This window comes from Phyllobates terribilis, unplaced genomic scaffold (assembly GCF_046119375.1).
Source record: "Phyllobates terribilis strain yellow unplaced genomic scaffold, ASM4611937v1 Scaffold_1__5_contigs__length_1240528914, whole genome shotgun sequence".
Taxonomy (NCBI): Eukaryota; Metazoa; Chordata; class Amphibia; order Anura; family Dendrobatidae; genus Phyllobates; species Phyllobates terribilis.
In genome coordinates, this window is record NW_027362761.1 from 1,112,250,362 (window position 1) to 1,112,394,540 (window position 144,179).

The window sequence follows — 144,179 nt, forward strand, 5'->3', positions numbered from 1 at the left end:
TGTGCGTCAATCCTCTTTATGTCAAAGTTCCTCCACTGCTTCTGCCTCCTCAACCTCCTCTCGGTCTTCCACCTGCACCCAAAGCCTGTCTGGTCATGCCACAAGCTTTCTAACTGCGCAGAAGGGATCCTGCACACCTCCTTACTATGCTGGCAGTAGGGCTCAACGTCATCAGGCGGTTTTTACATTGAAATGTCTGGGAAATGTGAGTCACACAGCTGAGGAGTTGTGGTCAGCTCTGGAGAACCAATTTCATGAATGGTTGTCTCCACTGGACCTGAAACCAGGGAAGGCCGTGTGCGACAATGCTGCAAACCTGGGTGCGGCCCTTCGCCGGGGCAATGTCACACACGTGCCTTGTATGGCTCACGTGTTGAACCTGGTTGTCCAGCAATTTTTAGCCCACTATCCCAGACTAGATGGCCTTCTGCAGAGGGCACGGTCGCTGTGTGCTCACTTCCGCCGTTCGCATCCCGCAGCTCAGCGACTTACATCTCTACAGAAGTCGTTGGGCCTGCCACTTCACCGGCTAAAATGCGATGTGCCTACCCGGTGGAATTCAACTCTGCACATGTTGCAGCGACTGTGGCAGCACCGACAAGCCCTGGTGCAATACGTTCTGACGTATAGCCTGGGCCAACGAGATTCAGAGGTGGGGCAAATCACGCTGGAGGAGTGGTCTCAGATCAGGGACCTATGCACCCTTCTGCACAGTTTTGAAATGGCGACGAAGATGTTTAGTGCTGACGATGCCATTATCAGCATGACTATTCCGGTGATTTACATGCTGGAGCACATGTTAAACAGAATTCGGAGTCAGGTGGTGGCACAAGAGGAGGTGGAGGAAGTAGAGGAGGAGGAGTTGTATGCGGAAGGGCTAACATCTGCAAGGTCCAGACGGTCGGCAGCACCAAGGCGGCAGGCATGTGAGGGTGGGGGAGATGATTTTACCAGGGCGCATGGTAGCAGCCAAACTAGTGAGGAAGGTGCAGGAGCCCAGGAAGAAGTGGAGGACGAACTGATGGAAGACTCATCAGATGAGGGAGACCTTGATCACATTTCTGTTGTGCGAGGTTGGGGGGAGAGGACAGAGGAAGGAAGCATGATTGCTACCTCGCCACCAACACAACAGGGACTTGGTGCTCCTGGATGCGCAACACACATGAGTGCCTTCTTGCTGCACTACCTGCAACATGACCCTCGAATTGTGAGAATTAGAAATAATCCTGACTACTGGGTTGCCACACTGTTAGATCCCCGGTACAAAAGTAAATTTGCAGAAATTATTCCTGCCATAGAAAGGGATGCACGCATGCAGGAGTATCAGCAGAGACTGTTGCAGAATCTTACATGTGCTTTTCCACAAAATACCAGTGGTGCACGTAGTGAATCTCACAGTTCCAACTTGCCAACCGTGGGACCGTCAAGTGTTCAGCACTCAAACCGTAACAGAACCACAGTATCTGCTGGTAACATCAATTTTGCGGAATCATTTCACCACTTTTTTAGCCCATCCTTTGCAAGGCCACAGGAGACAAGAAGTCTGACACATAGTCAACGCCTAGAGACGATGGTACAGGAGTATCTCCAAGTAAACATTGAAGCCACGACTGTGTCACTGGACCCTTGCTCTTTTTGGGCTTCCAATCTGGATAAATGGCCGGAGCTAGCCACTTACGCCTTGGAGATCTTGTCATGCCCCGCAGCCAGCGTTCTGTCTGAACGTGTGTTCAGCGCTGCTGGTGGTGTGCTGACAGATAAGCGCACGCGGCTCTCCACTGATAATGTAGACAGACTCACGTTCATAAAGATGAACAAATCATGGATCCGAAACGACTTTTCTACCCCTGTGTCATCCTGGGGAGAGTAAAAGCTTGATGATTGGTTAAAATCACCCTACCAACCGTTTTAAGCTTTCAAATTACTAATCATGTTTATCTGTATCTTGACTGGAAAATAATTTGGGCTTTGTAGCAGTGTGCAGCACTGATCCTATTAGGCCATCTATAATAAGCTTCACCAGATTTAAAATTAAAAATAATTTTTAGCTGCATCTAGCCCGGAAAATAATTTTGGGGCTCCGAGATGCGCAAGACACATAAGTGCCTTCTTGCTGCACTACCTGCAGCATGACCCTCATATTGTCAGAATTCGAAGTAATCATGACTACTGGGTTGCCACACTCTTAGATCCCCCAAACTTTTCGATCAACCTTTTCATTTTAATAAAGACCAAAAAAATGGTCATTTTTGAAATTATAAGCATTAGCAGGTTGTTAGAAACTGAAATCAAACAGTTTTCAACTCAAAACTTTATTCTAGGTGATGTTACATTTTCACATAGGACCCCTTGTTCGAAAGGAGCTTCTGAACTCTCTCGTCCATTGAATTTGTCAGGTTTTGGATGGTTTCTGCTTCAATTGTTTTGCATGAGGACAGATTACCCTCCCAGAGCTGTTGCTTAGATGTGAACTGCCTCCTGCCATCATAGACACTCCTTTTAATGATGCTCCAAAGGTTCTGAATGGGGTAGAGGTCAGGGGAGCATGGGGGTCACACCATAAGTTTGTCCCCTTTTATGCCCATATCAGCCAGAGATGCAGATGTTTTATGTGCAGCATGAGATGGTGCATTATCATGCAGAAAAATGATCTTGCTGTGAAATACACGGTTCTTCTTCTTGAACCATGGCAGGAAGTGCTGTTTGAGAAAATCCAGATACATTATGGAGTTCATCTTTAGCGCCGTCAGGGATCCTAAAGGGGCCGACAATCTCTCTCCCCATGATTCCAGCCCAAAACATTACTCCACCTCCTCCTTGTTGGCGCTGTAGCCGTGTTTGCGTGGGGTGTCCATCAACCAGCCATCCTCCACTCCATTCATCTGGACCATCGAGCGCTGCACGGCACTCATCCGTGAACAAAACAGTTTTGAAATCAGTCTTCATGTAATGTTTGGCCCACTGGAGCCGTTTCTGCTTGTGTGAAGTGGATAGAGGAGGTCGACAGGATGGCATATGCACAGCTGCAAACCTCTGAAGGACCCTGCATCTTGTTGTTCGGGGGACGTTGGAGGCACAAACAGCTTCAAAAACTTGTCTGCTGCTATGACAAGGCTTTTTTGCCGCTGCTGTTTCAACCTGACGTAATTGCCTGTAGGAAAGAGTCCTCAATTTGCCCTTATCAGCACGCACACGTGTGTACTGTGAATCAGCTACATACTTCTTGATTGCCAAGACACTTCATCCTGATCATCGCACAATGTTGATTGTAGTCATGCCTTGACCTAAACACTCCACAATTTGTTGCTTCTCAGCAGCCGACACATCCTTTTTCTTTCCCATTTTGGCAGAAAATGTAGGCTGCTTAATAATGTGAGAGAGCCTTCTTAAGTAGTCTTGCCTTTCATTGGACACACCTGCCAAACTAATTAGCACAGGTGTCTGCAATTGCTTACAGTGATATAAAGAGCCCTGACACACATCACCATCAATGAGTTTAACTGACAAACAAACAAATTCTTCCCTTATCACTCCTAAACACTTTTTGCATAATAATTTGGAACGCGGTGTACATGTGCTTTTCCACAAAACACCAGTGGTTCACGTAGTGAATCTTACAGTTCTAACTTGCCACCCGTGGTCTGTATGGAATTGTTCAATAAAGGGCCCAAAATTAAGATAACATAGATGGGAGAGGTCTCTATGAATAGGAATTCCTAAGTATTTGATACCCTGTGAGGGCCAGGCAAAGGGAAAGTTGGACTGGATGGAATCCTATATGGATTTAGGGAGGGAGACATCGAGGGCCTCAGACTTCGCTGCATTGATTTTAAAATTTTACCATGTAACAAAGTGATCTATTTCAGCCATAACAGCAGGGATGGATATATGTGATTGAGTGATATATACTAGGACATCATCAGCAAATAGAGAGCACTTGTACTCGGTGCCTCCCACCTCAATCCACCTAATATTGGGGTTATGGCGAATTGATGAGAGCAGGTGCTCCGTCACTAGGATGTATAAGAGAGGGGACAGAGGACATCCCTGCCTTGTCCCATTGGTGATTGTGAAAGGTGATGAAAATGTTCTGACGCACCCCCTGGGCCTTGGGACACCCGGAGCCGGACCCTTTTTGGTGGATGCTGGTGGTTGTAGTCTTCGTGGCGGCGATCCGGTTCCGTGGCTCAGGGCGGTCAAACCAGTGGCGGAACTATTTATGTGGTTTTGATGTTTAAATGTCTGACTACGCCACCCGTGGATTGCGGTCAGAGTGAACCGCCGCTACAGGGCAGACCGCTAAGGCTGGTGTTGTGGGTGCAGCAGAGCGTAGCATAACTCCCCCCGGGAGGAGTATAGCCTCAGGGAAGTGTATGCGGAGGATGGGGGTGATGGTGCAGGGCAGCAGCAGTAACGACACGGAGTCAGTGATGCAGTTCAGGGCCTTTACTCACAGTTCTTATTATCCAGACCACGTCTGCAGGTAACGGCTGCCCGCGTCGTACTGTGCTCACCAGGTGAGGGGCTCAGACAACTCCCAGATAACTTTGGAGCGCTTCACAGGACCCCCTTTGTGTGTCCTTTGTCTGGCCTTTCTTACCAACACTTCTGTCCGGCTGCCTCGGGCCTCCTCTTGGTAAACTTGGCGTCAGTTTCCCTGACCCTATGTGGTGCCTTCCTAGCGGGTGGAGCAAGGGGCTGCGCCACATAAAATGTCAGAGCCTCCGGTTTCTAGCTGAGGGTCGTTTCCTGCCTCCACTAGTTTGGGGACCGGTCTCCCCCTTTGGCCTGACCCCTCCACGCAGGTGGATTCGGGCGTGCGGTGGCGACTCGCCCGTCCGCACCCCTGGGATCCCTTCATTCCTCGTTCCTGGAGCCTTCTCCGCTCCTCTTCCTTCCTTCTCCCTCTTGCAGGCCTGGGCCTCTGTTACTAGGCCCGCCTCCGGAGCAGAGCTCATGCAGAGCCCCTGCTCCCTGCCACTTCTGCTCAGACTTCTCTGCACTGAACTAAGATGGTGCCCACCTTTTATACTCCCTTCTCAATGCACCCATCAACTGCTTCCTCCCTGCTCCTGCACTGCAGGGTTCCCCTTCCTCAGTGTTCCCTCCCCCCACTCCAGCCAGGGACAGGAACTGTCGTGCCCATCTCAGGGGCATATTGGTCGCCCTGCCCCACGGCAATGTGGTGTAATGCATGCAGGTGTCGGGTCCTGATCCACACTCCATCCTTATCTGAGAGTGAGATATCACACCTCTGGGTGAGGTGCAATACGTCTGTAGCAACCGAGCCCTCGGTGCTACAGTTCCATTTATCTTCAGCCTAGGTGACGTATTGTGATACAGGGCCGTGATTTTGGCTATAAAAGGGTCCCCTAGACCCCTACCCCAAGCTTTTTAAGAGAATCATATATGGCGTGCCAGGAGACTCTATGGAATGCTTTCTCAGCATCCAACGAGAGTATCTACTTACAAATTTTTAACTGCATCTAGCCCAGGAAATACTTTGTGCCTAGTAGCAGTGTCTGCTAGTCAGCGGATTATCCCGGCTGTTAAGCAAGCTACACCACCTGTAGTTTGGACACTTAATTTTTTCAAAGGAAATGCTTCGGGACCACGGGATACTTAGTGAAGAGCATCAGGAGGCACCCCAAGGCATAGGGGCTGGGACTGGCACTAGGATGCCTTGCGGTGGACAGCCGAGCTCGATCCTTATAAAAGCTTTTTAACTGCAGCAGCTTTAGTGGACGCTACTGGAGCTGGAATTACGCGGCTGCTGGCATGAGACTTGCCCTCCAATAGATCCTTGTAAATGGATTTAAAGTGTATTCATTTAAATTAGAGGGACAATTTAAATTAAAAAGCTTAGAGCTGCCTCCACCACAGGGGGGCTCTCTCGACCCACCAGCGGACAGGCACCAGTATTGGGAGAGGGGGGCTGGCCGTCAGGGTTCACCGCGGCTCTGGCACAAACCCGGCGACACGGAGGTGGCACGGGCAGGAGCGGACTGGCCGTCTCGGCTTCTCACTTTTTGGATTTTAGAAGGGCATGACATGCCTATATCTGTGTCTCCCCCTCCTTTTACTCCTCCACCTCTTTTCTTTTCGCATGACTATATGTACTTGTCACTTTTCCATGTGTTAGTTGTGTCTTCTGAGCAGTTTGTCAGCTTTTGGACACCTTTGAAGGTGTTTTCTATGTGTTTCTATGTGTTTTTGTTTGCCTGCCATTGGTTTTAACGGTGTTCGAAGGTGTTCGACGAACAGTTCGACGAACAGTTCGGCGAACACACGGGTGTTCGACGAACCGAACCGAACTCGAACACTACGGGGGTGGCTCAACACTATATTTTACACATTCCCTACAAATTTCTGGATTTGGATATATGATCACTTGTGAGGATGGAAAAGATCTGGCTGCATTCTACAGTGCTAACATGCAAATGGAAGAGTAAAATGTTTGACTGTTTCGCTTTTTAAGAAAATAATCAGGATTAAGAGCAAAAAAAAAAAGCCCTGATATCTAGTCCAATGGATATCTGCACAGGCAGCAGCAGCAGACAGAACGTGCAATGGACTCTATTTTGTTGTATAGTGTCCACAATCTCTGCCTGCCTAACTCCTGCTATCACTACTGAATATATGCAGCTGGATTAGTCCTCAGAAGGACTGTTAGTTCAGATGGATATGTATCTTACTGTGGAATACCTATATCTAACTATTACACCATCAATTCTGTTCCTCACACAGCAACACCTCTCCATATTCTGCCTGTTTTCGGGATAGACTGTGACAAGCTTAGGGTCATCAGGTCTTATATAGACCCCATGACGCTATACGGCCAGCCAATCACTGCAATGCCACAACCAACATGGCTACGGCATTACAGTGAGTGTCAGACAATCCCTGCATGTTCATTGGCTATCTAAAGAGTGCCAAACATGCAGGGTGGGGACCCGAGTTCCCACCCGAGCATACAGGAACTACTTGCTGAGCACCGAGTATCTCGAGCAGTGAGATGCTCTGGCGAGTTCCAAGCAGTAGCAAGCACGCTCGCTCATCACTATTAGAAAACCATGTATCATTTCCTTTACACTTAACAAACACTTGTTACTTTGTGTGGGTACAGTATATCACATAAAATCCCAATAAAATATGTTTAAGTTTGTGGGTATAGAGTGAAAAAATGTGGAAACGTTCATAAGGTATGAATACTTTTTCATTACACTTTATATTTGCTCAATAATAAAACAGTATGCAATAAGAAACTAAGCTCTCCCTAGTGGTGGCTGCAGGAACTTTCAATTTAACAATTTAGCTCTATGTCTATGTAGGAGATGTGGAACTCTGTATAATAAAAAATTAGTTGACATATTTTTTTAGTATTATAAAACTCACACAAAAAATCATGCACATTAATGTCCATAGACAGGGGGTCCATTAGTACCAGACTGATGGCTTCTTTAATGATTGTCGAGAAGATTAGGGTCCTGACTCAATAGAGAGATGTCTGGGTGTACTGGTGTGAGCATGAATTATACTGCCAGTTCTACCCCACTGTATGCCACTTCCTTTGAATGGGAGCTGTCAGAATACAGTAGGAGGAGTTGCTGCAATGATCATATATGCAGTCCCAACTGAGATACCATGCAAATTGCATTTCGGCAGGCTTGCAAAAGTTGTTGACTTCAGAGTAAACTACTATCTTGAAAACATTAAGGTCATGCAGCGATGCTGCTGTCATCCCTAGATCAGTTTATTAACATGATAACCAGGAAATCAATCAAGAACCGTAACAATTTTTCTTTGCGCTAGTGACACAATCAGCAGCACCATTAGAATGCATTGGAAAATGATGCAACATGCTTTTTAACGATGCTGTTCAAACTAGGCACCAGAAGTGAATACAAATGCCACATCCACTTGTCTACATTGTACAGTGTACCATATCAAACTCACTCACCAGCATCAAAAAGAAGCCATTATTTATTATTATTGCTATCGCCAAGCAGATTTCCAAAGGGTCAACATCCAGTAACAGCAAAAGACTTTGCAATGGCAAAGGATCAGGAACAATGAGCGAAGGAATACATATCTATGGTTGCTACACTTAATATGATCCACTGGTTATGCCAGGGTTATCAGGGACTTTTATTATCTTTGGGCATGTCACTAAGAACTAAAAAGAAGGTACCTACCTTTTCTACCTGCTACCAATATCTGCTGGCTCAGCGTGGTCATGGACCACTTGTGATGGCGATACTACAACTTCTATTGATGTCATGTTGACAGTGCAGCATCTTCTCTTCTTCTCTGTTTTGTTAAGGAGGCGCCTAAGATGATGTCTTGCTGATTGACAGTCAGCTCCCTTCAGTTAGACAGCTGGGAGCTGGCTGTCAATCAGCATGACATTGGCATTGACATTCCATTGACAGAGAAGATCAGAAGAGGAAGAGCTCTGCTGATGTGAGGTGAAGTGAAGCACAGTAATCGCAGCTGAGCCAGCAGATACCGTCCATTCAGAGCTTGCAGTTATTTAGCAACTACCTGCCTATTAGTTCTTAGATTCATGCACAAAAATAATAAAAGTCTTGGATAACCCCTTTAAGTGATGCAAATGACAGAACATTGAAGTTTCTTATATCTATCTGCAATTTGGTGTTTTCCTGACAGTAGTGGCCTGTTTTTTTTCTCATATACTATTAAATAATATTAGTGTATACATTGTATGCATGTGCAAGAAAAGCTAAACAAATTTTTCCAGAGTCTGACTGCTGGCACATACTACTAAAATGAGAGTAATTGAATTGATCTCTATGTTAGCCTTTGATCTTCTGTTCCGGAGATCAGTTATACAGCAGCTTCCTTTAAGAATCAGACACAAATTTTCCTTTAAGCAGTTATACAGGGTGGGCCATTTATATGGATACACATAAATAAAATGGGAATGGTTGGTGATATTAACTTCCTGTTTGTGGCACATTAGTATATGGGAGGGGGAAAACTTTTCCAGATGGGTGGTGACCATGGCGGCCATTTTGAAGTTGGCCATTTTGGATCCAACTTTATTTTTTTCAATGGGAAGAGGGTCATGTGACACATCAAACTTATTGAAAATTTCATAAGAAAAACAATGGTGTGCTTGGTTTTAACATAACTTTATTCTTTCATGAGTTATTTACAAGTTTATGACTACTTATAAAATGTGTTCAAAGTGCTCCCCATTGTGTTGGATTCTCAATGCAACCCTCTTCTCCCACTCTTGACACACTGATAGCAACACCGCAGAAGAAATGCTAGCACAGGCTTCCAGTATCCGTTGTTTCAGATGCTGCACATCTCGTATCTTCACAGCATAGATAATCGCCTTCAGATGACCCCAAAGATAAAAGTCTAAGGGGGTCAGATCAGGAGACCTTGGTGGCCATTCAACTGGCCTACGATGACCAATCCACTTTCCAGGAAACTGTTCATGTAGGAATGCTCGGACCTGACACCCATAATGTGGTGGTGCTCAATCTTGTTGGAAAAACTCAGGGAACTGCATAAAGAGGGCAACACATCATCATGTAGCAATTTCAGATATCCAGAGGCATTGAGGTTTCCATTGATGAAGAATGGCCCCACTATCTTTGTACCCTATATACCACACCATACCATCAATTTTTGTGTTCCAACAGTCTTGGAGGGATCTATCCACTGTGGGTTAGTGTCAGACCAATATCGGTGGTTTTGGTTGTGAACTTCACCATTCACAAAAAAGCTTGCCTCATCACTGAACATAACGTTATGTGTAAACTGAGGGTCCTGTTCAATTTTTTGTTTTGCCCATTCTGCAAATTCAGTGCACCGATCTGGGTCATCCTCGCTGAGATGCTGCAGCAGCTGGATTTTGTAAGGGTGCCATTTGTGAGTAGCTAATATCCACCAAAGGGATGTTCGACTGATGCCACTCTCCAGTGGCATGTAGTGAGTGCTACGCTGTGGGCTCTTGCTGAATGAAGCTAGGACAGCCACTGATGTTTCTTCATTAGTGACAGCTTTCTTGCGTCCACATTTTGGCAACTCCAACACTGAACCTGTTTCATGAAATTTGGCAAGCAGTTTGCATTGGGTGGTCTCGTAGGGTGTCTTGCATTGAAATCTGCTGCAATGACCCAGGTTCTGCATTCACCAGGCATAAACACAATTTCTATCTTCTCCTCATGTGTTAACCTCTGCGACATGTCAATGGCTGTAAACAAAGAGAAACTTGTAAATAACTCATGAAAGAATAAAGTTACGTTAAAACCAAGCACACCATTGTTTTTCTTATGAAATTCTCAATAAGTTTGATGTGTCACATGACCCTCTTCCCATTGAAAAAAATAATGTTGGATCCAAAATGGCCGACTACAAAATGGCAAAGTTTTCCTCCTCCCATATACTAATGTGCCACAAACAGGAAGTTGATATCACCAACTATTCCCATTTTATTTAGGTGTATCCATATAAATGGCCCACCCTGTAGAATCGGTAGAATATAATGGCATATGGTTTATCTTACCATCATTGGGATCCTAGGTCCCTAAACAACGTAAAATAGTAAGCACCACCTACTAAAGAAGAGGGACATTACTTTGCACCTCCTTCGACTACAGTCAAAGATTGAATTAGTAGAAACAATTTTTCCCATTTTCTGTTGTCTAAATCTGGGTGTTTTTTATTGGCCAAAAAATAATGTAATCAACATAATAGATGTAAAAATTACTTGGCTTTAAAAGCAGACACCGCTACCTGCAAAAGAAAGGAAAAATAAATATGCAATAATAAAATTGTCTTATAAGAAAGAACAAACCTAAAAGTAGTACAACATAGCACAAGTGATAAGCCACATGTTAGGGAGAAGAGTTTCTGAGAAGAACTATAAAGGATTTTGACATAAAAAAACTGGAGCAAGGTCAGAGAAGAGCTACCAGTATGGTTAGCAGACTAAAAACTATGTCCTATGAGGAACGGTTAAAAGATCTGGGAATGTTTAGCTCGCAAAAAAGAAGGCTAAGAGAATATTTAACAGCTGTCTCCAAATATCTAAACAAATAGCTGTCACATTGTAGAAGGATCATCCTTATTCTCATTTGCACACGGAAACATGAGAAGCAATGGAATGAAGCTGAAAGGGAGAAGATACAGATTAGATATTAGAAAAAACTTTTTGACAGTAAGGGTGATCAATAAAACAGGCTTCCACCAGAGGTGGTGAGTTGTCCTTCAATGGAAGTCTTCAAACAGAGCCTGGACAGACATCTGTCTGAGATGGTTTGAGTCCTGCATTGAGCAGGGGGTTGGACCTCATGACCCTGGAGGTCCCTTCCAAATCTGACAATCTATAGTTCTATGATTCTATGATTTTATGTCACCTACAAAATTTAGACCAATCTACTGACATCATGTTAAAGGGAGTTATGTAAAAAGATTCGGCATAACTTGTTTTTTACTGATTATATTAACTGCTCATTCTGGAGTTAGGAGTCCAGTGGGTGGTCTCCCTCAATGATTGACAGCCTTTTCAGAATGAGCATACATGCTGAGAAAGGTTTCAGTCACTAATAGGATTGTGCACTGGACTCTGAAGACCAGAATGAGCAGAGATTTCAATAAATTAATAAAATTCAATATATGCTGAATTGAGCAACGTCCCATGAAAGAAACGAACTTAATCTGATCTGTCTGCTGTGCTTGGCATTCTACTTGATCACATGGTCATGTCATTTTAGTCAATGGCTAAAATTACCGCTGCAGGGGAAAATGAAAGTGGAGTTGACAGGAGATTGCCAGTCAATGACACATAATCTATTAGTCCCAGAAATATATTAATGCATAAACCTGTAATGATTTCATAGAAACTCATATTTAACATTGCAGCAATTTCATGATTTATATATTTAATGAGGAACATTTTCCAAGCCTTGGAATTAATACATATTATCACTTTTCTATGATTATTTTTGTCATTTGTTTGATCTAAGAATTAATCTTCCCAGAAGTTTTAAGCTTTTCCCTCTCAAAATGAAATTCATGATACTGCTTATTGACATGTTAATTTAGCCGGACAGCAAATTACAGAAATTAATTGTCTTACACACAGGCTATAACCCTCGCTTGATAAAAAACAAGCCTGAAATGAAGCTCGACAATCAAACCTTCAGCAGACTATTCATTTGTATGTGCTAACGGTACTTGTTTGTCATTAATAATTCATAATTTAGGGGTTTGTTCATAATTTATGACGGCCATTAAACTTCACTTAAAGACAACAGCAAATTATTAATTTCATACAGGAGTTCAGGTCATCATCTTAGAAAAATAATGATATTAATAATGTACGTGAATTTAAATTATCAGTATACTTCATGACGAAAGCAGGATTTACAAAACTAATATGAGTGGTAAGCAACCGGAGAAAATCAAACTCATTTATTTTATGCCACAGTGAAAAGCTGGTGAATCCGAATACATTCATTTTATTTTTGTTATTCTTTCACCTATTGTCAATAAATTACAAATTATTTTAATCAGATTTTTATGTTAAACACATATCTACAAATTTTCTTGTTTTTTTGCGCGATTATCCACTTAAAAAAATCTTAAATTATTACGGTGATCATAGTCACTGTAGTCAATGTCATTAGTCACAATAAACCATAACTTTATTTTTGTATACTTGTGTAGGAGAAAGAATATCCAGCAAGCACAAGAAAAAATATCTATTATAAAACATATTTTATTGATATGCTCTTAAAAGTATATAAGGAAATGTAGAAAATAGAAACACTTGTCCTGTGCATTTTGAGCATTAAAAGCTCTTTATGTTAGGAATCATGGCTTTGTGCTCCCACCTGGGAATGGAGCAGGTCCTGTGCTATGCTACTCCAGTCCGAGGTGCCGCCATTGTCCTGATCGTGGAGGCGGAGCTACTTCACGTAGACACACAGAGACTGTCCCAATCTTATGGAGCATCTAGTTCTGGTGATGTAGGATGTGTGAGGATGCGGGATTTCATTTCAATCACTGATTTATCTGGTTGCCAGGCAATGGAGGATGCTGCAGTGTCTGACACTATGCAGTGGTGGGATGTTGTCCATTCTGCTGTTCAAACTAGCAGGGAGTGGCTGTCTTGGGATGATTGAGAGGTATTCAACACCTGATCATTAGGCAGGCTATTTAAATCTGTTCCCTGCTCAGTCCTTTGCTTTTCATTGCAGTTCCTATGTGCTGTTGTGGTGAGTGGTGCTAGAATTAGTGTTGCTATCTTTTCAGGGGTTTTCTCATTTTCTTTTCTGGTTTCACTACCTTCTTGCAGAGGTACTCACCTGGTTCTTGACTAGGCACTGACCGCGTCACCAGACGCCAGCTGTTTGGTGACAGTGGGCCTGCGAAATGCTCTGCCAAAGTCCCCCTTCAATTTACTGTGAGGTGGGTGAATAGTATTCCCAAACATCATGGGCTCGCCTAGCTGGGCAGCTTATGCCAAGTGCATCTGTGGCTGTGCCGTTGCTGGCTTGATGCCAGTCTTGCTGGGTCTCTCTGCAAAGCGCATAACACTAAACCATAGCAGTGCATAGCAAGTGCTATGATTAAAAGTTTTTAATCCTCAAAATGCGTAGGCCGAGTATTTCTATTTATTAAATTTCTTTATTGACTTTTAAGACCATATCAATAAAAGATTGTTTTATAATAGGTATTTTTTCTTGCATTTGCTTGATATCCTTTCTCCTAGTGTTCATGTCTTGGAACCGGCACATGGTCTCTTCAGTGCACCGTTCCCTACAAGGATTATACGATTACCGGAAGTGATGAGCTGATGTGATTTATTTCTTTTGAATGACTGGTTTTCTGTACAGCATGTAAAAATACAATTTTGTCCAGTTAACGGGGTGTTCTCTTCTATGTTATTTTTAATATTGGACGGATATGCCATAAATGTCTAACTAACGCATGTCCTTTGGTCGGACACATGTTTTTTCAGTGGAGAGGTATGCGTGGCTCTCTTTATTAGTTTCTTCAGGAGCTCCCATTAAAATGTGTTCCTACCCGACAGTAGGCAAGGAACCATTCTTGGGATTTATGCAGCGCTAGATGCAGGAACTGCATCTATCTGTCATTTATGGCATATCCTATCAATATGCCATAAATGTCACAGATGGAGCAAACCATTAATTGCACTGTTGGATAACTACTGTAGATAAAACAGTATTCTATAGGTAATTTTAAACATGCCAATAGTAGGAAAACCAGGAATTTTGGTTGCTTTGTCTAAACAGGCCAGTAAATAACCATTATCGACTTATATGTAACTGATTTGTGATCATTTAACATCTTCCCGTCAAAGTGGGTTTTCACCATCCTGACCCGGCCAAATTTTTCATGTGTCACTTTAAATGGTAATAACTCTGAAATTCTATACATATCCCAGTGATTTTGAGACTATAATTTTTTTGTGATATACTACATTTTATGTTAGTTTTAAATTTAGATCGTTATAATTTGCATTTGTTTATGAAAATATCTTAAATTTGACAAAAAAATAAATTTACAATTATCAAACTTTGAACTTGTAAGCCCATAAAGACAGTTGTTCCACAAAAAAATAGTCAATAAATAACATTTACCAGATGTCTACTTTACATCAGCAATTGTTCTGAAACAACACAAAAACAGAAAGTTGAAAAAAAATTGAAAATACGCAAGGGCATGGAACTGTTGTGACCAAAAGTGGGTAATCCAGAAAAATATTTACATTTCAGCTGCTTAAAATTAAAACTTTATTTACAATTAGATGAAAAAAGCTCAAAGAATGTCGGGCTGTATTAAAAGCACGTTGCAGATTTTTCCTACTACAAAATGGAATCTATTTTTAATCGAATTCTAAATAAATTGTTACATTTTATAAGGATCTAGAACCAGATTAATTATTTTTTATATTTTTCTGGATTAGCTTTCAAATGTTTTTTTTTTGTTGAGGTTTTAGAAGAGTTTAAAGTTTAGCTGTAAATTTTCCTTGTTTCATTGAAATTTAAATACCTGTTTTCTTACCATATAATTTTATATCTGACGTTGAGGGACCTATGTGTAATCCACAAACAAGGCTTAATTTGAAAACTGAACCCTTTAAGGTATTCAAAAATGCAATCAGTAAGCTTGTTAACCTTTTAGGTGCTTCACAGGAATTAGCATAAAGTGAAAACAAAAAATAAAAAATTACATTGTGGTGTCTATTTTTTTCGCTTACACTTGTGAAAATGAATAAGAGTAAAATAATATTTTAGCGGAAAACTATTTATTGTGCAATATATCCTGACAAGGTCATTATACAATTACTTATTATGTGATCATAAACTGCTGTTTGGGCACACATCAGGGCTCAGAAGGGAAGGAGTGTTACGTGACTTTTAGAGGGCAAGTTGGCTAGCATCTAGAGTGTAAAACCAGGAAAAAAAAAACACATGTGAGCCCATTTTGGGATCTACATCCATCAGTGAATTCATTTGGGGTGTATTGAACATCTTGAAACCATAGGTGCTTCACAGAACTTTATAGTATTGGGTCTTGAAAATGAAAAAATGAATAATTTCCTCTAAAATGTTGCTGTTATCCCAAATGTTTCATTTTGACAAGGGTAAAAGTCAAAATGTAATCCCTGTAATTTATCATGAAAATTCTTCTAAACACAATAAAACCTCATATGTGGTTATAAACTACTGCTTTGACACAAGACAAGGCTCAGAATGGAAGGAGCACTATTTAAATTTTGGAGCTTTATTTTTGTTTTAAATTGATTAGGGATGTCCATATCTAAAGTCTAAAATGACTCCATCTGTCTCATAGTAAACTGTTTTGTCTGAATCTTGTTTTTTGAAGATTTACATTGCAACCCCAATGTAATATGTTTTTGCTTTATTCCATTCTGTGTGCAGTATAAGTGATAAGACAATGTTATTCCTTGAGTCAGTATGATTGCAGCAATGCTAGAATTATATAGTTTTTAAAGTTTCCGACTTTTATACACTAAAATGCTTTATTTACAAAAATACAAGAAATTTTTGTATTTTCATATTTCAAGAGCTATGATTTTTCTATTTTTCTGCTGACAGAGTTGCATGAGGAATAAAAGACGTAAAATAACTGTTCAATTTTTGAGAAGAATCAAATGTGAAGTGACCAGGAACCCTTTATCCTCCATGACTGTCATATAGACTGAGATTTGTAGATTCGAGAGGAAGGGAAGTGAAAATCTAACATCTTTAGAGGTAACTATTGTTTTCTTCAGAGGAAACTGGACATTGACATCTACAACTAGATACTTGGGCACAGGAGGAAAGTTATAAATATGGGGGTTTGTATAGATCCAATATTGATAGGACATACATTTTCAACTTCAGGACTAATAGGGGAAAAATATGAATATTTCTTCATAACTGTGAGACATGTCAATCAGCTCCAAAATAATAGTGACAGACAGCTGACAACAGCCATGCCATGTTTCCTATCCATGAGAAGGAAAAAAAACAATAGAAAATATGATGGCGATAACGAATGCCTGAGATTGTCAGGAGTGAAGATATCGTGAATGTTGGGAATCTCATAATTTTCTGAAACTGAAGCCACATTCCATGACCAACCCTGTTATGAGTCATCAAGGGGAGATGTGTGGGTGTAACTTAACTGCTGATAAAAAGACAAGGCAAATTATGATCTGTGTTCAATGCTGAAAGATACATTTCCGTGTAGGCATGATCCACGTTTAGCGACGTTTTCAATTGGATTGCTTCCATCCGCTAAGTTCTGAAGCCATTGCAGTGAAATCAAGTTTAGTTATTTTCTTTTGTTTATCCTTTTATTTTATTAATTATATATGCTGTATTATTTTTTACCCTTTGTAACATCTTTTATATATATTTTATAAACACTGTCTATCGTTCTGGATTAAATATAAAATGTATTAGTTCTGTTCCTTTTGTTCTGTAAACCGCACCCTTTAAAGCCATAAACTACCTGAAACCAGATGTCCAATAAACCTATAAAAGATTGATGGTGGCAGCAAGTAATTAGGTTTGTTATTACGGAGCTGGGAGTGACCATACCGGGGGTATATACATATATAAAATGCATTGGAATCGGAGGTGTATATACCATACACTCGCAGTTAGTTCTCCAATATCCAGCCTAGTAGTGGAAATAGCCTGCGGTCTCTGCCATTAATCATCGATCACTTTAAGTAATTGTCTGGATGATAGAAGGCAGCAGAGGGCTGTTCATGATAAAAAGGTAACATCATGGTGGATTCAGTGATTCAGTGATTGTTGACAATGTCAGAAATTTATTTTTGTACATTTTGAGTTGTTTGCTATTGTTCTTACTTTAATAGATGAAAATAAACAATTGAGATTGCAAGATTTACGTTTTTCATTTAGTTACATAAAAATTCTGCACAATAATGGTTGCCCAATAATGTTGATCGAGCAGTGAAATGCTCGAGTGCTCTGTACTTGAATTGAGCACATCAGACACTCGGATGTGCTCGACTCGTATAGAGAGCATAATGGAAGTAAATGGCTAACTCGAGCATTTTTCCCGAGGATGGAAAAATTCTCTCTCTCACTCTCTATTTCTTTGTGCTCAGCTCAGATAATTCACTTACAGGATCCGAGCACTCGAGCAAAACATGATACCCTGCACTGCTCGCTACTCGATCAAGCACCCACGAATGCTCGATCAATTATCGAGCACTGCCAAGCACGCTCGCCCATCACTGTTGCTCAATAATTCTGCACACATACATATTCTCCTAATAAAAAGAAAATCTGACTTTTACTTTCTTAAATACCCAGGTTAAAGGTTTATTAGCCGACAGCACTAAAATTGTTCAATAGTAAAATGTATCAGCAATAGTACAAATTGCATAATAAATGTAATAAATGTGCACATGATGTATTGATAAAATATTAGTTAGTGAAGGTAGACTGTTAGCTTTCAAACATGACATGTTGTGCTGTATGCAGATCAAATATTTTGAAATTCAAATTTGCCAATTCAAAAATGTTTCCCAAGAAAATGTATTTGCCGCAAATCACAGGAACTTTCCAACCTTTTTCAAGCTCTTTGATGCAAACACATTAATATATAGTGACCTCCACATATATATATATATATATATATATATATATATATATATATATATATGCATATATATGGGCAAATGCATGATAACTATTAATTTCTACCATACTGTCACACACTCTCTGTACAGTTTGTTCAGATTATTTTTTGTTTTTTTTTCTCCCTGTTTCCATTTTTTAAGTTGTGAGTTACATTAAATTAAACAGATTCAGCTCAAACTGGTTGCTGCTCTACATTTCCTGCCTTGACTTTTGTACAGGCTATAATAGACTGTACTATACTATGCGATGCACTATACTTTGTGATGACTGTGCTATACATTGGTCATGAGTCCTCTCTGGCCGATGTAGTCTTTTGTGTAAAATAGCTGCAGGTAGTTATGTCTATTAGTGATGAGCAAACGTGCTCACCACTGCTCGGTACTTGCCCGAGCATCACTGTTCTCGTCAAACTCGGCGCTCGGCGAGTATTTCCGGTTTGCTCGATGGGGAACTCAGGTCCCCTCCCTGCATGTTTGGTGGTCTTTAGTGAGCCAATGAACATGCAGGGATCGCCTACCATGCACTGTAATGCCATAGCCATGTTGGTTGTGGGTATTACAGTGATTGGCTTGCCGCACAGCATCATCAGGTCTATATAAGACCTTCCGCCGCAATGCTCATCACAGTCTACGCCGGAATCAGGCAGAGTAGGGAGAGGTGCTGTTTAGACAAGGAGAGATTTTCTTCTTTATAGTTAGTATAGGAATTCCACAACATATATATATATATATATATATACATACATATATATATATCCACCTAAACTAACAGTCCTTCTGAGGACTAATCCAGCTGCATATATTCAGTAGTGATAGCAGGAGTTAGGCAGACAGGGTATGTGGCGGAATGCAGTGTATGATAGAGCACAAGAAGTTCCATTGAACATTCCGTCTGCTGCTGCTGTAATAATTATAGATATTTGTAGACATAGTCCCAGATATCAGGGACCAGGGCAATTTTTTTTTAATCTTAATTCTGGTTATTTGCTTAAAAAGCAATCCAGAGTACGCCATTTTTCTTCTCCATTTGCTTGTTAGCACTGCAGAATACAGCCAGATCTAATCCATATTTCAGTGATAAAAATCCAGATATTTGAACTCAATGTTTAAAATACTGGCCTCCTTTTCCATTCTTGCAGTGTGTCGGTCAAGCTATTCACACTAGGTGTCTGTGAAGGATAGTATTAGCAAATTACAGGCCTGCTATTTAAAACTGTGGTTCTCTGTCAGACATATCACCTATAAGACTGTTCCAAATCCAGCCATTTCTTCCATTTCCATTCTGTTGCAGTGTGTCGGTCAAGCTATTCACACTAGTTCTCTGTGTAGAATAATATTAGTAAATTACAAGTCTGCTATTTAAAACCGTGGTTCTCTGTCAGACATATCACCTATAAGACTGTTCCAAAATCAGCCATTTCTTCCATTTTGATTCTGTTGCAGTGTGTCGATCAAGCTATTCACACTAGGTCTCTGTGTAGAATATTAGTAAATTACAGGCCTGCTATTTAAAATCATGGTTCTCTGTCAGACATATCACATATAACTGTGTTCCAAAATCAGCCATTTCTCGTGAATGTGGAAAATATTGTCTTCCATTTAAAATGGGCAAGGTGCGTGGCAAATGACAGGGAAGTGGATGGGATGGTGATGGTGCATGCAGAGGCCGAGGCTCGGGACGTGGCCGTGGGCAAGATGAAATTGTGGCAACATCCACATCTTGTCGCTCGATCTTCCTGTCCCAATTACTAGGGGACCGCAATACACCACTATTAAACCTAGAGCAGTGTCAAAAGGTTGTTGGTTGGATAGTAGATAATGCTTCCAGTCAATTTGCCGACACCACCACCCTGTCTTACACATGGTCAAGTTTCAGTATCCGTGAGTCTGGACCGCATATTCTTCACCCTGATCCTCCATCCTTACACCAGGCCAAGTGCCCGGAGACAACTGATCCCACACTTGGACACTCAGAATAGCTGTTAACTTTTCCATTTGCAGATTCGGGCCTCTCGCCCGGCCAGCTTCAAGCGAGTCAAGAGGAGAATGCGTGTAGAGATGCACAAATATTAGAGCAGCCACGGTCACACAAAGGTGATGGTGGGAATGTGCAATTACTGTCGAAAGAGGTGGATGATGATGATGAGACACAATTGCCAGAAAGTTAGGAGGAGGACCAGGGTGCGGAAGTGGAAGACGATGTGGTGGATGATATAGTAACTGACCCAACCTGGCAGGGGGACATGAAGAGCAAGGACAGCAGCACACAGGGGGAGGGATGCATAGCACCACAGCAGGCAGGAAGTAGCAGTGTGGTGGCCGCAGACACAAGGAAGAAAAGCGTTCCTCGTAACACCAACATGACGGAAGTTGCCAGTACAACTGTTAGGTCTTCCCGAGTCAGGTTATTTTATAAAGACTCTACAGATAACCCCAAAAAGGCCATTTGTATCACCTGTCAGGCCAGCATCAGCAGGGGTAGCAAAACTAACAGCCTGACTACGACCAGCAAGATCAGGCACATGGCAGCAATGCATCCAACTAAGTGGGCCGAATCCCAGGTTCCAACAACAGTGTCTGCGGTTGACACCACTGCTTCTTCCCCTGTTGTGCATGCACGCCAATCCCCTGTCAATGGCGCATGTCAAGATGACTCCCGCCCTGCACCAGTTGTTGCACACTCTCAAGTAGCACCATCAGCAAGCATGTCCACGTCCCTATCCCAGTCCTTGGAATGCACAAATACGCAGCCAATGCCCCATAGGCTACACTACTAAATTCACTCATTTTGAGAATAATTGCGCTCGAAATGTTGCCTTTTAGACTAGTGGAGATGGAAGCTTTCAGCAACCTGATGGTGCTGGCTGTACCTCGGTACTCGGTCCCCAGCCGCCACTATTTCTCCCTGTGTGCTGTCCCCGCATTACACGAGCATGTTTCCCACAACATTAGCCATGCTCTGAACAACACAGTTACTGGGAAAGTTCACCTAACGATGGACACGTGGACAAGTGATTGTGGGCAGGGACGGTACATCTCACTGATGGCACACTGGGTTAATATAGTGGAAGCCGGGTCCCAGTAAGACCTTGGGATGGAACACATCCTCCCGATGCCAAGGATTGTGGGCCCTGTGTCAATCAGGGTTGACCCCACATTCTACAGCTCCTGCACCTCCTCTTCCTCCTCTTCAGCCTCCATCTCTGAAATGACCACATCAGTCTCAAGCTGGAAGCACTGCAGCACTGTTTCAGCCAAGCGGCAACAGGCTGTGCTGAAGCTAATATGCTTAGGTGACAAACAGCACAACGCTGGCTGATACTGCTGACCCTACAGCCAGGCATGGTAGTGTGTGACAATGGCCGGAACCTGGTGGCGGCTCTGAGGCGAGCTCACACATGTACCATGCCTGGCCCATGTGCTTAACCTCATGGTTCAGCGGTTTCTCAAAACCTACCCGGATCTGTCGGATCTGCTTGTTAAAGTACACTGCCTGTGTGCCCATTTTAGAAAGTCACCTACAGCGTCCGCCACCCTTGCCGTGCTTCAGCAGTTTTGCAGTTTCCAACTCACCGACTGATCTGAGATGTCCCCATGCGCTGGAACTCTACATTGCAGATTTTGGGAAGGATTTGTGAGCAGAAGAGGGCAATTGTTGACTACTAGCATCAACAAGGCAGTCGGTATTCAGTTCAATCTCCACACATAAGACCTCAGGAGTGGACATGGATGTCAGACATATGTACCATCCTCCAAAACTTTGAGGACTCCACCAAGATAAAGAGTGGCGATGTCACCATAATTAGCATCACCATCTCACTTCTCTGTCTTCTGAAACGTTCTCTGCTCACAATTAAAGGGGATGCATTGCAGGAAGAGCACGATGAGATGGAGCAGGGAACCATACAGTATGATTCCACACAGCCCAGCCTCATCTTATCCCAACGTGGATTGGGTGACAATGAGGAAGAGGAGGAGGAGGAAGAACAGGAGCTAGTTTCCTGGGCTATAGCCGGTACTACCTGTACTACTGTCATACCGTCTGTTCTTTGTGGATGACCTCACAACAGGGAGGAGGAGGAGAAGGAGGAGGAGTATGAGAAGTAGAGCTTGGTAAGTCGTCCTCTTATGGAGGACACGGAAGTCTTGCCTCTTTCCAGTCTGGCACACATGGCTGAGTTTATGTTACGCTGCCTTTCCAGTGACACTCGCATTGTCCAAATTTTGGGTGACAGTCACTATTGGTTGGTGACACTTCTAGACCCCTACTACAAGGAGAACTTTCTGTCCCTTATTCCTGCTCAGGACAGGCCTAATAAAATGGGGCAGTACAAGAAGGCCCTTGTTGCGGGATTATTAAAAAATTCCCATCTGAAAATGCTGGCGGAAAAAATTCCCATCTGAAAATGCAGACGGCAGAGGTCACAGTTTTTTGGACAAACAAGGAGTACAGACGAGAGAGACACAAATGCAATCCAGCAGAGGCAGGGGAACACTGTCAAAGTCCTGGGATAGTTTTCTCAGACTCTCCCATCGCACAGGCCCTGAGACGCGGCATACTCTCCCAAAGTGGGAAAAGTTTTGGAAGATGGTGAGGGAGCACCTTGTTGACCATACTAATGTCCTCCGTGATTCCTCTGTAACGTATAATTATTGGGTATCCAAGCTGGACATGTGGCATGAACTGGCTCTCTACGCCTTGGAGGTCCTGGCCATCCCTACCGCTAGTGTCTTGTCAGAGCCGGTTTTTAGTGCCGCTGGTGGAATTATAACTGAAATTGACAGACTGACTCTTATAAAAATGAGCAAGGGCTGGATTGGGCCAGACTTCTCAACACCACCGAGTGATAGCAGCGTAACATAAACTCAAATACAGTGTCTTTTTTGGGAGGTCTAACTCTATTCCCATGCACTTCTGTCTTCACACCCAGACATGAGTATATGCTCCCTAATTTTGTCTATTTGCTCTTATCCTGCTCCTACTCTGCATCCTCATCATCCACCACCATATCCCACCATATGTAACATATCAACATATCTACGTCTCCTCCAAATTTTTGGCAGCCGTTGCTTCACTGCATAGGCAAACAGTAGGAGAGACCCACTTCCTAATATTGGGAACATTGTTTTCAGTAATCCTCCAACCTCTAATTCTCTTGCATGGGGCATTGGAGTGCCTCCAAATCTTTGACAGCCATTGCAGTCACTGCATAGGCAAACAGTATTAGAGACCCACTCCTTTCTAATGGGAATATGTCGTTACTGAGACTCACCTCTATATGTCTTTAAATTGTGATTGGGATTTTTCCTAAATTTTGGCAGCCATTGGACTCACTGCATACCCTATAACTGTATAGCAGGCCCTCTCCTTTCTAATGGGAACATGTCGTTACTTTGGCCCAGCTCTATGTGTGTTTAAATTGTTAGTGGGGTTTTTCCTTGATTTTGGCAGCTGTTGGACTAATGTCATACCCTATAACTGAATAGCAGACCCTCTCCTTTTTAATGGGAACTTGTCATTACTGTGGTCCAGCTCTATGTGTCTTTAAATTGTTAGTGGGGTCTTTCCCAAATTTTGGCAGCCCTTGCAGTCACAGCATGGGCATTACCACTATAGGAGTCCAGCTCCTTTATAATGGGAACATTTTTTTTACTGAGACCCTCCTCTTTGTCTCTTCAAAGCGGTATTGAGTTGCTTCCAAATTTTTGGCAGCCCTTGCAGTCACTGCATATGCAATAACAGTATAGGAAACCCACTCGTTAATAATGGGAACATCAAAGCATAGCCGACTGATGGCTCTCTAACAATAGCGAGGGCCGACTGCTGGCCCTTTAAGAATAGTAAGGGGCCGGCTGATGGCCCTATAAAAATAAGCTTTGTGACTTTCAGAGTCCCTCCATTATAAATGAAACAGGATGTGTCTGATTATGTCTCACACACTACATGGCCAGATAAGGTTGTAAAATTTTAAAATTACATTTCCATTTGTCTTGGTTGAAAGCAATGCAAAAGTGCAAAAATGCATCAAAACCGCTACGTGTGAACATAGGCCATAGTGTGGAGGAGCATTTTTGTTTTTGTATACTTATTTTGCCTTATGTACAATTCATTACCCTGGAAAGGATGTTCCTTAACATATTTCTCAGGAAAATCCATTTAGGTTTAGCTTTTGTATGTTTTTTTGTGATTCCGTAAAAGTGGGGTAATACCGCTGACAACATTGTTGACAGCAGTGACCTGGGAGTCAGAAATGCTTCCAGGGGTCTTCCCCATGCTGTTCCCATGCCATTTGAGCACTGTTCCCATTGATTTGGGCAATTTTTAGGCCCTCTGCAGACCGCCGAGTGGAGCCGCCGGAAAAATGCATTCCAATTTAGTCGACTCGAACAACGAGTACCCGAGCATTTTAGTGCTCGCTCATCACTAATGCCTATTTTTGTTTATCAGATTGCAAATTATTCAAATTTTTAGCGTCCGGCAAATTCATTCACATTGAATTGTTTTGCCTATGTTTACACTGAAGTAACCTGGGACTCAACAATTCTTAACTATCTCCATTACCCTCATTTATCACATGTCTTGTTTAGTGTTATGCGACAAATTGACGTTTTTTGACCCCCTCAGACTCCAAGCAATGACTGCAGTCTCTACAACCTCATTTGTTCCTTTGAACACTGATCTAGTTAGAAAATAATCGCAGAATTCTCTGCAAGTGCGTATGCAGTATTTTTGAAGCAAAAATATAAATTCCTACCATTTCTTGTGTGTTCCCAGCAACAAATATTGGTTCTAAAAGTTAATTTTTATAAAAAAAAAGTTTTATATTTAAGTTATGCAAAAATAATGTAGATATTGTACAGTTTCCATTTCATAGCTTCTAGGGAAAAAGCTAAAGATTTGGAGAACATAGCAGTCCCTATATTAAACCAGCATTATGATGATACAATGTCAGGAACAATGCTAGAGGCATTCTATGAGGAATTTCAAATGTCACCAGTAGGGAGCAAAAGCTTAAATTTAACATTACAAATTCTAGGTTAGGCCACAAAATGCAAACTTATTTGTCATTCATGTATAAAAGTTTCAATGTAAGGAGGTAGCAATAGCTTATGGTATAAAAAAAAACATGTTTTCTTATATATTACAGTTCAGTTCAATTTGCTGCGTTTGCATTGATGAATTGCTTGCTTTAATTAGTTTGCTGGTCATGAATACTTACCTTGATTTACAGAATTAGGTGACTGGCTTAGATATATATGGATATGCTCAGATATCTTGGGACCTAATTAGATGATTCCTCTTGTGACTGATGAGCTGACAAGCAATAAGTTACCAGTTAGGTAATTGTTATTCACTATTACTCCTCCAGTGAGAAAGTATAGATTGCCTGTGCGTCTGAAGTCAGGTACTGCTCTGTCACATATAAAAGGTGCTAAAAATGTTCTGTGTATTGATATGACTGGAGTCATTTTATGCTCAAAATACTGTACTCTCATTCACTATATTAGAAATACATTATATATATAAACTGTAAGGCGGCGGTGTTCACACCGTGCAGTAACAGAGGCAGTGACCCAAGCAAGTCCAACATAAACAGCTTTTATTCAGCAACTCACGGGTAAACAGAAAGTCCTCCGGTTCGCAGCCGGGTTAACATGAGTCCATAAACAACGGTTGCCGGGGACAATGGCCGCGCCGGGCAGCTCAGAGCCTGACAGGTGCAGAGCCTTCCCAGGCGAGGGTTCAGCTACCCTCAATCCTGCTGAGCTTCCCTGCTATGCTCCTAGCAGGTTCCAACATAGAACAACACTAATCCTTAGTGCAGGGATTTTAAAGGACCTGTGGCAAGAGCCACTGGAAAACCCGGGTTGGAGGGAGGAGGCCGCCCCACTGCCTCCTGTGACCTCCTCCAAGAAATGAAGGCCCTGCCGGGTTTTACTTAATCTGCCTTAGCCAGGTAGTCTGACCAGGTGACTGCTCACCTTCATTCCTGCATTGCAGCCGCCGCTGTGTCTGTGACTGCAATGCACTCCAATGGATTTAATAGGTCTCTGTACACATTCTGGGGGATATATAATGTCCCTCGTATACGATCCCGGTCACTGCCTCACAATACATATATATATATACATATATAAATTACAATTACAATTTAGATTGTAGCATTAATAAAATAAAATAATAGACATAGTGATTCTATTCAAAATTGATGCTTCCTGTAATACAGTGGGTACGGAAAGTATTCAGACCCCTTTAAATTTTTCACTCTTTGTTTCATTGCAGCCATTTGGTAAATTCTAAAAAGTTCATTTTTTCTTCTCATTAAAGTACACTGTGCACCCCATCTTGACTGAATAAAAACAGAAATGTAGAAATTTTTGCAAATTTATTAAAAAAGAAGAGCTGATATATCACATGGTCATAAGTATTCAGACCCTTTGCTCAGTATTGAGTAGAAACACCCTTTTGAGCTAATACAGTCATGAGTCTTCTTGGGAATGATACAACAAGTTTTTTTTCATACCTGGATTTGTGGATCTTCTGCAATTCTTCCATGCAGATCCTCTCCAGTTCCGTCAGGTTGGATGGTGAACATTGGTGGACAGCCATTTTCAGGTCTCTCCAGAGATGGTCAATTGGGTTTAGGTCAGGGCTCTGGCTGGGCCAGTCAAGAATGGTCACAGAGTTGTTCTGAAGCCACTCCTTTGTTATTTTAGCTGTGTGCTTAGGGTCATTGTCTTGTTGGAAGGTGAACCTTCGACCAAGTCTGAGGTCCAGAGCACTCTGGAAGAGGTTTTCATCCAGGATATCTCTGTACTTGGCAACATTCTTGTTTCCTTCAATTGCAACCAGTCGTCCTGTCCCTGCAGCTGAAAAACACCCTCATAGCATGATGTTGCCACCACCATGTTTCACTGTTGGGATTGTATTGGGCAGGTGATGAGCAGTGCCTGGTTTTCTCCACACATACCGCTAAGAATTATCACCAAAAAGTTCTATATTTGTCTCATCAGACCAGAGAATCTTATTTCTCATAGTCTGGGAGTCCTTCATGTGTTTTTGAGCAAACTTTATGCAGGCTTTCATATGTCTTTCACTGAGGGGAGGCTTCTGTTGGGTAACTCTGCTATAACGGCCCATCTCCCTACTACATCTCTGGAGCTCAGCCACAGTGATTTTGGGGTTCTTCTTTACCTCTTTCACGAAGGCTCTTCTCCCATGATTGCTCAGTTTGGCTGGACGGCCAGGTCTACAAAGACTTCTGGTGGTCCCAAACTTCTTCTATTTAAGGATTATGGAGGCCAATGTGCTTTTAGGAACCCTGAGTAATGCAGAAATTCTATTGTAACCATGGCCAGATCTGTGCCTTGCCACAATTCTGTCTCTGAGCTACTTGGGCAGTTCCTTTGAGCTCATGATTCTCATTTGGTCTGACATGCACTGTGAGCTGTGAGGTTTTATATAGACAGTTGTGTGCCTTTCCAAATCAAGTCCTATCAGTTTAATTAAACACAGCTGAACTCCAAAGAAGGAGTAGAACCATCTCAAGGAGAATCACAAGGAAATGGACAGCATGTGACTTAAATATGAGTGTCTGAGCGAAGGGTCTGAATACTTAAGTCCATGTGATATTTCAGTTTTTCCTTTTTAATAAATTTGCAAAAAATTCTACATTTCTGTTTTTTTTTCAGTCAAGATGGGGTGCAGAGTGTACTTTAATGAAAAAAAAATGCACTTTTTAGAATTTACCAAATGACTGCAATGAAACAAAGAGTGAAAAATTTAAAGGGGTCTGATTACTTTCCGTACCCACTGTATGTAGTTAAGGGATGATAAGCCTCAATAGAGTAATTATGCCCTGCTCTCAGTGAACCTATCATATTTGCCCCTCTGATAAAGTAATGGAGCTTCTAGTTTCATCACTCAATAAATAAGTGTGTCCCCTTAGTGTCCTCACTGAGTAACAGTACATGTCAGCAACATCACCCATTAATGGTGTCCCCTCAGTGTCCCTAGTCAGTAATGATGCCTCTCATTGCTACCACTCTTTAATGGTGCCCCCTCAATATTCTCACTCAGTAATGATGCCTCTCGATGCCACCACCCATTAATGGTGTCCCCTTAGAAAATTCTCTCAATAACAGAGCCTTTCAGTATCATCGTCCAGCAATTATGTCCTTTTTGTGTCTCTACACAGGATTTGATTTCCTTTGCAATTCAATATCTCTCATCCTAAACCCTACAATGAGGCAACAGTATACCAGCAAAACATTAGACTATGTTGCTCAACTTAAACTGCTTTATGAGCTGACCAATGTAGTGATGGTGGTCCCCTATGGAAGTACAAATATGATGAGGTGGGTGCTGAGTGGAGATTTTCTCAGCTGTAAGTGCATGCTTAATTCAATTGGTTAAGCAGCCATATTACTACTACCCCACCAAAACAGCATTGCTGTGATGGCTTGGTTTAGGGATTCAATCTGGTACCTGTTGCTGCGTGGTCACTTCCTCTGTCTGCTGAGCAATTGCCTTTTCTTTCCTGTCCAAATGCTGATGGCTTCTATTGTCTTTGGTTTCCCATTTTGGTTTGCTCCTCTCCAGGTGTTTCACATTTTACCATTTTGGTTTGTGCTATCACATTCTAGGTGGGGTTTTATATGTTCACCCTTCACCGCACTTCCTTGCTGGCTTTACCTCTTGGTGGATGTGTGTTCAGGAGTTCTGTCTCTTCAATTAAGGGGTTTACATTGTTTGGTAAACTCTAGTTGTATTCCTGCAGTGAATCTGTTTACTTTCCTTCCCAGCACCTTTTCCTTTCACCACTGTTAGGTTTCTGAAAGGTTACTTGTTCATTTCATTTTGGTTCTCCTTATTTTTCCCTTACTATCCAATATGAATGTGTTTTAACTTCTTTACCTGGGATTTAATATTTTACTTCACACTTTCCTCTTCCCTTGCTTGCAGTGTGTTGCGGCCTCCCCTCTGGTTCCTCAGGTGGCTCAAGAAATCCCTCAGTGGCATTTTAAGGAGTTAGGTCCGAGGTGATGTTTTTAGTTATGCGGCTAAAGGCTTTTTAGTCTGTACACATTGGGTGTGCGTGTGGCATCTCCCTGTGGTTGGACTTGCCTTTTTTCGCTAACCATTTGTGAGTGTGTACATGGACATAAGAGTAGTATTCACATGGAAATGTAGGGGAGAGAGAGTAGCAGGATGTTGTCTCCCTCCCTTTCTCTCCTTGTTAACTGTATTTCAACACACAAAACTCAGACCCTTCTTCCCCAGAAGCCAACGTGGAATTAGTGGAGAAAAAAAAAAGTAGTTTTTTTGCTGCTAGCTGGTACTGTCCCTTTAACCTGCTACTATAGGCACTTGACCTACTGTACTGGGTGCCAAATGCTTCACTAATAATGGCCATGCACATGGCATAATAATGCTAATACTAATTTCCTTTTAGTTTTTCCACTTTTAGGCCTCTTTCAGTGATTGAACCTGCGCCAGCACCACCCCCGTGACTGAAACCCGAATGGTAGAATGAGGAATAACGTTAATTTCCTCATGCAAGCGGGGGTCTAAGTGTGGGTGCAGAGCAGGTTCAGAATAGTATTAACCTGCATATTATTCCCTTATCGGCAGGCTAATAGCATTTTTTCACATAACAGGTTCGTTCTAATTGTGATAAAAACAATTTTGTCAAATTTTCATTTGTTATTTGTTTTTTTGTGTCCATTTTTACTATCAGTGTGGCATCCATTTTTCTTGCTTGCAATGAAAAACCTTTAGTCTAGAATAATAAAAAAGAAACAATATATGAATAAGCCCATAGACCCTATAATGGGTATGTGTTCATGTATCAGTGAAAATATTGGTTAAATTAACAGGCAAGTAAATGGGGACTTAGAAGGAATGCTTATAGTATTCAGTAAAGCAATTCCAAGGTGGAGCTTCACTTCAACATTACGATACAAACTACTGGGTAGCAACATATAATTACAAGTCCAGTGTAGGTCTTCAGTTCTGATTGAAACGTAATATATCATAGTTGTGAAAGTGCCTGATTGTAAGATGCAGCTGAGGGGTAGAACTTTCCAAGATTACAGATACTGGAGCCGAGCGGAGCAAGATGACAGGTTGTTCAAACATTTCAAACCTTTAAATGTCATATCTTCAAGCGTTCCACTCAGAAAATTAAAATGAAATGCCGTTCTAGCTATTTTTCCTCCCATCCTTTCCTTCTTTTTAAGATACATCTGTGTCACATCAAAAAGCTTTAATGTACAATAATTTCAGTCATTTTCAATTAACGTTTGATTTGAAAATCAACATTAGTTAGCAAGATAATTGGCCACTTATGTTACTAAATACTACTGCATGCTTTATTGATAGTGATATGCCTCTGATAATACATGTCAGGTGCAGTGACATGTTTTTGTACCTCCTGTATTGTGCGTCTTTGAAGGTTATTTATTAAAGCTGCCTTCTCTGAAGAACTCAGGCTGCCAATTGGTGTAAGCAAGTGAAGTCAAAACAGTCAGGTGAAGTCTGCTCATCAATTTTAGTATAAAAGGTGGCATCATTTTCAGTGTTGTAGCTAGGGCATTGGGAAAAAGTGTTGTAATATTTATCTTCCACTCCAAGAGTAATGAAAAAGCGATGGTTAGAGCTGTTCTCTTACCTACAGTATATGAAACTAAACAAAAAGCAAAAAAATTGCGCCAGAGCATACAGTGGGCCAAAAAAGTATTTAGTCAGCCACCAATTGTGCAAGTTCTCCCACTTAAAAAGATGAGAGACCTGTAATTGACATCATAGGTAGACCTCAACTATGAGAGACAAAATGAGAAAACAAATCCTGAAAATCACACTGTCTGATTTGGAAAGATTTTTTCTTTAAATTTTAGTGGAAAATAAGTATAAGAATAGTGAGAGGAAATCAGAGCTCATAGCTCAGGAATAGAGAAAGGAAGAGGAAGCCCTAACATACTCCAGACACAGACAGTAATGTGTTGTACAATTGCAGAAGTGAAAAACATTAATGTTTTAGGCTGTAAAAAATGCACAAATTTTAACTGATTGCAGGAGATAGAGAGATCGAGAGATTGATGAGGAGCAAAAGTAAAATAGTGTTATTGATCAGGGATACAGTGTTGCTGGCATCTGTCCTGCAGAATTTTATTACAATTACACATTTTTTTCTTCATTAATAATTTATATGACAACAGCAAGAAGACAGCACAATAATTTTCCAGAAAAAAAAATCTGAAATCATAGTTAGTCCAAGATGGTGTGCAATGAGCATTTTGAAAAGGACTGATTGAAATCATGATTTGGTAGAACAGTGGTAAGAAGAAGTTTAATGGTGCTCACTGCCCTATTTAAATACAGGTATCATCACAAGCATTAAAGGCAGAATTGGAGGTTCCAGCTGGAGCGTAATTGTGGTACGCAGGAGATAGTTCACAAAGTTTGTAAGCAGAGTGAGGACCGCAGGACCATTGGTAGCTGGGAGGACTGTTGCTGCATCCACAGAGAGAGGTGAGCCTCATACTCTCTATTGAATTATTACAATAGTCAACACTGAGTCAAGTAATTTATAAAATGAATGTTGAAAAAATATTTGGAATAAGGTTAATTGGATGAAATATTATTCAAAAATGTATTATTTACAAGACTTTTTCACCAAACACGTTTATTTTCTCCATGTAAACTCCATGTTCCATCTCATGATAAATGACCACATATCGACAACCTTCGAAAGAACTGTAGCACATGGGACCAGTGAAGGTCTCTAGCAGTCTTATGCTACTGAGCTCTGTGTGAATACCTAAATGTAGTACCCTGAAGAAGTGAATATAATTCCTAGGATGCCTCAAGCTGCCTCCAGGCACTGATTTACTGATTTACAAACCTAGCTGTCTATGCTTATTATTGTTTCAATTATTATTTTATTTTGTTACTATTATTTTTTCTAGATGTATTATTTACAGTCAGAAAATATTGTAAGTTTTAACAATACTGCCCTTGCCACTGTTTTAATTCAACTAATATGAGATTAGCACATGGTCTAGAATTATCTTATAGCGTGCCTACATTTTGTTTGTCTTTTACTTAAAATTATAAAGCATTTATTTTTTAATTATTATTAGAGATGAGGGAATGTATTTGACAGAATTTGAATTCTACTTGAACATTAGAAAAATCATGCATCTTCCAAACTGCAGAATGTTTTGTAATTTGCTTCCAAGCAGATTCAGCAAAATGCCCACCATTTTGCTGAACTGTGAAGGGACATCAAAAGGTTGTTAAATTAACAAAATACTTATACTCACTTTACCACTCAGCTCTTGCCCCTATGCACCTCACCGTCAACCGCCCGGTCATTGGGGCATTTACTTAATCTCCTACGCTGAGCACTGAATCCCCAGGTGTCGTCACGATAGTCCTGGATTTCTAGATCTCTGATAAAGCCCAAGACATTTCTGTGTTTGATAGCCCAAGGTCATAGAGCATGGCATGACCTCATAATGTCATGACCTTATGCATGCTTATGCAGAACCATACTGAGATGGAAGTCCAGGGCTAGCATGATAAGACCTGGGAATTTTAGCTATTGATAGTGATAACAGTATGCACCAATGACAGGATGTGAGATGGTGAGGAGCGTAGGGGTCGGTGAGGTGAGTGGAAGTTGAGTAAAAATAATTTTTCATATTTATATCTTAAGTTTGTTATGCTCTGGATTATGGAGAGACTCTGTAGCATAATAAGCAACATTCAATTCACATGGAATAACTTCACTGCAAATCGAATTTCCAGGGAAAATCCGCGTGAACACGCACATTCAAATTTTATTGATCCACTCATCTGTAAATATTATCTTATCTTTTGGGGTTGGCATTAGAATTATACATAATGGATTTTGTAGGTGTTTTTTCTTTTATATTATTTTTGTTGCATTGATTTGATTATTATTAATGTTTAGTTTATCAATAATAATAATATATTCCTGCTAATTACTACCTGCACTATTTTTACACTATATAAAACTAAAATATCAAGAGATCTTTTGACCATGCTCATATATTACATGATTATGGTTAATGATGATTATTATTCAAGGGCTAAGACCATTTCAGCATTATTATGCTATCATTTTTCACACAGGACATTTCTCAAGGGCCACAAAGTGAACGTGCTCCTACAAATTTCACTTATGCCAGCTTATTCTTTGGTTCATTTCTTTGGTTTTGCTGTAGCTACTTGTACTTTGTACAAACAGGGGTGTGGCCCAACTTTTTGGAATGGGCATTTTGTTTATATAGCTTCCCATGGGCAGGTGTCTGAAACAATCTATATTGAGATCGGCTGACACAAGGTGAGATTTTAATACTAGAGGTAGGATAAGACCATTCAGATTGGGTACACCTTGTCACAGTGGGATAGCTTTTGCGTTTTTCTGATCAAAATAGTGTTAACTAAGTACCCTATGTTATTTAAATGTACTATTACTATTTGCTTATTTACTTACTACAGAGTATATGCTCATTTTGTTTTTTTCTTTGGATTCATTCCTCAATTAGTAGCTTTCGTATCAATACTATTGAACAGTCACAAAAAAGTGTTGGCATTCTTAAAATTGTTCCAGAAAATGAAATTTTTCTCCCAAAACATTATTGCAATTATATATGTTTTATTTTACACATGTTTATTTCCTGTGTCTGTATTTGTGACAACATAAAAAAAAATAAAAAAAGGCAAATTGGACATAATTTCACACACAACCCCAAAATGAGCTGAACAAAAATTCTTGACACCTTTCCAAAATTGCGGGTAAACAACTTTGCTTCAAACATGTGATGTTCATTCAAATTTACCTGTGGCAAGTAACAGGTGTGGGAAATATGAAAATCACACCTGAAATCTGATTAAAAGGGGAGAAGTTGGTTCAATCTTTGCATTGTCTGTCTGTGTGTGGCACACTAAGCATGGAGAGCAGAAAGAGGAGAAGAGAACTGTCTGAGGACTTGAGAACCAAAATTGTTAAACAATATCAACAATCTCAAGGTTACAAGTACTTCTCCAGAGATCTTGATGTTCTTTTGTTCTCAGTGGCAACATAATCAAAACGTTTACAACCCTTGAAACCGTAACTGATCTCCCTGGATGTGGATGGCAGAGAAAAATTGATGAAAGGTTGCAATGCTGGAAAAGTCCAGATGGTGGATAAGCAGCCCCAATTAATGCTTTCCTGCAGGTTCAGGGTGCATCAGCGTCAGTACGAACTATCCGTTGACATTTGAATGAAATGAAATGCTATGGCAGGAGAACCCAGGAGGACTAGTGACACAGAGACATAAAAAAGCTAGACAACAGTTTGCCAAACTGTGAGTCAGCCAAAATCCTTCTGGGAAAGGGTCTTGTGGACAGATGAGACCAAGATAGATATTTTTGAAAAAGTACATCAATCTACTGTTAACCGAAAACGGAATGAGTTCTTCAAAGAAATAAACACAGTACCTACACACAAATATGGTTGAGATTGAAATATATTCTGGGGTTGCTTTGCTGCCACTGGCAGTGGGTGCCTTTACTATGTGCAGAGCATTATGAAATCTGAAGATTACCAAAGGATTTTGGGTCGAGATGTAGTGCCCATTGTCAGAAAGCTGGATTTGTGTCCTAGGTCATGGGTCTTCCAGCAGGACAATGACCCCAAACAAATTTCAGGAAACACCCATAAATGGATGGAAACAAAGCATTGAAGAGTTCTGAAGTGGACCAGCAATGAGTCCGATTTTAAAGCCAATTGAACACCTGTGGAGAGATCTTAAAATTGCTGTTGGAAGAAGGCACCATTCTATTATGAGAGACCTGGAGTAGTTTACAAAGCAAGAGTGGTCCAAAATTCCTGTTGAGAGGTGTAACAACCTTATTGATGATTATAAAAAGTGATAGATTGCAGTTATTTATTCCAAAGAGTGTGCAACCAAATATTAAGTTTAGGGTGACAACAATTTTGTCTGGCCCATTTTTGTGTTTTTTGGTAAAATTATGTCCAATTTGCCTTTCTTTTGTGTTCTTCCAACACACTGAAAGGAAATAAACAAGTATATAACAATACATTTGCTATTGCAATCATTTTCTGCAAGAAAAACTTCGTTTTCTGGAACAATTTCAAGGGTGCCAACACATTCGGCCATGACTGTATGAAGGAAAATGTGATATACAGCAGGTATGTATTCAAGCACAAGTACCTATGGTTGTAGACTTTTTGCTTAAAATAACAACAATCCAAAAAGCAGGAGTTTAAAAAAAATATCAATTAAAACCGGCACCCACGTGTTTAGTAAAATTGTAACAGTTCTATAGCCTTCTGATGGAAAATAAAATTATATAGAGTTAGTTTCCTAAGTTTAATAGCACTGTTGAGTGAGTTTGGCTTCTTTGCCCTGGTCTCATTACAATAAACCAATTACCAAGCAGCACAAGTTACAAAGGAATACGTGCTAAAAGGAATGAATATCCCAGGAGCTGATGCCATGAAAACCATCCTCAAGAAAGAGAAACACTGGGCCTAAGGTTAAAAGCATTGCTAATACATTAGTACTGGGAATTTAGAACAGTAGTTTGAAGTTTAAAGTTGGAATAAGAAGCTGAAATGAACTAGTGAGCTAATATTAGGCATAGAGCTGCTTTAAACAATTGAGGTAATATGTGGAAATCATATTGTAATATTGTAAAGTGGAGCCCAAATTCATACTTTCTATAATGTAGCAATTCCTAAATACATGATTGATAACATGTTAAGCATTCTATAACATCATACAAGCAGCTAAGGGTGCATAGACACTAACTGATTATTGGGAATGTGAAAACCTGAGAGGCAATCACTTTGATTGGTAACCACCTGACATATGAGAAAAATGCTCATTTATTGGGTGAAAGGATTTTAAGCTGGCTTAAAAATCATCATTTTGGGCGGCACATTGTCCATCCTGTTTAAACAGAACATATGCTGCCAAGAAAAATAATATTCTATGTGCACCGAACAATGTGTTGACGATTGGTCCATGTGCATGAAAGTGTGGTCAGCCTGTCCAAATAGGCTTTTGAATTTTCGCTGATTGACTTCTATGTACAGTAGTTGATTGGCAATAGTCTGACAGCTGCCATCAGCTGTGTAAATATACCCTAAAGCCTACAGATGTCCTTTTTTCACAAACCCATTCTATTAGTATTCTAGTATTCTAGCATTCAATTCCAACCTATGCAAGCCAGAATTTAGAATCATCAAAGCTTTTACACTCAAAAAGTGGTGTAAAAGCTTTGAAAGTAGCAAAATTTTGGCGCAACTTAGATTTGCTTCAACTTTTGGCATTTCAACGTCGATCTCTCCCAACTCCGCCAAAATCAGAGCTGGGGTGAGACAGTGGTGGTTACATAACGCCCACAGCTCAACTAATTCATGACGAGCTGCGCATTCCCTAATCTCACTCCAGTCTCTCTATTAGAGATGAGCGGTGTTCGACTCGAACTGTTCGCCAATCTTAAATTCGAGCTGTTTTGGGCGGTGTTCAAGTCATTCGACGAATGCGAACGATTTGCAAAAAATTCGGCTGTTCAAGGTTATGTTCGATAACTGTTCGTGCACCAAAAGCGTAACTGGATTTTTTCACATCATGCAGGGATTGTCTGCCATTCACTGTAATGCCACAGCCATGGTGGTTGTGGCATTACAATGGTTGCCCAAATCGATGGGAACAGTGAAACATGAAAAGCCATCAATTCAGCAGCGACATACACCGGTACCCGACAATTTAGAACAGAAAGAATAGAGCATCACACATTGATTAGATAGATAGAAACATGTCAGTCACATATATAAGACATACAGTGACAGTGTTGGTTACTGTACTTGTCATATAGTGTTAAAGGATTTATTTAAAAAAATACGTGTTTTCATGCACCGTCTCTTTAAAAAAGCCAGCCGGCAATTCAGCATCGGTACCCGAAAATTTGGAATAGAAAGAATAGAGCATCACACATAGATTAGAAAGATAGAAACATGTCAGTCACATATATAATAAGTACAGTGATAGTGTTGATTACTGTACTTGTCATTTAGTGTTAAAATACTGGATTTATTAAAAAAAAAATTGGCGTGGGGTTCCCCATAATTTTAGTCTCTAGCGGATGTTAAGCAGACAGCTGGGGCAGATGTTTGAAGCCTGGGAAAGGGGTAATACCCACGGAGCTTCCCAGTGCATGAAAACACTATTATTTTTTTTAATAAATCCTTTAACACTATATGACAAGTACAGTAACCAACACTGTCGCTGTACTTCTTATATATGTGACTGACATGTTTCTATCTATCTAATCGATGTGTGATGCTCTATTCTTTCTGTTCTAAATTGTCGGGTACCGCTGATGAATTGCCGGCTGGCTTTTTAAAAGAGAGGGTCTTCTGAGCAGTTTGTCAGCTTTTGGACACCTTTGAGGGTGTTTTCTATGTGTTTTTATTTGCCTGCCATTAGTTTTAACGGTGTTCAACGGTGTTTGACAGTTTTCTAAGGTGTTTGACGAACAGTTCCACGAACATCCCGGTGTTCGACAAACCGAACCGAACCCGAACACTACGGGGGTGGCTCAACACTACTCTCTATTGTGGCGCATGGAGACACACACTACTTGTCAGATACTCCAGATTCAAGAAGAGGTGTCCACCACACTCCTTCTTCAAGACTAGTGTTTTACCAAAACATAGGAAGCTTTAATTATGGTATTTTACTAGCATTTTTCCTTGCAGAAAAAAACACAGAAAAATATTTCAAAATAAAAAAACACCAATAAAAAGGCTTGTAGAAAATTCTTACTGTTATCACAAGACTTTAAAATGTGAAAGAACAATTTTGCAGATAAAAATCCTTAAAAGTATAACTGTAAATTGGGTGCTCATTTAGGTACTCATCAGGACCAATCTAATCAAATTCTGAGCTTACATAAGCATTTATAAAATTCTGCAACCAGGATAGCCAGTGCTTTACAGTCCACAGATAAATGGATCAAGCCTTGAAAAGTGAATGCTATACACTATAGACCTAAAATGCCCCAATAGTAAATAGTGCTCAGTTAATCAGGGTCAGAAACAGACAGTGGAGAACCCCTGTGCAAGAACAGTATATGAACGTCTTCTGAAACTATAAGTCATCAGAAAGCACCTCATTATTTCTCTTAACAATCTAACAGAAATTGTGAGCTATGAGGTGTTTGTCTCAAGCCCTTATGTGACATATAATTGCTAGTAGGAAGCTGCTTTTAAGATGACAGTGAGCCCCCTTACCTATTGGGTCCTGTGCAGCCATACAGGTTGTACTAATGCTATATCCGCTCCTACAGTTAATGTCATTCCCTGCTCAGATGCAAGTTTGTATGTGTATAGTGCATTTCTCTTAATTGTGGTCTCTTCTTCAAGAGATTCATTCTTCTTTTTTACCGTATTTCTCTTGAAAGTAAATTTTTCATGGCCTTCTTCAGGTTTAATGCTACACTTTTCTGCAGGGATCTGTGCTGCATACCATGGCTGGTGGCATTGAATAGGCTCCCGTCCACAGAATATAACATACTACACACATAAGCGTGACACGAAGCAATTAAGGCAGGTGCTGAAAATTTAAATGGGTTGTTTAACTTATTTGGAGGTAAGTTTTATATAGCAAATCATTTTGGATTAAGGAGCTGATAAAACAAAGGATGGTGAATAATACACTGCCAGTACCAGCCGTTTAGCTGTTACCCACTGACATCTATTTAGCTTTGCATTGTGCATTGTGGTGCTTTATACTGATGTACTGCAGTGGTGTAATAATGATCATTTTTCTTTTGCAGCTATAGAATCAATGTCATTAGGTTCCAAGAACATTAGAAAGACAGAAAAATATATATTTTTCTTTTCTATTAAAAAAAATGCTCTGTTCAAATGTATGGACTTTTCTAATATACTTTGGCTTCAATTAATCTAGACTGGTGTTGTTCACTCCCGTCTTGATGAGGGGGTGTGGTGGAGTCAGAGGCATCTGATTCATTAGTAAGATCGTCTTAAAGGGGTTGTCCAATCTTGTGATAAAAGTCAGCAGTCACACAATGTGATTGTAGACTTTGGAATCCTTATAGCGTACGCATCACATGCGGTCAGGACTCTCCGGTGTTGCTGGTGAGAGCGGGCGGTTATGTGACCGCAAGTATGCAATTTCCATACATGTAGTCACATACTGACTATACATGCCTGGCCTAGTTTAATACAAGTCAATTGAATGAGGCTGAGCTCGTCTAGACAGAATGTGGCTGGAACAATTCAAAGTACATATTTGCGGTCACATGACTGCTCGCACTTACCAGCAACACTGGAGAATCCTGACAGCATGCAATACATGCACTGTAAGAATTCAGGGATCCACGTTCCCTGAGGAAGTACTGAAACACCTGTCGGGGCCTCCCCTGGCACTGCTGGTTATCTGTTTACTTTCACTAAGTATGTCTTACTTAACCCTTTCCATGTGATGCTTGTACTTTTTATGTGTTGCTGAAAAAACTTCTGATGGTTGTCTATACTGTGACTTGTTACAGGTCACTTGATCTATGTCATTATAACTTTTTCTATAACTTTTTCTGCACACATTGTTTGTGACTTATGGATTGTATGGGTTGGACTATGTGACCTATTATAGGTCCAATGTGAATTTGATACCAGCTGTGTCGGGGTCTCCCCTGGCACTGCTGGTTATCTGTTCACTTTCACTAAGTATGCCTTACTTAACCCTTTCCATGTGATGCTTGTACTTTATGTGTTGCTGAAAAACTTTTGATGGTTGTCTATACTGTGACTTGTTACAGGTCACTTGATCTATGTCATTATAACTTTTTCTATAACTTTTTCAGCACACATTTTTTGTGACTTATGGATTGTATGGGTTGGACTATGTGACCTATTATAGGTCCAATGTGAATTGGATACCAGCTGTGTCTTTATCTACCCACTGCTGCCTCACACACCCATATTATGTCCTTTCACACATGTTATTTATACCTATGTGTTATCTTTTTTTAAAAAATATATAAATAAAGCATTGATCTTTTTTAGTCTAACATATGGTGTTTTGATTATGTTACTTTGGGGCTTTGAAAATACCTATGGTCTCTCTGGTTCATATTGGATTCTAATTATATCACTGTATACGAATGATCAAAATGGACATACAGATTGCATACGGATGTAAAAAATGGATACACGAATGGCAATATGATTGAAAAATTGACAGTTTTATATGCTTGTCTGAACCTGGTCTTATTCTCGTATCCATGTTCTTCATGGATGGAACACGAACATGTATCAATTATAGTGTAGGTACATATTTAAATATTCTTTTTTTGCATGATTTCCAGATCAAAGTCCCCTATTCAAGAAATTGGGCCTGAATAGTCATGGATAGCACTTGGATAATCCATGTTTCATTTAAATGCTGGCCGTCTTTAAGTTAACAGTTAATAGGAGGAGCTTTGAACAAACTTTTTTTTTCACAAGAGAAAAATGGATGTCAAATACACATTGTTAAAACTGACACACGGAACAAAGTAGATCCCAGCACACTGAGAAAAACAAAGTACATTTTTCACAAAATAAATAAAAAAAATAAATCAATGAGGAAAACAAGCCTTGGAGGTCTATCAGTTGAATATGGACAGAACAGGGCAGTGATCTGTATTACTTCTCAACTTCTCAATATACAATGGCTAAGAAGTGTTGACTGTACCTTACCCCCTTCCTGACATCTGCCTTACCTATATCACAGATTTTGGGTGAAGATTTTGGGTGGAGAACATTCAGGAGTTTAACTCCTTCCATACACAACAGATGGTTGCATTAGGCATTCTGCACCTGCCTCAAACAGAAGCGATCCGAGGTTAAATGGCAAATGCCACTGTCAATCAAACAGGAGCATATAAGTAGCATGATTCTGTGTCGGCATATATTCTGGTGTCCATCGCTCCCTGAGTTGCTAGGCAGGTGGGGGCTTTCTGAAGGCCCCTATAACTGCCATCTTTATACTCCTATAAGCCTATGGCTGGGTTTCCATAGGAGATCATTAATTTCAATGTATACTACAATAATGGAATATTTAGTACAAAAAAACAAGAATATGTTGAAAAAAATTTAAACAAGTAGAAACTAAACAAAATAAAGTTTTCAATCACCCTCCTTTTAATAATTCCAAAATAAAGGAAACATTTTTTTCTGAAAATAAGTACTTTAATAACATGATAGAAATTGTCACCAAACATAACCCAAAAAAGTGCAAGGAAAAGTTACGGTATCAAACACTGTATGTACCTGAAAATGTTAACAATTAAAATTATAGGTTGCAACACAATAAAACAAGCCCTTGCATCTCTATTCATGTAAAAATCAAAAAGTTACAAGCGCGGGCTCCAGCGCTGAGCCCGCACCTTTCCAGGCACATGTCAGCTGATCTATACAGCTGTCATGTGCCATTAACAGCTGCGGGTGGAATTGCGATCCACCCATGGCTGTTAACTAGTTAAATGCCACTGTCAATTTCTGACAGCAGCATTTAACTCGCGCTTACCAGAAATGTGTCACTGATCCCACCCATCGGCGACCCCGTCACATGATTGTGGGTTGCCGATGAGTTGGTATAACAACCCGGGGTCTGCAGGAGACCCCTGCAGTTGTCATTGCTAGATTGCTATGAGCGCCACCCAGTGGTCAGCACTCATAGCAAGTGAACAATCTAATGATCGCCTGTGTGTAGCAGAGTCAATCAGACAATTGCAGCTTTAAGTCTCCCATAGAGACTATTAAAGCATGCAAAAAGTAAAAAAATAATGTTTTTAAAAATATTAAAAAAAATAAAAAAAATAAAAGTTTAAATCACCCCCCTTTCGCCCCATTCAAAATAAAACAATAAAAAAATCAAATATAGAAATATTTCATATCGCCACATTCAAAATCGCCAGATCAATCAATATAAAAAAATAATTAATACGATCGGTTAACGGCGTAACCGAAAAAAAAAATCAAAACGCCAGAGTTAAGTTTTATTGATCACCGCTACATTGCTATAAAATGCAATAACGGGCGATCAAAACATTGTATCTAACCCAAAATAGTATGAATTAAAACATCAGCTTGGTGTGCAAAAAATAAGCTCTCACCCGGCCCCAGATCCTGAAAAATGGAGACGCTACGGGTGTTGGAAAATGGCGCTATTTTTTTTAACAATCTTTGGATTTTTTTTGCATCACTTAAATAAAAATGAACCTGCACATGTTTGGCATCTACGAACTTGTAATGACCTGGAGAATTATAATGGCAGGTCAGTGTTAACATTTAGTGAACATGGTGAAAAAAACAACAACTGTGCAATTGCACTTTTTTGCCATTTCACAGCACTTGGATTTTTTTTCTTGTTTTTCAGTACACAATATGGTAAAACCAATGATGTAATTCAAAAGTACAACGTATCCCACAAAAAATAAGCCTTCACATGGCCAAATTGACCGAAAAATAAAAAAGTTATGGCTCTGGGAAGAAGGGGAGCAAAAAACAAAAACGGAAAATGGCCCGGTCATGAACTTTTTCCAATTTTCACCACTATAGAATTGAAGGAATGCTATAGAAGTTTGGCATTGCCATAATTATATTTATTTGAAGAATTATGTTGCCAGGTCATTTTTACAGTACAATGAACATTGTTAGAACAAAAGCCAAAACGCAAAAGTAGAATTGCAAGGATTTTTTTCTTACCATTTTTTGGATAAGGCAAAGTAAGCAGTGTCATTCAAAGTTACAACTTAAAAAGCACTTGCAAAATCAAAATTGTTTGGAAGGGGTTAAAATGTACATGTCATTTAATTTTAAGACAAATTCTTAAGGGGTTCATCAACTTTAGATAATCCTTATTGTATAAAAGACATTCTTGATAATAACCATACTTGACCACACAGCACTCGACATTGAGCAGATCTTAAAGTGTTCTGTGGCCTACACCAATCAGATGTACTAGGTGGCAGAAAGAATTTATTTCCTTTTACTGCCACCAAAGATGAAATTATAGGGTTTATTAATCTACCATATTTTGCGGATTATAAGACGCACTGGTTTATAAGACTCACCTCAAATTGCTTGTTATAATTAGCTTACCTGTGGGGGCAGTGTTGGTAGAGTAGGGTCCCAGGGTTGCTGCTGTCTAAGGCAGGAGATGCTGGTGAGGCAGGAGATACCTTGCTGTGGCCATGTGGTCAAGGCGAAACCAGGAGATGAAGAGGAGAGCACTGGCAATCAGTGGATATTTAAGCAGAGGGACCTCACCACTAGAGATGAGCGTTGTTCTACTCGAACTGTTCGCCAATCTCAAATTCGAGCTGTTTTGGGCGGTGTTCGAGCCGGTCGGCGAACACGAACAATTTGAGAAAAATTCGGCTGTTCGAGGTTATGTTCGATAACTGTTCGTGCACCAAAATCATAACTGGATTTTTTCTCAGTAATGATGAAAATTAATGTTAATACGCAGTTTGAGTGTACAGCGGGGCGGGGGGAGGGGCAGGGGATGGATCTCTGCAGGAACAATGAAGATCTCCATTTTTTTTTCTCTTTCCCGCATTTGCAGTGGGGAGGTGCAATCTGTCAGCCTATCAGCAGCGCACACACGGAGCGAAGTGCTTTTTTTCACACAAGCAAGGGCATGTGTGATTGGCAGTGTATGTCACATGTCCTTGCCCTATAAGACCAAGACATTTTCCCCGTCGCCACCATTTTCTCACTGCTGCAGCTGCGTGTTAGACGGCACCGCTGTTGCTGTGTGCGCTATACCTTGTTAATTTCAAGCTAATTTTCGCACAAATATACAGATAGCTTGGGAGTAGGGAATAGTTGTGATTGCAGTCCTTTTAAGGACTAGGTTACAGCATTTCCTACGACTTTTATCAGGCAGGTCTGTGCTCTTAAATAGATAGATTGTGGGAGTAAAGACTAATTGTAATTGGAGTCCTTTTCAGGACTAGGTTACATCAGTTCCTATCAGTTTTTGCCAGGCAGGTCTGTGCCAGTGCTGTGCAAGTTTTTTTCACAGCATTTGGCTGAATCTAGCAAAGCTAATCCTTTTTGGCCTATTGCAGAGTGTGTTAGTCAGTGGAGTAGCCTATCTGTGTTGCAAGATATACCACCTGTGTATAGAATACCAATTTTTTTACTGCACCTAGTGAAGTAAATTCTTTTGGGCATAGCATCATTCTATTAGTCCATCTATACTGACCTCCATCAGGTTGCAAACTGAATATAATTTTTTTCTGCATCTAGCTCTGAAAAAATATTTGGGCTTCTAGCAGTGTGTGGGACTTGGTCTATTAGTCCATCTATACTGACCTCCATCAGGTTGCAAATTAAAAATAATTTTTTTCTTCATTTAGCTCTGAAAAAATATTTGGGCTTCTAGCAGTGTGTGGGACTTGTTCTATTAGTCCTTCTATACTGACCTCCAGCAGGTTGCAAATTGAATATAATTTTTTTCTGCATCTAGCTCTGAAAAAATATTTGGGCTTCTAGCGGTGTGTGGGACTTGGTCTATTAGTCCATCTATACTGACCTCCATCAGGTTGCAAATTAAAAATAATTTTTTTCTTCATTTATCTCTGAAAAAATATTTGGGCTTCTAGCAGTGTGTGGGACTTGGTCTATTAGTCCATCTATACTGACCTCCATCAGGTTGCAAATTAAAAATAATTTTTTTCTGCATCTAGCTCTGAAAAAATATTTGGGCTTCTAGCAGTGTGTGGGACTTGGTCTATTAGTCCATCTATACTGACCTCCATCAGGTTGCAAATTAAAAATAATTTTTTTCTGCATCTAGCTCTGAAAAAATATTTGGGCTTCTAGCAGTGTGTGGGACTTGGTCTATTAGTCCATCTATACTGACCTCCATCAGTTTGCAAATTGAATAAAAAAAATTTCTGCATCTAGCTCTGAAAAAATATTTGGGCTTCTAGCGGTGTGTGGGACTTGGTCTATTAGTCCATCTATACTGACCTCCATCAGGTTGCAAACTAAAAATAATTTTTTTCTGCATCTAGCTCTGAAAAAATATTTGGGCTTCTAGCGGTGTGTGGGACTTGGTCTATTAGTCCATCTATACTGACCTCCATCAGGTTGCAAATTAAAAATAATTTTTTTCTGCATCTAACCCAGCCAATAGTTTTGGCCTAATACCACAGTTTGGCCACTCAGCTCTGCTCGGTTACCATCCATTGTTTTTTTGTGCAAACAACTCCAGAGTTGTGAATTAGTTAACCACCAAAATGAGTGGAAAAAGGCCTGCTGCTGGTGGAAAGGGGAATAGGCGTGTTGGGAAGGGGAAAAAAGGTTGTGTCCGTGGGGTAGGTGCAGAAGAAAGACCATCTTCCAGCCAAACTAAAATGTCTACTTCTTTTAGCGGACAATGTGATAAGATCCCTTTCTTACGGCCACGCCAATCGCTACAAATTCCAGATGAGGCACAAAAACAGCAGGTGCTTCAACGGATATCAAGTGCTCCTTTAAGTGGGCTCTCCTCCACATCAACTTCAACATCACAAATACTCCAGTCCTCAAAGGTGTCACCCAAATCGCACTTGCTTCCTCACAGCTCCCAAATCTCCAGCTGCCCGTCTGAGTATGAGGTAGAACAGATGGTTGAGTCTGCAGAGCTGTTTACTCATACTATAGCCTGGGAATCAGAGGTCGACTCCAGCGCTTCTGTGAATCCAGACGAGGAAATGATCTGCACTGATGCCCAGAATCTTTATGAGTCGGATCCAGGACCAGACGCAGAAGGTTCTGACCATAATGTAGACCCTCATTCCCAAACTGTAACTCCTGTTGGTGGAGACAATGAGGAAGACGATGATAAGACTCAAATACCTGATTGGAGCGACAACTTTAGTTTTTTGTCAGGGCAGGAACAGGTTGGCTCTGAGGACGACGGGTGTGATAACGCACAGGGTGATGATGATGAGGTCGGAGATCCCACTTACTGTCAACCCACAGTCAGCCAAGAGATGAGGTCAGCAGAGGAGGTGGAGGAAGATGCTAGTGACGACGAGGTCAGGTTGCGCCTTCCTGGACAGAGACGTAGTACTGGAAGCACGTCAACAACTGCATCCTCAAACACAACTCTGCCTCTCACCACAAGTCGTGGTGGCTCTTCAGGTCGCATGGGTGCTAAGCCTTGCATAGCCTGGGCATTTTTTCAGATCGATAAAGATGACCCAACTCGTGTTATCTGTAACATTTGTCAGCAAAAGCTAAGTAGAGGCCAAAAAATACATAGTTTGAGTACTTCATGCATGAACCGGCACATGGACATGAAGCATAAGTTGCAGTGGGAAGCTCAGTGTGCTACAATGCGGTCTAGCCAGCCGGGCCAACCACCGTCTGCCATATCTTGTGCATCCGCGGCCTCTTCATCCTCTGTGACTGGGGGGACAGCAGTCACACCTGTTTTGGGGCGCAGACCTGCCACCTCTTTACCCGCAACAGCCAGCGTGATTGGCAGGTCATCATTTTCTTTGGAGGTGGTAACACCAGCTGGTCTTGAGCGCTGTCCGACATCGATAGCACCACCTTTGGATCAAGGCAACCTAACATGTCCGCCTGCATCTTCCTCACAGACCGGCAGTTTGCCGGGGACACCCTTATCAACCCCGTCTAAGCACAATAGCCAGCCCTCAGTCCCTCAGATGTGGACAAGTAAAAGACCATTTCCTCCTAGCCATGAGAAAGCTAAGAGGTTGAATTTCACCATCTGCAAGCTCTTGGCTACAGAAATGCTGCCTTTCCGCCTGGTGGACACAGAGGATTTTCGAGACCTTATGTCCGTCGCAGTGCCCCAGTACCAGATGCCCAGTCGGCACTACTTCTCAAAGAAAGGTGTGCCTGCGCTCCACCAGCATGTCGCACACAACATCACCTCTTCTTTGAGAAACTCTGTGTGTGACAGGGTGCATTTCACCACAGACACTTGGACGAGTAGGCATGGACAGGGGCGTTACATGTCGCTGACTGGGCACTGGGTAACTATGGTGACAGCAGGACAAGGGGCTGCTGTCCAAGTCTTGCCGTCCCCACGAGTTGTGCGTCAATCCTCTTTATGTCATTTTTCCTCCACTGCTTCTGCCTCCTCAACCTCCTCTCGGTCTTCCACCTGCACCCAAAGCCTGTCTGGTCACGCCACAAGCTTTCTAACTGCGCAGAAGGGATCCTGCACACCTCCTTACTATGCTGGCAGTAGGGCTCAACGTCATCAGGCGGTTTTTACATTGAAATGTCTGGGAAATGTGAGTCACACAGCTGAGGAGTTGTGGTCAGCTCTGGAGAACCAATTTCATGAATGGTTGTCTCCACTGGACCTGAAACCAGGGAAGGCCGTGTGCGACAATGCTGCAAACCTGGGTGCGGCCCTTCGCCGGGGCAATGTCACACACGTGCCTTGTATGGCTCACGTGTTGAACCTGGTTGTCCAGCAATTTTTAGCCCACTATCCCAGACTAGATGGCCTTCTGCAGAGGGCACGGTCTGTGTGCTCACTTCCGCCGTTCGCATCCCGCAGCTCAGCGACTTACATCTCTACAGAAGTCGTTGGGCCTGCCACTTCACCGGCTAAAATGCGATGTGCCTACCCGGTGGAATTCAACTCTGCACATGTTGCAGCGACTGTGGCAGCACCAACAAGCCCTGGTGCAATACGTTCTGACGTATAGCCTGGGCCAACGAGATTCAGAGGTGGGGCAAATCACGCTGGAGGAGTGGTCTCAGATCAGGGACCTATGCACCCTTCTGCACAGTTTTGAAATGGCGACGAAGATGTTTAGTGCTGACGATGCCATTATCAGCATGACTATTCCGGTGATTTACATGCTGGAGCACATGTTAAACAGAATTTGGAGTCAGGTGGTGGCACAAGAGGAGGTGGAGGAAGTAGAGGAGGAGGAGTTGTATGCGGAAGGGCTAACATCTGCAAGGTCCAGACGGTCGGCAGCACCAGGGCGGCAGGCATGTGAGGGTGGGGGAGATGATTTTACCAGGGCGCATGGTAGCAGCCAAACTAGTGAGGAAGGTGCAGGAGCCCAGGAAGAAGTGGAGGACGAACTGATGGAAGACTCATCAGATGAGGGAGACCTTGATCACATTTCTGTTGTGCGAGGTTGGGGGGAGAGGACAGAGGAAGGAAGCATGATTGTTACCTCGCCACCAACACAACAGGGACTTGGTGCTCCTGGATGCGCAACACACATGAGTGCCTTCTTGCTGCACTACCTGCAACATGACCCTCGAATTGTGAGAATTAGAAATAATCCTGACTACTGGGTTGCCACACTGTTAGATCCCCGGTACAAAAGTAAATTTGCAGAAATTATTCCTGCCATAGAAAGGGATGCACGCATGCAGGAGTATCAGCAGAGACTGTTGCAGAATCTTACATGTGCTTTTCCACAAAATACCAGTGGTGCACGTAGTGAATCTCACAGTTCCAACTTGCCAACCGTGGGACCGTCAAGTGTTCAGCACTCAAACCGTAACAGAACCACAGTATCTGCTGGTAACATCAATTTTGCGGAATCATTTCACCACTTTTTTAGCCCATCCTTTGCAAGGCCACAGGAGACAAGAAGTCTGACACATAGTCAACGCCTAGAGACGATGGTACAGGAGTATCTCCAAGTAAACATTGAAGCCACGACTGTGTCACTGGACCCTTGCTCTTTTTGTGCTTCCAATCTGGATAAATGGCCGGAGCTAGCCACTTACGCCTTGGAGATCTTGTCATGCCCCGCAGCCAGCGTTCTGTCTGAACGTGTGTTCAGCGCTGCTGGTGGTGTGCTGACAGATAAGCGCACGCGGCTCTCCACTGATAATGTAGACAGACTCACGTTCATAAAGATGAACAAATCATGGATCCGAAACGACTTTTCTACCCCTGTGTCATCCTGGGGAGAGTAAAAGCTTGATGATTGGTTAAAATCACCCTACCAACCGTTTTAAGCTTTCAAATTACTAATCATGTTTATCTGTATCTTGACTGGAAAATAATTTGGGCTTTGTAGCAGTGTGCAGCACTGATCCTATTAGGCCATCTATAATAAGCTTCACCAGATTTAAAATTAAAAATAATTTTTAGCTGCATCTAGCCCGGAAAATAATTTTGGGGCTCCGAGATGCGCAAGACACATAAGTGCCTTCTTGCTGCACTACCTGCAGCATGACCCTCATATTGTCAGAATTCGAAGTAATCATGACTACTGGGTTGCCACACTCTTAGATCCCCCAAACTTTTCGATCAACCTTTTCATTTTAATAAAGACCAAAAAAATGGTCATTTTTGAAATTATAAGCATTAGCAGGTTGTTAGAAACTGAAATCAAACAGTTTTCAACTCAAAACTTTATTCTAGGTGATGTTACATTTTCACATAGGACCCCTTGTTCGAAAGGAGCTACTGAACTCTCTCGTCCATTGAATTTGTCAGGTTTTGGATGGTTTCTGCTTCAATTGTTTTGCATGAGGACAGAATACCCTCCCAGAGCTGTTGCTTAGATGTGAACTGCCTCCCGCCATCATAGACACTCCTTTTAATGATGCTCCAAAGGTTCTGAATGGGGTAGAGGTCAGGGGAGCATGGGGGTCACACCATAAGTTTGTCCCCTTTTATGCCCATATCAGCCAGAGATGCAGATGTTTTATGTGCAGCATGAGATGGTGCATTATCATGCAGAAAAATGATCTTGCTGTGAAATACACGGTTCTTCTTCTTGAACCATGGCAGGAAGTGCTGTTTGAGAAAATCCACATACATTATGGAGTTCATCTTTAGCGCCTTCAGGGATCCTAAAGGGGCCGACAATCTCTCTCCCCATGATTCCAGCCCAAAACATTACTCCACCTCCTCCTTGTTGGCGCTGTAGCCGTGTTTGCGTGGGGTGTCCATCAACCAGCCATCCTCCACTCCATTCATCTGGACCATCGAGCGCTGCACGGCACTCATCCGTGAACAAAACAGTTTTGAAATCAGTCTTCATGTAATGTTTGGCCCACTGGAGCCGTTTCTGCTTGTGTGAAGTGGATAGAGGAGGTCGACAGGATGGCGTATGCACAGCTGCAAACCTCTGAAGGACCCTGCATCTTGTTGTTCGGGGGACGTTGGAGGCACAAGCAGCTTCAAAAACTTGTCTGCTGCTATGACAAGGCTTTTTTGCCGCTGCTCTTTCAACCTGACGTAATTGCCTGTAGGAAAGAGTCCTCAATTTGCCCTTATCAGCACGCACACGTGTGTACTGTGAATCAGCTACATACTTCTTGATTGCCAAGACACTTCATCCTGATCATCGCACAATGTTGATTGTAGTCATGCCTTGACCTAAACACTCCACAATTTGTTGCTTCTCAGCAGCCGACACATCCTTTTTCTTTCCCATTTTGGCAGAAAATGTAGGCTGCTTAATAATGTGAGAGAGCCTTCTTAAGTAGTCTTGCCTTTCATTGGACACACCTGCCAAACTAATTAGCACAGGTGTCTGCAATTGCTTACAGTGATATAAAGAGCCCTGACACACATCACCATCAATGAGTTTAACTGACAAACAAACAAATTCTTCCCTTATCACTCCTAAACACTTTTTGCATAATAATTTGGAACGCGGTGTACATGTGCTTTTCCACAAAACACCAGTGGTTCACGTAGTGAATCTTACAGTTCTAACTTGCCAACCGTGGTCTGTATGGAATTGTTCAATAAAGGGCCCAAAATTAAGATAACATAGATGGGAGAGGTCTCTATGAATAGGAATTCCTAAGTATTTGATACCCTGTGAGGGCCAGGCAAAGGGAAAGTTGGACTGGATGGAACCCTATATGGATTTAGGGAGGGAGACATCGAGGGCCTCAGACTTCGCTGCATTGATTTTAAAATTTTACCATGTAACAAAGTGATCTATTTCAGCCATAACAGCAGGGATGAATATATGTGATTGAGTGATATATACTAGGACATCATCAGCAAATAGAGAGCACTTGTACTCGGTGCCTCCCACCTCAATCCACCTAATATTGGGGTTATGGCGAATTGATGAGAGCAGGTGCTCCGTCACTAGGATGTATAAGAGAGGGGACAGAGGACATCCCTGCCTTGTCCCATTGGTGATTGTGAAAGGTGATGAAAATGTTCTGACGCACCCCCTGGGCCTTGGGACACCCGGAGCCGGACCCTTTTTGGTGGATGCTGGTGGTTGTAGTCTTCGTGGCGGCGATCCGGTTCCGTGGCTCAGGGCGGTCAAACCAGTGGCGGAACTATTTATGTGGTTTTGATGTTTAAATGTCCGACTACGCCACCCGTGGATTGCGGTCAGAGTGAACCGCCGCTACAGGGCAGACCGCTAAGGCTGGTGTTGTGGGTGCAGCAGAGCGTAGCATAACTCCCCACGGGAGGAGTATAGCCTCAGGGCAGTGTATGCGGAGGATGGGGGTGATGGTGCAGGGCAGCAGCAGTAACAACACGGAGTCAGTGATGCAGTTCAGGGCCTTTACTCACAGTTCTTATTATCCAGATCACGTCTGCAGGTAACGGCTGCCCACGTCGTACTGTGCTCACCAGGTGAGGGGCTCAGACAACTCCCAGATAACTTTGGAGCGCTTCACAGGACCCCCTTTGTGTTTTCTTTTTTCTGGCCTTTCTTACCAACACTTCTGTCCGGCTGCCTCGGGCCTCCTCTTGGTAAACTTGGCGCCAGTTTCCCTGACCCTATGTGGTGCCTTCCTAGCGGGAGGAGCAAGGGGCTGCGCCACATAAAATGTCAGAGCCTCCGGTTTCTAGCTGAGGGTCGTTTCCTGCCTCCACTAGTTCGGGGACCGGTCTCCCCCTTTGGCCTGACCCCTCCACGCAGGTGGATTCGGGCGTGCGGTGGCGACTCGCCCGTCCGCACCCCTGGGATCCCTTCATTCCTCGTTCCTGGAGCCTTCTCCGCTCCTCTTCCTTCCTTCTCCCTCTTGCAGGCCTGGGCCTCTGTTACTAGGCCCGCCTCCGGAGCAGAGCTCATGCAGAGCCCCTGCTCCCTGCCACTTCTGCTCAGACTTCTCTGCACTGAACTAAGATGGTGCCCACCTTTTATACTCCCTTCTCAATGCACCCAGGAACTGCTTCCTCCCTGCTCCTGCACTGCAGGGTTCCCCTTCCTCAGTGTTCCCTCCCCCCACTCCAGCCAGGGACAGGGACTGTCGTGCCCATCTCAGGGGCATATTGGTCGCCCTGCCCCACGGCAATGTGGTGTAATGCATGCAGGTGTCGGGTCCTGATCCACACTCCATCCTTATCTGAGAGTGAGATATCACACCTCTGGGTGAGGTGCAATACCGAGCCCTCGGTGCTACAGTTCCATTTATCTTCAGCCTAGGTGACGTATTGTGATACAGGGCCGTGATTTTGGCTATAAAAGGGTCCCCTAGACCCCTACCCCAAGCTTTTTAAGAGAATCATATATGGCGTGCCAGGAGACTCTATGGAATGCTTTCTCAGCATCCAACGAGAGTATCTACTTACAAATTTTTAACTGCATCTAGCCCAGGAAATACTTTGTGCCTAGTAGCAGTGTCTGCTAGTCAGCGGATTATCCCGGCTGTTAAGCAAGCTACACCACCTGTAGTTTGGACACTTAATTTTTTCAAAGGAAATGCTTTGGGACCACGGGATACTTAGTGAATAGCATCAGGAGGCACCCCAAGGCATAGGGGCTGGGACTGGCACTAGGATGCCTTGCGGTGGACAGCCGAGCTCGATCCTTATAAAAGCTTTTTAACTGCAGCAGCTTTAGTGGACGCTACTGGAGCTGGAATTACGCGGCTGCTGGCATGAGACTTGCCCTCCAATAGATCCTTGTAAATGGATTTAAATTGTATTCATTCAAATTAGAGGGACAATTTAAATTAAAAAGCTTAGAGCTGCCTCCACCACAGGGGGGCTCTCTCGACCCACCAGCGGACAGGCACCAGTATTGGGAGAGGGGGGCTGGCCGTCAGGGTTCACCGCGGCTCTGGCACAAACCCGGCGACACGGAGGTGGCACGGGCAGGAGCGGACTGGCCGTCTCGGCTTCTCACTTTTTGGATTTTAGAAGGGCATGACATGCCTATATCTGTGTCTCCCCCTCCTTTTACTCCTCCACCTCTTTTCTTTTCGCATGACTATATGTACTTGTCACTTTTCCATGTGTTAGTTGTGTCTTCTGAGCAGTTTGTCAGCTTTTGGACACCTTTGAAGGTGTTTTCTATGTGTTTCTATGTGTTTTTGTTTGCCTGCCATTGGTTTTAACGGTGTTCGAAGGTGTTCGACGAACAGTTCGACGAACAGTTCGGCGAACACACGGGTGTTCGACGAACCGAACCGAACTCGAACACTACGGGGGTGGCTCAACACTACTCACCACCTAACAATTAACATTTATTCAGTGGATAAATGAAAATGTCTGCAAACCAGACTACCGCTTTAAGAAGTACACAGTGACCATTAAAATAAAAATTTTGTCTGTATAACAAAAACTAGACAATCTCTTTTAGGCATTTGAGCTTCAATACGTCCATCTTTCTAGTTATAGTCAATTCATTAAATACATTTGTCAAATCTGGACACAAACTCTTTGAATGTGTCATTGCCTTTAAAATCAGAATCTCTTAATAATTTTCATTTAACTCATAAATCCACATCTCTTGCAATATAGATTTTTCTACCAACCCATCAATCTAGACCAAAAAATACATCATATTTAATGGTAGACTGGTGAACAGGTTCAAAGAGAAACTTCTTTATTGCTACATTTTTAGGAAGTAATGAATCAAGTATCAATAAATTGTATTTTTTTTGTGCTAAAGGAAATTGAAAAGTCTATTGTTCCTGAGTCTGCTATCTGCACACATTTTGATGCATTTGGCAGGGAGTTTGTTTGGTAGCTGTGTGCCAAAGAAATTCTTGCAACTGCTTCAAAATTGTCTGCCAACTTTAATCTGGCATATGATCTGACCTGCAGTAATAAGTGCAATACATCAAGAAGAACCTTTATATAAAAAATAGGGATATTTTATTATAAAAAGTGTGAAAAAAAACTTGTCAGTGTAACCACCGTAAAATGTATTGCAATGCTATCTACTATTTATATTTACCAACAGAGGCCGTATATTAGAACATAAACAGAAGACTGCGGAAATATGACTCACTATTCTGTGCATTGTTTGCTACCACAAAATATCACATACAGATTCATTGCAGAAGTACACTTGCATAATCATACTCAAGAAGTTCAAAAAACTGCTTTACTATTTTTTTCAATCAGATGTATTTCTTTTCATACTTTAATTGTTAAGGTTGAAAAATAAATCCTAATGTGTTGATTCAAAAGGAAGAGAAGATTGGCAGTCTTAATAAATTCCCCCAGAATTGAAAGGGCGGCCTGACTAGTGTCTTGTACAGGTGCAAAACGATGTTCTTGTCATGAGGATCTATGCCTCATTTATTGCTTTCCATGAATTTATTTGCCTTGGAATCAGTTGTCTGGCACTGGTCACTAATAATAATAATAATAATAATAATTTTTATTTATAAAGCGCTAACATATTACCCAGCACTTTACAATTAAACGGGGACATGAACAAACAATAAATTCAATACAATTTAAGACAGTTTAAACAGTTAAAATAGGAGTGAGGTCCATGCTCGCAAGCTAACAATCTACAAGGAAATGGGGGGGGACACAATAGGTGGACACACTAAAGTTGAGCGTACTCTCAATGAATACAGTAATGGCCGAAGGTGCAGGCACCCTTGAAATTGTTCCAGAAAATGAAGTATTTCTCCCAGAAAATTATTGCAATTACACATGGTTTGTTATACACATATTTATTTTCTTTTGTGTGCAATGGAACAGCAAGAAAAAACAGAGAAAAAAAAAGGCAAATTGGACATAATTTCACACAAAACCTCAAAAATGGGCAAAGCAAAATTGTTGGCACCTTTCCAAAAACATGTGTCGATAACTTTGTTTCAAATATATGATGCTCATTCAAACTCAAATGTGGCAAGTAACAGTAACAGCAATATGAAAAACAACAATTAAAAAGGGGAAAAGTTGACTCAATCTACTATGCTTTACTATGTCATTTTCAGCATAAACCTCTAACTTCCCCAAATCCCTCTGTATTGTTAAATTATCTTCCACTGTACAAATTAAATTGCAGAGTTTTGTATTTTTTTTAAATATTGAAATTATATTCTGTATGCTATCCATAAGGTTATTCATTATTATACAGCGGCATGTAAAAGTTTGGGAACCCTTGGAAAAAAATTACTGTTATTGTGAACAGTTAAGAAAGTTGAATGATCTCTAAAAGCCTTAAAGTTAACCCCTTCACCACCTTGGCTTTTTCCATTTTTGCATTTTTGTTTTTTGCTCCCTGTCTTACCAGAGTCATAACTTTTTTATTTTTCTGTCAACATTGCCATTTGAGGGCTTGTTTTTTGCGAGACGAGTTGTACTTTTGAACAACACCATTGATTTTACCATATAGTGTACTGGAAAAATGGGAACAAATTCCAAGTGCGGTGAAATTGCAAAAAAAGTGCAACTCCACAATTTTTTTTTTTATCACAATGTTCATTATATGCTAAAACTGACCTGTCATAATAATTCTCCAGGTCATTACGAGTTCGTAGATACCAAACATGTTTAGATACTTTTTTATTTATATGGTAAAAAAAAAATCCAAAATTTGTAAAAAAAAAAATTTATGCCATTTTCCGAGACCCGCAGCATCTCCATTTTTTGGGATCTTCGGCCAGGTACAGGCTTATTTTTTGCGCACCAAGCTGATGTTTTTCTTGATACCATTTTGGGATACCTACAATGTTTTGATGGCCTGTTATTGCATTTTATTGCAATGTTGGGTTGACCAAAAGAACATTTTTGATTTTTTTTCTCGTTACGTCGTTTACCGATCAGATTAATTATTTTTATATTTTGATGGCGTTTCTGAACGCAGCAATACCAAATAGGTGTATTTTTGATTTTTTTTGTATTGTTTTATTTTGAATGGGGTGAAAGGTAAGTGATTTGAACTTTTATATATTTTTTTTATTTTTTTTATATTTTTAAAACCTTTTTTTTACTTTTTACATGCTTCAATAGTTTCCATAGGAGACTTGAAGCTGTGATCTTCTGATTGCTTGTGTTACACATAGCGCTATGTGTAACAAAAATTCTCATTTGCTATAAAAGCCGGCCACTGGGGTCTACTGCAGACATCGGGTTGTCATGCCAACCCATCGGCACCCCATGATCATGTGACGCGGTGCCAATGGGCAGAACTAATGATGCACTTCCAGCCCAATCATGTTAAAGGGAGCTGTCAGAGATTGACAGTGGCATTTAACATGTTAGCAGCTGTGGGTGAATCGTGATTCCATCAGCAGCTGTTGGGGGCACATGTCAGCTGATGAAATCCGCTCATCACCGGAGCCTGCACCAAAAGGGGGGGTGGGACCTATGATGTATATATACTGCATACAGGTGCATCTCACAAAATTAGAATATCATCAAAAAGTTAATTTATTTGAGTTCTTCAATACAAAAAGTGAAACTCATATATTATATAGAGTCATTACAAACAGAGTGATCTATTTCAAGTGTTTATTTCTGTTAATACTGATGACTATGGCTTACAGCCAATGAAAACACAAAAGGAAACACCCCTAGCTATAAACATTTCTTCAAAGAATTTGACTCCACCACAACTAACTCTTTTACAGAAGGGACTCTCTTTTTGTCCTACTTATAAATTGGATATATTCCAACTGGACATGGATTTGCAACGGTTTTACAGATCTCAAAGGTTGAAAATTCATTTTGATAAAGAAGTGATTCCTGGTTCTACCGTAATTACACCTGCCTCTACACCTATTAATTTGATAGATCTAGGTCTTCGGACTAAGAGCAATTTCATGCCCCCTAAGAACAATCCACTTATTGAAACTTTCAATTGTTTAATCAATCAGGAGGTAGGTCTCTTTAAAAAGGACATATTTAGAGGTAAATTTCATTGTCCCACCAATATGTCTAACCCTGAACATCTCACTTTACAATCCTTACTTAAGAATAAAGAACTAATAATAAAACCGGCAGATAAGGGGGGAGCAGTTGTAGTTATCGATCAAAAAGAATATACAGAGGAGATTTTACATCAGTTATCAGACATTGAAGTTTATCAACCATTGACCTCGAATCCAACATCTAAGATAGCTCTTAAAATTAGACAAGTTATAGACAAGTTTGTATTGTATGGCACTATCGATAAGAAAGTTAGCAAATTTCTTGTGAACCATCATCCGAAAATTCTCGTTTTTTATATTTTGCCGAAAGTGCACAAACATCTAAACCCCCCCCCCCCCTGTCGCCCAGTAGTGGCATATACAGACTCGATTCTGTCCCCACTAAGTATAATGCTTGAAAAGATTTTATCACCTTTGGTTAAAAATTCCATATCCTATATATTAAATACGGGCAACTTTATCAGGATCATATGAGAGTTGAATAAAATTCCAGACTCCTCATTATTAGTGACATGGGATGTTAGCAGTCTATACACTTCTATACAACATGAGAAAGGTTTGGAGGCAGTTGAAGGTTTGTTTGCTTCTTCTACATATGATCATAATACTGTTGAATTCTTTATGGAACTTCTGACTCTGGTTCTTAATGAAAATTTATTTTTGTTTGGTGACAACTTTAATCTCCAGGTACAGGGTACTGCGATGGGGTCCAACGTGGCCCCACCTTTTGCTAATTGTTTTATCGCACAATTTGAGGAGATATTTGTTTATACTAATCCTAATTTTCAAGAGCATGCCATGATATGGCAAAGATATATTGATGATGTATTTTGCATTTGGCGGGGTCCCTTCTTACTTTTCATAATGAGTTGAATTCGATTTGGCCTGAATTACAATTTGTCTTACATTATGATTCTTATTCCATCAGTTTTTTGGACACCAGGATCATCAAGGGTGAGGATGGTCTCTTGGAAGTTGATTTGCTTGTGAAAGACTCTGACCGTAACAATTTACTATTGTTTTCTAGCTGTCATCCTAAGGCAACCAAGGAATCTATTCCTAAATCTCAATTCAGTCAGGTAACAAGGATTGTCTCTGATACTCAAACTAAAAAAATATGATTAGATGAAATGGAAGAGAAATTTCTACATAGAGGATATCCTAAAAATCTATTAGTTCATAGCAGGAATTCTCCTAGTAATCAGAAGAAAAGATTAGGTAAAAGAATACCATTTATACATACCTTTCATCCTTTTCTGTATAAGATACACAAGAGTATACGAAAATTTTGGCATCTTCTACAAGATAGTTATCCTAGGATTGATGAATTCAGATCACCCTTCTTGCCTTGCTTTAGAAGACCAGTGAGCCTTCGTGATAAACTGGTACGTGCGGATATAGGCTCTAAGACGAGACTTCCGAGACAAACCTTTCTGAATACCCCCAAGAGAGGAACTTTCCCTTGTCTTCATTGTCCTCAATGTAGCAAAGTCCAAAAAGGTGAAAAATTATTTCACCCTCATACAGATGAAGGCATTGAAATTAGAGGCTTTTTTCATGTGACTTTTCATATGTAGTCTACACTATAAAATGTCCATGCGGTCTCGTATATGTGGGTGAAACCACCCAACATATACGGGATCTCATGTCTCAACACAAATCCAGTATAAGGTGCAGCAAAACGTATTTGCTTATACCATACCATTTCACCTTGATGAAACATAATATTTCTCAGTTGAAATTCCAAATTCTTGAACATATACCTGTACCTAGGAGAGGAGGCAATAGGATCAAGACGCTTAAGCATCGTGAATCATACTGGATTCATAGATTGGATACTCTCAAACCAAAGAGAATCAATAGGGATTATGAAATTCTGAGCTACATATAACTAATATGCTATTTTTATTCCTTTCAGACATGTACAACCTGACTTTCCTCTTCCTGTACGTCACATGGATGGGTATGATGGTGTTAACTTTTTTTTAAAATAGTTTTTATTTCAGTAATTTTTCTCTAATATATTTTTTCATTCTATTCTAAATTTTATTTCTTATTTATTTTTTTTGTTTGTTTTATTTTATATTTTTTATTTTTATTATTTATTTTTTATTTTCTAATTTTTAATTTTAATTTAAATTTTTTATTTTTTATTCATTTTTTATTTAAATTTTTATTTTTCATAATTTTTCCTTTTCCCCATTATTTTACAATATTTATCTTATCTTATTAGTATAGTTAAAGTTTATCTCTTTATGACTTTTGCAGCTCAGGTTATCCCTTTTAAAGAAGATCACATAATATCAGTGCATTTTGAATGTAGTGCTTTTCCATAAATATGTTTATTTCGGATGATTCCCAATATGGTATTGCTGGGCGTACCTGGCGCGTCACTATTGTGACGCGGACCCTACCAATATGGCGCCTGTCAGCTACATTTTATTATTCAGTGAGTCACTTCCGGTGACGCGCTTGAGGAGTCACGTGATGTCCATCATTCCGCATGGGCGTCACAATCAAGAAGTATCACGATAGGGCGCTCTATTTAAGAGCACCTTATCGCACACTCCCTCGTGCCATTTCTACTACACGGCTGTGTTTTTGTCTACTTGCGCTGAATTTGCAGGAGAGCGTGTTTGGCATCACTTCTGTTTTGGTGAGTACCCGTTTGACCCTTATAGCAAAGGTCTTTACATTCTAGATGGCCAGTCTGGGACCTCCTTTTTATATATAATATAAAGAAACACATGTTGTTTTTTTTCACAGTATGGACTATACATTTGTGGACTCCCACTGAAAACCACATCCTGGTAAAAAAAAACTCCTCATCATTGCAATTACAGCATTTTTTGACCATATGTGATATAATATTATTGATTTACATGAAATTTATATGGACTTGTATATTATGTGCGCTTGAGTCATTTTCTTTTGACATGACCACTAGGTCTTATACACTTGCTTTCAATATTCAATTCCATTTTTCATGTGGAATGTTTAGGTTATAATTTTTTATTTTTTTTTGCATAATGAACTGTGTTGTTATATATTTTTTTGTTATACATGTGTATACTTTTCCCTTTTTCTTTTCTACCTTATAGTTCTAAACAGGCCGAAACGTTAAAAGGATTATGCAAAACTATATTATTAAATAAAGATTTCTATTTTTTCTTGCAAACATTTTTGGAGAGCCGAGTTCTTAAATCTATTTTTTTCCAAAATGTGTCAGGCTTGTTTAGATGTTCTTTTGCATACTATTGACGCTGAATTTTATGGTGAGGATGCAGTAGAGGTTTTCTTTTGATGGCTCTTCTATGAAGGCCATATTTATGCAGGTGTCTATGAATAGTACAATAATGCACCAAAACTCCAGAGTCTGCTGAATCTTTCTGAAGGTCTTTTGTAGTCAAGAGGGGGTTCTGATTTGCCTCACTAGCAATCCTATGAGCAGCTCTCACTGAAATTTAGCTGGGGCTTCCAGACTTTATCTTAAGAACAACTGCTTCTGTTAACTGTCATTTCTTAATTACATTTCGAACTGAGGAAAGGGCAACTTGAAAACATTTTATCTTCTTATAGCCTTCTCCTGCTTTGTGGGCCTAAACCATTTTTATTTTCAGAGTGCTAGGCAGCTGCATAGAAGAACCTATGGCTGCTATTTTTTTACACAAGGTTACAGGAGGCTGAGTTTTTATAAAGCTGGGAAATTTGCATCACCTGGCCTTTGCTAATGATGATAGTGAACAAGCCATAACCCTAACATGCTAATTACCATTTGAAAACTTGGTCAGAGTTATCTAAGCACAAAATTCTCCAAGGGTGCTCAAACTTATGCATTGGCTTATTTTCATTTTAGTAACTTTTAAAATGTAAAAATTGACTATACATATATATCCTTGCCTAAAATACAAAGGTAATGTGTCATCTTTAATTTTAGGCCTTATAGACATCATTTCATCTTCAACCAGGGGTTCCTAAACTTTTACATGCTGCTGTATATAGAAAAGAGGGTCCATTCCTGACCCCTGTGGTAAGGCACAATATTGATTTAATTTAGATTTCTCTTTTATTTATTCATTCACCTTGCATTTTATAAGTTTATAAAAGTAAACTATAAACATTTCTATTTTACTTCTATATTTAAAACTATCATTTTTTAAAGCTTATCTTATTTTGCAGAATTTTTTCCATATCTGCCTAAAACTTAATATACTGTATATGGGTGTCAATTTGGACTAGGAAGCAGTTGTGCAAAAACAGATACATTAAATGTCTATATTTTTTTTGTTTAAAACAAAATTTAACCCCCTCACCCAAAACCCCTTTCCCCACTTCCCCGCCCAAGAAGAACTGAACAAGAAATGCAAAGTTGCTAGATAACTAAGGATGAGCGAACCCATGGAAGCTCGACTTTGTCGTGTTCAGCCGAACTTGAGTTCAAAGTTCAGTTTGGATACCCGAACTTGATCTGAACTTTATTCTGTACCCGAACCTCATATAAATCAATAGTGATCCAATCTTTGGTGCTGTAAAATGACTGTAAAATAGTCATAGTAAGGGATGGGAAGCTGCAAAAGGAAGCAAAATAGGGGTAAAAACAGGGCAATTGTCCTGCAAGTAAATGTGTATAGGAAAATGAGTTAAAATAACATACTAGAAAAAAAAAAACTTGAACCAGGAGGCAAAGGTCCAAGTGGAGAAGTGGAGCAGTACCTTGCATGTATATTTTACTGTACTTGTTAATAAATAAATAAATAAATGAAAAAAAATGACATGGGTTCTCCCTAATTTTAATAACCAACCAAAGGAAAGCAGACAGCTGTGAGTTGGTCTTATTATACTGAGAAGGTGTCAATAGCCATGGAACTTTTCAGCTTATTAATATAAACCCCCAGCTGTCAGCTTTGCCTTTGCTGGTTGTTAAAAATGAGGGGACCCTAAAAAAATTACGTGGGGTCCACCCTACTTTTAATAGCCAGCTAAGGCAAAGCATACAGCTTGGGGCTGATATTAATAGGCTGGGAAGGTTCATTGATATAGGACGCATTCCAGCCTAATATGACCAGCTCTCTGTGTAATGTTCACTGACATCAATCCCAGGGGTTAGTAATGGAGAGGTGTCTATCAGACACCATTATTACAAATCCCATAGTCTTTATTTAACATGTAATTATCAGTCTTTGGCGGAAGCTGATAGACTGAGGAATATAGAAAGCACCAGGGCCCTTTTTAGGCTTCTTTTTAACATAGCAACTAGTGATGAGCAAGCATGCTCACCATTGCTCGGTACTCGCCCGAGCATCACCCTGTTCGACATGCTCAGCGCTCAGTGAGTATTTCCGGGGTTGCTTGGGAGGGACCTCTGGTCCCCACGCTGCATGTTTGGAAATCTTTAGAGAGCCTATGAACAAGCAGGGATTGTCTGCCATGCACTGTAATGCTGTAGCCATGTTGGTTGTGGCATTACAGTGATTGGCTGGCCGCATAGCGTCATCGGGTCTACATAAGACCTAGTGATACTAGGCTCGTTACAGTCTATCCTGGAAACAGGCAGTGCAGGGAGAGGTGCTGCTGTGTGAGTGACAGAATTGGCAGTGTAATAGTTACATATAGGTAGTGGTACTCCAGGAGTATATATATATAACCATCTGAACTAACAGTCCTTCTGAGGACTAATCTAGCTGCATATATTAATCAGAATAGCAGGAGTTAGGCAGGCAGACAGGGTTTGTGGCAGGGTATACAGTAAAAGAGGGTCCATTGCACGTTCTGTCTCTTCCTGCTGTTACAGATATCCGTAGACATAGCCCCAGATATCAGGGGCCAGGGCTAATTTTTTTTTATCTTAATCCTGATTATTTGCTTAAAAAGCAATTCAAAGTACACCATTTTACTGCTCCATTTGCTTGTTACTACTTCAGAATACAGCCAGATTTCTTTCCATCATCCGAATTGATCACATATTACAGTGATAAAAATCCAGAAATTTGTAGTGAACATGGAAAATATCATCCTTCATTTACAGTTTATAGGAGTGTGTCAGTGAAGCTATTCATATATGGTCACTGTAAATAATAGAAAACTACAAGCCCGCTATTTAAAACCGTGGGCGTCCATCAGACATATCACATATAACTGAGGTACAAATCCAGCCATTTTGAAAGAGCGTGGAAAACATTGTCTTCCATTTAAAATGGGCAAGGTGCATGGCAAGTGACAGGGAAGTGAGCGTGATGCTGATGGTGCATGCAGAGGCCGAGGCCGTGGGCAAGCTGAAATTGTGCCACAGCAAACACCCACATCTTGTCATCCGACCTTCCTGTCCCAATCCCTAGGAGACTGCAGCACACGACTATTGAACCAAGAGCAGTGCCTAAAGATTGTTGGTTGGATAGCAGATAACGCTTCCAGTCACTTTGCCACTACCAACACCACCCTGTCTTTCACACGGTCAAGTCTAAGTAGCCATGAGTCTGGACCACATATTCCTCACCGTGATCCTCCTTCCTCCCAATATGCAGAGTGCCCGGAGACAACTGATCCCACACCTGGACACTCCAAAGAACTGTTCACTTTTCCATTTCTAGATTCTGGCCTCTTGCCCAGCCAGCTTCATGCTGGGCAAGAGAAAAACGCATGTAATTATGATCAAATATTTGAGCAGCCACGGTCACATGAAGGCAAAGGTGGGAAAGTGAAATTACTTTTGCAAGAAGTGAATGATGATGATGAGACACAATTGCCAGAAAGTCAGGAGGAGGACCAGGGTGCGGTAGTGGAAGACGTGGTGGTGGACGATGAAGTCACTGACCCAACCTGGCAAGGTGACATGTGGAGTGAGGACAGCAGCACACAGGGGGAGGGAGGCATAGCACCACAACAGGCAGGAACAAGCAGTGTGGTGGCCACAGACACAAGGCGGGCAAGCGTTACCCGGAAAACCAACACAATGTAAGTTGCCAGTACAACTGTTAGGTCTTTCCAAGTCTGGTTCTTTTTAAAAGACTCTCCAGAAACAGTGTCTGTGGGTGACACCACTGCTTGTTCCGCTGTCGTGCATGCACATCAATGGTGCATGCCAAGATGCCTCCTTCCCTGCACCTATCATTGCACACTCTCAACTAGCACCATCAGCAACTACGTCCACGTCCTTGTCCCAGCACAGCATTCATTAGTCCCTACCCCAGTCATTGGAACGCAAGCGCAAATATGTAGTCAAAGCCTCACAGGCCACACTACTAAATTTACACTATTTGTGAATGCTTGCACTCGAAATGTTGCCTTTTAGGCTCGTGTAGATGGAAGCTTTCCGCAACGTGATGGCGGACAGCCCCCAGCCGTCATTATTTCTCCCTGTGTGCTGTCCCTACATTGCACAAGCACGTGTCTCAGAGCATTAGACGTGCCCTCAACAACGCAGTCACTGTTAAGGTCTACCTAACCATTGACACGTGGACAAGTGCTTGTGGGAAGGGATGGTTCATCTCGCTGACGGCACACTGGGTTAATATAGTGGAAGTTTGGACGCAGTCGGACCTTGGGACGGAACACGTCCTCTCGACACCAAAGATTGCGGGCCCTGGATCAATCAAGGTTGCCCCCACATTCTACAGCTTCTGCACCTCCTCTTCAGCCTCCATCTCCGAAATGCCCACATCAGACATAATCTGGAAGCTCTGCAGCACTGCCTCGGCCAAGCGACAACAGGCTGTGCTGAAGGAAATATGCTTAGTTGACAAACCACACACCACTGAAGAGTTGTGGACAGCTCTCTAAGAGCAGGCAGATCTGTGGCTGTCATTGCTAAACCTACAGATAGGCATGGTCGTGTGGACAATGGCCCGAACCTGGTGGCGGCTCTGAAGCTTACACATGTACCATGCCTGGCCCATGTGCTTAACCTCGTGGTTCAGCAGTTTCTAAAAACCTACCCGGATCTGCTTGTCAAAGTACACCATGCATGTGCCCATTTTAGAAAGATAGCTCCAGCTTCTGTCACCCTTGCCGTGATTCAGCAGCGTTTGCAGCTTCCAGCTCACCGATCGGTGTGCGATGTCCCCACAGATTGGAACTCAACCTTGCAGATGTTGGGAAGGATTTGTGAGCATCAAAGGGCAGTTGTTCAGTACCAGCTTCAAAATGTCCGTCGGTATTCTGGTCAGCCTCCCCACATAAGATCTGAGGTGTCACAGGTGTGTCAGAGGTGACAGACAGTCGCCCTGCAGTGATCTGCAGGAGATCTCCATGTTTGGCAATGCAGACAGCTGCCTTGATAGGAGGCTATGTTTAGTACCCAGCGACTACCTCCCTTTAGTCTGGGTGTATATATACAGTACAGACCAAAAGTTTGGACACACCTTCTCATTTAAAGATTTTTCTGTATTTTCATGACTATGAAAATTGTACATTCACACTGAAGGCATCAAAACTATGCATTAACACATGTGGAATTATATAGTTAACAAAAAATAATATAATATGTCTTTTATTCTAGGTTCTTCAAAGTAGCCACCTTTTGCTTTGATAACTGCTTTGCACACTCTTGGCATTCTCTTGATGAGCTTCAAGAGGTAGTCACCGGAAATGGTCTTCCAACAATCTTGAAGGAGTTCCCAGAGATGCTTAGCACTTGTTGGCCCTTTTGCCTTCACTCTGCAGTCCAGCTCACCCCAAACCATCTCGATTGGGTTCAGGTCTGGTGACTGTGGAGGCCAGGTCATCTGGCGTAGCATCCCATCACTCACCTTCTTGGTCAAATAGCCCTTACACAGCCTAGAGGTGTGTTTGGGGTAATTGTCCTGTTGAAAAATAAATGATGGTCCAACTAAGCGCAAACCGGATGGAATAGCATGCCGCTGCAAGATGCTGTGGTAGCCATGCTGGTTCAGTATGCCTTCAATTTTTAATAAATCCCCAACAGTGTCACCAGCAAAGCACCCCCCACACCATCACACCTCCTCCTCCATGCTTCACGGTGGGAACCAGGCAAGGAGAGTCCATCCGTTCACCTTTTCTGCGTCACACAAAGACACGATGGTTGGAACCAAAGATCTCAAAATTGGACTCATCAGACCAAAGCACAGATTTCCACTGGTCTAATGTCCATTCCTTGTGTTCTTTAGCCCAAACAAGTCTCTTCTGCTTGTTGCCTGTCATTAGCAGTGGTTTCCTAGCAGCTATTTTACCATGAAGGCCTGCTGCACAAAGTCTCCTCTTAACAGTTGTTGTAGAGATGTGTCTGCTGCTAGAACTCTGTGTGGCATTGACCTGGTCTCTAATCTGTGCTGCTGATAACCTGCGATTTCTGAGGCTAGTGACTCAGATAAACTTATCCTCAGAAGCAGAGGTGACTCTTGGTCTTCCTTTCCTGGGGCAGTCCTCATGTGAGCCAGTTTCTTTGTAGCGCTTGATGGTTTTTGCAACTGCACTTGGGGACACTTTCAAAGTTTGCCCAATTTTTCGCACTCACTGAGCTTCATTTCTTAAAGTAATGATGGCCACTCGTTTTTCTTTACTTAGCTGCTTTTTTCTTGCCATAATACAAATTCTAACAGCCTATTCAGTAGGACTATCAGCTGTGTATCCACCAGACTTCTGCACAACACAACTGATGGTCCCAACCCAATTTATAAGGCAAGAAATCCCACTTATTAAACCTGACAGGGCACACCTGTGAAGTGAAAACCAATTCCGGTGACTACCTCTTGAAGCTCATCAAGAGAATGCCAAGAGTGTACAAAGCAGTCATCAAAGCAAAAGGTTGCTTCTTTGAAGAACCTAGAATATAAGACATATTTTCAGTTGTTTCACACTTTTTTGTTAAGTATATAATTCCACATGTGTTAATTCATAGTTTTGATGCCTTCAGTGTGAATGTACAATTTTCATAGTCATGAAAATACAGCAAAATCTTTAAATGAGAAGGTGTGTCCAAACTTTTGGTCTGTACTGTACGTAGTGTGTCAAGATGGGCATCGCCGGTTATACTCATTTCTACTTGGAACTTTGCTGAAGCAGCATCACATCCTCTCTGGAGTCTTGAGGCCGTGTGCCCTCTTGGTGTTCTTCTAAAGCAAAGTTGCAATTCCCCTGTGTTGTCTTCCCCTTTGTCTTTAGAGTGCTAGCGGAGAATGACTAGTGCTCATCTCCTTCCACCCCCAGCTATAACCTTACGCCAGGGATAGTAGGGCGAGGCACTTGATCGTCGACAGCTGCGGAGGCTGTATAGGGTGAGACAGGGTGACACTAGTCCAGATTAGGAGGTCACCTCTTCCCCCTTTCCCTAGTGTCTGGGTTCCTTTTTCCTTTCCCCTTTGTGTTGCACTCACACTTGGCGTGACTCTCTGTGTTGCACTCACACCTGGCGTGACATTAAAACCGGTCGAGCACGTTTTGGAAAAAAAAAAGCGACACAAGATTGACATTTTGTTGTTTTTTCTTTGTGTGTTTTTATGCATGCACCTTTTTTTTTTTCCTTACTCCCTTTAGTATGGAATCAGTTGCAGAGCTCGCAGAGCGGTTCCGCTGTCTGTCTCTGGAGGTGAATGACCTCCGCTGTGAGGTTCAGCAGCAGTATTAGCGGTTACAGGCCGCCAATTTTAGGGGTCTCTGCTGGTAGGCCTGTACAGCCTGAACCCAAGGTTGCCCTCCCGAACAAGTTTTCAGGAGGAAGGAACAGGATTTTTGTGTTTAAGGAGGCATGCAAATAGTATTTCAAGTTTCATCCCTACTCCTCCGGTAATTAGGAGCAACGGGTTGGCATTGTAATCCCTCTACTGCAGGGAGATCCTCAGTCATAGGCGTTTTCATTATCGCAGGATTCGGTTTGTCTCCAATCTGTGGAGGGTTTTTTTTTTTAGCTCTTGCCCTCATCTATGATGACCCTGACCGAATTGCCTTGGCTGAGTCTAAGCTACGTCGCCTTCAGCAGGGGATTCGGTCAGTGGCAACATACAGTTCGGAATTCCGCAGATAGGCAACAGATTCCAAATGGAATGACTCAGCCCTTAAAAAACAATTTTGTAAGGGGCTAACGGAAAGGTTGAAAGATGCCTTGGCTGTATATGATACCCTTCAGTCCTTGGAGTCTGCCATGTCTTTGGCCAAACATCTGGATAGGCACCTTCGGGATAGACGGGTGCGACCTCCTTCTCCGGGACCTTCTTGTCGGGGTTGTGTACCTTTGCCAAGGGAGCGGTCTGGGGGTGAACCAGAACTGGGGGAGGTGGAGGAACCTATGCAGTTAGGGGGTGTCTCTACATCATACATCTCCCCAGAGAGTCGCAAGAAAAAAGTGTATGTTTTTTTTGTGGGAAAAAAGGAACACTTTGTTGGGACCTGTCCTTCAATTCCTGAACAAAAAGAGACTTGATTAACTCTCGGTAGTCTGGAGTTGGATAAATAAGGGGTGCATTTGTAGAGAAACTGCAGTTCCCACTTTGTCCTGACTACAGAGGTGGTGCTAGAGAGCAAAATCCAAAAAATTTCTGTGTTTGTTGACAGTGGAGCCAGGGTTAGCATGGTTGATGCTGAATTTGTGAAAACTCATGGTCTCGCTTGCTGTGCTTTAGCTGAACCTATTTCCATCTTTGCCATTGACTTGGCGCCACTTGCACAGAAAGTATTTACTCAGATTGTACATATTGTGAAACTGAGGGTGGGGTCAGTTCATTGTGAAATCATTCCTTGCTATGTTTTGGAGAATCTCCCTACTCCGATTGTTTTAGGTATCCTCTGGCTTGTTAAACATAATCCATTGGTGGATTGGCAAACTGGGGAGATTATTGAATGGGGAGATTACTGCCATGAGAACTGTCTGAATGTTTCCATTGCTGCTGTCTCTGTGGAGATACTACCTGCTTTTCTGTCGGGTTTTGAGGATGTTTTTTCTGAGAACATATGTCAGGATTTGCCTCCTCATCTTGTTTATAACTGTCCTATTAACCTGACTGCCGGAGCTAACTAAACTACCCAAGTCCAGACTGTATAATCTTTCTGGCCCTAAGAGACAAGCCATGTAGGATTTCATTGCGGAAAGTCTGGGAAGGGACATACCAGACCCTCATCTTAGCCCATGGTGGCAGGGTTCTTCTTTGTGAAGAAAAAAGATGGCGGTCTACTTCCCTGTTTACATTTCCGGGAATTAAATCAATTTACCATCCGTGATCCATACCCTCTTCCTCTGATTCCTGATTTATTCAGCCAGGTTGTGGGAACTAAGGTATTCTCCAAGTTGTATTTAAGAGGAGCCTACAATCTGGTTAGAATCAGAGAAGGGGACGAATGAAAGACAGCATTCAATACCCCAGAAGGTCATTTCGAGAGTCTGGTTATGCCTTTTGGCTTGACCAATGCACCTGCGGTATTCCAGCATTTCATAAATGATATTTTTAATAATTTGGTGGGGAGGTTTGTGGTGATCTATCTGGATGATATTTTGGTTTATTCACCTGATTTTGAGACCCATCGGGGGCATGTTAAGCAGGTGCTCCAGATATTAAGGGATAACAAACTCTATGCCAAACTAGAGAAATGTGTTTTCGCTGTTCAGGAGGTGCAGTTTTTGGGGTACTTATTGTCATCATCAGGTTTTCTGATGGATACAGAGAAGATCCGTGCAGTCCTTGACTGGGAACATCCTGAGAACCTGAATGCCCTACTATTTTTTCTGGGCTTTACTAATTTTTACAGGAAATTCATCCAAAATTTCTCTGTTGTAGTGAAACCCCCTACTGACATGACTAAGAAGGGGTCTGATTTTTCCAAATGATCGGAGGCTTCCTTCCAGACTTTTTCTTCCTTAAAGAATCACTTTGCCACTGCACCTATACTCAGTCAACCCGATGTTTCTCAACCCTTTATTGTGGAGGTCGATGCTTCGGATGTCGGGGTTGTGGCTGTGTTGTCTCAGGGTTTGTCCCCTGGTAAATGGCATCCATGCGCCTTCTTTTCTAAAAAAATGTCTTCAGCTTAGAGAAATTATGACGTGGGTAATAGGGAACTTTTGGCGATCAAATTAGCATTCGAGGAACACTAGTTGGAGGGGGCAGTCCATCCTATTACTGTTATTAATGACCATAAGAACCTGTCATAACTCCAGTCAGCTAAATGTCTCAACCCTAGGCAAGCAAGATAGTCCCTGTTTTTTACTAGGTTCAATTTTGTTGTCACTTTATGTCCAGGGATCAAAAACGTCAAGGCTGATGCTTTGTCCCGGAACTTCCCTGGTGGTGGTGACGATGAAAACCCTGCCCCAATATTACAGAAAGAGGTAGTTATTTTGGCTCTTTTTCCTGAACTGGAGGGGGAGGTGCTGGAGGCTCAGGGGGACTCCGCTGCCTCCTGCCCTTCAGGAAAGTTATTTGTACCACCTGATCTGCGCTGTAAAGTAATGAAGGAACATCATAACTTTGTTCCTGCTGGGCATCCAGGTGGTAAGGCAACTGCGGACCTCCGCTCACGTTGTTTTTGGTGCCCGGGGTTGCATCGAGATGTAAGTGAACATGTAGCTGCTTGTAGTATTTGCGACCGTTCTAAGGTTTCGCACACCCATCCGTCTGGTACGCTACCTATCATTTGCAGGCCATGGACACACTTGTCCATGGATTTTATTACTGACCTACCAGTTTCTGCAGGCAAAATGGTGGTTTTGGTAGTAGTAGATAGATTCAGTAAAATGGTTCACTTCGTCGCTTTACCTGCACTTCCCAATGCTAAGACACTTGCTCAGGTGTTCATAAATGAGATTGTGAAGCTTCATGGGGTTCCCTCTGATGTGGTGTCAGATTGGGGTACCCAGTTTGTTTCCATGTTCTGGGAGGCATTCTGTTCTCAACTAGGGGTGCAGCTGTACTTTTCCTCTGCCTTTCACCCTCAGTCGAATGGTCTGAATGAGCGGGTCAATCAGAACTTGGAGACATACCTCAGGTGTTTCGTCTCCGAAAATCAGGGGGATTTGGCCTCCCACTTACCGATGGCAGAAATTGCCATCAATAATCATTGTCAAGAATCCACTGGCAGGTCACCGTTTTTCAGAGCATATGGTTATCATCCACAGTTTGGTACTTTCAGTGGGGGAGGAGCTTCAGAAGTTCCTGAAGAGTAACGGTTTGCTTCGTCGCTCTCCTCGGTGTGGCAGGGTGTTCTATGTAATTTGAAGACCATGGGTGACAGGTATAAAAGTATGGCTGACAGAAAACACTTGCCAGGTCCAGACCTGAATGTGAATGACTTTGTGTGGTTGTCTACCAAGAATATAAGATTGAAAGTTCCTTCTTGGAAACTGGGACCTAGGTATAGTGGTCCCTACAAAATTACTGCAGTCATTAACCCAGCAGCTTTTCTTCTTGAACTTCCTCTGGCCCTTAAGGTTCACAATGTATTTCACAGGTCCTTACTCAAAAGGTACAGAGAACCTCTTGAGCCCTCACCTCTACCACCACCACCAGTAATGGTTGATTGTTATTTGCAGTTCGAGATTTCTCCAACGTCATTCTCTGCAATACTTGGTGCACTGGAAAGGCTATGGTCCGGAGGAGAGGACATGGGTTTCAGTGTCAGAAGTGAATGCTACCAGATTGATTCGCTCTTTTCACAACTCTTTTCCTGAGAAACCCGGTCCTGAGTGTCCATAGGCCACTTGTAGAGGGGGGGTACTGTCACAGGTGTGTCAGAGGTGACAGACAGTCGCCCTGCAGAGGTCTGCAGGAGATCTCCACATTTGGCAATGCAGACAGCTGCCTAGATAGGAGGCTGTGTTTAGGACCTAGCGACTACCTCCCTTTAGTCTGGGTGTATATACAGTGGGTACGGAAAGTATTCAGACCCTTTTAAATTTTTCACTCTTTATTTCATTGCAACCATTTGGTGAATTCTAAAAAGTTAATTTTTTTTCTCATTAAAGTGCACTCTGCACCCAACTTGACTGAAAAAAAACAGTAATGTAGAAGTTTTTGCAAATTGATTAATAAAGAAAAACTGAAATATCAAATGGTCATAAGTATTCAGACACTTTGCTCAGTATTGAGTAGAAGCACCCTTTTGAACTATTACAGCCATGAGTCTTATTGGGAGCGATGCAACAAGTTTTTCACACCTGGATTTAGGGATCCTCTGCCATTCTTCCTTGCAGATCCTCTCCAGTTCCGTCAGGTTGGATGGTGAATGTTGGTGGACAGCCATTTTCAGGTCTCTCTAGAGATGCTCAATTCGGTTTAGATCAGGGCTCTGGCTGGGCCAGTAAAGAATGGTCACAGAGTTATTCTGAAGCCACTCCTTTGTTATTTTAGCTGTATGCTTAGGGTCATTGTCTTGTTGGAAGGTGAACCTTCAGCCAAGTCTGAGGTACAGAGCACTCTGGAAGAGGTTTTCATCCAGGATATCTCTGTACTTGGCCACATTCATGTTTCCTTCAATTGCAACCAGTAGTCCTGTCCATGAAACTGAAAAACACCCCCATAGCATGATGCTGCCATCACCATGTTTCACTCTTGGGATTGTATTGGGTAGGTGATGAGCAGTGCCTGGTTTTATCCACACATACCGCTTAGAATTATCACAAAAAAGTTCTATCTTCATCTCATCAGACCAGAGAATTTTATTTCTCATAGTCTTGGAGTCCTTCATGTGTTTTTGAGCAAACTTTATGCGGGCTTTCATGTCTTGCACTGAGGAGAGGCTTTCATCGGGCAACTCTGCCATAGAGGCCCAACTGGTAGAGGGCTGCAGTGATAGTTGACATTGTGGAAATTTATCTCATCTCCCTACTGCATCTCTGGAGCTCAGCCAAAGTAATCTCGGGGTTCTTCTTTTCCTCTCTGATCAAGGCTCATCTCCCACGATTGCTCAGTTTGGCTGGATGGCCAGGTCTAGGAAGACTTCTGGTGGTCCCAAACTTCTTCCATTTAAGGATTATGGAGGCCACTGTTCTCTTAGAAACCTTGAGTAATGCATAAATTCTTTTGTAGCCTTGGCCAGATCTGTGCCTTGCCATAATTTTGTCTCTGAGCTCCTTGGGCAGTTCCTTTGAGCTCATGATTCTCATTTGGTCTGACATGCACTGTGAGCTGTGAATTCTTATATAGACAGGTGTGTGACTTTCCAAATCAAGTCCTATCAGTTTAATTAAACACAACTGTACTCCAATGAAGGTGTAGAACCATCTCAAGGAGGATCTCAAGGAAATGGACAGCATGTGACTTAAATATCAGTGTCTGAGCGAAGGGTCTGAATATTTATGACCATGTGATACTTCAATTTTTCTTTTTTAATAAATTTGCAAAAATTTCTACATTTCTATTTTTTTTTCAGTCAAGATGGGGTGCAGCATGTACTTTTATGAGAAAAAAAATTAACTTTTTAGAATTTACCAAATGGCTGCAATGAAACAAAGAGTGAAAAATTTGAATACTTTCCGTACCCACTGTATACCTGGTGTATCTAGGTGGGCGTCGCCGGTTATACTCATTTCTACTTGGAACTTGGCTGAAGCAGCATCACGTCCTCTCTGGTGTCTTGAGGCCGTGTGCCCTGTTGGTGTTCTACTAAAGCTAAGTTGTAATTCCCCTGTGTTGTCTTCCCCTTTTGTCTTTAGAGTTCTAACAGAGGTTGATTAGTGCTCATCTCCTTCCACCCACAGCTATAGCCTTACGCCAGGGATTGTAGGGTGAGGCACGTGATCGGCGACAGCTGCAGAGGCTGTATAGGGACGTTACAGTGAGACAGGGTGACTCTAGTCCAGATTAGGAGGTCCCTCTTCCCCATTTCCCTAGTGTCTGGACTCCCTTACCCTTTCCCCTCTGTGTTGCACTCACACCTGGCATGACTCTCTGTGTTGCACTCACACCTGGAGTGACATGAGGTGTGGGAAAGGATGTCAGACATCTGTGCTGTCCTTCAAAACTTTGAGGACTCCACCAAGATGGTGAGCGGTGATGATGCCATAATTAGCATCACCATCCCTCTTCTCTGTCTTCTGAAATGATCATTGCTCACAATTAAAGAGGAGGCATTGCAGGCGGAGTACGATGAGATGGAGCTAGGTACTATACAGGGTGATTCCACACAGCCCAGCCTCATCTCATCCCAACGTGGATTGGGTGATAATGAGGAAGAGGAGGAGGATGAAGAGCAGGAGCTAGCTTCCTGCGCTATAGATGGTACTACCCGCACAACTCTCATACCATCTGTTCAGCATGGATGGCCTGAGGAGATAGAGGAAGATGAGGAGGAGAGCATGGTCAATCGTCCTCTTCGTGAGGAAACAGAAGTCTTGCCTGTTAGAAGTCTGGCACACATGGCTGAGTTTATGTTATGCTTCCTATCCTGTGACCCTCGCGTTCTCCAAATTTTGTACCAGAAGGCCCTTGTTACGGAATTATAAAAAAAAATTCCCATCTGAAAATACTGGCAGCAGTGGTCGAACTTCCTTGGACAACCAAGGAGTACAAGCGAGAGAGACATGAATACGATCCAGCAGAGGCAGGAGAACACTGTCAAGGTTCTGGTACAGTTTTCTCAGACCCTCCCTTTGAACGGGTCCTGATGCTTGGGGTAGTCTCACAAGGAGGGATAATTTTATGCAGATGCTGAAGGAGTACCTTGCCAACCGTATCAACATTCTCTGTGATTCATCTGTGCCTCATAATTATAAGCTGGACACGTGGCATGATCTGGCTCTCTACACCTTGGAGGTCCTGGCCTGCCTTGCCACTAGCATTTTGTCAGAGCGGGTTTTTACTGCCGCCGGAGGAATTATAACTGATAGGCACATCCGCCTATCAACTGATAATGCTGATAGGCTGATATTTATCAAAATGAACAAGGGCTGTATTGAGCCAGACTTCTCAAAACCACCGAATGATAGCAGCATAACATAAACTCAAATCCAGTGTATTTTTTTGGGAGGTCTATTCCCATGCACCTCTTCACACCCAGACATGGGTATACGCTTCTTTTTTTTGTCTATTTGCTGTTGTCCTTCTCCTCATCCTCATCCTTCAACACCATATCACCACCATATCTAGCATATCACCATATCTATGTCTCTTGCAAGGGGCATTGGAGTGCCTCCAAACTTTTGGCAGCCCTTGCTTGCACTGCATAGGCAATAACAGTATGGGAGACCCACTTCCTTATAATGGGAACATTTTTTTCATGAGGCCCTCCTCTATGTCTCTTGCAAGGGGCATTGGAGTGTCTCCAAATTTTTTGCAGCCCTTGCATTCATTGCAAAGGGAAGAACAGTATGGGAGACCCACTTCCTAATTATGGGAACATTTTTTTCATAAGGCCCTCTTCTACGTCTCTTCCAAGGGGCATTGGAGTGCATCCAAATTTTTGGCAGCCGTTGCAGTCACTGCATATGCAAGAACAGTATGGGAGACCCACTTCCTAATAATGGGAGTTTTTTTTAATAAGGCCCTCCTCTACGTCTCTTCCAAGAAGCATTGTAGTGCGTCCAAATTTTTGGCAACCATTGCCGTCACTGCATACGCAAAAACAGTATTGGAGACCCACTTTCTAATAATGGGATTTTTTTTTTAATAAGGCTCTCCTATACGTCTCTTCCAAGGGGCATTGGAGTGCATCCAAATTTTTAGCAGCCGTTGCAGTCACTGCATATGCAAGAACAATATGGGAAACCCACTCCTTTCTTATAGGAACATTTTGTTACGGAGGCCCACTTCTATGTGTCTCCAAATTAGTATTGGAGTATTTCCCAAATTTAGGCAGCCGTTGTACTCACTGCATACGCAATAACTGTATAGCAGAACCGCTCCTTTCTAATGTGAACATGATGTTACAGAGGCCCTCCTCTGTTTGTCTTTAAATTGGGTTTTTTCCCAAATTTAGCCAGCCGTTGTAGTCACTGCATACGCAATAACTGTATAGCAGAACTGCTCCTTTCTAATGGGAACATGTTGTTACTGAGGCCCACCTCTATGTGTCTTCACATTGATATTGGGGTATTTCCCAAACTTAGACTGCCATTGTAATCACTGCATAAGCAATAACTGAATAGCAGAACTGCTCCTTTCTAATGGGAACATGTTGTTATGGAGGCACTCCTCTATGTGTGTTTAAATTGGTATTGGGTTATTTCAAAATTTAGGCAGTCATTGTAGTCACTGCATACTCAATAACTGTATAGCAGAACCGCTCCTTTCTAATGGGAACATTTTGTTACTGAGGCCCATCTCTATGTGTCTTCAAATTGGTATTGGGTTATTTCAAAATTTTAGGCAGCCATTTTTCTCACTGCATACTGTCACGCCAGGTGTGAATGCAACACAGAGGGGAAAGGGAAAGGGAGCCCAGACACTAGGGAAAGGCGGAAGAGTGACCTCCTAATCTGGACTAGCATCACCCTGTCTCCCTCTAATGTCACTATACAGCCTCCGCAGCTGTCGCCGATCACGTGCCTCGCACTACTATCCCTGAAGTAAGGCTATAGCTGGGAGTGGAAGGAGATGAGCACTGGTCATCCTCTGCTAGCACTTTAAAGACATAAGGGGAAGACAACACAGGGGAATTACAACTTAGCTTTATAAAAAACTCCAACAGGGCACACGGCCTCAAGACTCCAGGGAGGATGTGATGCTGCTTCAGCCAATTTCCAAGTAGAAATTAGTATAACCAGCGACGCCTACCTAGACACACCAGATATACAGTACAGACCAAAAGTTTGGACACACCTTCTCATTTAAAGATTTTTCTGTATTTTCATGACTTTGAAAATTGTACATTAACACTGAAGGCATCAAAACTATGAATTAACAAATGTGGAATTATATATCTAACAAAAAAGTGTGAAACAAATGAAAATATGTCTTATATTCTAGGTTCTTCAAAGTAGCCACCTTTTGCTTTGATGACTTCTTTGCACACTCTTGGCATTCTCTTCAGGAGCTTCAAGAGGTAGTCACCGGAAATGGTCTTCCAACAATCTTGAAGGAGTTCCCAGAGATGCTTAGCACTTGTTGGCCCTTTTGCCTTCACTCTGCGGTCCGGCTCACCCCTAAACATCTCGATTGGTTCAGGTCTGGTGACTGTGGAGGCCAGGTCATCTGGCATAGCACCCCATCACCCTCCTTCTTGGTCAAATAGCCCTTACACAGCCTGGAGGTGTGTTTGGAGTCATTGTCCTGTTGAAAAATAAATGATGGTCCAACTAAACGCAAACTGGATGGAATAGCATGCCGCTGCAAGATGCTGTGGTAGCCATGCTGGTTCAGTATGCCTTCAATTTTGAGTAAATCCCCAACAGTGTTACCAGCAAAGCACCCCCACACCATCACCCCTCCTCCTCCATGCTTCACAGTGGGAACCAGGCATGTAGAGTCCATCCGTTCACCTTTTCTGCGTCACACAAAGACATGGTGCTTGGAACCAAAGATCTCAAATTTGGACTCATCAGACCAAAGCACAGATTTCCACTGGTCTAATGTCCATTCCTTGAGTTCTTTAGTCCAAACAAGTCTCTTCTGCTTGTTGCCTGTCCTTAGCAGTGGTTTCCTCGCAGCTATTTTACGATGAAGGCCTACTGTACAAAGTCTCACCTTAACAGTTGTTGTAGAGATGTGTCTGCTGCTAGAACTCTGTGTGGCATTGACCTGGTCTCTAATCTGAGCTGCTGTTAACCTACAATTTCTAAGGCTGGTGACTCGGATAAACTTATCCTCAGAAGCAGAGGTGACTCTTGTTCTTCCTTTCCTGGGGCGGTCCTCATGTGAGCCAGTTTCTTTGTAGCGCTTGATGGTTTTTGCAACTGCACTTGGGGACACACTCAAAGCTGCTTTTTTCTTGCCATAATACAAATTCTAACAGTCTATTCAGTAGGACTATCAGCTGAGTATCCACCTGACTTCTGCACAACACAACTGATGGTCCCAACTACATTTATAAGGCAAGAAATCCCATTTATTAAACCTGATAGGGCACACCTGTGAATTGAAAACCATTTCCGGTGACAACCTCTTGAAGCTGATCAAGAGAATGCCAAGAGTGTGCAAAGCAGTCATCAAAGCAAAAGGTGGCTACTTTGAAGAACCTAGAATATAAGACATATTTTCAGTTGTTTCACACTTTTTTGTTAAGTATATAATTCCACATGTGTTAATTCATAGTTTTTATGCCTTCAGTGTGAATGTACAATTTTCTAAGTCATGAAAATACAGAAAAATCTTTAAATGAGAAGGTGTGTCCAAACTTTTGGTCTGTACTGTATATACACCCAGATTAAAGGGAGGTAGTCGCTGGGTCCTAAAAATAGCCTCCTATCTAGGCAGCTGTCTGCATTGCCAAACGTGGAGATCTCCTGCAAACCACTTCAAGACGACTGTCTGTCACCTCTGACACACCCGTGACACATACAAAATAACTGTATAGCAGAACCTCTCCTTTCTAATGGGAACATGTTGTTACAGAGGCCCTCCTTTGTGTGTCTTTAAATTGGTATTGGGGTTTTTACCAAATTTAGACAACCCTTGCAGTCACTGCATGGGCATTATCACTACAGGAGACCTACTCCTTTATAATGGGAACATTTTTTTTTTACTGAGGCCCTCCTCTATGTCTCTTCAAAGGGGTGTTGGGGTGTGTCCAAATTTTTGGCAGCCCTTGCAGTCACTGCATACGCAATAACAGTATAGGAGATCCACTTGTCAATAATGGAACAAGAAAGCATAGCCGACTGATGGCTCTCTAACAATAGCGAGGGCTGACTGCTAATCCTTTAAGAATAGTAAGGGCCGCCTGATGGCCCTTTAAAAATAGGCTTTGTGACTTTCAGGGTCCCTCCATCATAAATGAAAAAGGATGTGTCTGATTAACCTGGAAAGGTTGTTCCTTAACCTTTTTCCCAGAAAAATCCATTTTGGTTTCATTTTTGTATGTTTTATTGTGAGTCTGTAAAAGTGGCATAATACTCTGACAAAATTGTTCACAGCAGTGACCTAGGAGTCAGAGATGCTTCCAGGGGTCTTCCCCATGCTGTTCCCATGTCATTTGAGTACTTTTCCCATCGGTTTTGGCAGTTTTTAGGCTCCCTGCAGACCTACGGGGGAAAGGGGGCGCCGGAAAAATGCTTCCGTTTCCCATAGACTTACATTGGGCTCATTGCTCGGATCGAGCACTCGAGTATTCCAATATGCTCGACTCGATCAATGAGTACCCAAGCATTTTAATGCTCGCTCATCACTAATAGCTTCCCTTTGGCATCCTACAATCACATTTCGATAGTGCCGATGTGCTGATAGAAGAATCGGTTTTCCCTCCTTCCCACTGTTATTCTTTTCCCATGCTGCTGCTACTATTGAAAGCAGCATGTGCAGTGATAAAGTTCTGTGATTGGATTATTATTACAGTGCCTGTGCTATTACTGATGGGTAACATTACCTCTGGTTTGGTGGAAAGGCATTTGCATTTTGGATGTACAGTTACAAATATTTTCTGGAAGGGGTCAATATATTTCCACACTGATTATTAAAACATCAACAAGCTTGGGGTTCCCACCTTGGCTCACCCACCAATTTTAACCCTTATTTGTATTGCTGAAACTATTGGTTTTTAATGTCAATATTAATTTTTTTAATAACGTCTTTTCTTTTTTTTTTGTCTATTTTACTTTGTCATTAACGAAGCAACAGTGAAATGCGTGTCAGGTGTTTGAGGCCCTTTGTCATTGAATATTTATATCTATTTATTATTATTTTTGATTCTTTTTGTGGGTTGATTTTCTGTTTAGTACTCTTTGTACAGACACTTTTTGTAACTGTTTATGAGTATACATCTTTGATTGATTATTTATATATATCACTTTGTATTATATTTAAATATAGGTTTTAATATTCTATACCAACAACCTTGGGGTTCCCATCGTGACTCACCTACAAATTTAAGCTTTGCTTGTATCGCTGGAACTATTGGTTTTTAATGTCTATATACAGGTGTATCTCACTAAATTAGAATATCATCAAAAACTAAATTTATTTCAGTTCTTCAATGCAAAAAGTGAAACTCATATATTATATAGAGTCATTACAATCAGAGTGATCTATTTCAAGTGTATATTTCTGTTAATGTTGGTGATTATGGCTTACAGCCAATGAAAACACAAAAGTAATTATCTCAGTAAATTAAAATAATTAACAAAAAACATCTGCAAAGGCTTTCTAATCATTTAAAAAGGTCCCTTAGTCTGTTTCAGTAGGCTCCACAATCATGCTAGTTCAGTATGCCTTCAATTTTGAATTAATCCCCAACAGTGTCACCAGAAAAGCACCCCCACACCATCACACCTCCTTCTCCATGCTTCACGGTGGGAACCAGGCATGTAGAGTCCATCCGTTCACCTTTTCTGCGTCGCACAAAGACACGGTGGTTGGAACCAAAGATCTCAAATTTGGACTCATCAGACCAAAGCACAGATTTCCACTGGTTTAATGTCCATCCTTGTGTTCTTTAGCCCAAACAAGTCTCTTCTTCTTGTTGCCTGTCCTTAGCAGTGGTTTCCTAGCAGCTATTTTACCATGAAGGCCTGCTGCACAAAGTCTCCTCTTAACAGTTGTTTAAGAGATGTGTCTGCTGCTAGAACTCTGTGTGGCATTGACCTGGTCTCTAGTCTGAGCTGCTGCTAACCTGCGATTTCTGAGGCTGGTGACTTGGATAAACTTATCCTCAGAAGCAGAGGTGACTCTTGGTCTTCCTTTCCTGGGGCGGTTCTCATGTGAGCCAGTTTCTTTGTAGCACTTGATGGCTTTTGCAACTGCAATTGGGGACACTTTCAAAGTTTTCCCAATTTTTCATACTAACTGACTTTCATTTCTTAAAATAATGATGGCCACTCGTTTTTCTTTACTTAGCTGCTTTTTTCTTGCCATAATACAAATTCTAACAGTCTATTCAGTAGGACTATAAGCTGTGTATCCACCAGACTTCTGCACAACACAACTGATGGTCCCAACCCCATTTATAAGGAATGAAATGCCACTTATTAAACCTGACAGGGCACACCTGTGAAGTGAAAACCATTTCCGGTGACTACCTCTTGAAGCTCATCAAGAGAATGCCAAGAGTGTGCAAAGCAGTCATCAAAGCAAAAGGTGGCTACTTTGAAGAACCTAGAATATAAGACATATTTTCAGTTGTTTCACACTTTTTTGTTAAGTATATAATTCCACATGTGTTAATTTATAGTTTTGATGCCTTCAGTGTGAATGTACAATTTTCAAAGTCATGAAAATGCAGAAAAATCTTTAAATGAGAAAGTGTGTCCAAACTTTTCGTCTGTACTGTATACACATGCCCTAGCTCATTAATAAATAGTAAAAAATAATAAATTAAATCTTAAGTGTAAAATAAACCCATATTTAAAGTAGACCTTTTTCTAACAGAGATGATTGCCATAGATTATTTACCAAGTGCCATAGTGCAAAAAACCTTCATAAAGTGTTATGCAGAGAAATGTACCACTTAAATAGTACGTACAAATTGATTGTGTTAACACTGAAAATTAGCATCTCCCTCATGCTGCCCACAGATTACACAGCAAAAGCCGGCTGACATATTCCGTTTAAATACAAGAATCAGAAAAGATTTTAATGTAGGTGAGGCGTACCATATAGTCGTGATGAAAGGAATGTCTTTACCTGATGTAACACGTAGTTTCACTGTTAAAAATAGAGTGTGTGTGAACAGACGTGTGCATTGATGTGTTTGTTGGCCATTTAAAGCTGATTAATGAGCAAAAATATTTTTTTAATGCTAGACCCTTTATAGAAAACAAGTATAGCTGAATAAAGAAGTTCACAACACAAACATACATAAAAGGTAATACTAAGCTGAAGATTTTATTAAAAAATATTAAGAAAACTCCTATTTCTAGATACTTTTCACTTTCTAATTTTTTCACGGTAGAATTTTCCTTCTGCTTCTTTCAGGTCTTCTATTTCTTTTCTGTCTTGCAATGTTTCTCAAAAAAATCAGAAGAGCACCATAAAAGAGCAGAAAACATAAATGCATCTTGTGCCCTGTATTCATTATGGTTTTCCAACCAAACCGTACAGTATTTCAAGTTTTGCCATTCTCTTTCCTATCTGTGAAGTAATTCTTTGCAGAATGCTACCACAAACCATTGTCTGCTCCATTCTCTGACATTACTCATTCTGAGAAATGATAGCGCTGATAGCTGTAAAGAAAAAAAAAGTGAAGTGCAACGCTGATATTTTCTACTTGCAGTCACTCTTCAGCTCTTTTAATAGCCTCCTCGGTCTCACCCAATAAAAACAAGAGTTATTTACTAGCAATGAATGCAACTGCAGTCAGTAAGGTGACAGTGATAATTAACTAGAAAAATGTAAAGGCTATGGACACCAACGGCAAGAAAAAAACGATTTTGACATATTCAAGGCCCAATTTTTCTCGCTTTTTGTATACATTTAGCATGTTGTACGCAGTATTCAGAAAAGCTCCCAACATAAAAGCTAAAGATATCCATAGGTATCAGATGGAGAAGTATGATTTTCGACTTTCTAGACCAGTATACATCAAATAAAAACAAATAAAAAGTTGCAGGAATTTAATAATATACCATTCCTTTCCATTCCTATGTAAATATACCACATAGTATAATTTTTTTTTAGAATTAATCTATGGACAACAGAGGCTACTGTATGATCTCTGTTAAATGTGTACATCATGATCTTTTCATTATGTATTTATTAAATATTTCCAAAAATGGCCTATGGGTGAAGGATGCCTTTCACAATTGTTCAGCAGTGGAATCCATACGTTACTATTTCATTCATATAATAATTAAAGGGGTTAACTAGGACTTTCGTTAAAAAAAAATTCCTGCAGATCTAAGCATTTATTGGTTGTTAACTACCATGTTTCTAGGGCTTATTTTTGGGGAAACACAGTACCTGCCTGTGCTGCTCTAGGACAGAGTTCTTCCACCTAGAGAGATCATGGACTACTGCAACCAGCGATTCTCCTACTTCCTATGACATCACTACTATGACAGATCAGTTCCTTCTTCTCTACTCTGCTCTGTCAATTGAGCATCTCTGCCTATGTAATGTTAACATACGGGCTGCACTGTGGCTCAGTGGTTAGTACTGCAGCCTTGCTGCACTGGGGTCCTGGGTTCAAATCCCACCAAGGACAACATCTGCAAGGAGTTTGTATGTTCTCCCCATGCTTGCATGAGTTCCCTCTGGGTTCTCCAGTTTCCTCCCACACTCCAAAGACATACTGATAGGGAATGTAGATTGTGTGCCACAATGGGGACAGTGCCCATAATGTCTGTAAATTGTCTGAATTGTAAAGCACTGCGGAATATGTTGGAGCTATATAAATTTAAAAAAAAAAGATTATTATTTAATTGACAGCTGGTTCACCTTAAAGGCTTATTCACACATCAGTATTTAGTCAGAATTTTGCATCAGTATTTATATGCCAAAACCAGGAGTGGAATTTATAGAGAAAACTATAATTGAAAGACTGACACCTGTTCTGTGTTTTCGAGTCACTCCTGGTTTTGGCATACAAATACTAATGAAATACTGATGTGTGAATGAGGCCTTATGCAGCTTGGAGCGGGCTGTTAATCAACATAATGTTGACAATGATGCCCTGTCTCTCTTTCTTTCTCTGTCTCTCTCTTCCTTCCATAACACAGCATCCAATAGAATGTAACATAAAAGGAATAAAAAAACACTTGTAAAAATAGAACCTACAAAAGACAAAAATATATCTCATACCCTACCATCATTATATATAAATGTAAAGCAAAGTTGCATAATAAATATAGGGTACTTAGTGAACTATTTTTGATAAAAAAAAGTATACAAGCCGTCCCACCAGCGGCAAGGTGACCCTAAATTGGGACGGTACCTATACTGCCTATATTAAAAACCTTACTGTATATCAAAGTTGAAGCAATGCATATAAAAGGGTAGACAAATAGGACCTTGCCACTGGTGGGATGGCTTGTATACTTTTTTTGATCAAAAATAGTTCACTAAGTACCCTATATTTATTATGCAACTTTGTTTTACATTTATATATAATGATGGTAGGGTATGAGATATATTTTTGTCTTTTGTAGGTTTTGTTTCTTTTTTGCTAGTGTGAACATGCTCCTATTTCTTGCATGTCTACCATCTTAGACCTCAGTTCACATTGCCTGGTTACTTGTAAAAATAGGTTGTGCTGGTGCAGGAAGAACTCTTGCTGCAAAAAGTTAACAATAAAGATTATTTTATTAAAGACACAAGTGGAGCATACTTTTACAAGTGTTTTTTTATTACCTGGGGACTCTCCCCAGCAGTAAGTGGAACTTTTAGGCTATATTCCTATAGTTTTTGGTGAGTTTTTTTTTGCTGCATATTTTTGAAAAAATGCAGGTAACCTATTTTACCTAATAGGTGCAGAAATGCTGCAGAAAATCTGCAACATCAAAAATTCACCAAAAGCTCATCCTGGTAACATAGCCTTAAAAGATGCACCCTACCATCTATCAGGTGAGCGCTACCTAGCATGCATTTTTTCTTTCTCCTTAAATAGGGTCACCCTATTGTGTTCGCTTTCTCCACAGTTAGCACCACAGCATCCAGTAGAACACATATTTTTATATTTTTTATAAATCTGAATGGGTAATGCAGTAGACTATACTTCCATACACTTCTACATCTGCACAGCTGTTGTATCACTCCAAATTTTTACAATTTTTCATATCAAACTATTATAATTGAAATGGTGACAAAGCTTTTAACTGTGTAATTGATTGGCCTTTTCTCCTTAGTTTATTATAAAATAATGTACATCTTGTAAAATAGTAAAATAAATGATCTCTACACAATGTAACACAACGGTTCATGTTGTGTTACATTTGAGAGGTGTTACAAAAACAGTAAATGGAAAAGTCCTTTCAAGGTGAATCTAAAATAATGTCGTAGTGTTTCTAAGTTCAAAGGAAACTGAGCAATCTTATTTTATTTCACACATGCTATGAAAATCGCTGAAGTGAAGACCAAACGTGAGCAGTGTCAGCATATGTAGCTTCTAATTAGTAAGACTAAAACAGCTTAACTATGTGTTTTGGAGGATAATTGATAATAATTACTAGAAGAATGTTAGCTTAAAAGCTGACAACTGCATCTCTTGACCAATGCATTTCTAGTTTGAACTTTATCTGTTTTCACACCCATGTACATCTTATTTGTCTATGTATGTTTTCCTTTTGGCTTTCTTTCCTAGGTCCTCTCAGGCATTTTTTAAGTCCAATAGAGAAGCTAAAGAATGCTGAAACACAATATAAAAGTCGCTTTTGCCTTTAATGCATTTTATAATGCACTAAATACTATAAAGTAAGATCTGGCCATTAAAAACACTAAAAATACTTAAAACCGATGCATAAAACACAGTAAAAAGGAGCTTTAAAAAAAAAAAAGCTGCAGTGGAATCAAATTCTTCTAAAAACAATGTTATTTGGTTATTGTTGTCTTTGCTAAATAAAAATTTTTTTTTTATTGCGGAATAGGTTCCAAGCAGAACATCGAATGTGTCATTAATGCTGTAAGTTAATTCTAAAATTCTCAATTATGTTACAGTAGAACAAGTAAAAGCACAAACGTTGAAAAAAAGATGGGTAACATTAACAGTTTCACCATACCCATTTATTAAACCTAGCAACTCGCTATTACCTCCTCTTCTTCTCTGGATTACAATTCTTAATTGCTCTTTTACGACCACATTCACCATGTTCTGTAGTATAAAAATACTCATTATCATTGTCACTTTACAATTATATCTCAATGATACTGCCAATAGATTAATTACACAGGTATGCAAAATTTGGGTTTATGAAAAATTTTTCAACTCCAATGTCTCATTCTTATGTTTTCTTATGTACTGATTTCATGAAACACTTCTATCTTTAACCATCACATATGGATTTTGCACAAAATGTGCATGAAATTACGTACAAGCGAGATGAACAAGAAAAATATTTATTGTAGCCAAAAATGTACACAATATTCTATATAAAATTATTGACCATTCATTCTGAAACTTCTACCTTGGTATCATCGTTCCATATCTTTGATATCCTGATGAAATCTTTCTCCTTGCTCCTTTGAAAAGAGCACCAAGGTTTTAAGTTAAGTAGTCCAAATGGAAATGTAAAAAATGTATTTTCAAATTCATCAGACAACTCAAGACTTTGAAACGTTTCAGCATGTCCTCCACAATGGACTTACATTTTGGATCTTTGTTGTTACCTAGATATTTCGTAACTACTTCTTTTAAAGAATCCCAAGCCCTTTTCTCAACAGCTTTCATTTTTGTTTGAACATGTCATCCTTCATGAGTTGCAGAATATCCGGACCCAAAAAATGCTTTCCTCCAGTTTTGCTTCGGACAGTCCTTGAAACTTGGTACTCAGGTACTAAAAAGGCTCTCTTTCGGTAGAGCTTTCATAAGCTGCTTCTTCAGTCCAAGCTTAATATGGAGTCGCGGCAGGAGAACTTTAGCGGGATCAACTAAACGTTCTGCAACTATGCTTAGCTAGATTGCAAAGATGTTCTCGTTGACCAACTATTTTGGTTGCAATGATGCGCTCTATCACGACTGTCCCATTCACACAAAAAGCATGGGTACTTTCTGTATCCTCCTTGCTACCCAAAGAGTAAAGAGAGAACTTTCAGATCACCACATATTGACCATCCTTGATCCTCGTAATTAACTTTCTTGAGAATAAAGTTTCATAGCTTTCATTTAAGTGCACAGAATGCCCTACAGGCACGGAAGCATGTTTGCTGCCATTGTGAAGTAGCACAGCTTTCAGGCTTTTTTTGGATGAATCAATAAATTGTCTCTAGTCTCTCACATTGTACTCAATATTAAATTTTTCCATCAACCCAGGAACATCACTGCAATACACTAGAGCATATATATATCATATAGCCTCAATCCCCTGATGACGCCAGTCTAGCTGGTGAAACATGTAAGGGAGGCTTAGGGTTGTATTTTAATAGCATTGGTCAGAAGTTTATGGTGAATTTAGTAGATAGGATAGCGTAGGTTGCGGCCGTATCAAACCAAGTCCCAACACCTAAAACAAGAGAGATTATTATTTGGACAGCTAATCAAATGGTGACCATTATGATATAATTGAGAGAAAAAGAATATTATATCCGATTGTCCTAGTGCACAAAATGACTCATGCAAATTTTTAAGAATTGTTCATTTTTTAGTAGTTAAATAAGTTATTTTAACAGTTTTTAGTTAGAGTTTCATTTGCCTTCGGCAATCTGTAATTAATTGTATTACCCTACGCTGACTTGATGAACAGCATATATGTAACGGGTCTGGGAGGCGGAACCTCTGAGCAACTATACAAGGGGGCAGTCCTTGTAAGGAAACGGGTGGCTCCCGGGGAAGACGGGCAGATAGTCACGGTAAGTGACAAGGACAGTCTCTGGGTAGAAGGGCAGGTAGTCACGGCAAGTGACAGGGACAGTCTCTGGGTAGAAGGGCAGGTAGTCACGGCAAGTGACAGGGACAGTCTCTGGGTAGAAGGACGGGTACTCACGGCAAGTAACAGGGACAGTCTCTGGGTAGAAGAACAGCAGGCAGGTGGCTGGTGAGCGCTCCCAGGTGAGCGGGCTAGAGTCTTTGGACAGGCAGGTGGTCACGGCAAATGACGGCAGAGCCTCCAGGTAGGCTAGCAGGCAGGTAGCAGGTGAGCGCTCCCAGGTGAGCGGGCAAGAGTCTCTGGAGGGGCAGGTGGTCACGGCAAGTGACGGCATTGGCCGGGGACTCCTTAGGACGGCGCGCGCGGCCCCTTTAAGAGAGGGGGAGCGCGCGCCCTAAGCATAGTGGCCGGGAAGCAGCGCGCGCTGCCAGCAGAGCGGGAGGAGGACGCCGGGCACGGAGTGGAGAGGTGAGGGTAACAGCGTCCCTGCCTAGCAGGAGGCAGGGACGCCGACGCTACAGTACCCCCCCTTTAGGCCCCCCCTTTTTTAGGCCAGACAGAAATTTATCAAGGATAAGAGGGGCATGGATGTTCTCCCGGGGCTCCCACGTTCTCTCCTCAGGACCAAACCCCTTCCAATCTACCAGAAAAAAGGTTTTTCCTCTTACCCTTTTGGTGGCCAGAATTTTCTCTACCTCAAACTCGTTTTCAGCGGAAACCGGAGCAGGAGGCGTACCTGTAGACTTGGAAAAAGAGTTAAGTACCACGAGTTTGAGGAGAGATACATGGAAGGAGTTAGGGATCCGCAAGTTGGCCGGAAGTTTCAATTTATAGGCCACTGGGTTGATTTGTTTGATAACTTCTAGTGGGCCGATGAACCGAGGCCCTAAGTTGTAGGAAGGAATCTTGAGCCGGACATACTTGGACGAGAGCCAGACTTTATCTCCAGGACGGAATTGTGGAGGATCCAGGCGTTTTTTGTCAGTGTGTTTTTTCATCCGCTCGGACGACAGAAGGAGTGCGGATCGGGTACTCTCCCAAATGGAGGAAAATTTGCTAAAGAGAGATTCCGCAGCCGGATTGTCCACCGAGGTGGAGACGGGAAATGGGATCCGAGGATGCTGACCGAAGACTACAAAAAACGGGGATCTGGAGGAAGATTCGCTCTCGTGATTATTGTAAGAGAATTCGGCCCATGGCAGGAGATCCACCCAGTCTGAATGGTGGGCATTAACGAAGTGCTGGAGGTAACTGGTCAGGATTTGATTGATCCGCTCCACCTGACCATTGGACTGTGGGTGGTATGCGGAGTCCAGGGTGACGTCTAGCAGCTTACATGTGGCTCTCCAGAAGCGTGAGGTGAACTGAACCCCACGATCCGACACGATGTGGAGGGGCAGGCCATGGAGACGGAAGATGTGGCGGATAAAGTCTTTAGCCAGCTCGGGTGCAGACGGGAGGGCTGGCAGGGGAATGAAATGAGCCATTTTGGAAAAGCGGTCAGCGACCACCCAAATGACCGTACAACCGGCAGAGACAGGGAGATCTGTTATGAAGTCCATAGCTATATGCTGCCAGGGGGCAGCAGGTACTGGAAAAGGAAGGAGGCGACCGGCTGGCAGGTGTCTCGGAACCTTGTTGCGGGCGCAGGACACACAGGCAGAAACAAAGTCTATTACGTCCTTGTGCAGGGTAGGCCACCAGTAGTGCCGGGTGATAAGCTGGAGGGTCTTTTTCTGACCGGCGAGGCCAGCAAGCTTAGACGAGTGACCCCAGTGTAGGATCTTCTCCCGATCAGGTACCGTTACGAACGTCTTACCGGGAGGGAGACGATTTAGACTCACGGGGGCCACCTGCATTACTCTGGCGGGATCGATGATGTGTTTAGGTTCCTCCTCAAGATCAGACACCAGGAAGGATCGGGACAAGGCATCAGCTTTGATGATTTTGTCAGCCGGGCGAAAATGAAGAACAAAATCAAAGCGAGCTAAAAACAAGGACCACCGGGCTTGGCGCGGGTTAAGTCTCTGGGCACTCTGGAGGTAAGCCAAGTTCTTGTGGTCCGTGTAAATTATTACCGGGTGAAGAGCCCCCTCGAGCAGGTAACGCCACTCCTCCAATGCCAGCTTAATGGCCAATAATTCTCGGTCTCCTATAGAATAGTTGCGCTCGGAAGAGGAGAAGAGTTTGGAGAAGAAGCCGCAAGTTACCATTCTCCCGGAAGACGATTTTTGGGTAAGTACCGCTCCGGCTCTAGTGAAGGAGGCGTCAACTTCCAGGAAGAATTGCTTGTTGCCGTCCAGGCGATGCAGCACCGGGGCGGAAGAGAAAGCCTGTTTTAAGGAAAGAAAGGCTTCCTCAGCTTCGGGCGGCCATTCTCTGGGATTAGTGCCCTTACGGGTGAGCGCAGAGATTGGGGCAGTCCGGGAAGAGAAGTGCAGTATGAAGAGGCGGTAGTAGTTGGCGAAGCCCAGGAACCCCTGAATAGCCTTCAACCCCTCTGGTCGAGGCCACTTCTCGATGGCAGACAGTTTCTCAGGATCCATTCGTAGGCCGGTCTGAGAAATTATGTAGCCCAAAAACGGAAGCGAGGTCTGCTCAAAGAGGCACTTCTCATATTTAGCGTAGAGGTGGTTCTGCCTGAGCCTGAGCAGAACCTGACGAACATCCCTCCGGTGTGTGGGGAGATCCGGAGAGAAGACCAAGATGTCGTCCAGGTACACCACTACGCAGGAGTAGAGAAGGTCACGGAAGATGTCATTGACCAACTCTTGAAAGACGGCGGGAGCGTTACAGAGACCGAAGGGCATTACCAGGTATTCATAGTGGCCGTCCCGGGTGTTGAATGCCGTCTTCCATTCATCCCCCTGACGGATACGGACCAGGTTATATGCCCCACGGAGGTCCAGCTTGGTGAAGATTCTAGCCCCCCTCAGACAGTCAAATAATTCCAGAATGAGTGGAAGGGGGTATTTATTCTTCACCGTGATCTGGTTAAGGCCTCTATAGTCTATACAGGGACGGAGAGAGCCATCCTTCTTTTAGACGAAGAAGAAGCCTGCTCCCGCCGGGGAAGTAGATTTCCGGATGAATACCCGGGCCAGATTCTCCTCAATATATTCTGACATGGATCGGGTCTCAGCAGCGGACAAAGGGTAAATGCGCCCACGGGGAGGCGTAGCGCCGGGCATCAGGTCGATTGGGCAGTCGTATGGTCTATGAGGGGGTAATGTCTCTGCCTCCTTTTTATTAAATACGTCCGCATACGACCAATAAGGAGCCGGAAGACCAGGTAGATTGGCTGGAGTAGGAGAAGGTCGGACAGGATGGACGGTTACTAAACAAGTCTTATGGCAGTCCTGTCCCCAGCGAAGGACTTCTCCGGTCTGCCAATCAAGCACGGGTGCATGTTTCTGAAGCCAAGGTAAGCCTAGCAATAGGGCGTGAGAGAGTCCAGGCAGAACATGAAAGAAGATGCTCTCAGAGTGCAGCATTCCCACCTGCAGGGTTATGGATTCAGTGATGAGTTGGATGGGATGTGGTAAGAGGCCCCCATCCACGGCAGCGACAGATAAGGGTACGGCTAGAGGTTTGGTGGGAATGCGGTATTTCTCTACCAGAGACTGAGAAATGAGATTTCCGGCAGCTCCAGAGTCAAGTTGAGCTAGTTCAAAATAATGGTTCTCCCCGCAGATAATAGAGACCGACAGCAACAGGGATGGAGATGGTTTACTCTTGTCTAGGACGACCTCTCTGAGCGATCCTAGACACAGGCGTTTCCCGACCTCTCCGGGCAGGAACGGATCCGGTGCTCCTTACTGCCACAGTAGAAGCAGCTCCCCTCGGCACGGCGTAACTCTTGACGGGTTTTGACCATCTTGGTCTGGTCGACCTGCATAGGCTCGGGTGAGTGCGCCTGGGGAGTAGCAGGAGAAGGGACAGGTTTCTGAAAGGTAGGGGCTAGACGTGGAAACCTTCTCTCACGGGTGACCTCTTTGGCGCGTTCCTGGAACCGGATGTCAATCTGGGTGGCAAGAGTTATTAAGTCGTCGAGAGTGATAGGTATGTCCCGACCGGCGAGTTCATCTTTAATACGGCCGGACAGACCCTCCCAAAAGACAGACACCAGGGCGTCGTTATCCCAGGCCAGCTCTGAAGCAAGGGTACGGAACCGTATGGCATATTGGCCCACGGTGAGATTTCCTTGATGGAGACGTAGCAGAGATGATGCGGATGAGGTCTTCCGTCCGGGTTCGTCGAAGACTTTCTGGAAAGCCGTGAGAAAGGCTGGCAGGTTGGACACCAGGGGGTCTCCTCTCTCCCATAGAGGATTTAGCCAAGCCAGTGCCTCCCCCGTGAGATGGGACATGATGAAGGCTACTTTGGCCCGGTCAGAGATAAACTGGTGGGACAGGAGTTCAAAATGCAGGGTGCACTGGTTTATGAAGCCCCGAGCTTGAGCGGGGTCGCCTCCGAAGCGAGGAGGTGCAGAAAGCCGGGGTCCGGGGCAGGATGCCATGGTATTGGTGGGCAGCGGCGCTGCCGGGCTGCGAGTCATGACACAAGCGGTGGTTGCTGGTGGAGCAGTCAGAGTGTCCAGGCGAGAGTTGACATTCCGCAGATGACTCAGGATGGACTCCTTTTGGGACCTCTGACTGGACAGTTCATGACATAGGTCCGAGAGCGAGGGAGCGTGGGTGCCACCGGGTTCCATGGCCCGAGCAAACTGTAACGGGTCTGGGAGGCGGAACCTCTGAGCAACTATACAAGGGGGCGGTCCTTGTAAGGAAGCGGGTGGCTCCCGGGGAAGACAGGCAGATAGTCACGGTAAGTGACAGGGACAGTCTCTGGGTAGAAGGGCAGGTAGTCACGGCAAGTGACAGGGACAGTCTCTGGGTAGAAGGGCAGGTAGTCACGGCAAGTGACAGGGACAGTCTCTGGGTAGAAGGACGGGTACTCACGGCAAGTAACAGGGACAGTCTCTGGGTAGAAGAACAGCAGGCAGGTGGCTGGTGAGCGCTCCCAGGTGAGCGGACGAGAGTCTTTGGACAGGCAGGTGGTCACGGCAAGTGACGGCAGAGCCTCCAGGTAGGCGAGCAGGCAGGTAGCAGGTGAGCGCTCCCAGGTGAACGGGCAAGAGTCTCTGGATGGGCAGGTGGTCACGGCAAGTGACGGCAGGGCCTCCAGGTAGGCTAGCAGACAGGTAGCAGGTGAGCGCTCCCAGGTGAGCAGGCAAGAGTCTCTGGACAGGCAGGTGGTCACGGCAAGTGACAGCAGGGCCTCCAGGTAGGCTAACAGACAGGTAGAAGGTGAGCGTTCCCAGGTGAGCAGGCAAGAGTCCCTGGACAGGCAGGTGGTCAAGGCAAGTGACAGCGGAGCCTCCAGGTAGGCTAGCAGGCAGGTAGCAGGTGAGCGCTCCAAGGTGAGCAGGCAAGAGTCTCTGGACAGGCAGGTGGTCACGGCAAGTGACAGCGGAGCCTCCAGGTGGGCTAGCAGGCATGTAGCAGATGAGCGCTCCCAGGTGAGCGGGCAGGCTGGTCCATAGACTGACTGACAGGTGTCGGAAGGCAGACCGTCGGACAGCAGGCTTGCGAGCAGGTAAACGGATATCAGGCAGGTATCAAGCAGGAATCTGGCAGGTGACTGGCAGGTAACTGGTAACGGGACCTGAGGGCTGAAGCAGAGTGAAGGATTTGCAACAACATGGCTCGGGCACCTCCATTTTGGAGGAGGTGCCTTATATATGGTGAGGTCCTCCGGCCATTGGCCGGGGACTCCTTAGGACGGCGCGCGTGGCCCCTTTAAGAGAGGGGAAGCGCGGGCGCGCCCTAAGCACAGTGGCCGGGAAGCAGCGCGCGCTGCCAGCAGAGCGGGAGGAGGACGCCGGGCACGGAGTGGAGAGGTGAGGGGAACAGCGTCCCTGCCTAGCAGGAGGCAGGGACGCCGACGCTACAATATAATTGTGTATTTTGATTGGTTGGTATGGACAACACCACATTGTTATGATCAGTGACTAAAAATGTCTGTATTTACTGCCCATAACAATCAAAATGTATCTTTCATTTCTTATACTGCTAAGGATATGCTATGGTTGGATCCTGTGGACACCACCGGACTCTTTGGAAGCTGGATTTAGAAAATCTTTTCTGTCTACAGCAGTCATTCGCAGCACAGTGTCCATTAATTTCTTATGACACCAAAATCATCCACCAAAGGCCACACAAAGGGGTCAAAGTATGCTGCAAGAAAAAGCCTATGGAGTTTATGTGAAAAAACTGTAAGTGATGGAATTTTTTTTATATATTTTTACTGAGTTCAGTGATCGAAAGTATATAAAATTCACCTCTTACTTTTCAAACTATTTTACCCTTGCAGACCTGTGTTATATTATAATATTACTATGTAATTGCATCTGGACGGATCTTATGAGTCTGTCATGCCCCAAAATATCACCTATTAAAGGTAATCTGTCAGTAAGTTTACTGTCAATCCCTCCAAAAAAAAAAAGTGGACATGCAGCTCAGTGAAAGATGAATTTATTGATACTTTTTTAGTGTCAATCCGTTGCCTGAATTTTGAGAAATCCAAGTGAGATACATACAAATGAAGTGTTAAGGGTAATAGTCTTGGGGAATGCACCTAAAGACTCTCTGCCTCCCCTCCACAGGTTGTTAACATTCCTGGCGCCACCCTCTCTGTGCTGATTGATAGCTGATATACATCTGACCTCATGCCAGGAAATCACGTGCCTGTTAAGTTCAGTGGCCTCCTCCCTTCTACGTACTGAAAGCACAAGCTTAATCGTTCTGTGGCTCATGCACATTAGAACACTAATGCCTGTGCCCTCAAAAGGGAACATTAGTGTACAGAAGTGAAAAATCCACTGATCTGCGCAGGAGTGCCATATCCTGACCAGCACCTCACATTAGATGTATGTCAGGTATCGATCAACAGAGAAAAGGAGTCACCAAAAAAGGTGATGACAACGGGAGGCAGAGTTTCATTAAGTGCATTCTCCTGTTCCCACTGCACTTAACAGCTCATTTGCATATCACAAAAAAAATGTATTTCTCAAGACTGAGGCAATGGTTTGACAATATATACCGTAGATACCAATGAGTTCAACTTTTACTGGGTTACATGCACATATAAATGCATATCCAATCTGACTGACCAATCACAGCATAATTGCACAGGAGATGCTGAAATATCAGCACCTCCTGCCCAATCAAAGCAGGTGCTCAGCGCAGTGTCAGCGCTGCCCCTTGCTGTTAACCCACTAAATGCTGCGATCAAGAGTGATCGCAACATTCAGGAGCCAGGTAGAGGCAGGCAGAGGGACTGGAGCTTCCTCTGCATTCATATCGGTGCCCCTGCGACATCATTGTCAGGGCCCAATCGTTACCATGGTGACCAGGGGTCAACATGATGACCCCCGGGTCACCAGGCTATGGAGAGCTTCTTAGACCAAGCTCAAAGCACGATCTAAGAAGCTTTCCGTATTGGTATAATGCACTGCAATGCTGCTTTCCAATGCATTATACATGTGAAAAAAAGTAAAAGTCCCTTAGAGAGACTAGGTGAAAAAAGTGAAACAAAATTGTAAAAATAGTATAAAAAATAATTAAAAATAATAAAAAATATTACATTAATAAATACACATTTTTATGTAAAAAAATAAAATTAAACAAAAAAAGTACACATATTTGGTATTGCCAAGTCCAGAACAACCCGATTTATAAAAATGTCATACTAGATAACAACTTCAGTGAACACCGTAAAAAAAAAAACATAAATGTATCAGACTATGCTTTATCTTCATACTGCTGGGAAAAAGTGTAAAAAAAATGCGATAAAAAGTTGAATATAAATAAAAATATCATCTCGCTAAACATTTCATCTTGTCCCACAAAAAACAAGCTGCCATGCAGCTACATTAGCCAAAAAATAAATTTATAGCTCTCAGAATAAAATGATGCAAAAATTTTTTTTTTCTAAAAAAGTTTTTATTGTGTAAAAGCGCCAAAACATAAAAAAATATATAAATGTGGTATCGCTGTAATCGCACTGACCTGAAGAATAAAGGTGTGATACCAATTTTACCTCATGTGGAACGGTATAAAAAAAAAAATAATCCTGAATTGCTTGTTTTTGCTTATTCTGCCTGACCAAAAATCAGAATAGAAAGTTATCAAAAAATGAGATATGCCCAAAAATGGCACCAATATAAACGTCCACTTGTCCCGCATAAAGCAAACCATCGCATGACTCTGTTGGCCAAAATATGGAAAAATTATAGCTCTCAAAATATGGCAATGCAAAAACTAGTTTTTGCAATAAAAAGCGTTTTTTAGTGTGTGACAGATGTCAATCAGAAAAACCTTATATAAATTTGGTTTCGCTGTAATCGCACCAACCCAAAGAATACATTTGTCTAATCACTTATACCGCATGAGGAAAGGTGTAAAAAATAAATAAAATAAATTCTTCACCTGCTGTTGATTTGTTCATTCTGCCTCCCAAAGATCCCAGCAAAGCTCGGCTAACATTTATCCTGCGCTGTACGCTCAGCGCTTACACCGGGGTTTCCATGTAAATCTCTGAAATACGTGATTCAGATGGAACCCCGGTGGAAGATTCCCTATATTGAGGCAGATGGAGGCACAGTGGATGCCCTCTGGCCTGTGATTCAGTGGTGCTCGTTTTTTATTAGGTGTGCATAAAAGTGTCATCAGCCACAGTTTTTTGCACCTCTGAAAAGAAGGACACCACTGAACAGAAGCTAGATAGAGTTCACAGTAGCTCTGCTGCCTCATTATAGTGAAAGGATCCTTTGAGGATTTCATCTGATTCACATTACTTGGAGATTTAGATGGAAATGCCAATGTAAGTGTTCAGCATAGAGCGCAGTAAAAATTTGATCCAAAATGTTATGTAAAATGTTCCTAACAAAATCTTCAAATCAATTCACAAAAAAGCCAGTCCCATCTCAGGTCCATTATCTGTTAATGGAAATATAGGGAGCTTCCATGTTACTGGTAGCACAAAGGCTCTGGAAAACAAAATGGCTCTTTGCTCACAAAAAGAAATTCAATGAATTATGCACTCCCACATCCATATGACCCCCTCCCTCCTTTGCTCTTCTTGCACTTAGGGGCTCTGTATATGGATTCTACAAACTATTCTAGTAAAATCTGCACACCAGGAGTCAAATAGCGCTCTGTCCCTCCCGAAGCTCGCCGTGTGGCTAAGCAGTACTGTACAGCCACATATGGAGTATTGTCACATTCAGCAGAAATTTTGTGTCAAACCTTGGTGCCAATTTTACCCATTTACCACTGTGAAAATAAATGTAAAATCTGGGGCAAAGCAAAATTTTTGTGTTAAAATGTAATTATTTTTTCTTCACTGCCCAACAGTATAAAATTCTGTGACACACCTGTGGTGTCAACATTATTATTGCACCCCTGGATATATTCATTGAGAGGTGTAGTAAAATGAGGTCACTTATGGGGAATTTGCTGTTCTGGTACCTCAAGGGCTTTGCCAATGTGACATGGCATTCACAAACCAGTCCAGCAAAATCTGAATTCTAATATGACACTTCTTCCCTTCTGAGCTTTGCACTGTGCCTCAAAAGTAGTTTTCTCCCACACATGGGGTATTGGCACACTCAGGAGAAATTGCACAACAAATTTTGGGGTCCAATTTATATTGTTATCCTTGTAAAAATAAAAAATCGTGGCTAACATAACATTTTTGGGGGAATTTTTTTATTTTTTTTTTATTTTCACAGCTCTACGTTATAAACTTTTGTGAAGCACCTGGGGGTTTAAGGTGCTCTCCACACATATAGATAAGTTCCTTGAGGGGTCTAGTTTCCAAAATGGGGTCACTTGTGCCTAAACAGTAGAAACCCCCCATATCAGGGGCTCTCCAAACAAGACATGGCGTCCGCTCTCGATTCCAGACAATTTTGCATTGAAAAAGTCAAATGATGCTCCTTCCATTCCAAGCTCTGTCGTGCGCACAAATAGTGGTTTTCTCCACATCAACATACTCAGGAGAGATTGCACACCAAATATCGGGGTCCATTTTCTCCTGCTACCCTTGTGAAAATAAGAAAAAAATTGGGTCTTAAATTGCATTTTTGTGAAGAAAGTTAAATGTTAATTTTTTCCTTTCACATTGCTTCTGTTCCTGTGAAGCACCTGAAGGGTTAATAAACTTCTTGATTGTGGTTTTGAGCACCTTCAGGGGTGCACTTTTTAGAATTGTGTCACTTTTGGGTATTCTCTGCCATATAGGCCCCTCAAAGTCACTTCAAATGTGATGTGGTCCCTAAAAAAAATGGTTTGGTAAATTTTGTTGGGAAAATGAAAAATTCTTGATCAACTTTTAACCCTTATAACTTCCTAACAAAAAAAATGATGCTTCAAAACTTGTGGTGATGTAAGGTAGTAATGTGGGAAATGTTATTTAATAACTACTTGTGTGACATAACTCTCAGATTTAAGGGCATAAAAATTCAAAACGTGAAAATTATGAAATTTACCACTACCATGTAGTACAATATGTCACAAAAAACAATTTCAGAATCAGCAGGATCCGTTGAAGCATTCCAGAGTTATTACCTCATAAATTTATGCTGGTCAGATTTAAAAAATGAAGCCTGGTCATTAACCTACAAAGTGGCTTGATCCTTAAGGGGTTAAAGAGGCTTTATACTTTATCATTATGATAATAAATGTGTTGGGGACATGATCTTGAGGCACTTACTGATATATGAATGCAAGGGCTCGTGCAGACGATCGTTTTTTCGGTCAGAGTATGATCTAACAAAACATCGGATCGCACACGGACCAATTTTATTCTATGAGGCTGTGCACATGTCCAATTTTTTCTTCGGACTGAGTCTGTCCAAGGAAGAAATCACAGCATGCGCGATTTGCATCCGTAAATTGGATTGCACTTGGCCTTGTAAGTCAATGGAAAAAATTGGACTGCACTCAGACAACATCCGAATGAAAAAAAATAGAGAAACTACCGCACTCCTAGAGTGGTGAGGTGCTCAGGTAGGGTTGCAAGCCCGACGTAATATTTAGTAAATAACCTGGCACTCAAATAGACTTGAAGATTTTTTTAAAGAAATAATTGTTTAATGATAATTTAGTACAGTAAGCAGACGTTTCGGTCCCAAGGACCTTTATCGGTGTACTACGACAGAAAATAACAAAAAATAAGTGTCACATAGACAATTGGAAACATGCAGCGTATTGCATAAATAGCATAGACATAGTAAAAAATCAAAAAGATCAAAATAAATGGTCATGGATATATAGCATAGGGTTAACAACAAGGGGAAACGGATGGGAGAGAGGGAGAGGATGGGGCAGGGAATGAAACAAAATAAAAATGTAATGGAACCTACCAGAAAATGTAGATCTAATGGATGAGGCAGAAGCCTGGAAGGGGTGAACTGAGGAAATAATAGAGTTTGAGCCTCTGTGGAGATCATGCACGAAGGTAAAGGAGGGAAAGCAAGAGAAACTTTACTTGTAAGGTATAGTAATCACATGTAGCTGTAATGGAGGTAGAACGCCGTGTCCACTGCTAGTCCAAGGCTGTGGGTGTATGTGGAGATAGAGGGGTTTATATGTGGCAAGAGGGAGGGTGTAAAGGGGGCCAAGAGCCAATCATTGGTGACAGTGGAGTGAATGGGAGCGATAGGAGCCGCGCCGCAGGACCTGAAGACCGGAAATGACGTCAGCCAGGTCCTGAAGCCTGCTTGCCGGTCACATGACGGGAAATGACGCGTAGTTGCGTTCCACTGTGCAGTTCAGTGTGTTCAGGTAGAGATGCAGAGAGAAGATCCAGCTAGAGGATGCAGGAGGGGTGGGAGCAGGAATAGGAACGTTATTGGGATGATATCTAGGGAAACAAAAACGAGTATAAATATATTGTATGGTTAGGTACATCAATGTATAAACTAGAATAGGAACAATTAAATCTCCAGATTTGAAATCACAAGGGACTTGTAACATTATGAATCTAGGCACAATACATATGAAGGTGGTCAAGAAGTGACCAGCCTGTACATAAAAACACGATGTAGAAAAGAATTGTATGTAATGAAATAAACATTTGGCTATTGATTGAATCAGCAAAAAAATGTTTTTAAATATAATATAATAACGGTAAAGGGACAAAAACAGGGTATTTAAATGAAGGAACAGAGATCATATTCTCTGTTAAGACCTTTCGGGGACAGGAACTGTAGCTCTTGTATCCAGTATGCTTCTCTGAATTTCAATAAATGAACACGATCCCCCCCGCGTCTTGAGGGGGCAACTTGTTCTATGACCTGGAATTTGAGCTGCGAAACTGAGTGTCCTGCTGATGCAAAATGTGCCGGGATGGGTAGGAGCAGATTTTTACAGCGTATGGTGGAATTATGTTTTGAGATTCTGTTTTTGATGCATTGGGTCGTTTCGCCAACGTATATAAGGCCACAGGGACATTTGATGATGTAAATGATGTAAGAAGAGTTACAGGTGAAGTAATCTTTGATCCTGTATTGTTTCCCTGACTGTGGATGACAAAAAGTGCTGCCTCTAATGATGTTATTACACTGGTAACACTGGAGACATGGAAAAGTCCCCATTCTTGGTGTGGATAAAAATCTTTGTCGAGGTCTGATGTTTGTGGTGCCAATATCGGCATGTACCAGTCGGTCACGGATATTAGGTGCCCTTTTATAGCAGGGCAAGAAGGGGACTTTGAAACCGGGGACGGAGGGGTACGCCGTTTGGAGTATGTTCCAGTGTTGTCTGATTTTCCGGTGTAATATGAAAGCCATGGGGTGGTAGGTATGTACAAATGGGATACGGTCATTGGAGGGGTAGCGGGGCAGAGTGGTTCCCTCCAACGCTTTAGATAGAGTGTCCACTGGGTACCCTCTATCCACAAATTTATTCTGCATCTCATGTAGTCTCTGGCTTTGGATGGCAGGGTTGCTGACTATACGTTGAACATGATGAAATTGTGACTTGGGAACCAAAGAGAATATGGATCTGGGGTGTGAACTAGAGAAATGTAGAAGACCATTTCTGTCGGTGGGTTTAACGTAAAGGTCAGATGAGAGATAGCCAGACCCATCTTTGATGATGGTAGTGTCTAGGAAATTAATAGATTCTTTATTAGACGTGATGGTAAACCGAAGGCCCTCCCAGGCTGAATTGAGTGATTCAAAGAATTCTGTAAGGGTTTCAGGGGGCCCCCACCATATGCAAAAAATATCGTCAATGTAGCGTTTCCAGGCGACAGAATGGGTCTGGAAGAGTGGATGGGTGTATATCACCTCTTCCTCAAATGCAGCCATGTAGCAATTTGCATATGGGGGGGCCACATTTGATCCCATAGCGGTACCCTGTTTTTGTAAAAAGAATGTGTCTTGGAAGAGGAAATAGTTCTTTGTTAAGACCAAATTTAGGAGATCAAGACTAAGACAGCTGACTTCAGGTGGTGTCTCTGAGTTAGCTAATAATTTTTTAACACATTGGATCCCCTTTACATGTGGTATAGAGGTATATAATTTATTGACGTCTAATGTGACCAGTAACGAATCAGGACTCGTCTGTTTAATGTCACAAATGATAGTGAGAAAAGCACTGGTGTCCAAAATGAAGGATTTCGTTTTCTTGACTAACGGGGTCAATATTTTTTCCAGAAAAATGGATAAAGGTGACAAAATCGATTCTGTAGATTTTAAAAAAATCTTCAAGTCTATTTGAGTGCCAGGTTATTTACTAAATATTACGCCGGGCTTGCAACCCTACCTGAGCACCTCACCACTCTAGGAGTGAGGTAGTTTCTCTATTTTGCATCTGGTTTCTATATACCAGCACCTTGGGGTGTCATGACCACCAATACATTCTCGTACAACGCCGAGGAAACCTCCAACATCATCTCCAAATCAAACCTACCATGTGACTTCCTTAAGGTACCACCCAAGGAGACGAGGGGTAGGGATTGGGAGAAGGAATTACGTCACCTTACCAATATCGAACTACATTGTGCTACTCTTTCCGAATATATCAGGGTCCAACGTATCCAACGCGGACTCAGGGTCCCTCTGCGCCCTATACTTTTTAGCGACCAAGAAGAATATTGTACTAAGTTTGAACACATTTTGCAAATAAATGTTCATTCGATTTAATGACTCTAACTATTGAATCTCTACAGAAAGAAATTATCTCTTCCAAGGAACAGATCTCCAGCATTGAATCTCAATTGACCTCTACTTTTTCAACAGAAGAACTCAGCTCTTTGAAGACCAAGATCAACCAAAACATCGAACAACACCGACGTGACACCGAGAATAGAAAAAGATTAAAATTTATCCGTGACACAGAAGACTACCAAAAAGATCGTGTGTACAAATGGCGCGATTCTTCCACAACCAGACGTGGACCCATCTATCCCGGCCATTCCTCTACCGACCTGTCCTCCTCTGGCTCAGAGATGGACAGACGAGACCAACCTACAACCTCTACTCGTTTTTTAGGTTTTCGCCAGAAATACAACAAAAGACGAGGAGGACGAGGAGAGGCGGCACGAACCGGAAGCGACAGGAACTTTTTCAGGGTCACACGCTCCCAGGTAGGACCCCATTGGTAGTCAACATTTCCTCTCGATCACTCAGTATAGCTGAATTATCAGTGCTACAGAAAGGCCTGTCGTTTTGCCCATCTAATAAATGTAATACGTTTGGACTTGACATGGAACTACAGAGGTTTTACCGGTCCATTAGATTAAAGGCACATTTCTCTCAGGAGAACACTGTTAATACCACTACCCTCACTATAGACCCAGCCACAATCACGGCGGCTAGTCTCGGTTTAAAAAATAAAAGTAATTACCGACCACCTCAATACTATCATGCAGCCGAGACTTTCATTCAATTCATTCATCAAACGTTTCAAAAATTACGGTCTGACATTTATTTGGGTAGAATACATTACCACCACAACCTGGCATATGGAGGGGGCCCCCTGAAACCCTTACAGAATTCTTTGAATCACTCAATTCAGCCTGGGAGGGCCTTCGGTTTACCATCACTTCTAATAAAGAATCTATCAATTTCCTAGACACTACCATCATCAAAGATGGGTCTGGCTATCTCTCATCTGACCTTTACGTTAAACCCACCGACAGAAATGGTCTTCTACATTTCTTTAGTTCACACCCCAGATCCATATTCTCTTCGGTTCCCAAGTCACAATTTCGTCGTGTTCAACGTATAGTCAGCAACCCTGCCATCCAAAACCAGAGACTACATGAGATGCTGAATAAATTTGTGGATAGAGGGTACCCAGTGGACACTCTATCTAAAGCGCTGGAGGGAACCACTCCACCCCGCTACCCCTCCAATGACCGCATCCCATTTGTACATACCTACCACCCCATGGCTTTCATATTACACCGGAAAATCAGACAACACTGGAACATACTCCAAACAGCGTACCCCTCCGTCCCCGGTTTCAAAGTCCCCTTCTTGCCCTGCTATAAAAGGGCACCTAACATCCGTGACCGACTGGTACATGCCGATATTGGCACTACGAACACCAGACCTCGACAAAGATTTTTATCCACACCAAGAATGGGGACTTTTCCATGTCTCCAGTGTTACCAGTGTAATAACATCATTAGAGGCAGCACTTTTTGTCATCCACAGTCAGGGAAACAATACAGGATCAAAGATTACTTCACCTGTAACTCTTCTTACGTCATTTACATCATCAAATGTCCCTGTGGCCTTACATAAGTTGGCGAAACGACCCAATGCATCAAAGACAGAATCTCAAAACATAAGTCCACCATACGCTGTAAAAATCTGCTCCTACCCATCCCGGCACATTTTGCATCAGCAGGACACTCAGTATCGCAGCTCAAATTCCAGGTCATAGAACAAGTTGCTCCCCCAAGACGCGGGGGGGGGATCGTGTTCGTTTATTGAAATTCAGAGAAGCATACTGGATACATGAGCTACAGTTCCTGTCCCCGAAATGTCTTAACAGAGAATATGATCTCTGTTCATTCATTTAAATACCCTGTTTTTGTCCTTTCACCGTTATTATATTATATATAAAAAAAAAAAAATTCTGATTCAATCAATAGCCAAATGTTTATTTCATTATATACTATTGTTTTCTACATCGTGTTTTTATGTACAGGCTTGTCACTTTTTGACCACCTTCATATGTATTGTGCCTAGATTCATAATGTTACAAGTCCCTTGTGATTTCAAATCTGGAGATTTAATTGTTCCTATTCTAGTTTATACATTGATGTACCTAACTATACAATATATTTATACTCGTTTTTGTTTCCCTAGATATCTTCCCAATGACATTCCTATTCCTGCTCCCACCCCTCCTGCATCCTCTAGCTGGATCTTCTCTCTGCATCTCTCCCTGAACACACTGAACCGCACAAAGGAACGCAACTACGCGTCACTTTCCGTCACGTGACCGGCAAGCAGGCTTCAGGACCTGGCTGACGTCATTTCCGGTCTTCAGGTCCCGCGGCGCGGCTCTTATCACTCCAATTCACTCCACTGTCACCAATGATTGGCTCTTGGCCCCTTTTACACCCTCCCTCTTGCCACATATAAACCCCTATATCTCCACATACACCCACAGCCTTGGACTAGCGGTGGACACCGCGTTCTACCTCCATTACAGCTACATGTGGTTACTATACCTTACAGGTAAAGGTTCTCTTGCTTTCACTCCTTTACCTTTGTGCATGATCTCCACAGAGGCTCACACTCTATTCTTTCCTCAGTTCACCCCTTCCAGGCTTCTGCCTCATCCATTAGATCTACATTTTCTGGTAGGTTCCATTACATTTCTATTTCGTTTCATTCCCTGCCCCAACCTCTCTCTCTCTCCCATCCATTTCCCCTTGTTGTTAACCCTATGCTATATATCCATGACCATTTATTTTGATCTTTTTGATTTTTTAATATGTCTATTCTATTTATGCAATACGCTGCATGTTTCCAATTGTCTATGTGACACTTATTTTTTGTTATTTTCTGTCATAGTACACCGATGAAGGTCCTTGGGACCGAAACGTCTGCTTACTGTACTACATTATCATTAAACAATTATTTCTTTAAAAAAATCTTCAAGTCTATTTGAGTGCCAGGTAATTTACTAAACATCCGAATGAAGTCCGATTTTAACGGACTGATAGAATGGAGAATTTGTCAAATTTTTTGTTTCATCTTCTCCACCTAAGAGAAAATTGGATCACACTGTGATCACACTACGATCAAATTGTAATCAAAGTGAGATTAGCATAATTCTTTTGGATGAGAGAATATACGGTCGTGTGACCCTAGCCATACGAGCACTTTTTAGTGTTACCTTCTTGCATGACTTTCTTTTCCTCAAAATGACTGCTGAAAGAAGCGTATGTGACCAGAGCAGGGGTGGGCACAGACAGAAGAGATTCCCTGTGCAAGAACAGTATATGGACCCTTATGGGTCTGGGAGGTCCTCATAATGCACCTGTTTATATGACTGTGACAATAGCAGCTTCCTATGTTTGAAGGTGAAGGTGGGTTCCCTTACCTCTTGGGCAGCGTGTGCCTGTACCACTGTTAGGTTTGCCACTGGAACTCACCTCTCCATCAACGTCCTCTAAATGAAAAACAACTTTCCAGTGTAAAATGTTTTCCAGTTTTGGGAAACTGATGGACAAGTCTGGTCACATAATGGTTCATCATCTGCCATATTGAGAACACGAGAGCTGAGCAATCTGAGAAAGGAGGAAAACCTGTAATACTTATTTTTAGTTAGTGCCACAAAATCTTGTCCTCAATATGATTGTTGCAATAAACGTAATGTGAAAAAACTCAATTGGTCCAATGTGACCACAATATTTCTAGACAATGTATCAGATCAGACTGGCCGTAACAAAGTATATTGTTAGATTCCAAAATAGTAAGCATTTGATGTTCATAGAGGTAAATCTGAAGACACTGCAAAAAAAAAAAAGAATTTCGACAAACAAGCTATTCTATTCAGCAATTTACCCAAAAATAGCCAAGGACCATTTTACAATATAATTTCCCAATTACCCATTAGCCACACCATGTAAATGATTTGAAGCCAAGAAGCAGCGTCATTACACCGTCCAACACCATAACTATTTACAGACATTTCAACACAGGAAACTTGATTTTAGCTTGAGGGCAGCACGTTTAACAGATGGTCAGTCATTGAGACAAGCAAGAAAGAGATTTTTACCATCAGCTAGGCGCAGAGTTATTTTCGTCAGTGATGTCTATAAATGAAATATATATTGCTATCTCTGAGCAGAGCCGGGATATCATTTTACAAATGAAAGTTATAAAGAAATTTGCTGAATAAGATAAAATATTGTTAAGGTTTGTTCCTAGCAGCATGTTGGAATCAGCAAGGGGTTCTTCCCTTGGGAGATATTAGAGAAATGTGCTGCTAGGGTTGTTTTTTTTATTGTTCCACTTCCAGGGCTGTGTAAATATATAAAATTTAAGCATAGTAGCCTTGGAATTCAAGCAGATGTGATACGATTCACAAAATAAATCTTCTTTCAACACAATATTTATTTTCCTTTCCGGGAACCTGTCTTTGCACTTTCTGAGCAATCAAGACAATTAAAATCAATCCTGGTCCTCCTACTTTAACATAAAATATTCCAAGTATTGCTGCTAGATTGTAAAGCCTTCTCCTAGCAACCTATGGACAAGTGAAAGTAAAAGCTGGATAATCTGAGATGACAACCAGACAGTCGCTGTGCACTTTTATTTTGGCATCTCAGCTCCCTAATACATGGGTGATTTTTGAGTGATATTGTAACATATGTGCATATATCTGACTTCAAAAAGGGCAAAGCTTAACTACTTAGCATGCTATGCTATAGGTATTGCCATAAGAGATGTGGTGGTTGCTCAGATTTCCAGGAATTCTTTTTAGGAAGGTTCAAAATTTTCATTGTCTTGCAGGAGTTGTCCGGTCCAAATCAATAATTCTGTAGTCACTCGACGATTGTTGAACTAGATTCACCCAACACTCCAAAGAGATAACTTATTGAAAGTTGAAAGTGTGACGTCACCAAGTTCCCAATGCAGTACATGCCCACTGTGTCTCTGCCAGACGGCTCTCTCAACACACACGCCACCGGCCGGGGAGCTTCTGCTGTGTAAAATGCCTACGAGACTGCACTAATAGAAGCAGCTGCCTCCACAAGGTAACTCCTGTTGGATCAGTATATTACACTTACATTGTACACCTATTTTTGGTGTTCAGACTGTTTTTACATGTAAAGGACCACTGGTACCTATATCGTTGTCAATTGGAACAAACACGGACAACATAATTAATTTATATGGCACTTTATGTGTATAGTGTCGATGGACAATTGAACTGCCACTGTCCTTTTAATATCTTGCTATCAGCTATTTTACATTTATAATTTTAGTTATTGAATAAACTCACCTTTTTAATACAAAGAAGTGGACTACCACGTGTTGATTTGACGCACGCAGCACCTTATAGAGGTACTGCTGAGTAATCACATTCCTGGTGTTATTATATAGACTGCAATTAATTCCACTTAGTGGAGGACAGCTAGCAAACTCGGAGTCTAATATTGATGCCATATTCAAATTGTTTAGCAATCTAATTGGATTTATACATGTTAATACATATTAACCTGCATTAGAGCTGTAACATTATGCATATGAGCTTTAAACCTCAATATACATATAACAAATATGCATGTTCAATTTATAACATTAAGGGAACCTATTTTGCATACACTATCACTGCAATTAGATATTTTTTGTACATATTGTTTTACAACCCCTGCAAGAGGATACATTCGGATAACCCCATCACCTCCTCCTAAGCACAGCTTACTATTTTATATTTCTCATGAAAATGACGTGCCTCCTAGAACCGTGTTGAACTCGCCACTGGGACGGTCGGTTCCTTGGGATAGTCATGGGGGCGTGACCCGGTCTGGAGCCCTAGGCAGTCAATAAAAAGGACTCTTTATTTAGGGGAAAAGTTTTGTGACGCCAGCAGTGGTATGCGGCTATAGGTGGCCGCCGCTGCTGAAAGAGACCACTCGGGCCATTGGTGACGCAGCTGGGATGGATTTGCTCCCCACGGGTAGAGCGGGACCCCAGGGCTATCGGTACGGTTTATGTAGGGGATTGTGGATGTTGGGATGTAGGACTGAGGGTGCAGATAATGACCAGACAACACAGGAATGGTGGTTTCCTCTACCTTTACTTGATGTTTGATGGTGCAGACTGGGTCACAGGTAACAGAAGGTAATGGAGATCCAGGCAGCCTAGAAGCAATTTGGGATCCACCTCGCCAAGTGGGGTTGTAGGCCTTCCTTCTGCGCTGTCCTCTTTGACCCTGCTGCCTAAAGCTAAGCTGCGGCCCTCTTTCCTGAGTGATCGTTAAATCCTGGCCCGTATGGCAGGCAGCTTGAGCCTTTTACAGGTGTCGATCCTTCGTGGCGGCACCGAGCTCTAGTACGCTGCTGAGCCACCGGGTGTTTGGTGGGGCTAGGACATCTGTAGCCTCCTGCCCTCCGGATTTAGCTGTCGGGACTTCAGTACCCGAGCAACTACGGACTCCGGTGTCCGGTTTCTGGCACTTTTCTCTGGGGCGAGCTTGATCACAGCTCCCCTCCCCAGGTTCTCCCTCGTCTTCTACTCACTCTCCTCAAACTGACTCTCCTCCATCTCCAACTGACTCTCCTAACCCCCGCCTCTGGGCCCCAATTTAAAGGGGAAGCTCCCCTGAAACCGCATTAGAGCTCCCCCTTCTGGTCTGGAGCCAGGAAAAGTGTTTGATGCTGGTATTTCCTGATAAGGGGAACCCTCCTTGCTCTTCCAGGCATGGCATCACCCCCAACAAGGGAGGCAATCGGACTCCTGGGGTGCCACATTCCCCCCTAGTTAAATTCAGTACTCACGGACTGAGGACACCTTTACAGTTAAACAATTAACAACCATAACGATTTATGTTATCAAAAATTTACAAAGTCTCAAAAAGTCTCAAAAAGGCAACAATTACAGAACAAAAGAAAACCAAACAAAAATTTGGAGCAGTCATTGCGGCACTTATTCTTTACGCCGCTATCCGGGAATTGTCTTTTTCCAGGTATCTGAAGGTTGGTTGGTGGTAACCGCCCTAACCCACTTCATGTATCGTTCCTGGGTGTGGCTTCAGGGCACTCTGTCAGTGGGCCTGGTTTTCGGCCACGTTTGCGGTTTATTTTCAAGGCTAACAATTAACTTTACTCAATATTGTTCTGACCACATCTAGTCCTGTGGTCCATTTGTCCATAAATATAATAACTATATGCACTGACGATTGCTTAAAAGTTCTTACAGGAAGTCTCTGTAGGCTCTCATGCTTAACGGGTGCAATTATATACTATACACTATTATCTTATTACATCTTAGTCCTTATAACGGGCAGGGAGCTGACCTCTGGTACTACGGGTTGATCTACGTAGTACAGTTATTGCTAATGACCTACCCGGGTCTCTAGTGTCTACCGCTGGTGTGGTGGGTGCACTATTCACTTCACTACTTGTAGACCTACGTAGTACTGGTATACCAGATTGCCTTCTGCGAACTCCTAAACTCACCATGGGACTGACAGATTCACCGCTAGCAGGGGGTAGATTCACTCGTTCCACTGCAGTTGCTGTTGCTGGGGCCGTCTGGTCTCCCAGCTGCTCTAGAGTCTCTGTGGCTTCGGGTAAGGCTACTTGGGGAAAGTTCAGGACAGGTACCATGATTGCTTGGTTCACCTGCGTCCCAGACCGGGGAAATTCTCCAAGGTTGGTTTGGACTGTCTCTTCCACCTTTTCTGTGTGCTGGGGGCTGTTTTGGTCTTCCTCTTGGTGTCTCAATTGATGAGGGCATATCTTTAGGTGGTCTCTTGAGACTGCCGCCGAGGTCTTTCCTCCATCTTTACTGATGAGGCATACCTTGGTGTTGTCTAGTGATGAGCGAGCACTAAAATGCTCAGGTACTCGACGCTCAGGTCGAGCACATTGGAATACTCGGGTACTCGATCCGAGCAACGAGCCCAAAGTAAGTCTATGGGAAACTCGAGCATTTTTCTGGCGGTCACCCCCCCCGGCGGTCTGCAGAAGGTCAAAAATTGCCCAAATCGATGGGAACAGTGCTCTATTAAACATCAGGCATGCAGAATATACAGGCAGGCAGGATATACAGGAGGGTGCATGAAAAACATAGCAGGTCACTTGGAACACACTAGTGCCCTCCGATTTTCATGCACCCGTCTCTTTAAAAAAGCCAGCCGGCAATTCATCAGCGGCATACAACGGTAACCGACAATTTAGAACAGAAAGAATAGAGCATCACACATAGATTAGATAGATAGAAACATGTCAGTCACATATATAATAAGTACAGTGACAGTGTGGGTTACTGTACTTGTTATTTAGTGTTAAAGTAAATGATTTAATAAAAAAAAATAATAGTGTTTTTGTCTCTTTAAAAAAACTGGCCGGCAATTCATCAGCAGCATACATCGGTACCCGACAATTTAGAACAGAAAGAATAGAGCATCACACATAGATTAGATAGATAGAAACATGTCAGTCACATATATAATCAGTACAGTGACAGTGTTGGTTACTGTACTTGACATTTAGTGTTAAAATAAAGGATTTATTTAAAAAAAAATTGGTCTGGGGTTCCCCGTAATTTTAGTCTCTAGCAGAGGTTAAGCAGACAGCTGGGGCAGATGTTTGAAGCCTGGGAAGGGGGTAATACCCACAGAGCTTCCCAGGCTACTAATATCAGCCCCCAGCTGAATACCTAGCCTTTACTAGCTATTAAAATGGGGGACCCCCCAAAAAAATGACGTGGGGTCCCCACTATTTTAATAGCTAGCAAAGGCTAGACAGACAGCTGGGGGCTGATATTAATAGCCCAGGAAGGGTGCCATGAATATTAGACCCCTCCCAGGCTAGAAACACCAGCCGTCAGCCGCCCCAGAAATAGCGCATCCATAGGATGCGCCAATTCTGGCACTTAGCCTCGCTCTTCCCACTGCCCTGTAGCGGTGGTAGTGGGGTAATAGGGTTGGGGTTGATGTCAGCTTATAATGCCAGCGGACATCAAGCCCAGGTTAGTAATGGAGAGGCGTCTATAAGACACCCCCATTACTAACCCCATAGTGAAAGTTAAAAAAAAACATAAACACCCAGAATAAAGTCCTTTAATTGAAATAAAGACACAATTCTTTAATGTTCTAAATTAAACTCTACTTACCGTCACGCCCATTCCAGCTGAAGCCAACGATCTCCTGCAATAAAAGTAAAATAATAAACCAACCTCATCCTTACCTTTCCATGGTTCCCAGGACGTCTTCAGCTCTGCTACATTCACATGACAGGCTGGATCGCAGCAGAACGCTGCCATCCAGCTTGCCATGCCGCAGACACTGAGAAGCTCCTGAGTGATGCTCATCAGTGTCTGGTTGTGACGGCATCCAGATGAGGCAAGTTCATGTCCAATGAACTCAGCTCACCTCATGCGCATGCGGTTCCGGCAAATGATGTCACCACTTGAGCAGGAGAATTCTCCCACGCTGGGACGGCATTGAGATTGCAGGCTGGATGGTAGCAGAACGCTGCCATCCAGCTTGTCGTCCTTCAAAGACATTGCCTGCACTCCTCAGACACTGGAATGGGCATGTCGGTAAGTAGAGTTTAATTTAGAACATTAAAGAATTGTGTCTTTATTTCAATTAAAGGACTTTATTCTGGGTGTTTTTGTTTTTTTTAACTTTGACTATGGGGTTAGTAATGGGGGTGTCTTATAGACGCATCTCCATTATTAACCTGGGCTTGATGTCAGCTGGCATTATAAGCTGACATCAGCCCCAACCCTATTACCCCACTGCCACCGCTACAGGGCAGTGGGAAGAGCGAGGCTAAGTGCCAGAATTGGCGCATCCTATGAATGCGCCATTTCTGGGGCGGCTGACGGATAGTGTTTCTAGCCTGGGAGGGGGCCAATATTCATGGTACCCTTCCTGGGCTATTAATATCAGCCCCCAGCTGTCTGCCTAGCCTTTGCTAGCTATTAAAATAGGGGGTCCCCACGTCATTTTTTTGGGGGGGTCCCCCATTTTAATAGCTAGTAAAGGCTAGGTATTCAGCTGGGGGCTGATATTTGTAGCCTGGGAAGCTCCGTGGGTATTAACCCATTCCCAGGCTTCAAACATCTGCCCCAGCCATCTGCTTAATCTCCGCTAGAGACTAAAATTACGGGGAACCCCACACCAATTTTTTTTTTAATAAATCCTTTATTTTAACACTAAATGACAAGTACAGTAACCAACACTGTCACTGTACTTATTATATATGTGACTGACATGTTTCTATCTATCTAATATATGTGTGATGCTCTATTCTTTCTGTTCTAAATTGTCGGGTACCGAGGTATGCCGCTGAGGAATTGCCGGCCGGCTTTTTTAAAGAGACGGGTGCATGAAAAAACTATTATTTTTTTTTTAATAAATCCTTTATTTTAACACTAAATAACAAGTACAGTAGCCAACACTGTCACTGTACTTATTATATATGTGACTGACATGTTTCTATCTATCTAATCTATGTGTGATGCTCTATTCTTTCTGTTCTAAATTGTCGGGAACCGGTATATGCCGCTGATGAATTGACGGCTTTTCATGTTTCACTGTGAGCACTGTTCCCATCGATTTGGGCAATCACTGTAATGCCACAACCACCATGGCTGTGACATTACAGTGAGTGGCAGACAATCCCTGCATGATTGGTGCTCTATAAATAGCGCCAAACATGCAGGACGGGGACCCGAACTCCCGCCCGAGCATCTCAAAAGTACTCGGTGAGCTCAAGTACTGAGATCCTCGGGCGAGTACCGAGCAGTGGCGAGCATGCTCGCTTATCACTAGTGTTGTCGAAATTTGAAGGTAAGACGTTGTATGGCTCAATCTCCCACTGATCGTCTAATTTGTGAACTCGTCTCTTCCTTTTGAGTGCCTGTTCTCCAGGTGACAAGGGAACTGCAGGTGCATGCTGATTATAAGTTCTTTCCTGCCTCTGTCTCGCCTGGGACAAACTTCTCTCTACACATTCTTGCACCTTGCGGTATTGCTGCTGCCGCTCCGTATCCCAGTCTGCATCTGGTGATGTCGTCTCAGGTGTTAAAACTCCCATGTCTAAGTCAATGGGTAACTTGCCAGGTCTTGACCTCATCAGGTAGGCGGGTGTACAGTTGGTGAAGTTCACCAGGATGTGGTTATATAGGTCTACCAAATCCGGTAAATTCTCTGGCCACAGGCTACGCTCTTCAAGGGGCAGCGTCTTCAACAGGTCTATTACTACCTGGTTCATTTTCGCGCATAACCCGTTGGTCTGGGGATGATACGGCGTCTTTCTTATTTTCTTTCAGCCGTACAAGTTACAGAACTCCTGAAACACTTCTGCTTCAAAGGCTGTGCCTTGGTCGGTAAGCACTCGTTCAGGGTAACCGTGCGGGTGACAAAAGTGTTGTTTAAATGCTTTGGCTGCCGCCTTAACTGTCTGATCCTTCACTGGCACTACTACCAGGAACTGGGAGTAGTGGTCTACTATGGTGAGAGCATAGACATAGCCTGACCGGCTTGGGGCTAGCTTGATGTGATCCAAGGCTACCAGCTCAAGTTGTTGTTTGGTGACTATGGGCTGCAGGGGAGCCCTCTGGCTATCACAGTCTTTCCATCTCAGGTTGCATGGACCACATTCTTGACACCATCTCTCGATTGCTTTCCTCATGCCAACCCAGTAGAATAGTTCACGTAGCAGGACTTCCAACTTCTTCCTCCCGAAGTGTCCTGCTCCATCGTGATACGCCTCTAAGACCATTGGTGCATCCCGCTTCGGGACTACCACCTATCAGACAAGTTTGTGTGTCCAGGAGTTGATGCTTCTGCGACACAGCTTTCCCTTATAGATGAACAGATTGCACTTCTCCTTCCACAACTGTTGGGTCTCCTGTGGAACATCTGGACCAGGGTGCGAGTCAGCTTGTGTCAGCAACTCCTTTACTAGGTGCACAGCCGGGTCGCTATCCTGAGTCTCTGCCCATCCATGGTGGGGCAATGGGTTAAATGTGGTCTCTCTGTTGGCAGAGTGCTTGTCCCTGACACAGTGGGAGCACTTGGTCACACCGTGATGATGGAAAGCCAGTAGCTCTATCTCCTCCAGTTCTTCTGGGTCTTCTCCCCCATCTGGCAAGTTGGGCATCCTGGACAGTGCATCAGCCTTACCGTTTTTATGCCCCGCACCGATACTTGATGGTAAACTCGTAGTTGAATAGCCGGGCCATCCATCGCTGCTCCAGCGCACCTAGCTTCACAGTTTCAAGATGAGTCAGCGGATTATTGTCTGTTAAAATGGTAAACTTCACTGAAGCCAGGTAGTGTTTGAAGCGCTCCGTTACAGCCCAGACTATGGCTAGAAACTCCAACTTAAAGGAACTATAGTTGTCGGGGTTCCTTTCCGTGGGATGGAGCTCCCTGCTGGCGTAGGCAATCACTCTCTCTCTGCCTTGCTGTACCTGGGACAGCACTGCTCCCAATCCCATGTTGCTGGCATCCGTATAGAGTATAAAGGGTTGGCCCTAGTCGGGGTAGGCCAGGACTTTGTTTCCCGTAAGAGCCACCTTCAGCCGAGTGAAGGATTCTTCTTCATTTTTACCCCACTCGAATGGAGGATTCGGGTTCTTGGCCTTCTTGGACTGGCCCACTAAGAGCTCCTGCATGGGTGCCGCTATCTTAGTGAAACCCTTGATGAATCTCCTGTAGTAGCCTACCAGCCCGAGGAACTGCCGCACTTCCATGATAGTGGAGGGTCTTGGCCGGTCCTTGATCGCGGTGACTTTTTCAGGGCCTGGTCCGACACCTTTGGTGCTTACCACATGGCCTATGTACTGCACCTCAGGCTTCAACAGGTGGAACTTGGATGCCTTTACTTTCAGGCCAGAACCGGATAAGGCCTCAAACACCTTGACCAGGTGCTGCAGATGGTCTTCGTACATCTTTGAGTAGACAATTACATCATACAGTTTCAGCAGAACAGTTTCATAGTTTTTGTGTCCTAGGCCACACTCCATTAACTGCTGGAATGTTCCCGAGGCGTTGCAGAGCCCAAATGGCATGCAGTTGAACTCGCAGAGGCCCATTGGTGTCATAAATGCGGTCTTCTCTCTGTCCGCCTCTGCCACGGGAACCTGCCAATATCCATTGGTGAGATCTAAAGTGGAGAAATAGTTAGCGGATCTCAGTGCAGTTAATGACTCCTTAATTTTGGGTAATGGGTAGGCGTCCTTATGTGTAATGCATTTAGTCTGCCTATAATCAACACACATCCTCATTGTACCATCTTTCTTTCTAACGAGGACTAATGGAGCTGCCAGGGGCTACAACTATCTCTGATCACCCCAGCCTCCTTCATCTCCCATAACATTCCCTTGGCACATTGATAGTGAGCTGGGGGTACAGGCCGGTATCTCTCTTTAATGGGTGGATGATCTCCTGTGGGATATGATGTTAGACCCCTTTTACCTGCCCAAAGTCTAGTGGGTGTTTGCTAAAGTCTCGCTCATATTCTTGGACCACCTTCTCCACCAGACAGCTCTACCTTTTGTCTCTGCATCAGGGCTTTGATCTCCTTCTGCAGAACTCGCTGCTGACTAGAACTGGCAGTCTCTGCAACCTGTTGCAACAAAACAATAATTTCCCCAAGACAATTCTCTATCGCATTGGTGCCTAAGGTTATCATAGGATGACTTTCTCGGCGATCAATATCTACAATAATCAACCCTTGTGATGGCAATTCTACTCGGCCAACCTTTATGGTCACCTCTTTATACCCCACCTGAGGCAAGGGCTGACCATTGCTGGCAAAGATGTTAAAGTGTTCATCTGGACTGCGGGTAATGCCTGAATCAGCCCAGTACCATTTAAAAAGGATATATGGCATCGTTGTCACATGGGAACCGGTGTCCAGTAACACGTTCACTGGGATGCCATCAAGCACGACAGGCAGGACCGGTCATCCTCCCACGTACTTGCCTCGCTAGCTTTATGGGCCTGGTCGTCTTACTCCTGGGGGTTGACCCTCTGCCCCAGGTGTTGCTCGTTTAAATCGCAGAATCTTGTGATATGCCCCGTCTTTTGACAACGGCGGCGGATGGGTTGTCCGTTCTGGTCGTTGCGATCGCTGTCTCTTCCTCTAGTCAGTGGAATTCTTCTCTGCCGTCGCCATGGGATGTCATCTGGACTGGAAGCCAGCTGGATCCTTTCCTTTGGAGACACTTGCATGGCCTGCACGGTTTTGGTTAGTGTAGCCACACTTTTGGTCAGCTCCTGGACCTGAAGGCGTAGGTCTGCAGAGGGGTCATTATCTAGGGTCTGCGCATCAGCCTCCACAGGTGCCGGGGAAAAGGACGCCACCTCCTGGTGGTATGGGATAGGTGGGTGCCGGAGTGGTGCAGTGCCACTTGGGGTTGATTCTCACAGCACCCGGATGGCACGGTCTTTAAATTGCGCAAAGACTAGATCAGGGTTTTGCAGAGCCATAATGCTCAGCTGTGTCCGGTGAGCATTAGACAGGAGCCCCTAAATAAACTGTTCGGTTAGCAATCTGTCCTCGTCTCGCATACTGTCGGGGTCTACCTGTTTAATGGCCCGCAGCGCCTCCTGCAGGTTTAGGGAATAGTCCCTTACACTGTCCTGCACCCTTTGTTTGCACCCTCAGAACTTCATTTTAATCTTCACTGCTGTGTGGGTGTCAAAGGTATCCTTCAACCTGGCCGGCCAGAATTTGCTTAACAGTTCTTTTGTCCCTGCTTGGCCAGGACTTCACCTCCCTCTGGGCTGCACCGATTAGCTGGCCTATAAGGATGCTGACTTTTTGCTTCTCAGACAGGGGGTAAATTTCGAAGAAACTGTGCAGTCTCTCCTCCAATTCGCTCAGGGTGTGAAACTCACCTGAGTACTGGGACATATGACATTGATAAAGGCATTATAGTTGCTGCTGCCGCGCCCGCAGCTGGACCCTCTTCGAGGTTGGGCATCTTCCTTCCCCCCTAGTTAACCTCAGCCAGGTCCTGGGTTTCTGCTGGCATACCTGTCTGCTGCTCTGCAGATGAGAGGAATCGCTTACCCGGCGGTTCCAGATTGGGGCCTCCTGCTTCCCCCCTGCTGACGTCAAATGACGCGATTATACAGTTCAACAAAGTCTATGGCACACAGTACTCGGTTATACCGGGCTACTACAATCCTGTTCTTGATGCCAAAAATGACACACCCCCTCGGACCGTGGGGTACTCGCCACTGGGGCGGTCGGTTCCTTGGGATAGTCACGGGGGCGTGACCCGGTCCGGGGACATAGGCGGTCAATAAAAAGGACACTTTATTTATCGGAAAAGTTTTGTGACGCCACCAGTGGTATGCTGCTATAGGTGGCCGTCGCTGCTGAAAGAGATCGCTGGGGCCATTGGTGACACAGCTGGGATGTATTTGCTCCCCACAGGAGCAGCGGGGCCCCAGGGCTACCGACACGGTATATGTAGGGGATTGTGGATGATGGGGTGCAGGACTGAGGGTGCAGATAATTACCAGACGACACAGGAATGGTGGTTTTCTCTAACTTTACTTGATGTTTGATGGTGCAGACCAGGACACTGGTAACAGAAGGTAATGGAGATTCGGGCAGCCTAGAAGCAATTTGGGATCCACCTCGCCAGGTGGAGTTGTAGGCCTTCCTTCTGCGCTGTCCTCTTTGGCCCTGCTGCCTAAAGCTATGCTGCGGCCCTCTTTCCTGAGTGATCGTTAAATCCTGGCCCGTATGGCAGGCAGCTCGAGCCTTTTACAAGTGTCGCTCCTTCGTGGCGGCTCCGGGCTCTAGTACGCTGCTGAGCCGCCAGGTGTTTGGTGGGGCCAGGAGACCTACAGTCTCCTGCCCTCCGGATTTAGCTGTCGGGAGGTCAGTACTCGAGCAACCATGGACTCCGGTGTCTGGTTTCTGGCTCTTTTCTCTGGGGCGAGCTTGGTCACAGCTCCCCTCCCCAGGTTCTCCCTCTACTTCCACTAACTCTCGTCTGTCCCCAACTGACTTTCCTAACCCCCGCCTCGAGGCCCCAATTTAAAGGGAAAGCTCCCCTGAAACTGGGTTAGAGCTCCCCCTTCTGGTCTGGAGCCAGGAAAAGTGTTGGATGCTGGTGTTACCTGATAAAGGGACCCCTCCTTCCTTTCAGGCATGGCATCACCCCCTATGAGGGAGGCAATGCCAATGTGGCAACCGGACTCCTGGGGTGCCACTTATTTTTCCAATGTTAACTTTTGAGAATGGAGCCTTTACCACAGCTATAACGTCATATAGTTAGTTCTGCACTTCATCATACACCAAAGAAGTTTACACCCACATAATATACCAAAGAATCACATAGTATTTTTTTTTTTATTTGATAATGTCACGAGTTTTATCCAGAAGACTCCGATGATTTTTTTCTCACTTGTCACTCGTATGCAATCCGTTTTTTACAGCTGCAGTTATTAATCACTTACAAGACCATTAACAGTTTTCCTATTTTACAGAATTGCAATGTATAAAAAAAACAGATGCTATACAATGGCTCTGTATGGCATCCGAGGTTTTTTTTTTGTGTACCTATAGAGTTGTATGGGTGAGTTTCATCCAATTTTGCGCAAGAAAGTAGTACATGCTGCAATTTTTTGCACATGCAGATTTGATTTGATCAGTGAAAAAAAACTCTTATTTGCATTGCCCAATTGAATAACATTGGTCCAAGAGCAGTCCGTTGTTTCACAGATTTCATATGGACTGAAAATACGGTGACTTGAATGAGCCCTAAGGGAATCCCTTTTCATGTAGAGGTTGTCCTGATGGACTCATTCAAACTTAATTGGAATTTAAGGATTTGGGACTTTTTAGGGGTCCAAAGAATAGCACTACAGAAAGTCAAAATGCCAAAAAGTCTGACGGAATCTCAATGTAACTCATTTCCCCTAATTAAAAAGTCAAATAATGTGAATTATACCCATCGTTCTCCTATATTTCAATGTAACTCATCAAACTCTTCTTTGTAGGCATTAAAGTGAACCCTTAACTTGGTTTGGGGCCAATATACAATGAACATGTTGTAATTCAGCTAGTAAAAAGATTTATTCATTAACAAGTTGAGTGCAGGAGATGAGTGCAATAACATTGGGCGCATGTAGATTGGGCATTACACCTGTGCATACGCATGCACAAAATTGCTCAGGTGTAAAAAAAAGCAAAAAAAAATCTGATCATAATCAAATCAATTTGCTTCACAGTAGTGTATCAGTACTTTGATTAAAAATATCATTAATAATACATAATTCAATATTTTTTTTAATAATGAAAGATTTAGGAAAAAGAAGCTGAGGGCAAAAAGATGGAATTTTGTTGGTTATTTTGGTGTCTGAGTATAATGTATGATTCTTGTTTTTCCTATGAAGGATACATTATATGTCCTCTGTATGCAATAAAATCTTAGTTAGCACATCAAAGCCACCATGAAAGTGAATTATAAGATTATCTGAAGTTCAACAATATGCTGTATAAATCTATGGTTAGAGGGTATATTTAGCATATTTGCCCATGGCAAAAAAAAAAAATGATTTTACTGTATCGTGTTATTCTTCAAAGATTCACCTTATACCAACCTCACTGGAGAGCAGATAAAGGGGGAAGGAAATTATATTCTATGTTATGTTGTATGGTAGTATTTTGATCATATCACATTTTACTGATTTGATTCTTGAAATGCAAGCTAACATTTTAGAGTCTGATGGAGGTTTAATGAGTGTAAATCAAGGAGAATGCTTCACTGGAAAACTCAAGGGAAACAAAAGAAAACAGATACAGTAAAATCCAGGCTGGAGGAATTTCTTTGCACACTAATGCTGTGTACTCTTTCCTTGCCCTTTCGGTACAGCTATTTCATATGACAAGATTAATGCCTGAAAATATGAACCAATGTTGACAGCTTGCCTGCTGGTTAATTGTCTACATTAAAAGGGTATTATCAGCTCAGTCATTTTGGCATATCTAAACTACAGTTGATTTGGGTTCCACCAGTGGGAATCACATCTATCTTGAGAACAATATCCAGCCCCATGCTGCTGTCATTGGAGAGGTGGCTATGTAAGTGAATGGGAATTCGACCTTATCTCTATATTCATTATGACCCCATTCCAGTGGATATGTAATAAATGTATGCAACGGCGATACCCTAGTAAGCAGAGCCGGAATGGCTCTTGGGAAAAATCTGTCAAATTGCTGATGGGCCAGTTCAACAATTCCATCCTTTGGATGCCAAAACTGTTAACAGCTGGAGCGGGCCAGGGAGCCAATAGCTCGCAGACGAGCTAAAAGAGGAGAGATGGCAGCTGCAATGGATGGACAAGGAGCCAGGATTAGGTAGCATTTTTTATATATTATTATTTTATATTAGAATTTTTCTGAGGACTCTGATAAAAGTGTCACAAACAATGCAGGTTACAGCTGGACCAGCCCATCTGGCATTTACCAGATTTTCTTGATGGCCAGTCAAGCACAGGTACCTGGGCCATCACAGAGCAGCGGTTCCTAGTAGAGCACAGTTTGTATGGCAGAGTCGTTTTCCATCTACAGAGTCACTAAGTAAGTCACTTTCTTCTATAGAGTGTAAAAAGCTCTGACGGTCAGCAGGATCTTTACTCTCTTTCTTTCCCTATCTCTATTTTTTTCTCTCTTTTTGCTGTGGAATGTAAGCTCTTATGATCAGTGGTGTCCTCTCTCTCCTCTGTAGAGTTTAAGCTATTATTGTCAGCAGAGTTCTCTCTCTCTTTTTCCTGTTCCGCACTTGTATTTTCCAAGCAATTCCAAGCTTTTCAGCTTTGAGATTTGCACAAAATTATTCAAAGAGAATCAAATTATGGGGTAAATCTGTCAAACCTGATGAGTTTTAATTTAACCGGTTCCCGACCGCCCACTGTAGATAAACGTCGGCGCTTGCCGGGCTCTGTGCAGCGCCGACGTTTAAAAACGGTGGGTGGTCTCGCAGCGCTCAGGACCCCCAGGGTCCTGCAAGCCCTGCGATTCCGGTGCAGAGCGTTAGCTCTGACAGGGAACATCATCGGGACCTGATTAGATCAGGTCCCAGTGATGTTAACCCCTTGCTGTCTTCTATATGCTGTGATCTATAGTGATCGCGGCATATAGGAGACAGCAGGAGGAGAGGGGGTCGTCTTACCTCTCCGAAGACCTCCGTTTCCTTCCAGGACCTGGGGTTGCTATGGCAGCTGGAGGTCACATGACCACCTCCAGCTCTGCCATATATGGTGTCCTGTCTGGCTCAGCCTGCAAGCTGAGCCAGACAGGAGACTGACTGAAACAGTCAGGGAAGATCTCATGTAATGTAATATATGTCTATTACATTACATGAGATCAGTGATCAGAAAAATAAAAATTAATGTCCCATACAGGGACTAAGTAAAAATGTAAAAAAAAGTAAAAAAAAAAGTTTTTAAACTATAAAAAAAAAAATCACAAAATAAATAAAAATAAATAAATAAAATATTAAACCAATAAATCCGTATATTTTTACAAAACCAAAAAAAGTACACATATTTGGTATCGCCGCGTCCGAAACAACCCGAGCTATAAAACTGTCACACTAATTAACTCCTTCTGTGCACACCGTAATAAAAATAAATAAAAAACGGAGCAAAAAAATATGCTTTTTCATCATATCGCCAAACAAAAAGTGGAAAAAAATGCGATCAAAATACAAAATAGAAATAAAAATGGTGCCGCTGAAAACGTCATCTTGTGCCGCAAAAAAAAAGCTGCCATACAGCTCCATCAGCCGAAAAATAAAAAAGTTATAGTGCTCAGAATAAAGCAATGCAAAAAAAATATTTTTTTCTATAAAATAGTTTTATTGTGTAAAAGCGCCAAAACATAAAAAAAATACAGTAAGTGTAGTATCGCTGTAAATGTACTGACCCCAAGAATAACGCTGCCTGATCACTTTTACCACACGCAGAACGGCATAAAAAAACCTCAAAAAACAATTCCTGAATTGTTTGTTTTTGTTAATTTTACCTCCCAAAAAACGGAATAGAAAGCGATCAAAAAATGTCACGTTCCCAAAAATGGTACCAATAAAAATGTCAACTCGTCCCGCAAAAAACAAGCCATCACATTACTCTGTCGGCCGAAATATGGAAAAATTATAGCTCTCAAAATATGGTGATGCAAAAACTAGATTTTGCAAAAAAAGTGTATTTTAGTGTGTGACAGCTGTCAGTCATAAAAACCCGATATAAAACTGGTATCTCTGTAATCGCACCAACCCGAAGAATAAAGTAATCTAATCAGTTATATCACACTAGGAACGGCGTAAAAAATAAATAAAACCAATTCTTCACCTGCTACTGATTTGTTTATTATGTCTCCCAAAGATCCCAGTAAGGCTCTGCTCACATTTATCCTGTGCTCTGCGCTGAGCACTTACACCAGAGTTTCCGTGTAAATCTCTGAAATACGTGATTCAGCCGGAACCCATGATGGGAGATTCCCTGTAATGAGGCAGATATAGACCACTGTGGACGCCGTCTAGCCTGGGATCCCACGGTGTCATTTGTTTTAGGCGTGCATAAAAGTGCGGTTGGCCACAGTTTTGTGCACTTCTGAAAAAAAGGACACCGCTAAACAGAGGCCAGACGGAGTCCAGAGTAACTCTGCTGCCTCATTATAGTGAATGGATCCTGCAGGGGTTTCATCTGAATTACATCACTTGGAAATTTAGATGGAAACCCCGATGTAAGTGCTCAGCCTAGAGCGCCGGATAAATGTTACATAAAATGTTCTCAATAAAAGCTTCAACTCAGTCCTCAATAAAAGCTAGTCCCCACTCAGGTCCGTCATCTGTTAAAAATATAAGGGACTTCCAAGTTACTGGTAGCAGAAAGGCTCTGGAAAAGCAAAATGACCCTTGCCCCCCAAAAGAAATTCAGAAAATTTTGTGCTCCCAAATCCAAATGCCTATTCTACAATAATTTGTTCTCCAATTGTCAAATAGCGCTCCCCCCCCCCCAGATCTCGCCGTACGATACAGCCACATATGGGGTATTGCCACTTTTAGAAGAAATTGTGTGACACATTTCGGCACCATTTTACCCATTGCCCTGTGTGAAAATGTAAAATCTGAGGGTAAAACATTTTTTTGTGGTAAAAATATAATTATGCTTTTTTCACTGCCCAATGGTATAAATTTAAAAATTAAAAAATACTCACTACTTCCCTAGATGAATTCCTTGAGAGGTGTAGTTTACAAAATGGGGTCACTTGTGGGGGTTTCTGCTGTTTTGGCATGTCAGCGACTCTTCAAATGTGACATGGCGTCTGTGCCTATCCCAGCCAACATAGCGCTCCTTTCTCTTCCGAACCCTGCCGTACACCAAAGCAGTGGTTTTCCCCCACATATGGGGTATCGGCGTACTCAGGAGAAATTGTACAACAAATTTCATGGTGCAATTTATCCTGTTACCCTTTTGATAATGCAAAATTAGGGAATTAAATAAATTTTTTATGGGAAAAATGTGAAAATTTTATTTTTACGGCTCAATATTATAAACTTCTGTGAAGCAGCTGGGGGTGCAAGGTGCTCACCACACATCTAGATAAGTTCCCTAAGGGGTCTAATTTCCAAAATGGTGGCACTTGTTGGGGGGTTTCCACTGTTTAGGCACATTAGGGGCTCCCCAAATGCGACATGGCGTCTGCTAATTATTCAAACAAATTTTACATTCAAAAAGTCAAATGGCGCTCCTTCCCTTTCAAACCCTGCCATGCGCCCAAACAGTAATTTGCCTCCACATATGGGGTATCAGCGTGTTCAGGAGAAATTGCACAACAAATTTCATGGTGCAATTTATCCTATTACCCTTATGATAATGCAAAATTAAGGGATGAAAAACGGTTTTGTGGGAAAAATGTGAAAATTTTATTTTTACAGTTCAATATTATAAACTTCTGCGAAGCACCTTGGGGTTCAAGGTGCTCACCACACATCTAGATAAGTTCCCTAAGGGGTCTAGTTTCCAAAATGGGGTCACTTGTGGGGGGTTTCCACTGTTTAAGCACATCAGGAGCTCTCCAAACGCAACATGGCGTCTGCTAATTATTCAGACAAATTTTACATTCAAAAAGACTAATGGCGCTCCTTCCCTTCCGAACCCTGCAGTGTGCCCAAACAGTGGTTTTCCCTCACATATCGGGTATCAGCACGCTCAAGAGAAATTGCACAAAAAAATTTCGTGTCCATTTTTTCCTGTTCCCCCTATGAAAATAAAAAAATTTGGGTTTAAAGTAACATTTTTGTGAAAAAAGTTAAATGTTAATTTTTTTCTTCCACATTCCAAAAATTCCTGTGAAGCACCTGAAGGGTTAATAAAGTTCTTGAATGTGGTTTTGAGCACCTTGAGGGGTGCAGTTTTTAGAATGGTGTCACTTTTGGGTATTTTCTGTCATAAAGACCCCTCAAAGTGACTTCAAATATGATGTGGTCCCTAAAAAAATGTTTTTGTAAATTTTGTTGGAAAAATGAGAAATCGCTGGTCAACTTTTAACCCTTATAGCTCCCTAACAAAAAAAAATTTTGGTTCCAAAATTGTGCTGATGTAAAGTAGACATGTGGGAAATGTTATTTATTAACTATTTTGTGTGACATATCTCTCTGATTTAAAGGCATGAAAATTCAAAGTTTGAAAATTGCAAAATTTTCAAAATTTTCGCCAAATTTCCGATTTTTTCACAAATAAACGCAAGTTATATCGAAGAAATTTTACCACTATCATGAAGTACAATATGTCATGAAAAAACAATCTCAGAATCAGGGGAATACATTGAAGCGTTCCAGAGTAATTACTTCATAAACTGACAGTGGTCAGAATTGTAAAAATTGGCCCGGTCACGAAGGCAAAAACAGGCTCTGGCGCGAAGTGGTTAAAAAAATTTGCTTATATCTACTAGATGGATAAGACTCATTGGGCTCGATTCATGAAGACTGGTGTTGTAGATGCCAGAATTATTGAAAGGGTCCCTGGAGTAAGATGCGCCTAATTCAGAAAGAGGTGCTTACCATACCTTACAACTGGCATGCGCCTCCACCACAAATATTACTTCAGTAAGGAACTGGATTACATTAATGGCACAATTTAAGCCACTAAGTTGGTGACAATTTTAATACATTTTCCTAGAGGGTTTTGCCATGTCCCTTCCCACCCTATCCCCATCCAATTTATACTGGCTTAAAAGCACCAAATATAAAAATACTGATGAAAACACCTTGATGAATGGGTTGGTCCAAGAATAAGACAGTCACTAGTTTTTGCAATGATGGTGTTGTGATGCTCATCACAGCACCATTCAAGTCAATGGTATTCCTTCAAAAATTTTAAAACCAAAGGAAATTCAAACCCTTTAAAGAGGTTATCAGAGACTTCATTTTTTTCCTATGGGATGAAGAATTTACAGGTGGGTAGTCTCTAACTACATACGTATTCTGCCCGGCGCCAATCTCCATCAGCTCAGAGTGGTCACGTACCACTCCTACTAACAATTCTGCAGTGTCTGCTGATGTAATGTTGACAGAGTAGCTGCTTCTCTTCCATTATGCTATATTGATGGGGCATTACTGCTGATGTCATGCTAATTGACAGCTAGCTCTGCTTAACTATGGGAAGTCGGCTGTCAATCAGCATGGCATCATCAGTCACGCCCCATTAACAAAGCATGATGAGGAAGAGCTTCTTTTTTGACTTCAGGTCAAATGAAGCAGCAGAATCATTGGCAGAAGAGGTTTGTGACCACTCTGAGCCATCGCAGAACAGAACATGCAGGGAGTTAGCAACTACTTGCTTTTAAGTTCTGAGCACAATGAGAAAAAAAATAGTCCCAGATACGGTGTCCATTTTAGGACATAATCAGATATCAAAGTCAAACATCAGAATAATGTCAGTGTGAGGCTAAATACCCTCTCTGAGAACTGACTTTGACATCTGATAATAATAATAATAAAATTACACTGTACACTGCTGGGACTTGAATCAAAAACTCTGTCTAGAAGCCAGTACAATTACCATTGAGCTATACCATAAGATTAAAGAAACTTAGGCATTCTATTTGGTTAGGTGATGTCCAGTGCAAACGTGTCTAAAATGCATTGGGTGACAATGAGGAAGAGGAGGGCGATGGAAGAAGAACAGAAGCTAGTTTCCTGCACTATAGACTGTACTACCCACACAACTGTCATACCATCTGTTCAGCGTGGATGGCCTGAGGAGAGGGAAGAGAAGGAGGATGAGCAGGAGAGCATGGTCAGTCATCCTCTTGGTGGGGACATGGAAGTCTTGCCTGTTAGTAGTCTGGCACACATGGCTGAGTTTATGTTACGCTGCCTTTCCCGTGACCCTCATGTTCTCCAAAATTTTGGTGACAGTAAATACTGGTTGGTGACACTTCTAGACCAACACTACAAGGAGAACTTTCTATCTTTTATTCCCGCGGCGGACGGGTCTCTTAAAATTGGGCAGTACCAGAAGGCCCTTGTTGCGGAATTATTAAAAAAATACTCATCTGAAAACGCTGGCGGCAGAGGTGACAGTTCATTGGACAACCAAGGAGTGCAGGTGACAAATCAAATCCAGCAGAGTCAGGGTAACACTGTCAGAGTTCTGGGACAGTTTCCTCAGAACCTACCATCGCACAAGCCCTGATGCGTGGGATAGTCTCACAATAAGGGAAAAGTTTGGGAAGATGCTGAAGGAGTACCTTTCTGACTGTACCAACTTCCTCCGTGATTCCTCTATGTCTTATAATTATTGGGTATCCAAGCTGGACACGTGGCATGAACTGGCTCACTATGCCTTGGAGGTCCTGGCCTGCCCTTCCGCTAACGTTTTTTCAGAGTGGGTTTTTAGTGCCGCTGGAGCAATTATAATTGATAGGCGCATCAGCCTGTTGACTGAAAATGCTGACAGACTGACTCTTATAAAAATGAACAAGGGCTGGATTTGGCAAGACTTCTCGACTCCATCGAATGATAGCGGCGTAACATAAACTCAAATACAGTGTCTTTTTTTGGGGGAGGTCTAACTCTATTCCCATGCACCTCTGTCCTCACACCCAGACATGGGTATATGCTTCCTGATTTTGTCTATTTGCTCTTTTGCTCCTCCTTCTCCTCATCCTCATCCTCCACCACCATATCACCACCATATCTACCATATCACCATATCTACAGTACAGACCAAAAGTTTGGACACACCTTCTCATTTAAAGATTTTTCTGTATTTTCATGACTATGAAAATCGTATAAACTGTCTCACATGAGGACCGCCCCAGGAATGGAAGACCAAGAGTCACCTCTGCTTCTGAGGATAAGTTTATCCGAGTCACCAGCCACAGAAATCACAGGTTAACAGCAGCTCAGATTAGAGACCAGGTCAATGCCACACAGAGTTCTAGCAGCAGACACATCTCTACAACAACTGTCAAGAGGAGACTTTGTGCAGCAGGCCTTCATGGTAAAATAGCTGCTAGGAAACCACTGCTAAGGACAGGCAACAAACAGAAGAGACTTGTTTGGGCTAAAGAACACAAGGAATGGACATTAGACCAGTGGAAATCTATACTTTGGTCTGATGAGTTCAAATTTGAGATCTTTGGTTCCAACCACCGTGTCTTTGTGCGATGCAGAAAAGGTGAACGGATGGACTCTACATGCCTGGTTCCCACCGTGAAGCATGGAGGAGGAGGTGTGATGGTGTGGGGGTGCTTTTCTGGTGACACTGTTGGGGATATATTCAAAATTGAAGGCATACTGAACCAGCATGGCTACCACAGCATCTTGCAGCGGCATGCTATTCCATCCGGTTTGCATTTAGTTGGACCATCATTTATTTTTCAACAGGACAATGACCCCAAACACATCTCCAGGCTGTGTAAGGGCTATTTGACCAAGAAAGAGAGTGATGGGGTGCTACGCCAGATGATCTGGCCTCCACAGTTGTAACGGGTCTGGGAGGCGGAACCTCTAGGCTACTATACAAGGGAGCGGTCCTTGTAAGGGAGCGGGTGGCGACCAGGCAGGCAGTCACAGCAGGTGACCGGGACAGTCTCTGGGTGTACGGGCAGGAGGTCACAGCAAGTGATCAGGGCAGTCTCTGGAAGAACGGGCTGGAGGTCACGGCAAGTGACCGGGGCAGTCTCTGGAAGAAAGGGCTGGAGGTCACGGCAAGTGACCGGGGCAGTCTCAAGGTAAAGGGTAGGTACGACCTGTGATGGCTGAACCTCCAGGTAGGCTAGCAAGGCAGATGGAGGATGTGTGCTCCCAGGTGAGCAAGCGAGAGTCTCTGGAATAGCAGGTGGTCACAGCACGTGACGGCGGAGCCTCCAGGTAGGCAAGCAGGCAGGTAGCGGAGAAGCGCTCCCAGGTGAGCGGGCAAGAGTCTGGAATAACTGGTGGTCACAGCACGTGACAGCGGAGCCTCCGGGCAGGCAAGCAGGCAGGTAGCGGAGAAGCGCTCCCAGGTGAGCGGGCAAGCTGGTCCATAGACAGACTGACCGGAGTTGTAAGGCAGACCGTCGGACCTCAGGCAAGCAGGCAGGTAGCTGATATGCGCTCCCAGGTGAGCGGGCAAGTTGGTCCTTAGACAGACTGACCGGAGTTGTAAGGCAGACCGTCGGACCTCAGGCAGGCAGGCAGGTAACAGGAAATCAGGCAGGATTAGGACAGCAAGCTGGCAGGAATCTGGCAGGTAACTGGCAGGTAACTGGCAACGGGACCTGAGGGCTGAAGCAGAGTAGAACGGTGCAACAACATTGCTCGGGCACCTCCATTTTGGAGGAGGTGCCTTATATATGATAAAGTCCTCCGGCCATTGACCGGGGACTCCTTAGGACGGCGCGCGCGGCCCCTTTAAGAGGGAGGGAGGGCGCGCGCGCGCGCCCTAAGCACAGTGGCCGGGAAGGAGCGCGCGCTGCCAGCAGAGCGGGAGAGGGACGCCGGGCACGGAGCAGAGCGGTGAGGGGAACAGCGTCCCTGCCTAGCAGAGGGCAGGGACGCCGGCACTACAGTACCCCCCCCTTTAGGCCCCCCCTTTTTTAGGCCAGATAGAAATTTAGCTAGGATGAGAGGGGCATGGATGTTCTCCCGGGGCTCCCACGTTCTCTCCTCAGGACCAAACCCCTTCCAATCTACCAGAAAAACGGTCTTTCCTCTTACCCTTTTGGTGGCAAGAATGTTCTCTACCTCAAACTCGTCCTCAGCAGAAACCGGAGCAGGAGGCGTACCTGTAGACTTGGAAAAAGAGTTAAGCACCACGGGTTTGAGGAGAGATACATGGAAGGAGTTAGGGATCCGTAAGTTGGCCGGGAGTTTCAATTTATAGGCCACCGGGTTGATCTGACTGATGACCTCCAGAGGACCGATGAACTGAGGCCCTAACTTCTAAGAAGGTATCTTGAGTCGAACATATTTAGATGAGAGCCAGACTTTATCTCCTGGACGAAATTGTGGAGGATCCAGGCGTTTTTTGTCAGCATGTCTTTTCATACGCTCGGATGACAGAAGGAGTGCGGACCGGGTACTCTCCCATATGGAGGAAAATTTGCTAACGAGAGATTCCGCAGCCGGGTTGTCCACAGAGGTGGAGACAGGAAAAGGAATCCGAGGATGCTGACCAAAGACTACAAAAAACGGGGATTTGGAGGAGGATTCGCTCTCGTGATTATTATAAGAGAACTCGGCCCATGGTAGGAGATCCACCCAGTCAGAATGGTGGGCATTAACGAAGTGCCGGAGGTAACTGGTCAGGTTCTGATTGATCCGCTCCACTTGACCATTGGACTGTGGGTGGTAAGCGGAAGAGAAGTCCAGGGTGATGTCTAGTAGTTTACAAGTGGCTCTCCAGAAACGTGAGGTGAACTGTACCCCACGATCCGACACGATGTGGAGGGGCAGGCCATGAAGACGGAAGATGTGGCGGATAAAGTCTTTAGCCAGCTCGGGTGCAGACGGAAGGCCTGGCAGGGGAATAAAGTGAGCCATCTTGGAAAAGCGGTCAGCGACCACCCAAATGACCGTACAACCGGCAGAGACGGGGAGATCAGTTATAAAGTCCATTGCTATATGCTGCCAGGGGGCAACAGGTACAGGAAGCGGAAGGAGGCGTCCGGCTGGCAGATGTCTCGGGACTTTGTTGCGGGCGCAGGACACACAGGCAGAAACAAAGTCTATTATGTCCTTGTGCAGGGTAGGCCACCAATAGTGCCGGGCAATAAGCTGGAGGGTCTTTTTCTGACCGGCGTGGCCAGCTAGTTTAGACGAATGGCCCCAGTGCAGGATCTTCTCCCGATCAGGTACTGAAACAAACGTCTTACCGGGAGGGAGACGATTTAGACTCACGGGAGCCACCTGCATTACTCTGGCGGGATCGATGATATGTTTAGGTTCTTCCTCGAGATCGGACACCAGAAAGGATCGGGACAAGGCGTCTGCTTTGACGTTTTTGTCTGCCGGGCGAAAATGAAGAACAAAATCAAAGCGAGCAAAAAACAAGGACCACCGGGCTTGGCGCGGGTTAAGTCTCTGGGCATGCTGGAAGTAAGCCAAGTTCTTGTGATCAGTGTAAATTATTACCGGATGAAGAGCCCCCTCGAGTAGGTAACGCCACTCCTCCAACGCCAGCTTGATGGCCAATAACTCTCGGTCTCCTATGGAATAGTTGCGCTCAGAAGAGGAGAAGAGTTTGGAGAAGAAGCCACAAGTTACCATTCTCCCGGAAGATGATTTTTGAGTAAGTACCGCTCCGGCTCCAGAGGAGAAGGCGTCAACTTCCAGGAAGAACTGCTTGTTGCCGTCCGGGCGATGCAGCAGCGGGGCGGAAGAGAAGGCCTGTTTTAAGGAAAGAAAGGCCTCCTCTGCTTCGGGCGGCCACTCTTTGGGATTAGTACCCTTACGGGTGAGCGCGGAAATTGGGGCAGTCCGGGAAGAGAAGTGCGGGATGAAGAGGCGGTAATAGTTGGCGAAGCCCAGGAACCGTTGAATAGCCTTCAACCCCTCTGGTCGGGGCCATTTCTCGATGGCAGACAGTTTCTCAGGATCCATTTGTAGGCCGGTCTGAGAGATAATGTAGCCCAGAAACGGAAGCGAGGTCTGCTCAAAGAGGCACTTCTCATATTTAGCGTAGAGATGGTTCTGCCTGAGCCTGAGCAGGACCTGACGAACATCCCTCCGGTGAGTCTGGAGATCCGGAGAGAAGACCAAGATGTCGTCCAGGTACACCACTACGCAGGAGTTGAGAAGGTCCCGGAAGATGTCATTGACCAACTCTTGAAAGTCGGCAGGAGCGTTACAGAGGCCAAAGGGCATTACCAGATATTCATAGTGGCCGTCCCGGGTGTTGAATGCCGTCTTCCATTCATCCCCCTGACGGATACGAACCAGGTTGTACGCCCCACGGAGGTCCAGTTTGGTGAAGATTCTAGCCCCCCTCAGACGATCAAATAACTCCGGAATGAGCGGAAGGGGGTACTTATTCTTCACCGTGATCTGGTTAAGGCCTCTATAGTCTATACAGGGACGGAGAGAGCCGTCCTTCTTTTTGACGAAAAAGAAGCCTGCTCCCGCCGGGGAGGTAGATTTCCGGATGAATCCCCTGGCCAGATTCTCCTCAATATATTCGGACATCGACCGGGTCTCAGCAGCGGATAATGGATAAATACGCCCACGGGGAGGAGAAGTACCAGGTAACAGGTCGATAGGGCAGTCGTATGGTCTATGAGGGGGTAGTGTCTCTGCCTCCTTTTTATTAAAGACATCAGCATAAGACCAATAAGGAATCGGAAGTCCAGGTAGATTAGCTGGGGTAGGAGAAGGACGGACGGGATGAACGGGAACCAGACAGGTCTTATGGCAGCCCTGTCCCCAGCGAAGGACTTCTCCGGTCTGCCAGTCAAGAACGGGTGCATGTTTCTGGAGCCAAGGTAGGCCTAGCAAGAGGGCGTGAGAGAGTCCAGGCAGAACATGGAAGGAGATACTTTCAGAATGCAGCATTCCCACCTGCAGAGTAATGGATTCGGTGATAAGTTGGATGGGGCGTGGTAAGAGCCCCCCATCCACGGCAGCAACAGACAAGGGTACAGCCAGAGGTTTGGTGGGGATGCGGTATTTCTCTACCAGGGACTGTGAAATAAGATTCCCGGCTGCTCCAGAGTCCAGTTGGGCTAGTTCGAAATAACGGTTCTCCCCGTAGACGATTGAAACTGACAACAGCAGGGATGGAGAGGATTTATTCTTGTCTAGGTGGACCTCTCTGAGCGAACCTAGACACAGGCGTTTCCCGACCTCTCCGGGCAGGCACGGATCCGGTGCTCCTTACTGCCACAGTAGAAGCAGGTCCCCTCGGCACGGCGTAAGTCCTGACGGGTCTTGACCATCTTGGTCTGGTCGACCTGCATAGGCTCAGGAGGGTGTACCTGGTTAGAGACAGAAGGAGTGACGGGTTTCTGAAAAGTAGGAGCTAGACGTGGTAACCTCCTCTCACGGGTGACCTCTCTGGCACGCTCCTGGAACCGTAGGTCAATCCGGGTGGCAAGAGTTATTAAGTCATCGAGAGTGGTAGGAATGTCCCGACCGGCAAGTTCATCTTTAATACGGCCGGACAGACCCTCCCAGAAGACGGAAACCAGAGCGTCGTTATCCCAGGCCAGCTCCGAGGCAAGGGTACGGAACCGTATGGCATATTGGCCCACGGTGAGACTTTCCTGACGGAGGCGTAGCAACGATGATGCGGATGAGGTCTTCCATCCGGGTTCATCGAAGACTTTCCGGAAAGCCGTGAGAAAAGCAGGCAAGTTGGACACCAGGGGGTCTCCTCTCTCCCATAGAGGATTTAGCCAGGCCAGGGCCTCCCCGGTGAGATGGGACATGATGAATGCAATTTTGGCTCGGTCGGAGTTAAACTGGTGGGACAATAGTTCAAAGTGCAGGGTGCACTGATTTATGAAGCCCCGAGCCTGGGCTGAGTCGCCTCCGAAGCGAGGAGGTGCAGAAAGCCGAGGTCCGAAGTAGGATATCATGGTGTTAGTGGACAGCGGAGCTGCCGGATTGCGAGACATGGCACTGGCGGAGGTTGTTGGTGGAGCAGTCAGAGTGTCCAGGCGAGTATTGACATTCCGCAGGTGACCCAGGATGGACTCCTGTTGGGACCTTTGACGGGACAGTTCATGACACAGGTCCGAGAGCGAGGGAGCTTGGGTGCCACCGGGTTCCATGGCCCGAGCAAACTGTAACGGGTCTGGGAGGCGGAACCTCTAGGCTACTATACAAGGGAGCGGTCCTTGTAAGGGAGCGGGTGGCGACCAGGCAGGCAGTCACAGCAGGTGACCGGGACAGTCTCTGGGTGTACGGGCAGGAGGTCACGGCAAGTGATCAGGGCAGTCTCTGGAAGAACGGGCTGGAGGTCACGGCAAGTGACCGGGGCAGTCTCTGGAAGAACGGGCTGGAGGTCACGGCAAGTGACCGGGGCAGTCTCAAGGTAAAGGGTAGGTACGACCTGTGATGGCTGAACCTCCAGGTAGGCTAGCAAGGCAGATGGAGGATGTGTGCTCCCAGGTGAGCAAGCGAGAGTCTCTGGAATAGCAGGTGGTCACAGCACGTGACGGCGGAGCCTCCAGGTAGGCAAGCAGGCAGGTAGCGGAGAAGTGCTCCCAGGTGAGCGGGCAAGATTCTGGAATAACTGGTGGTCACAGCACGTGACAGCGGAGCCTCCGGGCAGGCAAGCAGGCAGGTAGCGGAGAAGCGCTCCCAGGTGAGCGGGCAAGCTGGTCCATAGACAGACTGACCGGAGTTGTAAGGCAGACCGTCGGACCTCAGGCAAGCAGGCAGGTAGCTGATGTGCGCTCCCATGTGAGCGGGCAAGTTGGTCCTTAGACAGACTGACCGGAGTTGTAAGGCAGACCGTCGGACCTCAGGCAGGCAGGCAGGTAACAGGAAATCAGGCAGGATTAGGACAGCAAGCTGGCAGGAATCTGGCAGGTAACTGGCAGGTAACTGGCAACGGGACCTGAGGGCTGAAGCAGAGTAGAACGGTGCAACAACATTGCTCGGGCACCTCCATTTTGGAGGAGGTGCCTTATATATGGTAAAGTCCACCGGCCATTGGCCGGGGACTCCTTAGGACGGCGCGCGCGGCCCCTTTAAGAGGGAGGGAGGGCGCGCGCGCGCACCCTGAGCACGGTGGCCGGGAAGGAGCGCGCGCTGCCAGCAGAGCGGGAGAGGGACGCCGGGCACGGAGCAGAGCGGTGAGGGGAACAGCGTCCCTGCCTAGCAGAGGGCAGGGACGCCGGCACTACAACAGTCACCAGACCTGAACCCAATCGAGATGATTTTGGTGTGAGCTGGACCACAGAGTGAAGGCAAAAGGGCCAACAAGTGCTAAGCATCTCTGGGAACTCCTTCAAGATTGTTGGAAAACCATTTCCGGTGACTACCTCTTGAAGCTCATCAAGAGAATGCCAAGAGTGTGCAAAGCAGTCATCAAAGCAAAAGGTGGCTACTCTGAAGAACCTAGAATATAAGACATATTTTCAGTTGTTTCACACTTTTTTGTTAAGCATATAATTCCACATGTGTTAATTCATAGTTTTGATGCCTTCAGTGTGAATGTACAATTTTCATAGTCATGAAAATATAGAAAAATCTTTAAATGAGAAGGTGTGTCCAAACTTTTGGTCTGTACTGTATATCTCTTGCAAGGGGCATTGGAGTGCTTCAAAATTTTTGGCAGCCTTTACATTCACTTCATAGGCAATAACAGTATGGGAGACCCACTTCCTAATAATGGGAATATTTTTTTCATGAGGCCCTCTTCTACACCTCTTGCAAGGGGCATTGGAGTGCCTCCAAATTTTTGGCAGCCCTTGCATTCACTGCATAAGCAATAGCAGTATGGAAGACCCACTTCCTAACAATGGGAAAATTTTTTTCATAAGGCCCTCCAAGGGGCATTGGAGTGCCTCCAAATTTTTGGCAGCCCTTGCATTCACTGCATAGGCAATAACAGTATGGGAGACCCACTTCCTAATAATGGGAACATTTTTTCATGAGGCCCTCCTCTACGTCTCTTGCAAGGGGCATTGGAGTGCCTACAAATTTCTGGCAGCCCTTGCATTCACTGCATAGGCAATAAAAGTATGGGAGACCCACTTCCTAATAATGGAAAAAAAATTCATGAGGCCCTCCTCTATGTCTCTTGCAAGGAGCATTGGAGAGCCTCCAAATTTTTGGCAGTCCTTGCATTCACTGAATAGGTGATAACAGTATGGAAGACCAACTTCCTAATAATGGGAAGAAAGATTTCATAAGGCCTGACTCTACGTCTCTTCCAAGGGGCATTGGAGTGCGTCCAAATTTTTGGCAGCCATTACTGTCACTGCATATGCTAGAACAGTATGGGTGATCCGATCCTTTCTAATGGGAACATTTTGTTAGGGAGGCCCACTCTATGTGTCTTTAATTTGGTTTTGGGTTTTTTCCAAATTTTAGCAGCCGTTGTACTCACTGCATACCTTATTACTGTATAGCAGCAATGCTCCTTTCTAATGGGAACATGTCATTACTGAGGGCCATCTCTATGTATCTATAAATTGGTATTGGGGATTTTCCCAAATGTTGGCAGCCATTACGCTCACTGCATACCCCATAACTGTATAGCAGAACCGCTCCTTTCTAATGGAAACATACATGTCGTTACTGAGGCTCACCTCTATGTGTCTTTAAATTGGTATTGGGGTTTTTCCTAAATTTTTCTGCCATTGTACTCACTGCATACCCTATAATTGAACAGCAGAACAGCTCCTTTATAATGGGAACATGTTGTTACTGAGGTACACCTCTATGTGTTTTTAAATTGGTATTGGGGTTTTTCCTAAATTTTGGCAGCCGCTATACTCACTGCATACCCTATAACTGTATAGCAGAATTGCTCCTTTATAATGGGAACATGTTGTTACTGAGGCCCACGTTTATGTGTCTTTAAATTCATATTGGGGTATTTCCCAAATTTAGGCTTCACTTGCAGTCATTGCATGGGCATTACCACTATTGGAGACCCACTCCTTTATAATGGGAACATTTTTTTTACTGAGGCCCTCCGCTACGTCTCTTCAAAGGGGTATTGGGGTGTGCACACATTTTTGGCAGCACTTGCAGTCACTGCATATGCAATAACAGTATAGGAGACCCACTCTTTAATAATGGGGACAACAAAATATAGCCGGCTGATGGCTCTCTAACAATAGGGAGGGCCGACTGCTGGCCCTTAAAAAATAGTAAGGGCCGCCTGATGGCCCTATAAAAATAGGGTTTGTGACTTTCAGAGTACCTCCTTCATAAATTAAACAGGATGTGTGTGATCATGTCTCACACACCACATGGCGAGATAAGGTTGTAAAATGTTAAAATTACATTTACTGATGAATGTATTTTTCACCGTTGAAAGCAATGCAACGTGTGAACATAGCCCAAGGTATAGCCCAAGGTACCGAAGCAAGGACTAGGGTTAACTATATGCAGATGGGTAAGGAATTGGCTAAATTATAGGAAACAAAGAGTCATCATAAATGGTACATTCTCTAAATGGGATATAGTCAGCAGTTGGGTGCCGCAGGGATCTCTGCTAGGACCAATTCTTTTTAACCTCTTTATTAATGACCTTGGGGATGGCATTGAGAGTAAAGTGTCAGTTTTTGCTGATGACACCAAACTATGTAGGATATTAAAATCTGATCTTGACGTTACAATATTGCAGAACGATCTGGATAAGATGACTGAATGGGCAAACATTTTGCAGATGAGGTTTAATGTAGATAAATGTAGAGTAATGCACCTAGGACGAAGTAATCCTATTGCTGCATACACATTAAATTTAAGCATACTTGGGACTACAGAACAGAAGAAGGACTTGGGCATTCTGGTTACAAATAAGCTGAGCAACATTACTAAGAGTCAAGCAGCAGCTGAAAAAGCAAATTAGATTTTAGGATGTATAAAAAGAGAAATAAAATCCCGCAATCCCAATGTACTGTTACCCCTTTAAAAATCACTGGTGAGGCCACATCTGGAATATAGGATCTATTTTTGGGCTCCTCATTTTTAAAAGGATATTCAGAAGTTAGAGTCAGTTCAAAGGCAGCAACTAGATTTTTACAAGGGATGGAAGGCCTCTCATATGATGAGAAGTTGAAAAAGTTAAGTCTGTTTAGCTTAGAAAAACGATGCCTCAGAGCGGATCTCATTTACATATATAAATATATGTGTGGTCAGTACAAAGGACTAGCACATGACTTATTCCTTCCAAAGACCATACTAAGGACCAGGGGGCATGCATTACAGGTGGAAGAAAGGTGATGTTGTCACCTAAACAGGAAAGGGTTCTTTACAGTCAGAGCAGTCAGACTGAGGAATTCCCTACCCCAAGAGGTAGTAATGGCCAACATTATAACAGCTTTCGAAAAAAGTCTGGACAATTTCCTCAATACACATAACATTGTAGGCTACAGTTAAATTAGACAAAAATATTACACCTATAGTAGTACATTTAATACGGTAATAGTAATTACATAACTAGTATCATAATTAGGTTTGATCGAGGGTTCTAGGACTGATCGCCTTTTCTCGGGGTCAAGAAGGAATTTTTCCCCATGATGCAAATTCTCTGAATGTGTCCTGGGGTCTTTGCCTTCTTCTAGATCAATAGATTTAGGCATAGGGATTTTAGTAATACCATTATTAGATTCACAAGAGTAATACAAAATATAAAACTAATTAAAAAATTATGAACGGGTACATTTTTAATTGTAACAGTGTAGCAATAATAAAAATGGTAGTAATACATTTGTGAGGCCAAGTCCAAGTAAGTTAGTATGTTAGTGTAGGGAGTAAAATTGGGGGAGAAGGGTTGAACTGAATGGACCTAAGTCTTTATTCAACCTACGTTACTATGGAGGAGCATTTTTGTTTTTAGTTATTTACTTTGCCTTATATAAGTCATTACCCTGGAAAGGATGTTCCTTAACATTTTTCCAGGAAAATCCATTTTGATTTTGTTTTTGTATGTTTTATTGTGAGTCCCTAAAAGTGGTGTAATACTCTGACAACATTGTTGACAGCAGTGACCTGGGAGTCAGAGATGCTTCCAGGGGTCTTCCCCATGCTGTTCCCATGTCATTTGAGCACTGTTCCCATCGATTTCGGCAATTTTTAGGCCCTCTGCAGACCTCCTGGGGGGCCGCCGGAGAAATGCTCTAGTTTCCCATAGACTTACATTGGGCTCATTTTTCGGACCGTGCACTCGAGCATTCCAATTTTGCTCCACTCGAACAAAAAGTACCTGAGCATTTTAGTGCTCGCTCATCACTAGTCCTAACCTCTAGTGTTAAAAATTCACATTGACGTCAGTTTAACACATGGTAAGGTTTTAATACTAGTGGTTAGGACCATCCCGATTGTGGGACACCTTGACTCTGGTGGGATGGCTTATACGATTTTTTTTATTTAAAACGGTGTTTACTAAGTACCCTACATTATTTACATACACTATTGCTTTTACTTATCTACTTACAGCAGAGTATATGTTCATTTTGTTTCTATCTAGGGTTTTGTCTGTTTAAAGGCTAGAGTGAACATGCTCCTATTTTGCATGCATACCAATTAATACTCTAGTTAATTTTTTTCTATTAAGCTTTTTGCCTATGCACAGTGTACACAGAAAGTTGACAATCAGTGGTGTGGGTGGGGTTATACAGAGCTGAGCATTCAGAGAACTGATAGATCTGCAGCAGTTAAATTGGTGATTATATCAAAAGGGCAGCAATCAGCATAGTTAGTGATATATCATTGGATTCTGCTTCCCTACCCTTTATGTTGCTCTTAGATGGAGTAGAAAAAAACAAATGACAGATTCCCTTTAGGTAGATATCCCGATAGATAGATACATGCATAAATAAATATATATGTATAACATATAAAGCCCCCTCTCTGGCAATATTACTAGAGATTTATCCAAATCTGTTTAATTACCTTGGAATTGAAAACATTTGTGAACCTCTTCACACATCTCTGCTTGCTGCACAATTGCAGACCATATGTGCATCCTAGTAAGCTAAATGAGATTGAAAATTATATTGTAATTTATTATCATCCCAGGTAATATCCTAAGTGTATTTCAGGAATGCATAAATCTCTCCCACCCCTGGGTTCTCATCATTCACTTTTTCATTACTTTATATTGGTTATAAAATAATTAGTTTTGCACCTGTAAGGATAACAGTTGCAGTTAGAAATCTTGACGTTGTGTACGCGGATAATGCCTGTTGTGTGGGATGTCTGTCTAAACATTAGAACAGATGATAAAATAAAGAACAATTCCCTTATTAAATAAAAGTTAGAAAAATACTTGGAGACTTTTGTGGTCTTCGAGTTGGCACGAGAAAATCAGTTGTGTTGTTGTTTAATAATACATGTTCCGTTCACAGTTGTTGGGTTATTGGATGTTTTGCTGGTCTCAGGGATAAAAGGATTAATATATTTTTCTTTGCTGGAAGACAGAATGAATCCCTATGTGAATAACAAAGATGGGTGAAGCGAATGATGCATGGATGTTTAAGTATTCCCACAAACATTTTATTTACCACTAGAATTTGTGTGGTTGGAATTCTTGGCTGTAAATACAAAGCTTTAGCTGGTTAGGAAATTGTTGTTTTGCTTTTCTTTTTTTCTTATTGGAATAGGCTGCATAAAGTTGAAGAAACTTAAGCAGTAAAAAGCTCCAGAAAATCCGCTGAATCTACTGTTATGCAGAAAGTAGAAAATCTCTTGCTTTTTAATGTAATCATTATCTACCTGACAAATTCTACTTTTTCCTTGCTCGTTTTCACTTTTATCATGTTTTTTTGGGGTTTTGTTTAAGCAAGTGCAATGTAGGATGTGGCTGAAGGAGAAAGAGAATACTTTCTATTTAAGAGGATATGTCACCAAATTATACAATATGAATGCAAACATTAAACAGATCTCTTACACCAGATGAGGCAGGTGTATTTACTTTCAAAATCCTTGTCTGAATGGTCATATAATCCCTTTACAAAGGTTTCCTGACAGACTGTGGAGCCACAGTGCTGACACTGCACAGACTTAAGTAGGGTGCAGGGGGAACAGCGTGAGGTGAGTGTCAGTAATTGTTGGGGCATCATGCTAAGTAAGGGGCTGTGGGGCCATCATATTGAGTGGTGAGCTATGGAGGCCCCTCATACTGAGTGGGCAAATAAACTGAGTGAGGGGCTGTTGGGCCACTATACTGAGTTGTGGGTTAGTGGGGGACCATTATACTGATGGAGGGCTGGTGAGGGCCATTACACTTAGTGAGAGTCTGGTAGTGGTCATTATACTGAATGGAGAACTGTGGGTTATATTACTGTGTGAGGGGCTGTGGGGAACTGGGAGGGCCCCCATACTGCATTGGGATTGGGTAGTGTGAGGGCCCCCATACATACTAAATTGGAAATTGTGGGGCTCCCATACTGAGTGGATGTGACACATATAGCAATCTCAGAAACAGCTAGACAGATAAAGTAGAATGTAAGCACAAAGACAAAAAAAACTGATGGTGGAGCACACCAAATATAGGACTAGATTTTTAATTCCAAGCCAAAGGTGTGGCCTTAAGAGATGATCTCTAATGAGATGTTGTCATTGATCCATGCCGGTTAACTTGCAAAACCCAACATGGGCAGCGCACTTAGAAGGAAGCGGAGTCGGGGATACCCAGGACAGGTGTGTAGCAGTAGAGCTGGAACAGCAATGACAGATATAACAGAGATGGTACAATAATGACCAGAATAGCTCAGTTGTTTCAGCAGTAGAAAAAGAATCAACGCTGAAACAATGATGACTGGAATAACAATAACAAAGTTGTAGGATCAGTTGTTAATGTAGCAATTAGTGATAAGCGAGCGTGCTTGTTTAACCCTTTAACCGAGCATGCTCGGATGCTTACCGAGTATCTTCGGCGTGCTCATATGTTATGTTTGAATCTCTGAGTCTGCATGATTTACGGCTGTTAGATATCCTCAACACATGTGAGGATTCCCTAACAAACAAGCAATCCCTGCATTTGTGGAGGTTGTCTAATAGCCGTAAATCATGCAGACACAGGGACTCAAACATAATATACAAGCACGCCCAAGATACTCAGTAAGCACCCGAGCGTGCTCAGTTAAAGGATTAAAAGAGCACGCTCACTCATCACTAGTAGCAATGCTAGACCAAGGATGACCAGAATATCAGAGTTATTTAGCAGTGATAGAGAATGATGTAGCAGAGATGTAATGGTGTTTTTGCAATAAGTTGTGGCAGAACACTAACTTCTTGAATACTCTAGAGGCTAAGTTTAAAAGATGCCAAGTGGTTAAAAAAAGTACCATGTACATCCTTCTGGTGTTTTCCACTAGGAAGACACACAATACTTTACAATAGAAGTCAATGAGTAACCTAAAAATATGCAATGTTTTTGTCAGTGTTTTTGCCCCAAAAGAGGCTAGCATTTTTATCATTGCTGAATGACTTTATTAAAGCACCAGTACAAAAACATGCAAAAAACAGAAATGCCAATGGGAAAAAACCGCTGGGGGAAGAATGGCAATAATTCACTCAGGGAAAGACTAAAAGATACTAAAAAAAGACTTGAGGTTTACAAAACTCCAAAAAAAGAAGCAATTCTTTTGCTTGGAAAACAGATGTTTTTGAGAATAGGAAAAAGGCACAGTGTGAACACAGCTTTTTTTTTTACAATTCACAGTCCATGTGTGGACCATGATGCTTCAGTTGGCTGTGGCTGGGTCTCCTGACCAAACTCAAAATATTCATAGGCATATTTATGAGATTATTGAATTTCCGATCAGGAGACCCAAACCCGCAGCCATTCTGGACATCAGAATCCATACAGATAAGATGGGAGGAGGGAGGAGGAGAACAATTAGATGTTAAGAACACGAACATTTTTGTGACATTTCTTTAAATCACTGCAGCAGATAAAAGACTCAAAAACACTCTGCAGCAGCAAAATGGTAGAGCATTTTTAATGAAAACTATTTTGAAAATTACTTAACTTAGAATTTAGGAAGCAAATTTTGCAAAGGTGTACTCAGCCTTTAAAGTCAAGGCAAGGCTGGGATAGTAAGGGTGTGTGTACACAGCTTTTTTTCAGGCAGGTTCACTCAAAACCTGCCTGAAAAGCGCTAAATTAACAATCGAAAGAATGAACATATGCATTGAAATGCAAAAGGACTTGTTATTCACATGTTTACGCCACATGGTCAAAATAAATGAGTTGTTTATTCTCCGGGCATTTTCCACTCTGAAGATGCTCAATACTTTACAATACAAATCAATAGGAAGGCTCAAAACACACTTGAAACATGCCCAAAATTAACAGTTTCTTCACTGTAAGGCTTCATCAGATATTTTTCATGTATGAGAAAATTGGACAGATAATTCTGATCTGACTCTGATCAAAGTTTGATCAGAGTTTGATCAGAGCATGATCCGAGTGTCATCCGATCTTCTCTTACATGGAGAAATTAAAAAAATATTTCTCCACGTTCTTCATTCTGACGGTCCGTGAAAATTGGACCTTAATCGGGTGTCATCATAGTGCGTGCCAATTTTTTCACGGACTCGTTAACTTGCATTGCTGATTTTGATCCAACCCTCGGATCAACATCGGATATATCTCTGATATTTTCCGTGGACCATTCGATCTGAGGAAAAAATCTGAGATGTAGATAGCTCCATAGATTTTCACAGGCACAAGTGCTATCCGTGAAAAACAAAGATAGCACTAGTAAAAAAACAGACGACAGAATAAAGTCTCGGCAAATGACCAAAAACTGCTAAAAAAAAGATGCTTAAGGATTAAGCACCAGAGAAAAGCATCTTCATCTCGAAAAACCTTGCAAAATTAATCCTCCTGAAGAAAATATGTGAACATATCCTAAATGTTCATCCACAAGCGACGCATTTAATTTCACATGTGTTCATGTAGAAAAATAGTTGATATGCTGTAGATTAAAAGTCAGTGCAGCATTTCGATTAATGTAAACGTTTGTTTTTATTATTTTTTTCCACTCCCTACTCTGGCATCAAAAACTTTATGAAAGTGACATGTGTGAAAGTACCCTCACAACCTGAAGGTTTTGTAAAAAATGAATTTTTTAATAATTGCTGTAATTAAAAAAAATGCATTCATCTGTAAAAAAAATAGTGGCTCCATTTTATAAACTTGAACTCAGTCTACAGCCTACGTGTTGTATCAGTTTTTTTTCTCACCCATTTTTAAAAACTGAAGAAGTAGATTGTCTTGACTTTTATCCATCCATTCACTTTCAACTGTTGTTTTGATGGATAGCACTCATCGCCATGTTATACTATGAGACTGTGCACATGTCCGACTTTTTTTCCGGACCAAATGATTTGAGGAAAAAAATTGCAATATGATGCATGATTGTATGATTTGCCGATTATCAGATCACGCTCGGCCATTCAAGACTATGGGTTCGTGAAAAACATTGGACTGCACTCGGATGTCATCCGAGTGTGGTCAAATTTTCATGGACAGACTGAATGAAGAAGGTGGAGAAACTTTATATTTGTTTTCTCCACCTCCGAGAAATTCGGATCACACTGACTATCTTCTGATCAGACTCTGATCAAATTCTGATCAGAGTGTGATTAGCATAATTGGCCCAATTTTGTCGGATGAGAGAAAAACAGTTGTGTAACCCTAGCCTTAGGGTAGGTTCACACAACAGTATAAAAAAACATTTGGAGTTTCATCCAGAAAAGTGGGATTTTTTGTTCACTTGTCATGCGTGTGCTGCCCATGTGCCATCTATTTTTTTACAGCAGCACTTATTAATGATTTATAGGACCATTTACAGTTTCCTATGTTACTGAATTCCAATGTATCTGTAAAAATCATATGCTATACTGTGGCATCTTATTTTTTTTTGC